The sequence below is a fragment of the Malaclemys terrapin genome, chromosome 7, assembly GCF_027887155.1.
Source record: "Malaclemys terrapin pileata isolate rMalTer1 chromosome 7, rMalTer1.hap1, whole genome shotgun sequence".
NCBI lineage: Eukaryota > Metazoa > Chordata > Testudines > Emydidae > Malaclemys > Malaclemys terrapin.
The window spans coordinates 31,590,527-31,710,008 of record NC_071511.1 but is presented as its reverse complement, the minus strand read 5'-3'; the positions used below and the strand labels follow the sequence as shown (position 1 = coordinate 31,710,008).

The 119,482-nt window shown below is 46.9% G+C and overlaps 4 protein-coding genes across 11 annotated transcripts; all 4 read right to left on the bottom strand.

Annotated features, from left to right (window-relative positions):
- Positions 1-12,188: 12,188 nt before the first annotated feature.
- On the bottom strand, positions 12,189-58,434 carry CHRM1 (cholinergic receptor muscarinic 1). 4 transcript variants are annotated; one of them, XM_054035672.1, is made up of 5 exons: positions 29,772-29,947; positions 19,700-19,992; positions 17,772-17,881; positions 15,189-16,925; positions 12,189-13,561 (listed from the first exon to the last, which is right to left on the bottom strand). In XM_054035672.1, exon 4 carries the CDS (start codon positions 16,844-16,846, stop codon positions 15,215-15,217), a length of 1,632 nt encoding a protein of 543 aa, XP_053891647.1. In that variant the 5' UTR covers positions 16,847-16,925; positions 17,772-17,881; positions 19,700-19,992; positions 29,772-29,947; the 3' UTR covers positions 12,189-13,561; positions 15,189-15,214. The 4 variants fall into 4 exon arrangements, with proteins under 4 accessions (XP_053891647.1, XP_053891649.1, XP_053891650.1 ...); XM_054035674.1 differs by having other exon boundaries at positions 19,700-19,926; XM_054035675.1 differs by lacking the exons at positions 19,700-19,992; positions 29,772-29,947 and adding an exon at positions 58,151-58,434.
- Positions 58,435-61,280: 2,846 nt separating this feature from the next.
- LOC128841019 (solute carrier family 22 member 6-A-like) lies at positions 61,281-82,147 on the bottom strand. 4 transcript variants are annotated; one of them, XM_054035666.1, is made up of 10 exons: positions 81,566-82,147; positions 77,870-77,973; positions 76,854-77,008; positions 73,245-73,455; positions 72,527-72,650; positions 68,280-68,395; positions 67,794-68,008; positions 66,807-66,915; positions 63,639-63,842; positions 61,281-61,992 (listed from the first exon to the last, which is right to left on the bottom strand). In XM_054035666.1, exons 1-10 carry the CDS (start codon positions 81,965-81,967, stop codon positions 61,905-61,907), a joined length of 1,728 nt encoding a protein of 575 aa, XP_053891641.1. In that variant the 5' UTR covers positions 81,968-82,147; the 3' UTR covers positions 61,281-61,904. The 4 variants fall into 4 exon arrangements, with proteins under 4 accessions (XP_053891641.1, XP_053891642.1, XP_053891643.1 ...); XM_054035667.1 differs by having other exon boundaries at positions 73,245-73,413; XM_054035668.1 differs by lacking the exon at positions 63,639-63,842.
- A 5,727-nt stretch (positions 82,148-87,874) lies between these two features.
- Positions 87,875-101,127, bottom strand: LOC128841020 (solute carrier family 22 member 6-B-like). Of its 2 annotated transcripts, XM_054035671.1 has the most exons (12): positions 101,041-101,127; positions 100,011-100,073; positions 99,495-99,686; positions 99,057-99,160; positions 98,508-98,662; positions 97,067-97,235; positions 95,602-95,725; positions 94,273-94,388; positions 93,661-93,875; positions 91,944-92,052; positions 91,379-91,582; positions 87,875-88,163 (listed from the first exon to the last, which is right to left on the bottom strand). In XM_054035671.1, the coding sequence occupies exons 3-12, from the start codon at positions 99,564-99,566 to the stop codon at positions 88,073-88,075; spliced, it is 1,359 nt and encodes a 452-aa protein (XP_053891646.1). In that variant the 5' UTR covers positions 99,567-99,686; positions 100,011-100,073; positions 101,041-101,127; the 3' UTR covers positions 87,875-88,072. The 2 variants fall into 2 exon arrangements, with proteins under 2 accessions (XP_053891646.1, XP_053891645.1); XM_054035670.1 differs by having other exon boundaries at positions 99,495-100,073.
- Positions 101,128-103,877: 2,750 nt separating this feature from the next.
- On the bottom strand, positions 103,878-118,989 carry LOC128840663 (solute carrier family 22 member 6-A-like). The gene is made up of 10 exons (XM_054034939.1): positions 118,588-118,989; positions 117,267-117,370; positions 116,597-116,751; positions 115,844-116,012; positions 115,278-115,401; positions 112,162-112,277; positions 110,099-110,313; positions 107,964-108,072; positions 106,980-107,183; positions 103,878-106,346 (listed from the first exon to the last, which is right to left on the bottom strand). The coding sequence occupies exons 1-10, from the start codon at positions 118,987-118,989 to the stop codon at positions 106,289-106,291; spliced, it is 1,656 nt and encodes a 551-aa protein (XP_053890914.1). The 3' UTR covers positions 103,878-106,288.
- Positions 118,990-119,482: the final 493 nt, after the last annotated feature.

Here is a 119,482-nt window from a genome sequence, read left to right as displayed (position 1 = left end):
AGGAGAGTATCTCAGTTCAGCTCCAGTGCTGGACCAGAATTGATGCAGAAGGGAGAGGCATGTTGTCAGGGTTCCCTCCCCACTCTGAACTCTGGGGTACAGATGTGGAGACCCACATGAAAGACCCCATAAGCTTATATTTTACCAGCTTAAGTTAAAAACTTCCCCAAGGCACAAATTCTTTTCTTGTCCTTGGATGGTATTGCTGCCACCACCTGGTGATTTAAATAAAAATTCAGGGACGAGTCTCTTGAAATCCCTCTTTCCCCAAAATATCCCCCAAGCCCCATCCCCCCCCTTTCCTGGTGAGGCTTGAGAATAATATACCAACCAATTGCCTTTAATGTAAGTACAGACCAGACCCTTTATCTTTAGGACACTAAAATCAGGTTCTTAAAAGAAGAACTTTATAATAAAGAGAAGTAAAAGAATCACACCTGCAAAATCAGGATGGAAGATAACTTTACAGGGTAATAAAAAGATTTAAAACACAGAGGACTCCCCTCTGGACTCAGCTTCACAGTTACAAAAACAGGACTAAAACTACCTCTTAGCATAGGGAAAATTCACATGCTAAAATAAAAGATAATCTAATGCATTTCCTTAATAAGACACATGCATCTCTAGACGTACTACTGATTATATAAAACTAACAATATTTTCCACATGTTAAGGACGATTTTAACCAGTTGATTCTGGGAAACTTTCACAGGAGAGTGCATCAGCCACTTTGTTAGAAGCCCTTGAAATGTGTTGTATTTCAAAATCTTGGAGAGCTAAACTCCATCAAAGAAGTTTTTTGTTATTTTCCTTGACAGTATGAAGCCACTTCAGTGCAGCATGGTTGGTTTGCTGATGGAAACGCCTTCCCCAAACATATGGGCGTAGCTTTTCCATTCAATGTTACAATGGCGTAACATTCCTTTTCGGTGATTGATCAGTGGCCTTCCCTCTCTGATAGTTTTTTGCTGAGAAACACGACAGGATGGAATTCTTGATCCAGTCCTTCCTACATTAAAACTGCTCCCACACTGCGCTCAGATGCATCTGTGGTTACTGAGAAAGGTTTGTCAAAGTCTGGGGCCCTTAGCACAGGGTCAGACATGAGTGTCGCTTTAAGCTGGTTAAAGGCCTTCTGACACTCTTCAGTACACTGAACTGTATTTGGCTGTTTCTTTTTGGTCAGGTCTGTCAGTGGGGCAGCGATTTGGCTGTAGTGCAGTACAAATCACCTGTAATATCTGGCCAAGCCTAAGAAGGATTGGACTTGTTTGTTTGACTTTGGGACAGGCCACTTTTGGATAGCATTCACTTTGGCCTGTAGGGAGTTGATAGTCCTTGACCCACCTGGTGTCCAAGGCATGTCACTCTGTTTAGGCCTATTTGACACTTTTTAGCCTTAACAGTTAGTCCTGCCTTCCTTATGGGCTCGAAGACTTTTCGTAGATGCTCCAGGTGTTCTGTCCATGAATCAGAAAATATGGCCACATCGTCAAGGTAGGTGACTGCAGATTCTCCCAATCTCGCTAAGAGACTATCTACAAGTTTCTGGAAGGTGGCGGGTGCATTTTGCAGCCCAAAAGGGAGCACATTAAATTCATACAGCCCCTTATGGGTGATGAAGGCTGACCTTTCCTTGGCGGATTCATCTAGTGGTACTTAGCCATACCCCTTGGTTAAGTCTAAGGTAGAGGTGAAATGGGCACATCCCAGTTTTTCAAATAGCTCATCTGTGCGTGGCATAGGATAGCTGTCTGGGTGAGTTACAACATTTAGCTTACGGTAGTCCACACAAAAGTGAATGTCCCCATCTGGTTTGGGAACTAGAACCACTGGAGATGCCCATGCACTTTCAGAGGGGCGGATTAGACCCATCTGTAGCATGTCCTGCATTTCCCTTTCTATAGCAGTTTTGGCTTGAGGAGCCACCCAGTAAGGTTGGGCTCTAATTGGGTGAGCATTACCTGTGTCAATGGAGTGGTATGCCCGTTCGGTCATGTCTTGGAGTGGCTGAGAACATTGGCGTGAAGCTAGTGCCCAGCTCCTTGATCTGCTGTTGCTGCATATGTCCAAGGGTCATGGAGAGGTTCGCCTCTTCCATGCCACCGGCACTTTTTCCTTCATAGTAAACACCTTCAGGCCACTCCGCGTCATCTCCTACCTGGGATGTAAACTGACAAACCTTTAATTCTCTGGAATAAATGGGCTTTAAAGAATTAACATGGTATACTTTAGGGTTGAGGTGGGGCACCCTATGAAGTAGTTAACAGCTCCCAGGCACTCTTGGACCGTAAATGGCCCTTCCCACGATGCTTCCATCTTATGGGCCTGGAGCACCTTCAAGACCATGACCTGGTCCCCTACTTTGAAGGAATGCTGTCTGGCATGTTTATTATACCAGGCCTTTTGCTCTTCCTGCGCATCTCTTAGGTTTTCTCTAGCAAGGGCTAAAGAGTCCCCGAGTGCGTTTTGTAGGTTGTTTACAAAGTCCAGAATGTTACTTCCTGGAGAAGGCATAAACCCCTCCGATTGCTGCTTCACCAACTGTAATGGCCCCTTAACCTCGTGGCCATACACAAGTTCAAACAGTGAAAACCCCAAACTTGGATGTGGTACAGCCCTGTAGGCAAAGAGCAACTGCTGCAACACTAGGTCCCAATCATTGGAGTGCTCATTTACAAATTTACATATCGTGGCCCCCAAAGTCCCATTAAACTTCTCCACCAGGCCGTTTGTTTAATGGTAAGGGGTGGCAACAAAGTGGTTCACCCCATGAGCTTCCCAAAGGCTTTTCATGGTCCCTGCCAGGAAATTAGTTCCCAAATCTGTAAGGATGTCGGAGGGCCAACCTACCCTGGCAAAAATGTCTGTTAATGCCTAGCACATACTTTTAGCCCTAGTGTTGCTTAGAGCTACTGTTTCCGGCTATCGGGTGGCAAAATCCATGAAAGTCAGTATGTACAGCTTCCTCTGGGGTCTTTTTCGGGGAAAGGACCCAGAATATCCACAGCTGCTAGCTGAAATGGAACCTCAATTATGGGGAGTGGCTGGAGAGGGGCTTTGACCTGGTCTTGGGGTTTTCCTATTCTTTGGCACACCTCACAAGACCGGACATAGGTAGAAACGTCCTTTCCCAGTGGAATGACCTTCCCAAACGGTCTTTGGTCCTGTTCACCCCAGCATGGCCACTAGGATGATTGTGGGCTAAGCTTAAGAGCTTTACCCGGTACTTAGTTGGAACTACCAACTGTCTTTGAGGATGCCAGTCTTCCTGGTGCCTACCAGGAAGAGTTTCCTTGTATAAAAGTCCTCTTTCTACAACAAACCGGGATCGATTAGAAGAGCTGAGAGGTGGTGGGTTGCTCCATGCCACCGTCCAAGCTCCCTGAAGGCTTTCATCTGCTTCCTGCTCGGCCTGGAACTGTTCCCTTGGTGCTGGAGACATCAGTTCTTCACTGGATTGTGGACTTGGGCTTGGTCCCTCTGGAAGTGGTGTAAGTGATGGGGTTGTTTTCGTTGACTGTGAACCGCTCTCCGCTGGTGCACTATGTTGGATTTCAGGCTCTGGCTGAGCTGCTTGTGCAAGTTTAGCTGCAGCTGCCAGTGCAGGCTCGGTGGTGCCCTCTGGCGTTGGAGTTGCAGACGGAGTTGCAAGTGCTGGATTCAGTGCTGGCAATGGTTTTGGTGCTGGTTGCTCCGCCGGTTCTGGGGCTGGTTCTGGTTGGGTCTCTGGGACTGGATCCATTACTGCTGTCGCAGATGTTGGCATGGGGTCCAGTTTCACCATCTCAGTCTGGGTGTCTGGTAACATCGATGGGGCTCTGGTAGAAGGCTCAGGAACAGGGATAGGTGTGAAGGCTTGCTTAGCCTGGCTGTGGGTGACCATTCCCACCCTCTTGGCTAGCTCCACATGGTTGGCCAAGTCTTTCCCGAGCAGCATGGGAATGGGATAATCATCATAGACTGCAAAAGTCCACATTCCTCACCGGCCCTCGTATTGGACAGGCAACTTGGCTGTAGGCAAGTTTAAAGAGTTTGACTTGAAGGATTGAATTGTCACTTGGGCCTCTGGGTTGATGAATTTGGGGTCCACTAAGGATTGGTGGATAGCTGACACCTGTGCTCCAGTGTCCATCCACATAATAACCCCTTCTTTCCGCTACACTCACAGTTTTCCTTTGCTCTGAGGGTATCTGGGAAACATCTGTGCCTGAGGACCTTTGGTGTGATTCTGGTGTAATGAACTGTAATCTGTTGGGGTTCTTGGGGCAGTTGGCCTTCACATGCCCCAGCTTGTTACATTTAAAACATCGCTCAGCTGACTGGTCACTGGGGCAAGGTGGGTTGCTGGAGACTGGTGTGGTGGGACGATAAGGTGTTTGGGGTTTTCCTTGGGGGTAGGTGGGGCCTTGGGCTGCCCCCGGTGGTAGGGTGTTGTCTCAGGTTGCCCATTCTGATATCTGCTCCAACTGCTACTAGCTTTTTTTTTTTCCTGCCATCTTCACCCATTTGGTTCTGATCTTCCCCGCTTCGATTACAGTTTTGGGCTTCCCATCAGGATGTACCTTTCTATTTCCTCAGGAACACCCTCGAAGAACTGCTCCATTTGTATTAGGAGAGACAGATCTTCCAGAGATTTAACACCTGCTCCTGATATCCAGGCATCCCAATTTTTTACAGTGTGGTAGGCGTGTCAGGAAAATACCATGTCTGGTTTCCACCTTAGGGCTCTGAACTGCCAACGGGCATGCTCGGTTGGTAGCCCCATTCTAATTCTGGCCTTTAAAAAAAAAAAAAAAAAAAGTTCGTAGTTCATGTGCTCTTTAGGCATTTCAGCTACCACCTCTGCTAAGGATCCACTGAACTGCAGCCTCCGCTCCACCATATACTGGTCTGTAGAGATGCTGTACCCAAGGCAGGCCCTTTCAAAATTTTCTAAGAAGGCCTCTGTATCATCGCCTACCTTGTAGGTGGGGAATTTCTTGGAATGGGGAGCAGTACCTGGAGAAGGACTGTTAGGGCATCTGGTAGACCCAGCTTAGCCCTTTCCAGCTCTAAGCATTTCAGCTCTAACTCAGTCTCCAAGTGTTTCGCCTCTGCCTCCAAGCATTTCTCCTTTTTTTCTCTCCTCCACCTCCAATTCCAACCACTTTAAGTCCATTCGTCTTTCATGTTCTTTCTGTTTCTCTTTAGCTTCCAATCTGGCTAATTCCAGTTTCTTCTGGACCTCACTTTTCGTCATCTTTGCTAACCTTCCTGCCCTTAGCCTAGCCTAGCCCGAGAGCTAGGGAAAAAGGAAAAAAAAAAAAGCTTGTGAAATCCCTTGCTATAGCTTAACTACTCTGCCCTCAGGCAAAAAGAAAAAAAGTCCAGCTGTTCTTAGCTTAAAAAAAAAAAAGTGTCCTTTTAAAATCCTGAGGTCTGTGCTTTTGGTTCAAAATGATCCCACCATGCTGCCACCATGTCAGGGTTCCCTCCCCACTCTGAACTCTGGGGTACAGATGTGGGGACCTGCGTGAAAGACCCCCTAAGCTTATATTCTACCAGCTTAGGTTAAAAACCCTCAGGGCACAAATTCCTTTCCTTGTCCTTGGATGGTATTGCTGCCACCACCAAGTGATTTAAATAAAAATTCAGGGATGTGTCACTTGGAATCCCTATTTCCCCAAAATATCCCCACCAAGCCCCTTCACCCCCTTTCTTGGGGAGGCTTGAGAATAATATACCAACCAATTTCCTTTAATGTAAGTACAGACCAGACCCTTTATCTTTAGGACACTAAATCAGGTTCTTAAAAGAAGAACTTTATAATAAAGAGAAAAGTAAAAGAATCACATCTGCAAAATCAGGATGGAAGATAACTTTACAGGGTAATAAAAAGATTTAAAACACAGAGGACTCCCCTCTGGACTCAGCTTCACAGTTACAAAAACAGGACTAAAACTACCTCTTAGCATAGGGAAAATTCACAAGCTAAAACAAAAGATAATCTAACGCATTTCCTTGCCTTACTTACAATTTTTGTAATCTTAGATGAATCAGTTCAAGTATGTTTTTCAGGAGATGCTGTTCCTGCGTGGTCTCTCTCTCGGTCCGGAGATGGAACAAACAAAAAGAGCACAAACAAAACCTCCCACCTCCCCCGATTTGAAAGTATCTTCTTTCCTTATTGGTCCTTTTGATCAGGTGCCAACCAGGTTATTTGAGCTTCTTAACCCCTTACAGGTAAAGATTCAGTACAGCTGCCCAGGAGAGATTTTATGCTACCCTTATCTGTATGTTTATGACACACGTACAAGCTGTGCAAGCTTCCCACTTTCAGCTCTCTAGTGCTATTTTATAATCCATTGGTCCCACACGAGATATGGGGACATCAGCGCATCCATCAAACACACCCAGAAGACACTGATAGCACTAAATCGGATGCATCATTGGGATGAATCGTCATTAGGCTGGCAGATCCTTAAACATGTGCCTATTGTACTTCATGAAGCTCTGGTTACAGCACAATATCATATGGACACTAAGGGACAGTGAAAGGCTTTAAGGTGGCTCCGAACCACTGGGTACAATATGCTGTGATTCTGCCTGTGGTGTGCCTCAGATGCCCAGGATGCATTATCTGGGGAAAGACATTTTTATCATTGGTGCTTGTGCAACCTTATTGATGGAAGTCCTTTGGGTGTTTACTGCAGAGATAGCGCATGTGCACCCCGTACCCCATGCCTAACCACTAGACCCCCCACTCCTTTCCCAGAGCTAGGCATAGAACCGCAGAGTCCTGGCTCTCAGCCTTCTGCTCTAACCACTAGACCCCATTCCCAGAACCAGGAATAGAACTCCGGTTTCCTGTCTCCCCAAGTGTGTGTTACGGCTCTGAGAACATTGAACTTCCTAGTACTGACTGCTCTGTCCTGCTCTCATTGCTAAACGTTCAACTTCCTAGAACTATTAGAGGATGCTTGTCTATGTATATAATTATTTCTTCCAGTTGTTAAAAATAGGATCATGTCACTGTTGGGGAAGGGTGTGTGTGTGTGTGTGTGTTTTAATACAGCATGACCTTTCCCTGCAATGCTAGCTGTCGCCAGAGTTTTACATCCTTGTATCTTAATAGCAAAAAGCAATAGCTGCAGGTAAGACAGGGTCAAGTATTCAGTCTAATGGGGATAGAAGCAGCTGTGACTTCAGTGTGCAGGGTGGGGGAAGTGGATTTTATTAACTCATTCTCCCCCTTCACCTCCTTTGTTCTTTCCTTGTGCTGAAATGCGTTTAGGACCAGATTCAATTCAAACCAAACCATGCACTGCAGCACTTTGTAGTCCTAACACCTTCCACTAAAAATATTTTGTCTGGCCGTTGTGATCTGGATGGCAGCATGGCCCAGTGGCACTGTACTGGGACTTGGGATACATGGGTTCTATACTCAGCTCTGCTGCGTGTGGTCTTGGGCAACTTCCTTCCCCTCTGTGCTTCTGTTTCCCTTCCCACCCTTTGTCTATATCAGTGGTCTCCAACCTTTTTACGTACAAAGATCACTTTTTGAATTTAAGTGAATCCCAGGATCTACCGTGCCCTGCTCACTCCACCCCCCCCCCCCCATCGCTCGCTCTACACCACCCTCACTCACTTTCACCAGGCTGGGGCAGAGGGTTGGTGTTCGGGAGGGGGTGCTGGCTCTGGGCTGGGGCTGAGAGGTTTGGAGTGTGGGAGGGGGCTCTGGGCTGAGCCTGGGGCAGGGTGGGTGCAGGAGGGTATGCAAGCTCTGGGAGGGAGTTTGGATGCAGGAGGAGGCTCTGGCTGGGGAAGAGTGTTGGGGGGCAGGAGGGGGTATGGGGTGCTGGCTCTGGGAGAGGGCTCCTGCTGGGCTACACCTCAGACAGGGCTAAGGCAGGCTCACTGCCTCCCCTAGCCCCATGCTGCTCCCAGAAGGGGCCCCTGGGGGGGGCACATGGCTCCGCACACTGCCCCTCTTTACAGGCACTGCTCCTGCAGCTCCCATTAGCCACAGTTCCCCATTCCCGACCAATGGGAGCTGCGGGGGCGGTGCTGGCAGGCAGGAGCAGCATGCAGAGACCCCTGCTCCCCCCCATCTCCCAGGACTGCGAGGGCGTGCTGGTTGCTTCCGGGAGTGGCGTAGGGCTGGGGCATGCAGGAAGCCTGCCCTAGTGGCAGCCCCGCTACAGCCAGAAATCGCGATAGACTGGGAGAGTCTCCAGGATCGACAGGTTGGTGACCACTGCTCTATATAGACTGTAAACTCTTGGGGTAGGACTGTCTCTTACTGTGTCTATAAGACAATGGGTGCTGATCTAGTTTGGGGCCCTATAGGCTGTACTCTAATAATGTTAACCTTCCATCACCTAGAGGGCCTAACTCAGCTTGGGGGCACCATTGAGCAGGGTGCCATTGACACATGGTGAAAGACAATCCCTGCCTTAAGGAGCTTACAATCCAGGGCCTGATCCAGGCAAGACTGTTGCAAATGCTTTAACTTTATGCACTGTCAGCATTCCAAATCCATGGGATTTACTTGCAGTGTGTAAAGTTAATGTACATAAGTCTTTGCAAGGTTGGGGCCTAAATAGAAAAGACAGATACAAAGTGGGAGAAGGAGGGGATTATTTCCCCCATTTTACATGTGCAGAGAGATTAGTCACACATGGAGTCTGTAGCAGAGTTAGGTATTAAACCCAAGTTTCTTGAGATGAGCTAGTTGGGTATTTTGCATTGAAACAGCATTTGTCAGAAAATGCTAAACAGCCAAAACAGAAACCTTTTGCGGGAATGTATCTGCTTCAACTAAACTTTCATTGAAAGAGGTTTCTCCAGTCCAGGGTGAAAATGTGACCGAGCTCAGAATAAGCAATAGCCCTGTCTAAGTGAGGCAGAGCAGGGACCTGAAGCTGGGTCCCCCTTATCCCTGCTCACTACTGGGCTATTGACTGTTCTGGAACGGGGGGTGTCTGTCTTGTGCTCTTGCTCTCTTGGGCTGGTTTTTACAAAAATGCCTTGGTTTTGTCCCAGTACAGAATGGGAAACATTTTTTAAATGTTCGTGAACCAGGAAAACAGTTTCCTTCCCCATTCAATTTCAGACCTAATGTAGTGCCACCAGCCCATTCTTTCTCGACAGGGAAACATGCTGCCTCTTTTTTTAATGATGATTTCCCTATAATAATGTTATATACAACTGGCTGGAGTCAGATGATCAGATTCTTATCCTATGAATGCAGGTGTAAATCTGGAGCGAGGTTCCATTTAACTCAAGGGAATTAGCCTGCTTTTACCCAGCTCTGGGTGAGATCAGAATATAACCCTCATGATTTTAAATAACCATTCACTACTTTAAATTAGGGCACAAATCAAATGATGGCAGCATGCTGTATTGGGATGAGTTCCAGTCATCTACTGGAGCCGTGGCGATACGTTACAGGGAATTCCGAGAAAAGCAACAAAAGATGATTAAAGACCTAAGATTTTCTTAATGCTATAATAGTGTAGAGCAGGGGAGGATTGCAGGAGAGGATGCCCTGCTCTAGCACAATGGGGCCTTGATTACAGTCAGGGCCTTTTGGTGCAACCATATCTTAAAACAGAAACCACTATTGTAAAGCAATTTTGTTTTCCTTTTTATTTTTTCAACCAAATAAATATGAAGAACATTGACAAAACACCAGCCCAACTGGACCCTGCATGAGGAAATGTCAGTATGTACAGTCCTGTGTGATCAGGGTTTTGCAGCTTTGCCAATTCTCATGCTCAATGGAGTTTTCTTTCAGCTCACAGCCCCTGAAGTTATGATTACGTGAGACTCTGTTTACATATATTTTAAAAAAGTTTCTAGTGAAAAGCTTGAAAATGTGACCTCTAAAGGCTCAGAAACCAGAAGGAAAATATGAATCTTTCCCTCCTCGCTCCCCCCAAGTTTACTATTTGGCTTAAAATCATGAGATTTAAAAAAAAAATCTTGTGATTTTTGGAGCTTGACTTGTGATTTTTGCATGCTTGGGGTTTGTAACTCTCATAAACATGTTTTGGTCAATGATTTATTCATATTAAACATTCAAGAGTCACCAGGCTAAAGAAAGGTTGGAATCATGGCACAAAGAGGAAGTGGATTGGAGGACTGCCCCTGACTTCCCACTGGGATATCTTTTCTCCACTGCTGGGACATCTTCAGGAAATAGCACTTAGATTGATATATCTTTTCTCCGCGGCCTGCCGGCATGTTGCTCCCAGGAGTGTTGATGCGAGTTCGGAATGTGGAGAGCACTTATGATCATGGTACAGAATAATTCATTCTTCCTACCCGGGGAGCATCTGAGTCCTCCTTGCTTGTCTCTTCCCCCAGGGGAGAATGGATCAGAGGATCTCTGGGGGAGGGACAGGCTGGGTTGCTCAAATATATCCATCCATGTGAGGCATAAAACTGTTGGAGCTATACTGCTGCTTGAAGACTTTGTGGCAAAAGCTATGTGTGTACAGGATGGAGCAAGGAATAATGGCCTCTGCAGCAGATGGCTAGCTCAGGACTTTGCATGGTAGCCTGGGACTTGGGAGACCCAAGTTCAGTTCTCCACTTTGTTGCATGACTGGGAGCAAGTCACTCCGGCCTAGATCCTCAAAGGTATTTAGGTGCTTAGCTTGCATTGATTTCAGTGGCTAAATATCTTTTGAGACTGGTCCGTATTCTCTCACTGCCTCAGTTCCCCCTCTGTAAAATGGAAAAATGCTTTCCTACTACACAGGGTGAAGAGAAATGTATTAAAATTAGGGCTATCAATTAATCACAGTTAACTCAAAATTAATCTTGATTAAAAAATTAATTGTGATTAATTGCAGTTTTAATCGCATTGTTAAATGATAGAATACCAATTGAAATTTATTAAATATTTTTGGATATTTTTCTACATTTTCAAATATATTGATTTCAAATAGAACACAGAATACAAAGTATACACTGCTCACTTTACATTATTATTTTTGATTACAAATATTTGCACTGTAAAAAGATAAACAGAAGAAATAGTATTTTTCAATTCACCTCATACAAGTACTGTAGTGCAATCTCTTTATTGTGAAAGTGCAACTTACAAATATAGATTTTTTTTTTGTTACATAGCTGCACTCAAAAACAAAACAACGCAAAGCTTTAGAGGCTACAAGTCCACTCAGTCCTACTTCTCATTCAGCCAATCAACTGGCATTGTAAGGTATTTACGTGCCAGATATGCTAAACATTTGTATGCCCCTTCATGATTTGACCACCATTCCAGAGGATGTGCTTCTATGCTGATGAAGCTCATTAAAAAAATAATGAATCACAAATTTAATTAACGCAACTCCTTGGGGGAGAATTGTACGTTTCCTCTATTTTACCTGCATTCTGCCGTATATTTCATGTTATAGTAGTCTCGGATGATGACTCAGCACATGTTGTTCATTTTAAGAACACTTTCGCTGCAGATTTCAAAGAGCGCAAAGAAGGTACCAATGTGAGATTTCTAAAGATAGCTACAGCACTCGACATAAGGTTTAAGAATCTGAAGTGTTGTCCAAAATCTGAGAGGGACGAGGTGTGGAGCATGCTTTCAGAACTCTTAAAAGAGCAATGCTCTGATGTGAAAACTATAGAACCTGAACTGCCAAAAAAGAAAATCAACCTTATGCTGGTGGCATCTGACTCAGATGATGAAAATGAACATGCGTCGGCCCACTCTGCTTTCGATTGTTATTGAGCAGAACCTGTCATGAGCATGGACACATGTCCTCTGGAATGGGGGTTGAAGCATGAAGGGACATGTGACTCTTTAGCACATCTGGCATGTAAATATCTTGCGACACCAGCTACAACAGTGCTATGACAACACCTGTTCTCACTTTCAGGTGACATTTTGAACAAGATGCGGGCAGCATTATCTCCTGCAAATGTAAACAAATTTGTTTGTCTGAGCAATTGGCTGAACAAGAAATAGGACTGAGTGGACTTGCAGGCTCCAAAAATAAAACAATATAAAATTTTAAATGCAGTTTTTTGTATATAATTCTACATGTGTAAGTTCAACTTTCATGATAAAGAGATTGTACTACAGTACATGTATTAGGTGAATTGAAAAATACTATTTCTTTTGTTTTTTACAGTGCAAATATTTGTAATAAAAAATAGTGACCACTGTACACGTTGTATTCTGTGTTGTAAGTGAAATCAATATATTTGAAAATGTAGAAAACATCCAAAAATGTTTAAATAAATGGTATTCTATTGTTTAACAGTGCAATTAATCACATAATTTTTTTAATTGCTTGACAACCCTAATTAAAATATTGTGAGGTGGCTAGATATTATGGTAATGGGGCCTATATAACCCCCTTAGAGATGCTCATCCATGCCCCTCTATACCACTCCAACAGGGACTAGGGAAGAATTTCTCTACACTAAAGTTATTAATAGTATCCTGTGTCCATATGGTTGAATGGGACACTTTAAGACCCTGATGGGAAGAATGGAGGTGCAACTATGCTTGCTCTCTTTCCCCACTCCAGATGTCATCTTTCCCCATGTCACCTTCAGTTTTCATCTCTCTCAGTGCAGTGTAATGATACTCTGCACCTCACTGGCAGCAGATTACAAAGTGTTTTCTAAAACTCAACCAATGAAGCTTTACCACCCATGATTGCCCAAGGTCACAAGCTCTGAGAATGGAACTCCAGAGCCCAGACACCCCCACCTTTAATCACTAGACACCACTCCCCTCCCAGAGCTGGAAATAGAATCTAGGAGTCCTGGCTCCCAGTGCCACCCTATTCTACCCCATTAGCCCTCTCTGCCCCCCAGATCTGATTCCCAGTCTCTGACTCTGAGCTGGGAAATAGAAGAACTCAAGAGTCCTGTCTACCATTCTCCTCTGCCCTAATCACTAGACACCACTGACCTCCCAGAACTGGAGCTGGAATGCCAGAGTCTTCCCCCGGTCCTTGCTTTTAAGCACTAGACGCCCTCTCTCCTCCCAGCCCAGTCTCTGACTCTAACCACTAGACACACTCATGAAGAGCCAGGAGTCCTGACTCCCATTTTCCTGGTCTAAGCAGTAGGATGGCTAGACTGCACTTGTCTCTGTGGCTGAATGGGTGGAAGGTCAAGTGTCCTCTTAGTCAAAGCATAAAGACTGGAAAGAGCTGAAAATCCCAAGAGGTCATGTCGCAACCATGAATCACTGGTTTCAAGGGCCCTGTGGCTTAGATTTTAAACCAGGTTTTAAATCAGTTTATCTCAACCACAGAGCACTACATGAGCCAGCTTTGTCCATTTGTTTTCCTTTTGATACATCCACATTCATCAAGGTTTTAAGGAAAGTCACTATCTGACAACGAGTTCAAGATTACAATAATAAACGGTGGCATGGTGTTCCAGCACCTGCCAGCTGTATCCTCACCCAGACCCCAAAGGCTGGGTTCATGATCGTCTCGGAGGAATTCCCCTTCTGGCATCACAGCCAGGTCCCATTCTTCCGCTGCAGTGCAGTTTGCCTGACATTCTTCATCCCAGCCCAGGATTTAATCTAGGGGAAAAAGGCAAGGAACAGCAAATTGAGACACTCGTAATACATTTGCTTGTTATATCTTGATAAGAGTGCTGGCACCTCTGCTTCCAGCGGCAACACAGCCCTCCCTGAGCTGGGAATAGAATTCAAGAGTCCTGGCCCCTAGTACTGACTGTTGTAACCACTAGATCCCACTCTCTTCCCAGAGCTGGGAATAGAACCCACAAGTCTTTGACTCCCACTTTCCTTCTGCTCTAACCCACCAGATCCCACTCCTAGAGCTGGCATAGAGCCCTTTTAGGAAAGATTTGGTCTAGTGTATTAATTGTTTTCACATGAGTTCCCAGGGCCAAATTCCACTCAGCAGTGTCCAGGATCTGCATTGTCCCACCCACCATCCATGCTACTTCCACCAAGTCCATTCATCCTTAGCAGGAGGCAGTGGAGTTCCCACTCTTATATTCATAGATTATGAGGCCAGAAGGGACCACTGTGATCATCAAATCTGACCGGCTGTATAACACAGGCCATAGAACTTCCCTGAATAATAATTCCTGTTTGAACTAGAACAGATGTTTTAGAAAACTGTCCAATCTTGATTTAAAAATTGCCATCAGTGGAAAATCCACCACAGTCTTTGGTAAATTGTTCCAATGGTTAATTCCCCTCACTGTTAAAAACAGGCACTTTATTTCTTGTCTGAATTCATTGGTTCTTGTTAGACCTTTGCTAGTTTAATGAGCCCTCCATTATCAAATTTCTCTTCCCCATGTAGAGAGACAAGGTGGGGGAGGTAATATCTTTTATTGGACCAACTTCTGTTGGTGAGAGATACAAGCTTTCAAGCTTACACAGAGCTCTTCTTCCCCAGGTAGATACTTATAGACCCCTTAACCTTCTCTTAGATAAGCTAAATAGACTGAGTTCCCTGAATCTTCCACTATAAAGCATGTTTTTAACTAGGATCCTAATTGTCTGCTAGACTGAAGAGCCCTCTATTCTCAAATTTCTGTTCCCCTTGTAGGCACTTAAACTGATGAAGTTTACTGCAAGGTGCATGCATGTTTGCAAGAGCGGAATTGTCCCCCTCTATGCTCTTTAACAGTGCTGGCCTTAGCCACAACTGATGACGCAGGGATACCCTACAGCTGTGGTCCCCAAACTTTTCAGGCTTATGCCTCCCCCTTAATTCTGTGCATGCCCCCCCTCCTGGGGCTGGGAGTGGGGCTGCAGCTGGGGGTGAGGAGGGCAGAGCGGGATGCAGACCAGGGTGAGGGAGCCAAGGCTGGGGCCACAGCTGGGCACGGGGATGGGAGTGGGGCTGGGAATGGAGCTGCATCCAGGCCAGTCGGGGCTGAGACTGGGGGTGTCTCGGGGCTGGGAGCCAGGCCTGCAGCTGGGGCAGAGCAAGGCTGGGTGGCGCTCCCTCCCCACCTTCTGTGGGGGTTGTCTCCCCCATCATTTTTCCGTATCCCCCTGGGGGGCACACCCCACAGTTTGAGAATCTCCACCATACAGTCTCAACAATTCATGGTCTGATTCACCCTCCACTTCCCACCTTAGAAGCTAATTTCCATTCTCTCCGCTCTCCCCCTCCCCCACCGCCGCCTCATTTGGCTCCCAACACTGGCCGTGCCTGGCTCACCATTCTGGAATTCACCCAACGCCTGCTCAGTGTGCTGGAGCCCTGTGGAAGGCCACCACGTGCTTGGGCATCTTCCCCCACCTCCTCTTGTCCCAGCGGCACAGCAGCAGCATCTTAAACGTATTGCGAAAAGACTTATTGCACAGGGCATAGCACATGGGATTGACAGTGCTGTTGACATAGCAAAGCCAGTATCCCAGCTTCCAGAGGCTGTTAGGAACGCAGTCCTGGCAGAAGGTGGACACCAGCACCATGATGTTATAGGGTGTCCAGGTGAGGATGAAGGCCAGCAGGATGGCGCTCAGTGTTCGGGCTGCTTTCTTCTCCTTGATCAGGGAGAGGGTCTTCCGCTGGGAGAGCTGTTTGCTCCTATTCCGCAGATGGCTTTTGGCAGTCAATGCCCCCTTCTCCTTCATTGGTGATATCTTTTTGTTTGATGGCTTCTTGGCCATGTTGGGGGACTCGGTGGCAGCAGGAGACTGGGCTAGGATCCTGCACAAGCCATTCCTTCCTGCCCATGGCCCTCCAGCCAGCTTCTCCCTGTCCCGGGTTGGCTTCTGTGTTGGCAATGGTGGCTGTGCTACACTGCCAATCATAGGCAGCCGGATCACCACCGAGCAGACACTCTGAACCTCAAAGGGCTGCTCCTCTCCCTCAGACGATGTCAAGGAATCAGGGGAGCCATCCTCCTCTTCCTCCTCCTCTGTATTGATCCAGCTCCCATTGCTGCTCTGCTCCACATATAGCTTGGCCTTCCTCGAACTGGGGAAGCAGCAGGCCTGCGTGTGGGCTTTTGCCACAGCAGAAGAAACCTTGATGGGTTGCAACCGCTCGGAGCTGCTGTTGCTGCCTACGCCACCTCCTTTAGGCCTGTTGTTGGGGGTTGGCCTGACAATGCTCTTGCTTTCTGAGCCTTGCAGGCAAGCCAGTTCCCTGGCCCTGTTCTCAGTCTCCCGGTAGATCCTCCAGTAGAGAATGATCATGATGGTGACCGGCAGGTAGAAGGCTGCAATGGCCGTGCCAAAAGTAATGATAGGCTGAGAGAGGAACTGGAGATGGCAGTTTCCTGAGGGCACTGTCCGCTCCCCAACAAAGTACTGCCAGAACAAGATGGCGGGTGCCCAAAGGATGAAGGAGATGGCCCAAGCTAGGCCGATCATGATGGCCGCCCTCTTGGGCGTTCTCTTGGCCCGGTAGGTCAAGGGCCGTGTGACAGAGAAGTAGCGGTCAAAGCTGATGATAAGGAGGTTCATGACTGAAGCATTGCTGGCTACATAGTCAAGGGCCAGCCAGAGGTCGCAGGCCACGTTACCGAGGGCCCAATGGCCCATGATGATGTAGGTGGTGTAGAGGTTCATAGACACTGCCCCAATGATGAGGTCAGCACAGGCCAGGCTGAGTAGGAAGTAGTTGTTGACTGTCTTCAATTCGCTGTTGACTTTGAAGGAGACCATCACAAGCAGGTTGCCCACCACTGTGACCAGTGAGAGGATCCCAGTCATCAGCACAATCAACACCACCTGCCACAAAGAATGGCTCCCATACAGGGTAGGTCCGGGGCCTCCCTGGGAGCCATTGAGGCCTGGTGGGACGTTAGAAAGGTTCATGGTGCTGGGGTGGGGTCTCACCTCTCCCAGAACAGCGTACTGGGATGACATTGGGATCCCACCACTCCAATTCAAAGCCCCTTGGCTGGAGGAAGAAAGGTGACTGGGGTCTTCAGTCTGAGGAGGCCTCCTGGAATGAGGAAAGAGACTTGACTGAGCTGGGAGAAGGGTCAGATTTAGAGCTGGATGAAATTTTTCAGATATTTTTTTTCCTTGAAAAATGCAGATTTGGCAACACTGAGATGTTTTGTGAATTCATGTTGGTTTTGCTGAATTTTCATTTCATAAAACCCTCAGCCCCCACCCCTCCAATCATAATGTTACATTTTGTAAATTAAACATTTCAATTTTTTGGTTTGAAACAATTTTTATTCAAAAATTTCCTTCAATTATTTAAAAAAAATTCAAAAATTTTAATGATTCAAATTGAAACAAAACATTGACCCAAAATATTTTTTTTTAAAGTTTTTGGTTTGCCAAAAATGTTGAAAAGATTTCAGTTTTAGTTCAACTTGACATGAAATTCCCCCTACCCAAGTGCTGGGTAGCGAGGGCACTGAGGTAGGAGATCTGGGTTCATTCCTGGCTTGGTTGTTCTATGATCTTGGGTAAATCACATTCTGTGCAGAAAAGCAGTTTTTTTTAATGGATAGGGCACTGGGTTGGGGCTTGGGACACCTGGGTTCAATTCCTGACTCTGCTATTAATCTTGGTTTAGTCATTTCCCCTTCCCGTGCCTGTTTCACTTCTCACCTTTGTCTATTTAGATAGTGAGCTCTTTGGAGCAGAGACCATCTCTTACTTTGTGTCTGTGCAGCGCTTGGCATGATGGGGGCCCTGATCTCGGTCGGGGTCTAGGCAGTGCCCTACACACTACCATACAAATGATAAGAAGAGGGAGCCAATGGGAAGGTTGGATCTTGGGGACCCTGGAGCCCATTGCCTGGAGTGGCAAAGGAGATCACAGGATACTCACCTTGCTATCAAGATTGTTTCTTTGAAACTTCATGTCCCTTCTCCAGTCCAATGATGTTGCCATGGTAGTGGGGCACTGACACATCTAAGACGTCACATTTTGGAGGCCACCTGTATCAATGAAAAGTAGTTACTTTTTCACGTCTCTCCGACACTGCTAGGTAACCCTCAAATAGCTACATTTAGACCATGACCCTGTTTTCACCCAAGACAATATCACAACTACTGTTTATTTCAATGATGCAGGTTTGGGTCCTAGGGGCCCTAGTGTACAGCTGTTCTATCTCTAGTAAACGGGACAGGTTCAATTTTTGCTCCAAGCAAACTTTGACAGGAGCTTAGTGTAGTGGAGCTCCACAGAGGGTAGGAGGAGGAATCTACCCTAACCTACCAGTGTGCAACCTCATGCAACAATCTCTGTCCTTGTTGCATCCAACCTTTATCTTTCGTGGTCCAGTCCATATAGTTGCAGCTCCACATCCTCCGAGCTAGGTGATCTGTTGGCTTGTTGCATACAATTCCAAGCTGCCTCCACCTAACTGCAATTAACAAGGCTATTAGGAGGTACTTTTGCCTCATTGCAGTTGACAAGGATGTAGCTAGGTGCTTTCCCAGCGGCACAGAAGGAGCCCCCAGAAAAGTTGGCAGCAGTAGAATTTGAACGATAGCAAATCAAGCTCTCCTGCTACACTGGTAGGAGAAAATGCCTGTTTCCCTGATCACTAGCATCTAGAACTGTCAAGAGCTCAGGAAAAATACAGTCCAAAGTTTTGAAATTGACTAATGATTTTGAATGCATTGTTTTTTCAATGTGTGTAACAGGGAGGTCTACCCCTTTATAAGCCAGGGGGGTTGGGATCATCCACCTCTGTTCTAAGGCAGAGTGCCTTTAAGAACTGGTGTTTGGGTTGATCAGACCCAGCTGGAAAGGTGTCAGATGATTATAAAAGCCAGCAAATGACGCAGGTGTGGCGAGAGCTGGCAGAAGCAGAGAGAATCTGGCAGCAAACTGCTGGGTCAAGATGGGGGGAGGGGAAGAGCGATAGGGAGCAGGGTTACTCTCAGGTAAGTGGCTAGTAGAGTAGGAACTTGTGAGGTATAGGCCTTTGCAGAAAACCCTGGCTCAGGGGAAAAGAGGTGGTTTCTATGCTGAACTGCTTTATTTTTGGGTTTGCTAAAGGTCACTGCAATTAATAAATGGTGGCTTGATGAAAGGCCCTGAACAGATCCTAGGCATGGCATTAATCTTGGGCTGGAGAGACAGGCCAGCCACCTACAAGGTACAGTTTGAGACACCTTCAGAGCATCAGCTACCTGCCCTTTGAAAATTAGGCCCATTTAAGGTATCTGAAGTTGGACTGGACAGTCCTGTTTCCCCCCATGCCCCCAAATGGCACGTGAAATCAACTGGCACTTTTTAAAACCATCTTGGCCAAAATACCAGAAGGAAGAGAGTAACATGAACTGTTAATGGCTGGCCAACTAAGATTCCGGTCTGGAATAAAACAAAAATCCTTGGGAAGAATCTGCCTTAACATGGTCCAGCTTTTGAAGGACACAAGTGAAATATACTTAGACCCTTTTGCCACTGCTCCTCTTTGTTGTTATATGTGCTATGATAGCAACTGGGAGCTCCCACCAAAATCAGGGCCCAGTACAGCCACATAGCAAGAGTGCTTGCATTCAGGACAGACAAAGGGTTATTAACTCTGTTATACAGAGGGGGAAACTGAGGCACGCAGCACTGACTTGCCCTAGGTCACACAATGAGTCTGAAGCACAGCTGGCAATTGAACGCAGACCCACTGAATCACAGTCCAGAGTTTACCACCACAAATCCCTCCACCCAGTGCCCGTTGTTTCTCTAAGGTCTGCCAGTGGCTCAGAGTTTATTGCATAGTAGCAGCAGCAGGAGCAAAATATACTCACCGGAGCTGATCTGTGAAGTTGTTCAGCTTCTGTGTGAATAATGCCCAATTCAGGCTGGGAGATGGGACCAATGCATATATGCATGTGCACATGCACACGGAGGTGGAGTTGTGCAAACAGGGGGAAATGCAAATATTCTCATGGGGAGACACACCCCTCCATGCAACTAAACACCAGATGCCTGGAAATAACTGATGAATTCTTGGCACGTTTAATAACCGGGATTCCTAAGAAAGAGAGAAACCTGTTTCTTGTCCTTGTTTCTGATTCCGAGTGTCGGTTAACAGAGACAGCTGTGGAATAAGGAAGGAGGCACGATAGTGAATAGGTTCTCAGCTTTGCAAAGGAAACCACAGCCCAGTCTTAGGAAGGAATTAAAGCGAAGCTCATGTAACCCTTGAAAAGTCTGTTTGGCCAGGGGTGCAATAGTAGGCTTACAAATGGCTATATATGGCATACAGCACTTGGGAAAGACAAAGAACCACACCAACAGGGCACTGAAGCCTGGTCCCCACTAAGTCCCTACTTCGGACTAAGGTACGCAAATTCAGCTACGTTAATAACGTAGCTGAATTCGAAGTACCTTAGTCCGAACTTACCGCGGTCCAGACGCGGCAGGAAGGCTCCCCCGTCGATGCCACGTACTCCTCTCGGCGAGCTGGAGTACCGGCACCGACTGCAAGCACTTCTGGGATCGATCCGGGATCGATTTATCGCGTCTTAACCAGACGCGATAAATCGATCCCAGAACATCGATTGCGTGCCGCCGGACCCTCCGGTAAGTGAAGACAAGGCCTGAGTTGGGACTTAGGAGACCCAGGTTCAATTGCCAGCTCTGCCACTGGGCTGCTGCGTGACCTTGGACAAGTCACTTCCCTACTCCGTGCCTCAGTTTCCCCATCTATAAAATGCAGATAATGATATTGACCTCCTTTGTAAAATGCTTTAAGATCTATGGACGGAACGTGCTATGGAAGAACTAGATATCATTTTTATTAACGTGTTGTATCCCAGGGCTGGCTGAAAAATACTAATTTTTCACCACAAATTTAAAAAAAGATCACTTTTCCCCTTCAAAAGTTTGCAGAAAGTTATTTTCGTCTTTCCCCAATTAAATATTGGAAACCAAATGTTTTTGGTCTTCCTTACAAAATTTTCATTTGTAGAAAACTAACATTTTAATGAAAACGTTTCTATTCTCATTTTGTTTTGTTGTTGTTAGGGGGCGGAAGACAGGATAAATTTGATCAAACTAAAAATGAGAAAATCTGTTTTTTATTTAAAAAGTAATTTTTGGTTGGGGGAAAAAGGTTGTTGACTTCCTCTATTTCACACACTTCCAGGAATAGAAAGAGAACAAGACCTCCCAATACAAAAAATAACTCAAATATTTTTCTATTTTGTTTGCAGTGTTGTAGCCATATTGGTCTCAGGATATGAAAGACAGGTGGGTGATGAGTGAGATAATTTATTTTATTGAACCAACATGTGTTGGTGAAAGAGACAAGCTTTCGAGCTTTCAGGTGAAGAAGAGCTCTGTGAAGCTCGAAAGCTCGTCTCTTCACCAACAAAAGTTGGTCCAATAATAGATATTACCTCATCCATGTTGTCTCTCCAACATTTTTCTAGTCTTATTTAGTGTATCTAAGTTTAATAATAATGAATCTAGCTAAATTCTCATTGTTATCTAATCTAGTTTTATTTGTTTTATCTAATTTTATAATCCTCAATTTAAAAAAAAACCCTAATTTTATTTTAACCTAATCTTATTTTTGAAAATTGGACGGCATCCCTCTCCACATAATATTTACTGTATCACAGCAGCTCCTACTAGCCCCACCTGATCAGGACCCTGTTGTGCTAGTTGTTGCTCGGGCACCCAGCGAGAGACAGTCCCTGCACCAAAGGGCTTATAATTACACAGAGGAAGGTTGGGAGGGAAAACAGAGACACAGGGAGGGGAAGGGACTTGCTGAGGGTCATACAGCTGGTCAGTGAAAGAGCCGGTCATAGAACCCAGGTCTAGTGAAACCTAGCCCGGCCTAGCGCTACCTGCTGGGCCATTGCTAAGTATTCTAATGAACGACCTTATGTGTGCAGTATAAATGGATGGAATCAGAGCAGTGTAACTATGTGTGTGTAATTTTATTATCTGTACCGGGATAGTGCCCGGAGCCCTGGTCATGGACCAGGGCCCCATTGCTTTAGGTGCTATACAAACACAGGACAAAGAGATGGAAGCTCCCTGCCTCAAAGAGCTTCCAGTCCACGTAAATCTACTGTGATGATTAACGTTGTCTTATGCCCTATACTGCTGCTGGTTTATGGAGTGACTTAGCTCAAGGGCTCTAGTTTTGGAAAAGATGTAGAAGGCCGTGCTGCTTTTCAAAACAAGTTTAAACAAGCATCTTGGAGGCTGATCTGGTGAAGGTTTTCAGCATGTCCAGCTCCCCCAGTGGCAGCAGGCAGTACTACACCCTGCAGCACTTCAGCCACATGACTCATGTTCCTGGAGTGTTGCCCACTTCTAAGCCCTGGTCTAAGATTTCTTTATCAAGAGACATGATTTTGGCTGGGGTTGGAGCCAGTCATGCCATGAAGTGAGATGCACCAGCTTTCTAGTGAACTTGAGTCTTCTAATTGGCTATCTGCCCAACTTGTCTGCCTCCTGGGGCAGACTAACCAAATAGAGCTGCTGCAGGCAGAATTCTCTTCCCCTCTCCCTCTGGCTCCCGCTCCCCAAGACCCCATAGCAACCCAAAGCCATACCCACAGGAGGGGAGGAGGGAACTAAAGAGCCCAGCAGCTCGGGACAGCTCTGCCTCCCCCCGCCCCGAGCAATTCAGACAGGATGGTGATTCTGCTCCTTGTCCCCCCGCCCTTGGCCTGCAGCACTCAGCCTGGGAAGGGGCAGAGAGGGTTAAAGAGCCCCTGAAGCTGCCCCCAGCCAGGAAGGGGTAGGGAGGATCCCACTCAGCTCCCCAACTAGGAGAGGGGGGTGAAGAGCCTCAGGAGGAACAGAGGTGAGGCTGGCGGGCTGGACTGAGCAGGGCTGGACTGAGAGGGGCTGGGGAGCTCATCTGTTGGGTTGGGGGGCAGAATTAATTGCTGGACAGGGGATGGGTGGATGAGGGGGTGAGAGCTCCTGCAGCAGGGGCCAAAGTGACGTTACCCAATACATTCTGGGGAGTGGGCAGCACTAATTGTCGATAGGGTTGCCAACCCGCCAGGATTGGCCTGGAGTCCCCCAGAGCCTCTCCCAGAATCAGCATTGATCTCCTGGTGACTATTGAAAGCAATCCAGGATATTTTAAGAAAATGACATTACGTCATGTTGGGGGAAAAAAATTTCCCGGAATAGCTTCAGTCAGAGTTGGCAACCCTCATTGTCGTCATTCTCCCCCCCCCCCCCCCCGGTGTAGGCAGGGGAGTTCAAACATCAAAAGACAGACCAAAATGTACAATAGTCTTTAAATATCTCATTTTCTAGGCTGACCTTGATTTTTCTGGGTCTGAATCACTATTTCTGATCTCTTGAGGTTGGTGATACTGCTAGTAGCAAGGCTGTTGGTACAGCTGAGCCCCAGTAAATCTTAAGGACCAGGCAGCCCTAGGTGATATTCACTCCTGTGTAGAGGGGCCAGCACAAAACCTTTGCACCATTTAAGGTGAGAAAGTCTTTGCTGGGTCTTTGTACAGGGTGAGTTTTACACATTAATACACTACAGACATCTTCTGTGCACCAAATGGGGATAAAACAAGTGTTTAGGGTCAGACCCTCAGCTGTTTCAAACAGCATCACACTATGGAAGCCAATGTAGTGATTTACACCAGCTGAGGATTTACACTAGCTGGGGATCTGGCCCATTTTGTACACAGGGGAGGGTAAAAGTTAAAGTGTGTGTTTCCCCCTGAGGAGTAGACAGCTGTGTAGTGCGCCTCCAATCAGTCCTACCAATCTAGACTGCAGTTTCAAAATGCTGGGGGGCGGGTGGGGGGAGAGGGGGAGGAGACAACTCCCTCCCCCAGATGACAGATCAATCATTCATTTCCTAACCTTGTGAAGGTTTTTGTATTATTAGATGAGGTTTTAGCTAAATGAAATCTGGACTGGTGACTGGGAATCCATAGCTGTCTCATGCTATTTCAGTCTCTGCTTCATGCACAGCCTGGCTCCATGAGAGGATGGGGATAGCGATAACACAGTAATCGGAGTGTTTTTCTGGGCCAGGCCTCAGTGTAGGGGTCACTGGGTGGAATTCTTAGGGCAGTGTTGTACTAGATGATCACACTGGTCCCTTCTGACCTAAACTCATTGGTCATCCTCATCTCAGAAATGATACAGCAGAAATGGTCCCCTTTGGCCTAAGATCTATGTCTCTCTGGCCACCCAAAAGATATAGTGGAAATAATGGGAGGGCTTCAGATGAGTAATGAGAAGAGACTTGGATAAATTGTTTTCAGTGTGGGAGGGGAGAAACCTGTTTTCTCTCACTATTTCTCTCCTCTTTTTTCAGTGGAGAATTATTTTTAAAGTGAGTGGTTGGCCCCCCTGCCCCCTACCATTGAAACAAAACAACAATTAGAAATGTTTGCTTTTTGTAATGTTTTCATTCTAAATAAAAAGGAAAAATTCCAGCACAATGAAAATGTATTTGTTTAAAAAGCCATTTTTGTCCAAACAAACATCTTGATGAAATTTTTTTTTGACCAGCTCTATTCATCCCATTAGTTACTGCTATTCATTTTTATTATTTGTATTAGGAACATAGGACTGTAGGGCACCTCCTGGATCACTGAGTCAGGTCCCTGCTATTGTAGGCAACCCTGTCATAGAATCCCAGAAACAAGGTTGTTTGCCTTCCAGTCCTCTTACTGGGAGGCCGTTCCTAAACCTCACTGCTCTGTGGAATTGTAGTAGTACTTAGGAGCCCCAGTCATGGGCCAGGAGTCGGACCCCATTGTGCTAGGCACTGTACAAAGACAGAACAAAAACATAGTCCCTGTCCCAGGATGCAGCTTGGCTGAGCAGCGGCTCCGGGCATGAATCTTGCTACACACTAATGTCCCACAGATTCCATCTTGTTCCCAGTCATCCCCCCAGCCCCTGCCAAAGACTTCCTACTTCTGGTTGGTTTGAAAGGGAAGAGAGGGTTTCTTTTCTTTACCTGTTACAGCTCACGAGTGACTGCTGGGTTCTGGCAACCCAAGCAGCAGTGATGGGAAGTGAATGGTACATGAATAATTGAAGGGGGAGGTTTGGTCTGCGTGATGCTGTGGAAGCAAAAAGCAAGATGCAAAACCCCAGAGACCGATCCTTTCCCAAGCACCAGGAACTGCGTTCCCCCCCTCCCCTTGCTCCTCCTTGGCATCCTTTAAAGGGTTCAGAATGCTTTCTCTACACTCTCAGGCATGCTTCTTTAATTATACTGTGGTTTTTAAAATCTCACAACACCCCCCTAGTTAGAGTGGTAAAAATGTGGGCAAGATTTGGGCTAATGATACTGAAATTCCTGCCTTGAGATCCACAGATGGGGGGGGGGGGGGCACATTTTCAGCTGGCTGCCCGGGGAGTCTAGGGAGAACTTGGGCAAGTCATTTAGCTGGTCTGTGCCTCAGTTTCCCCCTCTGTAAATTGGGGATAATAGCACTGCCCTGTCTCTGAGGGGTTTTGTCATATTAAAGATAGTGAGGGGCTCAGATACTATTGTGGTGGGAGCCATATAAGTACCTCAGATCCAGTTGCTACATGCTTTTATGTGAGCAATTTAATCCCCTTGGGCTTTGCGAGTGAAGATCCCAATTCCTCCCTTGCACAGATCCCTGCTAGTGCCAGTTCATCAGTGTTTGATTTTCCTTGTGAACATAACCCTCAGCCCCTTGATTCCCTGGCTCTATTACTGCCCTGTAATTCAAGGGATGGGATTGATCAGGTGTGTTTTTCACAGCTCAGGACAACTTCTGATTGGAAGGGTGCAGAGGAGACTGTTGGAGAAGTGTCAGAACTTTTCTCCTTTCTTTCTGGAGGGTGCCCTGCAAGTCATGTCCCTTTAAAATGGGATCAGATGATGGCACGGTAAGAAAATTGAATTAGGCACCACACATGGGCTCTACTTGTTAAATCTGCCTGTGTTTAGAGGTACTTTGCTTTTAAGCCTCCCAGTAAAAATCTGCCACCCCTGTTGTTGTTATTGCTTCTGCATAGGTTGAAATTGGGTGTGATTCTGTTTGGAAGAAAAGAATCCTTAGTGTAATCTGTTTATTTACAGAAATATAAACAAAGGTCCATTTCCCTGGCAACATGTGGAACATACACGCCATGTGCAATTTCCTTCCTCAGAAATCCCACCCTGAGCTCCTCCAGCCAGCACTGCGCCCAAGAAGAGGTGACCTCTATCCCTGGCTTTCTTTAAGGCTATGGCTACATGGTAAACTAGGGTTCTGATTTCCCCTGTTCGTGCACATGTACTTGTGCTAGCTCTCATCAAGGAAGCAGGAGTATAAATAGCAGTGTAGTCGCAGGAGAGGCACGGCTTAGCCGGGCTGAGTACAAACCCGGATGAAACCGGTGGGTTTGTACTTGGCACAGCTAAGCCGTGCCTCCGCTGCTGCTACCCATGCTGTCTTGGCCACGCTGCTATTTATACTCGCACTAGCGCAAGTCTGTGTACATGAGAAGGGGAATCACTCCCCTAGCTTGTAGCCTAAGAGCCATTGCTTCCCTGAGCTTCGTCACCTAGAACCAATCCTGCAACCCCGTGTTTAAAATCTTTAGGGAATAGAACCCAGGAGCCCTGACTCCCAACCCCTGTGTTCTAACCCTAAGACCCTCTCAGGGCTGGGACTAGACCCCCGGAGTCCTGATGTACAACCCTCCTGCTTTAACCTCTGGCTCTTCCAGAACCTCTTACTGAGGCTCTGGCTGCACTTGCCCCCTCACTTATTGACCTTGCACAGCCTATCTGTGGCCCCATGAAGTCATGAGACCAGCTTGTCAACCTCCTCCTGGTGGCCATCCACCAAACCTGGTGGCCATCCACCAAACCAGGAGGAGGAAGCTTGACAGGGGAGGATTTTTGTGGGGGGAGTGCATTCTGCCAGTCACGGGACTATTTCCTTTCCCTTGTCTGATCATTCTCTGGGCAGAGTTCCCCCAGGTGGTGTCCATTAACTCTTTAGACACCTTTGAGGAGTGGTGGGTGCTGCCAGGGGTTCTCTGCTCGGTGTCCCTTTAGGAATCCCTGATTTTCAACCTTTGACCTTCCCTCCTGCCCTATTTTTCTCATTTTTTGTCCCTCATATTCGCTTGCCGTCTGGATTCAGTGGCTTCTCCCCCTCAGTTGAGAGGGCGGGACTTTAGATTTTGAATCCCACTACCTGCAATAGGTAGGCTCTATTCCTCTCCCAGAACTACGGGTAGAACCCCACAGTCCTGACTCCTAGCCCTCCCTGGGCTTGGCTCCTAACTTGTTTCCCATTGTCTAGTTTGTAATGTTGCTTGACTCCCATACAGGGGTGGCTCCAGGCACCAGCGCACCAAGCGCGTGCCTGGGGTGGCAAGCCGCAGGGGTGCGGCTTGTAGTTCGCTGTGAGGGCGGCAGTCAGGCTGCCTTTGGCGGCATGCCTGCAGGAGGTCTGCCGGTCCCGCGGCTTTGGTGGCAATTTGGCGGTGGGTACGCCGAAGGCGCAGGACCGGCAGACCTCCCGCAGGCATGCCGCTGAATCCACGTTACCAGCGGACCTCCTGCAGGCATGCCGCTGAAAGCCGCCTGCCTGCCGTGCTTGGGGCGGCAAAATACATAGAGCTGCCCCCTGCTCTCATACTCTCTGAAAGCAGAGGCCCCGCCCTACATGACCAGGGCAAGCTATGGCAGGGAGCAGACTGCTCCCATCATTACCTCAAGGCCAGCAAGCATCATTCTAATTACCGGTAGAATACAAGGATCATGTGAACAAGGGTGACCCACAATGAGGCCTCTGAGGTCTGTCATCTGGAGAGCATCAGCCATATGGACAAACTCCTTTGCTATCACAACGCAAGGCCCCATTGCTTCTAATTGGCTCAAATATGCCTCTAATTGACAAGGATTATTTACTTAGCTGTGCAGTTAGGTTTTGGTTTCAATGCTGTGCTTGCTGGTGGCCTGGGCTGTAGGCTGGATTTTTAGCTGTTGTAAATCAGCGTAGCTCCACCAAAGTTACATTTATGACATTAACCCAGATTAAGGCCATGACAAGCTGGGAACTACACAAACGCTGACCATGATTGAGGCCCGTATCACACTGTGTGCGTCACAGACCCTGACTCAGATTGGGACTCTGCTGGGCTGGGTGCTGCACAGACCCTCATCAGGGTGAAGACCCTGTTCTGCCATGTGCTGCACGGACCCCAACCACAATTGGGGCCCTGTTGTGCTGGGCATGGCACAGACCCCAACTGACATCAGGACCCTGTTGTGCCAGGTGCTGTACAAATACATAATGGCAGACAGTCTGCCCCAAAGAGCTCACAATCAAAATAGACAAAGGGTCGGAGTGGAAACAGGCAGAGAGCAGGACAGGGATTTGCCCAAGGCAGGGCCGGCTACAGGCACCAGCTTGTGAAGCAGGTGCTTGGGGCGGCCGTTCCGGAGAGGGGCGGCATGTCCAGGTATTTGGCAGCAATTCGGTGGACGGTCCCTCACTCTGCCTCGGAGCGAAGGACCTCCTGCCGAATTGCCGCCGCAGATCGCGATTGCGGCTTTTTTTTTTTTTTTTTGGCTGCTTGGAGTGGCCAAAACCCTGGAGCCAGCCCTGGCCCAAGGCAACACAGCAGGTCAGTGGCAGAGCTGGGAATTGAACCAAGCTGTGCTGCGTTCACATTAGTGCCTGAGCCATTTGACCATGCAACTTATTTATTTAGAAAACACAAAGTCACTTGCAAATTCTGCAGGGCATGTGCTGTGTCCTTTAGCAGTGAATGGATCTGGAGAGCAAAATGACTCATTCTTTTGTAAATCACACCGCATTTTAAACGCTACAAGCCGCATTTGATGGTGTTTAGCACAGGGAGGATGTCTGGAGAGGAAAACAACCCAGCACAGCTACGTTTTCCTCCCAGTACAGACACCCTCCTTCTTCATACACACAGTTTGGGAGGGAGTCTCTGTCCCGAGGAGATTACAAGCTACTTGCACAATGCAGGACCGTACGTGTGGGGAAGCTGAGATGATAACCCCCCTAGCTCTTGTACATCCCGTTTCAGCCAGACAGCTCAAAGCAAGCCACAAGCTTACATTTTACAGATAGGGAAACTGAGGCACAGGGTGGTGATGCGGCTTGCCCAAATTGACCAGCAGGCCAGTGGCTGAGCCAGGAATAGAATCCTCACTTCCAGCAGGTACAGAACTATACAGTGAGCACCAGCCTTCCAGATGAACATAGGTTACAAGGTAATGTGGAGATGGGCCAGTACTCTAGCCACTACACCAGTGGGTCTCAGCCAGGGGTATGCATACCCCTGGGGGTGCCCAGAGGTCTTCCAGGGGGCATGTCAACTCATCTAGTTAGTTGCCTAGTTTTTCAACAGTCTACATAAAAAGCACTAGTGAAATCAGTACAAACTAAAATTTCATAAAGACAATGACTTGTTTATACTGCTCTATATACTATACACTGAAAGGTAAGTACAATATTTATCTTCCAGTGGATTTATTTTATAATTATATGGTAAAAATGAGAGAGTGAGCAATTTCTCAGTAACAGCATGCTGGGACACTTTTGTATTTTTAGGTCTGATTTTGTAAGCAAGTAGTTTTTAACGGAGGTGCAACTTGGGGCACGCAAGACAAATCAGACTCCTGAAAGGGGATACAGTAGTTTGGAAAGGTTGACAGCTACTGCACTAAGCCATACTGTCTCCAAGGTCACAGAGGGAGTTGGTGATAGAGCTGGGAAGCGAATAAAGCTGTCCAATGACCCAGCTTAACCTAGCACCTTACCCATAAGCCCACCCTACTTTCCAAAGTGCTGCATTAATAAAACCTCACCAGCGCCTAACACATGCCTGGAAAGTGGGCAACAGCTACTGTACCTGAGTGAGTTCCATATGGAGAATAACCTGCATTGTCCTTCTCCAAAGACTAGCGTAACTTTATAACCCTTCTGCGCTCCATCCCCGTGTGGTTTTGCTTCTCTCGTCTTTAATCCAATTTTTGCCGAGGCAGGAGGGAAGGAGGTAAAAATGCAGAAGTTTTCCGGCAGCTTATGTTATTGTCCCTGTATTTCTCATCTGTCTGTTGAACCTTGTGTAAATATCACGTCACAAGTCAAACAAACCCTCCCACTAACTTGATGGCATGTGAGCCCTTATTGGAAAAAGGGGCTGCAGGAGCCACTCTTAGAGCTGCAGCTTGCAGCAATGATGATGTGGGTTTGGGGCTATTGCTATAGGGATATCAGAATTGCCAAACCAGATCAGATCAGTGTGCCCATCTGAGTGCCCCAGTGACCCCAGTTGCATTATGGCCAGAAGCAGGAAGATTTACAGCCCTACTTATCTCTACTCCTGTAGCTCAAATGATATCAGTTTGTACTGGCAGTCTTTAAAGTCTAGGGTTCAACTTCAGCTGCTGCTGTATGGAGCCTTATTGCTGCATGTAATTTTTTGTTGTGATGGAGGGACCAATGCTTAGGGTCCTAGCTGAGGACTTTGAAGACCAGGGCTCTATTCCTTTCTCGGACATAGACCTCTTGGGTAAGTTGCTGTTTGAAATCAATGGGAGCTAGGTGCCTAAAAACCTTTAAGGATCGGGGCCTTAGTTTCTCCGTACCTCAGTTTCCCCATTTGTAAAAAGGGGGCTGTTAATGTAATGGGGACTGTATAAATACCTTACAGAGTTAGGTCCCCACAATGAAATTTTACTCCTTTCTTTCTGCACTCACAGACTGACTCTAATACAGGGCTTGAATGTGGAAACTCAGATCTCAGTCTGTTTTCTGACCTGCTCTTCCCATTTCATAGACTGGAATGGACCATTCTGATCATCTAGTCTGACTCTCTGCATTACCCAAGCCAGCATAGATTTCAAGGAGCATGTGCATACTGCCTTACAATCTGAGTTGCAATGGCCCCGTTGAAGCCTGCACCTCTTACTCTATGCCTCTCCCCTCTGCTCCCTGCAATCCATGTGCCGAAGGATCAGAACTCCCCTGGTGCCAGCCAGGTGTACTACAGACCTAAGAGCAGCTCCTCCAGTGGGAGCAGGTGGTACTGCATCCTGCTGTACACAGCCCACATGACATTAGAGTTGGTTAGGCATTTTTTGATTAAAAATATTTGTTGAGAAATTCCCATTCGTTGATGAAGGTCCGTTTTAACACATTTCCTGACTCAAAAAAATGTAGTGGACATTTTTTTTGAAATTGTCGACATTTTTCGTTCCAACATTTTTCTAAATGAAAATTTCAGGTGGTTTGGTTGGAAACAACTTTCTGTTTAGAAATTTAAGCTAATTAGGCCTAAAACCGCTTAATAAAGAGAAAAGGTTGAAATCCAAAGAAAACATTTCCACAGACCCAAACCCAGAAATGGTTTTGTTGTTCAGTTTGCGAATGTTTTCAGGATTTTTGACCTTTTTGTCCTGATTCGAGATGAGAAAAAAAATTGAACTCTCAAAAATATTAGCAGGACCAGAAAACCATTTGCCACCCACCTCTCCAGGACATAGCAGTGACATTACTGGTGGGATTGATCACCATTAATCCCCTAAAATTCAGCTGCCCCTTGTCCCAGTGTTTCCTACAATGGGAGGAATTCTTCTGTGGTATGGAATCTGGGCTCATATTTCCTTCTGTACCCAACTTACTGGTTAATAACCATCACACTCTCTGCACTCCTTGAAGAAGATGATTTAAAGAAGACTCTCTCTGAGGATTAAAGGGAGTGAGTGTGAATGAGTGCAAGAGATGCTGGATGGAAGCTGCTTGTCATTGGCTGCATGGTTTGCTTTGAATAGATTGGAAAAGCATGGAACCGTCTCATTCAGAGCCTCTCGTGTGTGCTGTTTGTGTGTTTTCGACATTGATGCCTACAATGGGTGTTGTATGACAACATTATGGTTAAAACAGAACGGGACTGGGGAACTGGGACTCTTGGGTTCTATCCCCCTCTCTGGGAGGGGTATGTTGTTTAGTGGTTAGAGCCAGGGGACTGGGAGATAAAATTCCTCGGATGCTCTACTACTGACCTCCTGTGTTACCTTGGACAAGTCACTTTGCCTCTATGTCCCCTTACCACCCTTTGTCTGTCTGTTTATTTAGATTTCAAGTGCTTGTGGGGGCAGAGACTGTGTTTTAAAATGTGTCTATGCAGCTCCCAGCATAAGGGGGTCCAGTGGCGGTCAGGGTCTGTGCAGCTCCCAGCACAGAAGGGTTCTAATCACAGTCGGGGTCGGTGCAGCACCCAGCAGGATGGGGGGCCCCGGTCGGGGTCAGTGCAGTGCCCAGTGGGACTAGGTTGACCAGACAGCAAGTGTGAAAAATTGGGACGGGGGGGGGGGTAATAGGAGCCTATATAAGAAAAAGACCCAGAAATTGGGACTGTCCCCATAAAATTGGACATCTGATCACCTTAAGTGGGACAAAGGGGGTCCCAGTTGGGGTCAGTGGGATGGAGAGCTCTTGATCTTATTAAGGCCTTCTAGATGTAATACTGTCATAAATATAAAGGGAAGGGTAACAACCTTTATGTATGCAGTAATATAAAATCCCTCTTGGCCAGAGGTACAGAATCACTAATCTATAAGGGATTAATCAATTCAATTAACCTAGTTGGCACCTGACCAGAAGGACAAATTGTGAAAGAAAATACTTTCAAATCGGGGGAGGCTTTGTTTGTTCTCTTATGTGTGTGTTCCCTCTTGAGACAGAGAGAGGACCAGGGCAGGAAAAAACATCTCCTAAAAAGATCCTGAATGATACATCTAAAATTACAGAAATTGTAATAGCAAGGAAATGTGTTAGATTATTTTTTGTTTTAGCTTGTGAATTTACCCTAAGCTGAGAGGTAATTTTATTCCTGTTTTGTAACTGGGAAGCAAAGTCAGAGGGGAATCTTTTTCTTTATCCTGTAAAGTTATCTTCCATCCTGATTTTGCCGGTGTGATTCTTTTGCTTTTTTTTAAATAAAATTCTTCTTTTAAGAACCTGATTCAGTGTCCTAAAACCCAGGGATTTGGTCTTTACTCACTTGTTAACCTATCAGTTGGTATATTATTCTCAAGCCTCCCCAGGAAAGGGGGTGAAGGGGTTTGGGGGGATATTTTGGGGGGAAATAGGGCTCCAAGTGGCCCCTCTGAATGTTTGTTTAAATCACTTGGTGGTGGCAGCAATACCGTTCAAGGACAAGGAAAGGATTTGTGCCTTGGGAAAGTTTTTAACTTAAGCTGGTAGAAATAAGCTTAGGGGGTCTTTCATGCGGGTCCCCACATCTGTACCCTAGAGTTAAGAGTGGGGAGGGAACCCTGACACTGCAGATGGGTGTGATCCAATCTCTGTGTCTGTGCTGAAGCTGACTGGAGTGTCTAATTTAGCAAGACAGGAGTGGAGGGGTGTCTGTTCTGGCAGGAGGGGGTTCTCTGTGGAATGCCAGCTCATCGAGTGATGGTCTAAAGGGAAAACAAATGGAAATTGATGTGCAATTTGCCTGGGAAAAGGCTGCCCACCAGCAAACCCTGAATTTAAAAGACAAAGCAATTAAGACCCAGAAGCATGAACTGGCTGTAATGAAGTGGAAGAGGTGCACAGAGACATGTATTCTGGAGCTGGAAGTTCGGGTCCTGGTGACTGCTGCAGTGGGAACAAACCCTAGGGACTCTGTAGCTGGAAGCAAGCCCAACCTGAGTGAGGTGTGGGGGGGGGATTTTACTGGCCAGTGAAAGGTCTGTCATAGCTGTGAGCTCACAGCTGGATCAGGGTCTCTTTCTCTTTTGGGGGACACAGGAGTGTCTGTCCCAGAGGGGAGCCCAAAAATGAATTTTAGGTACACTGCCTCTGCCATGGTCAGTGTCCAAGTCTCTGGCAGTAAGTTCAGGAGGAGGGTGTGATGTTGCAGTCTATATGATTTTATGCAAATATGCTGATGAATGTGAATATAATGTAACTGGAATATGCTTCATGCAAAAGGTCTCTTGTAAGGTATTGTTACAAATCTTATAATCTACTGAGTACGTTCATCCTATTTGTATGACTGTATCATTCTTGTATCTGAAACTAGATATATGAAATATAACTCTGAGGGCCTATTGTAATTATGCAAAGCGTGGGCCATTAATGTGGGTTTGGAATCTTGATGGCTCCCATTAACCAGGACAATTGTCTGTAGATGGCTCTGTTTTACTTGTAAGTCTTCCTGTATACGTGTGTGCTGGCAAGTGGGTAATGAAGTCTTAAGGTGACATGTGATCACGTCACCTGAACTGGAATCCATCTTTAACCTGGTGCTTTTCCTTTTAGAAGGGGGGGTGGGACCCAGAGAGACAAAAGATTCCCGCCTTGTGCCAATGCTATATAAGGGGGTGGAACAGAACAAAGGGGGCTGCAGTCATGAGAAATCCCCTAGCTATCACCTGAGCTGGAACAGGGGCTGTGCCAGGGGAAAGGATTGTGCCCAGACTAGGAAGTCTGTGGAAGTCCAGTCTGTGAAAGAAACTTATTGAAACATCTCTGAGGGTGAGATTTTATCTGTATTCAGTTTTATTACTATACTAGGCTTAGACTTGCATGTTTTATTTTATTTTGCTTGGTAATTCACTTTGTTCCGTTTGTTACTACTTGGAACCACTTAAATCCTACTTTCTATATTTAATAAAATCACTTTTTACTTATTTAAAAAAAGAAGAAGTAAAAGAATCACACCTGCAAAATCAGGATGGAAGATAACTTTGCAGGGTAAATAAAAAGATTCAAAACCCAGAGGATTCCCCTCTGACTTTGCTTCCCAGTTACAAAACAGGAATAAAATTACCTCTCAGCATAGGGGAAAATTCACAAGCTAAAACAAAAGATAATCTAACACATTTCCTTGCTATTACTTACAATTTCTGTAATTTTAGATGTATCATTCAGGATCTTTTTAGGAGATATTTTTTCCTGCCCTGGTCCTCTCTCTGTCTCAAGAGGGAACACACACATACGAGAACAAACAAAGCCTCCCCCTGATTTGAAAGTATCTTCTTTCACCATTGGTCCTTCTGGTCAAGTGCCAACTAGGTTAATTGAATTGATTAACCCCTTACAGGTAAGTGATTCTGTACCTCTGGCCAAGAGGGATTTTATATTACTGCATACATAAAGGTTGTTACCCTTCCCTTTATATTTATGACAAATACAATTTACAATTTTAATGTAAAGCGCTTTGAACTGATCAGATAAAAGCTGCTAGAGGAAATTCAAAAGAAGGATTACAATCGTATTCTGTGGTCTCTGCAAAGAGCACCTTTATTTCAGCAGTATTAGGACAGGAGGGTTAGAAATAATGCAAGGTTGTGTTTTAGGAGTACATTTTTAATTGTGATCCTGGGTGATATGAAATCAGTTGACTCTTGAGGTGCCTCCATGAACCTGCATTATCTGCTTTTATGGCTTGTTTTTTAGAGCAGCCTCCCTAGCACTTTTACACAGCCTTTGCTGATATTCTGTGCTCGATATACGAGCTGACTAACTCAAGGCAAAACGGCCCTTTTCTGGGATAATTAAGGGAGGAGAAAATGCCTTTTGCTCCCAGCAGGAAATGGAAGTGTCATGTTTACAATGGACATATTTAAAAAAAAAATCTAGAGCAGGATTTTTCTAATTATTGTGGATTAGTGGGGAGGTCACTGGATTGCGAGTCAGCACCCCTGGGTTCTGTTCCCAGCTCTGAGCAGGATCTAGGAGGATGACAGTGGGGTTGGGAGTCAGGACATCCTTGATTCTATTCCCAGCTCTGAGTGGGGGGTGATGTCTAGTGGTTTGAGCAGGGGTGGGGTTGGTAGTCAGAACCCAGACTCAGGAATTATTGGATTAATGCTTAAAGATTTAGTCAAACACAAGTGAGTAGGCTCAATACAGGGGTAACTGGGTGAAATTCTTTGGCCTGTGCTATACAGGAGGTCAGATGAAATGATCTAATGGTCCCTTCTGGCCTTAAAATCTATAAATCGATGATCCCTGGGTTCTATTGCCAGCCGTGGGAGGTGAGTCTAGTGGTTAGATCATAGGGGTACTGGGATTCAGGACTCCTAGCTGAATTGCCAGCTCTGGAAAGGAAGTGGGTTTAATCAACTAGGCAGTAGGGGTCAGGACTTCTGAGTTCTTTGCTCCTTGCTCTGTCACCAGCTTTCTGTGTGACCTAAAGCAAGGTACTTCATCAGTCTATACCTCAGTTTCCCCATCTGTCAAATGCGTCCCTTGTCTAGTTAGATTGTAAGCTGTTTGGGGCAGGGACTGTCTTTTAGTCCATCACAGTGGAGTCCTGGCCTACAGAGGAGAAAGGGAGCATGAGGCACCAGAACTACCACTCCCACGAGACACTGTGGTGGCATTATTTTGTGTTTTTTTTATTTTTCTCTAAAGACTTAAAATTGGGAGGAAAAAAAAATAATCCAGCCAGCTTTACCCAGGCCAGAAAATCACCCTACATGTTCCCAGTCTAAACGTGTGTGGTTTAAGTAGAGTGTATCTTTTAGAAAGACATCCTTTGATTTAAAGTCTTCCAGTGATGGAGAATTTATCTCATCCTCTAGGAATCTGCTTCCGTCGTTAATCACCTTCCTTGTTTAAAATGTGCCTCTTATTGACAGTTGGAATGCTGCTGACTTCAACCTCCAGCTGTTGGGTCTTGCAACACCTCAGTCTGCTAGATTCAAAAGCATTGTTTTTATTACTGTGCCATAGTAATCATACTTATCTGGAGCTACCCCAAAGCAGTCAATAGGGCTGTCAATTCCTGCTGTAGCTGAAAAGGACACAGCACATGCTCATGCCATGGAGGTTCCAAGCCCCTTTGTCTCGTCCTTTGACAGCAAGGATAGTATTCTGGTGAAATGTACAGTCAATAGGCAAAGGCTTCCCTTCCACCACCTGTTAGTTTGCCTGTTGTAGCCATCTTTGCAGAAGAGGCCAGTGCTTTTCAGGTAGAAGGACTGTTTTGTGGTTAAGCCATTGGACCAGAACTCAGAATAACTTGATTCAATTTCCAGCGGTGCCACAAACTCCCTGTGTGACTATGGACAAGTCACTTTATTGCTCTGTGTGCCTCAGTTTCCCCAACTGCAAAATGGGGATAATAACCTGTCCTTTGTCTCTCACTGTGTCTTTGCAGGGCCTGTCCAGATGAGGCCCTGATCTCAGTCGGGGTCTATGCAGCACCTGGCACTGTGAGGTCTTAATCTCGGTTGTGGCCTGTATGCTACTACTGCAATTCAAATTAGCAATAGGGCATGGGACTTTCAAAAGTGGCTACATGGGACTTTCAAAAGGGACTACAAATTTTATGTACGCCTTGAGGTCTGAAGCCCTAGTGAGTAGGGAGTTCGCTATTGACGCCTGTTGGCAAACAGGGAGAAGAGCATCCCAGAGCTGCTTGAGAATGCCAGATGGACAGGGACTCCATACCGAAGGGAGCTCTGTGCAGCCGTCTGTGGGAGAGGAAAGGGAAACTATTGAATGGGCCAATCCTCATTTGCATTTCAGTTTTGTGATAGTTTGGGGCATTTTGGTAAAATTCTGGGTAAGTTTTTTGAGTTTGAGGGTGATGAAACTTCCATATCCCTCTTGGGGAAATGAAAGGACAAGAGAACTGCACCAAATGTGCCTGGGAGGAGGGGTCACCCTGACCACAAGCTCAGTCTGGGGCAGTTGGATGAGAGACCCTGGCGGAAGTAAGTTTCTATTCTGTGCTGTAAGTGCTTTCTGAGTAGAATGAATTATGTTAAGGGTCCTTTGTGCTATTGGGTTGTTTTTGAAGGCTTAGAATGGAACAGAGTCAGGGATGCTGCTAAGGCAGCTTGGACTGAAGCCATAGAGAGCAACAGCAACTTAACTGAGGGTCTCTGGTGTGGGCAGCCAGGCCCATGCTCAGAAGGGGCCCCAGCCTGCTCTGCTTGCACCATGCCCTGAGACCCTGCCAGCCTGCTGGCTCCCCTGTGCTCGCCACTTGCTCCTCTCGGCCTGCCCGCTGGCCGGCCGAGGGCTCCTCTCCCCATCCTGGTCCCACCCACCGGCTTCTCTCTGCCTCCTGGCCAGACCGCAGTGCACCTCTGGCTCCGGGCAGTCTCTGCTTCCCACCACCTGTGTGGCCCCACCTGTCTCCCTGGAGTTGAACTGCCTGGGACTGATGCAGAAGCCTGGCCAGTCTTGGCCAGTTCGGGGGGAGGGGGACACAGTGTGCCAGTTTGTAAATAGTGCCCTGGCACTGGGCTGGGCGGAGCGGGGCCGCCCCTGCCATGCCATGCCCCTGGCTGGCCCCTTGCTCCAGGGACCAATCCCCCCACCATGCTCCATTGCCCCCATGGGGGCTCACAAAAGGTTAATATGGCCCTGGGTGTGGGCCTCCCTACCTGGCTACAAAGCTGTAATCATCTCAACTGTGGTAGTTGGTAGAGTCCCCTGAGCAACTCTGGCAGCCCTTCACTTAGCGGCTGGAGATGAACCTGCCTGAAATTGGCTCTACAAACTCTGGACAACAAACTGTAAGTGGGGAGGAGGGAAGCGCCTAATGCTAGAATGGGTTGTCTCATTAGCCATTCACAACTTTGAGAAGGGGATGGAGGTTCAGACTATTTCTAAGACACCTGGGGGTGGGGAGAAATGGAGTCTTACTTAATAGATATAGTTAATGTAGTAATTGCTGGCTTCCCCATGTTTATTCTTTGTCCCCTAGTAAAATAATTTTTGTTTTAAACCCCTGCACTCAGGGCTTGCTTAGAGGAGGTATTGTCTATCAAGGGCACTCGGAGGAGTTGATTTAGGGTTCCCAGGTTTCTGGGTAGAGGCTTGAGGCAGTGCTGTGGAAGTTTTGAGAAGAAACCCTTAACAAATGGAACTTGGACCTTTTTGCTGCCAAGCACACCTGGCAGAAGGGCTGCATTTAAGTGCCTCAAATATCTGCCTGTGTAACATCTCGAAGGTCTTAATTTTCATAGGTGCTGATGTAACCCACTGGTCAGTGTGTGTTAGATGCTTCCGCAGTTCCCATTGACTTGCACAGGACCTTGTAGCTGCTCAGCACCTCTCCAAATCAGGCAAAAGGAGTCTCACATTGGGCACCCAGAAACCTCATTATCATTAGAGGCCCCTGTTGTGCGGGTGCTGCGTGGACCCTGACTGAGATTGGGACCCTGCTGGGCTGGGTGCTGCACAGACCCCCATCAAGGTGAAGACCCTGTTCTTCCACATGCTGCTTAGACCCTGACACTAACAAACCCTCCCACTAACTTGATGGCATGTGAGCCCTTATTAGAAAAAGGGGCTTCAGGAGCCACTCTTCGAGCTGCAGCTCACAGCAATGATGATGTGGGGTTTGGGGCTATGGCTATAGGGACATCAGAATTGCTAAACCAGATCAGACCAGTGTGCCCATCTGGCATCATATCCTCCCCCTCCACCCCCCCCGCGAAGCTGGCCAGTGCCCCAGTGACAGTTTCCTCCTGAACCCCAGTTGCATTATGGCCAGAAGCAGGAAGATTTCCAGCCCTACTTATCTCTACTCCTGTAGCTCAAATGATATCCGCTTGTATTGGCAGTCTTTAAAGTCTAGGGTTCAACTGCAGCTGCTAATTGTATGGAGCCTTTTAGGCAGTGGCAACACTCAAAACTTCAAAGTGCTGCCACCGGAGCACTCCCGCGGCAGCGCTTTGAAGTGCGAGTGTGGTCGCGCGCCAGCGCTGGGAGAGAGCTCGCCCAGCACTGCAGGTACCCCACCTCCACGAGGGGATTAATTTACAGCGCTGGGGCACTGTTTACACTGGCGCTTTACAACGCTGTAACTTGCTGTGCTCAGGGGAGTGTTTTATTGCTGCACGTAAGTTGTTGGTCCCTCCATCACAACAACAATGGTTAGGATGCTAACTCAGGACTTTGGAGGCCAGGGTTCTATTCCTTTCTCGGACATAGACCTTGGACAGAGACCTACCTCAATGGGAGGTAGGTGTCTAAAAACCTTTGAGGATCTGGGCCTTAATTTTTCTGTGCCTCAGTTTCCCCATTGGTAAAGAAAGGTGTTGTGAAGCAAAGTATGTTCAGATTTCAAAGTGCTTGGATATTAATATAATGGAGGTCATATAAGTACTTTACAGAGATAGGTCCCCACAATGGAATTTGACTCCCTTTGTTCTGCACCCATAGACTGACTCTGGTACTGGAATTGAATCAGGTAACCCAAATCCCAGGCTGTTTTCAGACCTGCTCTTCCAGTTTCATAGACTGGCAGGGACCACTCTCATCATCTAGTCCAGTGGTTTTAAAACTGCGGGTCCCGACCCAGTACTGGGTCACGGTGGCTCTGCTCAGCACCACTGACCGGGACGTTAAAAATCCCGTTGGAGGTGCTGCCCGGCTAAGGCAGGCTAGTCCCTACCTGTTCTGACACCGTGCTGTGCCCCGGAAGCGCCCAGCAGCAGGTCCGGCTCCTAGGCGTGAGGGCCACAGGGCTCCGCGCACTGCCCCCACACCGAGCACCGGCTCCGCACTCCCATTGGCCGCCTAGGAGATGGACCTGCTGCTGGCTGCTTCCGGGGCGCAGCGTGGTCCGTAGTGCCAGGACAGGCAGGAAGCCTGCCTTAGCACTCCCGCTGTGCCACTGACCGGAAGCAACCCGAGGTAAGCCCGTGCCCCAATCCCCTGCCCCAGCACTGAGCCCCCCCAAAACCTGTAGCCCCTTCCTGCACCCCAAACCCCTCATCCCCGGCCCCAGCCCAGAGCCTGCACTCCCAGCTCAGAGCTCCCTCCCACACCCTGAACTCCTCATTCCCAGTCCCACTGCACAGCCCTCACCCCAACCCTCTGCCCCAGCCCTGAGCCCCTCCTGCACTCCATACCCCTCATCCCCAGCTCTGTTGGGTCACGGGCATCAACAATTTTCTTCAACTAGGTGGCCAGAAAAAAAGTTTGAAAACCACTGATCTAGTCTGACTCTCTGCGTAACTCAAGCCAGCAGTGGTTGGTACCCAAACTGTTGTGGGGGCTGGGCTGGAGGGAGCATGTGCAGACAACCCTACAATCTGAATTGCAATGGTCCCATTGTAGCCTGCACCTCTTGCTCTATGCCTCTCCCCTCTGCTCCCTGCAACCCATGTTCTGCAGGACCAGACCACTGGTGCCAGCCAGGTGTACGACAGCTCTAAGAGCAGCTCCCCCAGTGGGGGACAGCGGTATTGCATCCTACTGTATGTAGCCCACATGGCATTAAAGCTAGTCCGGAATTTCTTGGGCCCTTTTGCTTCCAGAAACACGTGGCAGAAAGGCTACATGTAATGCCTCCGATATCTGCATCTGTATCTCAACATATTGCTGAGGGTCTTTAGTTTTCAGAGGTGCTGATGTAACCCATGGGTCAGTGTGTGGTATGCCCCCCCACGGTTCCTATTGACTGACTTGCACAGTGAATTGTAGCTGCTCAGCACCTCTGCTAATCAGGAAAAAGGAGTCTCACGTTGGGCACCCAGAAACCTAATTATCATTAGAGGCCCCCACTGCACAGATGCTGCACAGATCCGGACTGAGATCAGGGCTCTCGTTGTGGTAGGTGCTGCACAGACACGCATGCTGGCGTTTTCCAAACAGCTCAGGGCTGGATTTCCAAACGTCTCAACACCCAGCAGCTCCCACTGTGACACTTCCTATGCCCTGATTTTCAAAATAGCTCAGAGCTCAAACTTATTTGGATGGGTGATGGCTAAGCTCTTTGGAAAACCTGTTGATGATTGTGGGTGCTGTGCCCGTCCGAAAATTTCAGCCAGAGTGTGAGGAAGTACAGTTCTGGGGGAGCAGAGAACAGCCAGAGTGCAGGGCTTGCTAGCTCTGCCCCTGATCTGTCCCCCTAAGCTGTGGGCTAGGAGCCCCAGAACCCTAACCCCAGGGAGCCTCCCTGCTTGGGTGGATTTGAAGCTACCAGAGTGGCGTAAAGTGGCCCGATTTCAACTGGGGATTGGGGCCACAGGTCCATGGCAGAGCCTGTGCATTTTGAACTTCTCAGCACCTAATGCCATCTCCTATGCCTTTGCGCTGGCCAGGAGAGTTCACTTATTAGGGTTCTGTTCTTCGGAAGGAAATATTTATATTAGCTTTGATAAATGGAAGTGCTGGAGTCTGGTTGTCATCAGTGAGGCTGATTGGGGCTGAAATGGGCTCTGTGCAGCACACACACAATTAAAGGCATCACCAGCTAAAAGGGTCAGGGGAAGGTTGCGTGCATTTGTCCTAGCAGCTGGGACAGGCAGAACCAGATGAGATTGGGCCAAGGTTTATCTTAGGACCTGATCCTGCAACCATCTGTCTTACGCATCCATCATTTTAGCATCTGAGCTGCTCACAATGTATTGTGCTCCTGCCTAGGAACCCTGGTCAGGACCGCCTAGTGCTGGGTGCTGGACAAACACAGAACCACCTTTAACATATTTATTCTCACAAAACACCCTGGAGGCAGGGGAGTGCTGTTATCCCAATGTTACATGTGAGGAAACAGAGGCACAGAGCAAGTAAGGCCCAGATCCTCAAAGGTCTTTGGGCTCCATTGATTTCAGTCCTGTTCATTATGTGACCTGCCCAAAGTTGCACATGGACTTTGGCAGAGCAGGCAAATGAACCCGGCCTCCCATGTCCTAGGCTTGTGTCTTAGCCTCTGCACTATCCTTCCTCACATGCCTGTGAGTCCAATGAGGACTACTCATGTGCTGAAAGCTAAGCTTATTTGGGGCCAGGGCTTTTGCCTGTAACCTCTGCATCTTACTCTCTGGGATAAATCTTTACTCCTTACTCCAGGTATGGGGTGGAGTGATAATACTTTGCACCCAGAATTTGCACTGAAGCGCACGGGTGTAAATGGAGGGAGAATTCCATCATCTCCAGCCCTTTGTTTGTAGCTCTCAAAGCACTTCATGAAATAGGGACACTGAGACAGAGAGGGGGTAGGGACATCCCTGGCCCCACAAATTCACACAGCGCAGCCAGTCAATGAAAGAAAGGGGAAGAGACCTCCGATTCCCACTTCTGTGCTCAAAGTATCAGACCACACTCCCTTGCAAGAGCTGGGGATAGAATCCAGGAGTCTTGACTCCCACTCCTCTTCCTTCCTCCTCTAGCCAGCAGGAGAAACAAATCCTGACTTTTAGTTTGCTGCTCTGAGTACTGGACTATTCTCTCCTCTCCTCTCCTCGAGCTGGTGGTACAACCCCGGGGAGTGCCAGCTCCTACTGCTCTAACCCACTAGACCTCACTCCCCTCCTACTGCTGGGATTAGAATCCAGCAGTCCTGATTTACAGTTTCCCCCCACTGCACTAACCCACTACCTCTGCGAGTCCAGAATAGAACCCTGGAGTTGTGACCCCCACTTTTATCATTCAACATGAGCTCCCCCAGACAGACATGGGCTGGGGGTAAAGCAGTCAGGAGGCGTTCTCAGTCACTCATCTGTCCATCCCTAGTCCTCTACAGAATGAGATTGGTGTGACTGGTGCAACCCAAGAGTGGGCTGTATCCCAGCAACCCACCCACGGTGTAGTCTGGCAGAGAGCTAGGATTGCTAGGCTGAGCTCTGTGTCTAGCCCGGAGTGGAGCTGTGCTGTCGCATGGCATGACAGCTGGGGAGCAGTGAATGATTTGGAATGATCATGAGCACATATCTGAAATCCCTGTGTTTTCTGGCTGGACTGGGCTGCCCCCTACACAGCTAGAAGTCCTACAGCTTTCTCTGTGTAGGGGACTTTGTTTAACCTTGCAAAACACACAGGATATCCTCTCTCTGCTGCAAGTTGTTATGTGAGTGCTCTGTCAATGAGAGACGCCTGTATGTGTGTAAACAAAATACTCAGAATAGCCCCAGGGGTCAGTAAAGCACATGGTTGTTGTACACTCCAAAAGGCTCCTTTGATGCAGGTGTTTAAATGAAGCTGTTAACACAGCTCACTAACACCAGGGTAGACTAAGCTGGGCGAGATTTCTTCACCTAAACTTTTATGGCAAAAAATGCAGATTCAGTGACTCAGAAACATTGTGCGAATTTGTATCGATTTCACTGAATTGTGCCGGTAAGTAAAAAACAAAAATCAGAAAAAATCATTTTGTTGTTTTTGAACTGAAACACTTCCATTTTTTATTTAATTTTACTTTTAAAAATGTAAATGTAAAAATAGGCTGACAAAATAAAACATTTCCTTCTGGGTTGAACAAAATATTTTGTTTGACTTGAAATTTAATTTTTTTTCTTTTTGATTTGCCAAAATTTTCAAAAATTTTCATTTTTGGTTCAACCAAAACAATTATTTTCTATTTTTGTTTTAATTTTTTTGAATGGCCATTAAATCAAAAAATCCATTTGCTCAGCTCCTGTCTACACTAGAGTGTAGAGACCTATTGCTGTTGCACTGCTTTGAATCCCTTGCATACACGTGATTTGCACTAGGAAACTGCACTAGTGCAAATTAGATTTATACTAATGCACCAGTGCTGATATCCTGGGGGTCAAAATCCGAGTGCTTGATTCTTCAAAGTCTTCCACCTTGTGCACCAATTTACACTAGTGTGAAAGGGGCATGAAACACTACCACATTGGACTAGTATTGGCTGATTCTGTTGACAAGGCCCCTTCGCTAAAGCTGTGTAAATAACGGATTTTCTCCTTTGCTGGCAATTTTGAAAAAAAAAATAATCATTTGGGGTTTTTCACAATTTTTGGCAAATTGAAAAGTTGAAGAAAAAAATTCATTTTGTCTCAAAGGAAACATTTTGTTGGATCCAAAATGAAATGTTTTGTTTTGAGTTTGAGTTTTTAATTTAAAAAAAATTAAAATTGAAGGAATTTTCAAAATGAAAAGTAATTCGAAATAAACAATTGTATCAACCTATTTGGAATTTTTTTCATTCATTTCTTCCAGCCAAAAAATTCGGTGAAACTGACATGAATTAATGAAACGATTCAGTGTTGCTAAACCTGAATTACTATTTTTTTTTCTCTGAAAAAAAGTTTTAGCCAAAAATTTTCATCCAGATCCACCCTCTACACCATTCTGGCAGCATAAAAGGATTTTAAATGTAATTTGCACCCCTTGTAAGGCCCCTTGATGCTTCTGTAAACGGATGCTAGTGTAGATGAGAATCAGGCTCATAATGGTTTGCATCTGCATTGCATGTGCAGTTCATTGCAAGTATGTGCTAAACTCATGATGCAAATTCTCTGATACGATCAGATGTGCTGAAGATAAATTCTCTTGGTTTGCCTCCTGCTGCACAGTGTTGCCCATGCAAAAGTTCCAATGCAAAAGCAATCAGAAATTGGACCACACTTTTACAAATCAGTCCAGATTCTCCTTCCCCCGAGTCCTGGAACTTTTCAGATGTTACAAGGGCCTCTCCTTTCTTGAGGCACAGACTGTTTCATTTCCTGAGAACAAAACAGCCTCTGGTGTGGCTGTGAGGGTTGACCACACCCCCTTTTGTGGTTGTGTTGTTATAACATCAAAGTTCTGTTTAACTTTTGTGCATTAGCTCTGTGTAGATGCTTTAGCCCCTGTGTGCGCGGACTTAATGGATGAGCTAGAGGGGCCGGTTATTGTTGGGGAGGAATGGAAAGAGTTTGCACCTGCTGTTGAAGGACTCTGTAATGAAACCCAGAGATGTTTTGAGTGGGGGATCAAAGCAAGGGGGTGTCAGTCACAGTGGGGATTTGAAACAACCTTCTGCAGCACTGACTTGGCTAAAGAAGGTTGTCTGATCTAATGGTTAAAGCACTGCATTATATCAGGAGGGCCTGGGTTCTATTCCCCCATCTGGCTGTGGCCAAGTCACTTCCCTTTCTGCCCCCTGTGATGTTTCCATTTAAAGCTCTTCCAAGGCTGCTATGTTCTATGTGTCTGTGCAGCACTGAATTGAGACGAGGGCCCTGTTGTGTTAGTGAGGCAGTCCCCACCCCAGTGAGCTGACAATCATACAAGTGGTGGAGGGGAAACAGAGGCACAGAAAAGTGACTTGCCTGAGGTCACATAGACGGAACTGAGGCAGAGAGAAATTAAGTGACTTATTCGAGGTCTGTGCTGGATCTCCTGATTCCCAGTCCAATGCGTTCACCACAAGGCACCCCTTTCATTATTGCATGGCACCTTGACTGCTCATTTGCACCGATGAACACAGTGGGTAGCGCTTTGCACTAGGGCAACTGATGACACAAAGAGGGCACTACGATGATACTTCTAAAATGTATCAGAGATGGGATGAGTGCAGTTGCTAGTAGTGGAAGGAGTAAGCCAGTGGGAGCAACAGACCTCTACACAGGTTGTATGCAGGGGTAGGTGACTTCTAGTCAGGAAATAGGTAGATAACAAGGATAGGTCATTGAGTAGGGCTTCTTAGGGGATCGTAGGAAGGCATTGGAGGACCAGACACCTTGTATTGTTGCACTGCAGCTCTAGTCTGCATCCACACCACAGATACACTTGAATCTGCGCTTTACCCCCAGCCATCTCATATTACCCCCACCACACGTGGTGATGGGGTTTTGTGTGTGGATGGTGTGGAGTTAATGGAGACCCTCAAGCTGTAGCTTGTGTTGAAGACAAGCCCAGAGTCTGCAGGCACTTTGTGAAATCTGTGCTCTGGCGCCTCGGGATGTCTCAAACTGTTCTTCTGAGATCTGCTTTGATTTGGGTGTGCAGCACACCAGCCTGGGCTCTGCGTGGCACAGAAGGTAATTTGTAGCCTGTTGTTGGAAGCACAGATCGCTCCCAGGAATCCGTCAGAGCATGTTCTTTATCAAGGAGTGTTTATGGAATAAAATCTCTCAGTGACAGGTTCTTCTCCTGCCTTTGCTCTGCCTTGCCTCTCCCCATGGCGCATTCTGCAGCAAAGAGAAGATCTTCCTATTTTGGGGTTTCTCGCCTGGGAGAACTAATGCGTCCACAAGAATCAGGGTAGTTCATAGATTCCTAGATTTTAGGGCCAGAAGGGACCATGTAACACAGGCTGAAGAACCATAGATACAGAGGAATAAAAATAGAAGCCTATTTCTGTGCTCAGTGGCAGTGGAGCAATGTGCCTTAGTAGTTGGCTCATCTGGATTCTAGTCCTGACGCTGAGCTGCTGTGTGACAGAGAGATATAGGTCAGGAAGGGACCCTGAGTTCAGTCTCCTGCTATCCTTGGCCAAGTCACTTATTCTCTCTCTGCCCCACCTTTCCCATCTGTACAATGGGAATAATAGCACTGCTCTGCATCATGGGAGTGCGGTGAGAATAAATGCATTAAAAAGGTTATAAGGTGCCAGAGGCTACAGTGACAGAGTCCGTACAACTATTTTAGATAGACAGTGTGGGCGATTCTTGTGATATTTGGTGTTTTTATTAAATCCTCTGCACCTGGAGTCACACGATTACAGTACATGAGAATCTCCGCTTTCATTCAAAAAGAAATTAGTTTCTAGCCTTGGTTGTGTGGGAAAAAAGGAGTCAACTGAAGTCAATAGTGTCCCTGAGATCAGAGCTGCATGGTGCAAAGTCCTCTACATGCACACAGTGAGAGGCAGTCCCCCAACCAGCTTGTACTATAATAGATCAGGGGTGGGAAAACTTTTTGGCCCAAAGGCCACATCTAGGTGGGGAAATTGCATGCAGGGCCATGAATGTAGGGCTGGGGCAGGAGGTTGATGTGCAGGAGGGGTGTAGCAGGGGGCTCAGGGCAGGGGGTTGGGGGTGCAGGGTGAAAGAGGGGTTTGGGGTGTGGGTTCTGGCCCCAGTTACCTTGAGTGGCTCCAGGGTGGCTGCAGTGCGCAGCGGGGCTAAGACAGGCTCCCTGCCTGCCCTGGCCCTGCACCACTCCCAGAAGTGGCTGGCACCATGTCCCTGTGGCCCCTAGGGGAGGGGGGCAGAGGGCTCCATGCGCCACCCTCGCCTGCGGGTACCTCCCCTGAAGCTCTCATTGGCCCAGTTCCCCGTTCCTGGCCAATGGAAGCTGCAGGGGGAGTACCCGCAGGTGAGGGCAGCATGCGGAGCCCTCTGCCCCCACCCCCAGGGGCCGCAGGGACGTGGTGCTGGCCACTTCCAGGAGCGGCGCGGGGCCCGCAGCGCCACGGGGGGCAATCCTGTGGCCCAGATCCAAAGCCCTGGCGGGCCAGATCTGGCCCGCGGGCTGTCATTTGCTCACCCCTGCAATAGACAGACAAAGCCAGGATTATCATCCCCATTTTACACATGAGAAAACAGAGGCACAGAGTGGTTAGAGTGCCTTGCCCAAGGTCATGCAAGGAGTCAATGGTAGAGGTGGGATTTGAATCCAACTCTCCAGAGTCCCAATGCGATGCTGTAACCACAAAATTATCCTTCCTCTGTGTTAGCCTCACTTTGCAGATGGGGGGAAATGGCTTCAGAAGTAGAGCTGGGCAACATTTTTCACCCCAAACTTTTTCAATGTAAAAATACAGATTCAGCACCAATGAAACATTCCACACATTTGTGTCGGTTTTGCCAAATTGTTTGTCAGAAAAAAACAAACACAAAATTCTGAAAAAGTTGAATCATTTAAATTTTTCTATTCAAAATGTGTTTTTTGAAATTTCTTTCCATTTTATTTTTTAAAAAGGTAAAAAATGCTTGAAATCAAAATGTTTCATTTGTACTGAAACTATTTTTTAAAACTTTTTGATTCTCTGAAATTTTTGAAAATGTTGTCTTTCATGTTGTCTCAATGCATTTTTTTAATATATTTTTTTTTCAGAATTGCCATTGAACCAAAAAAATCCATTATTTTCTGTATTTAGAGAGGCTCTTATTAATTAGAGGCTCTGGAAGCAGTGATTGGGTTAGATGCCTTCGAAACATTTAAACTCATTAGGTGAGATTTTCAAAGCCACCAAGCAGATTTGGATATTCAGGTCCCATTAATGACGCCCTCCGCATATCTCATCCATGTTCTTTGTAATAAGCGACAAAGAGTCCTGTGGCACCTTATAGACTAATAGACGTATTGGAGCATAAGCTTTCACGGGTGAATACCCACTTCATCAGATGCATGTCTTTTTAATGTTAATTGTTCTGCACAATGCACACTTAGGGCAAATCTACACTACAGTGCTACATCAGTGCAGCTGCACCGCTGTAGCATGTCTGGTGAAGACGCTCTATGGCGACAGGAAAGCACTCTCCCATCAGCATAATGATGGCAGGAAAGCATCTCCCACTAACATAGCACTGGTGTGAACTGCGGGAAACTTGTGTCGCTGGGGTGTGGGTGTCCTTTTTCATACGCCTGAGCGACAAAAGTCAGATTGACTTAACCGGTAGTGTAGACCTGCACTTAGCCAGTGGAATTCATTGTCACAAGAAGCTGTTTAAGCCAAGAGTCAAATAAAGGACTGGAGATTTAAATGCATAATAAAGATATTCTGAGCCTCCTTCATGCTGGAAGGATTAGACTCAGAAGAAAAACATGCTGCTTTTCTACAGAGCTGATCCACCAGTGAATGATTCATGACCAGAATATGTCGCTCACTGGAGTGCGTGTGATTTATCAGTCTTCCAAATTGCAGCTTAATCTCTAGGAAAAGATTTGCTTCCAGACAGCATTAAAATGATCCATGCACATGTTCTCTTGGACTGCATTACCCAGCCGTACACTGGAAACTCATTAGATGAGATCCACTGAAATCGATGGAGTTTCACTGACTAATACCATCTAATACTACCCCCCATGAGATTTGAGAGTGCCTTGAGATTATGGACCGGTCCAGTGGCTAGAGTGCTAGCTGAGGACATGGAAGAGCTGCATTCACATCCCTGATTCGCCACACACAGCTTTCCCTGTGATCGTATGCAAGTCACTTAGGATAGGATTCACAATCACAATGGGGACTTGGGCTGAGTGTTGCAGCGCTTAACCTTTTAGGCCCAAAGCTCCACCTCTTAAAGGGATTTCGGTGCCTAAATCTGGGCTGGAGGGAGGCGCCTAGCTCTGCTTGGGATTCACAGCTTTGAAGGCTCTCCTGGAGTGAGGTGCCTAAGCCCTTTCTCACAGAAAACAGACCGCGGTAGCCTTCCCTCCCCTTTTAACCCAAGGTTCGGAGCACTCAGCTAGGATGTGGGAGACGGGGGTTCTAAACCCTGCTCTGCCTGATGTGGAGCAAGAACTTGAACCCACATTTCCCAGGCGAGTGCCATGACCACTGGGCTGAGTCTCAGTCTCTCCTGGTGAAGCTGTTCCACTTTGTGTTAAATAGTCAGTGGCGCAGGGACTTGAACTTGGGCCTCCCATATCTTAGTGGAGTGCCGTAATCCCCTGGCTCTAGAGTCAATTTCGCGCTCACATTGTGGCGCAGTGACTATATGCCGGCCAGTACCTTAGCTTGATAGCTTAGCCTTGGGCCCCTCTTTCTGTTGCTTTTCACACTTCAGTGCCTCCTCAGTCAGCTGAATGGGCAATCCATGGCACCTGCTTCTTATCAGGGCCTGCCCCAGAGCCAGCAGCACAACTGAATGTCAGGGAAGGCTATAATATATAAACAGTCTAATAAACAGAGGAATCTGAAGTAGGGACAGGGTGGGGGTACTGTCTCTGGGTATGCAGTTGGTGAGAGCATTACTAGAACACGAGGCCTGATTCACCATTAAAGTGAACTTTTGCAGCAGTACAAACTAGGTATGCAACATTTCTAATCTTCCCTAAGTATGATGTCATGTCTCCCCCTCCCCCATGCCCACTCTCATCCTAACACAAGCTATATCTAGGAGGAAGGATGGTGCAATGGTTCATGCCCTACCACAGGCCTCCGAGAGTTCTCTGTTCAATTCCTGCCTGTTCCCCAGACTGGCTGTGTGACGGTGGGTAATTCACTTAATGGGAAATGGGGCCTGTTATAATGTAATCCAGTGTAATGCTTTTGCAATTTGATCGCAGTTTTTACAAGTACCTCACTAAATACCATTGCCATTGCTAATGTTTCTAAGTCAAGTGATGGGTCGTTTACACGTGAACAAATTTTGTTCTTACATTGGTGTAAATCTGGAGTGACTGCACTGTGTTCAGTGGAGTTAAGGCCAGATTCTAGTCTCAGGTCTGTGTAAATCTAGAATGATGGCACTGAATTCAGTGGAGTTGTGGGCAGATTCTGATCTAATGTTGGTGTAAATGTGGAGTGGCTGCACTGAATTCAGTGGAGTTGCTCCAGATTTGGCCTGGAGTAACTGAGATCTGAATCTTGGCCTATGCTGGCGTTTTATCCAGCCACAATCGCTTGCGCACCTATATGCTGACATCGTCTGGATTTAAGTGGAGTGTCGTTCACTTTGGCTCCTATCTTGCAAGGTGCCTGCTGCCCTCAACCTCTAATTTCTGCTGATCTCAGTGATGCAATTGCAACGTGGGCAGAAAGCTGCAGCCAGAAAGTCCAAATTTAGCAACCTCCCAGTGTGCTAAATTCTAGCTCTAGCTCTCTTGGCTACTCTGGGCTGTTAGTTATTAAACATCCCAACTTTGGCGTATTCATGCCCCCATGAGAGGCCATTATGGGTGTGTTTTTAGGTCAAGATTTAAGGTGGTTGTTCCTTTAGAAAAACACAACCTGGCACTGTTTTTATGTTTAACTCCTTGAGATCCAACAGTCACGAGGCCAAGAATTCTCCTAGGCCCTGTCAACACCCAAACTCTGTACTGCGATAACTAAATCTGGTAGGGGTGTGAGTTCCTACCCATATAATGACTGTACCTATAACACTGCGCTTCTGGGTGGGGCACTGGCAGAGGGAATCAAACCTCCACTCCGGTTCTTAAAAGCATGAGCATCCACCACCTGAGCTGACAGACCTGGTCTGTTAGCTATGGCTGCAGCACACTCATTGACTGCGCTCTGTGGTGCCCACCGAGCAGACCTCTGCTGTGGGTGCAGTGATACAGGTATAAAGGTGCCTACTTCTCAAAGCAGGTCAGCGTCATTATCTCCTTTTTACAGATGGGGAAACTGAGGCACGGAGCGTGGCACATGACTTGCCTAACTAAGTTCACCTAGCAGACCAGTGGCATAGGCAGGAACTGAATCCAGGTCTCCTGAGGTCAAGTCTAGTGTGCTGTCCACACACCCTCCTAATGTAGATGTATATTTATTTTGCTATAACTGTGTCCGTACTGGGCGGTTTTATACAGCATTAGCTATATAGGTATAGTGAAAGCACTACAGCTTTAGTGTGCAGACAAAGCTGTAGGCCGTTACCAATAGTGACACTTATTGGGAACTCACAGCTGTTGTAAAGCAGTGTAGCTCTCCTGGCTTCAACAGTGCTGATTTACACCAGCTGAGTATCTGCCCCTCTTAATCTCAGGGAAGATGGGTCAGTATCACTGGCCCAAATTTTGCAGGGAGGCAAACTGAGGCACAGCAAGACTAAGGCCAGAATTGGATTCCTTTAGGCATCAGACTGGTTGCTTAGCTCTTGGGAAAACCCACCTGCAAGTCACACAATAGGAGCTGAAAATCTGGGCCCTTGCTTTGGAAAACCTACACCCAGGTAATTTGCCCAAGATCAGTAGCAGAGCCAGGTGTCTGATTGCGTAGCTAGTGCCTGAATCACACTGCCTCCCAAACGAAGAGGAGCCTCTTTGCACAAGCCGATTACGTCCCCCGGAGCGCTGCTCAGGTCTTGTTTGCAGCCAGTGCACTGGGCTTCATATCCCAGTTAGTCGCAGCGAGTTTGGCTGGACATCACAGCCAGCTTTAGGAGGGGTTTAAAGTGCCAGAAAGGGGACAGGGCCCCCTGTTCTTGACATGTTTGCCTAATACAAAGGAGTCCTGACAGTTCTATGGCTGAGACATAATCTGACTGATTAGCCAAACCTTTACTTGCTGGGAAGGTCAAAACTTTTCCACAGGATTTGCTGTGGTTCTTTAAAATCAGCCTGTTTAGTGTCACCTGCTGCTAATAGCCAGTGATTTCTGCCCCGACACTGAGGCGCCATGGTCCCAATCCTCAAAGGTATTTAGGTGTCTAACTCATTGATTTCAATGGGAGTTAGGCACCTAAATTGCTTTGAGGATCTTGGCCGTAGATACTACAGTCAGGGATGTTGTTGTTAATACCATGACAGGGCTCTGAGATCATGTCCTATGGGCCATGGTGCTGGGCACGGCACAGATACATGGTCCCTGGGGGTTTCACACCACAAAGGATTTATAATCTCAGTAGAAATACTTTCATTATCTAATAATACCTCCTCCTTGTCATCAGTGGATCTCAAAGCACTTTATGCAGGAGGACACGATTGTCATCATCCCCATTTTACAGATGGGGAAACTGAGGAGGCCCAAGGTCACCTAGTAGGCCAATGGCAGAACAAGGAATAGAACCCAGGTTTTCTCAGTCCCAGTTCAGTGCTCTGTACCCTAGACCACAATGCCTCACTCCATCCCCTACCACTTTACAAGCAGGGAAACTAAGGCACGGAGCAATCAAGTGACTTGCCTAGTGTCACACATGGAGTCTCTGGCAGAACCAGGAATTGAATTTGTCTCTTGAGACATAGTCTAGTGCCTTAGTCACAAGACCATTCTCCCCCCATGGGGAAATGAGCTGCCTTTTTTTTTTTTTTTTTTAAATGATTTCCCCTCTTCTCCCCACCCCCACAAACCTTATACCCAACTGGCTGGAGTCTTTTGCTCAGATTCTGATCTTATTTACACAGCTGTAAATCTAGAGAGAGGTTCAATTCAACTCAATGAAGTAAGTCCAGGTTTTACTGAGATGTAAGTGATGTTGGCCACCTGCTGCTTACATTAAGATTGAGTTCCAGTCATCTTAGTAGCAGACAGATGGACATACGCTGGATGGAACTGAGAGAAAAAGCAATAGACAATGTTGAAACAGAGCAGTGTGGCCTTGTGCATACATCACTACAGTAGGTCTTAGAGCCAGGAACTGAATCCAGGTCCCCTATCACTGATCTCACTTGGGGCAAGTCACGTCCCTTCCTTTGCCTCAATTTCCCTATCTGTAAAATGGGGAAAATGCTATTGCCCTCCTTTGGAAAGTGCTTTAAAACCTGAAGATGAAAAGAGCTAGGTGTTGTTAAATTATTGGAGGGACTGACTTATAGAAAAGGGTTCAGAAAACTAAACATGTCCAGCTGGGTTGAGAGCTCACTAAGGTTGCAAAGGGATCAGAGGAAGGATGGCCCGGGGGTTAGTGTTGGCTGCCAGAGATGTGGGTTTGATTCCTTACTCTGATAGTAGTGATTCTGGACAAGTTACTAGGCCCAGAACATCACAAGTGATAGATTTAAATGTTTGAGTTAGGTGCCTAAATGCCTTTGAGCATCTGGGCCTTAGCCTTTCTGTGCCTCAGTTTCCCCATATATCAAATGGGGCTAATATTACTTCAAAGAAGTGCCGTGAGTCTAAATACATGGAAGGTTATAAGGCACTCAGATATTATGCAGTTGTGCCTTGTCTAGGAAGCTACTGACTAATATCTGAGTTAAGACAGGGTGGACCCGTGAGACAACTGGGTTCTAATCCTGCCTCTGCTATTGATGTACTGCATGAATCACTTCTCCTCTGACCAGTTAGGTTGCTTGCTCAGAATGGTGGTTTCTTACAGCTGTTTGTACAATGGAGACTGGGATAATGATAGTGGTTCTGAGGGTGATAAAATGAAGAGGAGAGCTATTTAGTCTGGTGTTCATGTTGAGACCCTCAGACATTTAGCATTTGCCTTCAGCACCTGCACCCCAGTTCAAAAATTGCTTGTCACCTGCTTACCCCAAAACACATGAGTAATCCCAGCCTTGTTCAGCAAAGTACTTACATCCCATTGAACTCTTTGGGACTTCACTGCTTTGCTCAATAGAGAGAAGGTTAAACAAGTGTTGTGCCTAATCAGGGCCCAGTTTAAATTTTGCTGGCCCCACACTCATACAGCAAACCTAGCCTGGGGGTTGCTGTGCACGTGGCCTTTGACTTCTCTGAGCATCCAGTTTTTCAGGGTGGGGAGAAAACTCCATTTTATCTCCTCTGTCCAGTGGGCAGTTTGCTGGAAAGACTGAAAATTGTCCTAATCCCCAAGCAGGGGATGATTTAGCCCTATATTAGTACGTGCTGGGGACAATGAAAGCCAACAGAAATGAATGGAGGATTCTAAGGTCAGTAATAGGAAAGGGAGTCTCACCACTACATCTGTCTGTCTGTCCATCCCCATACATGCCCGTCTGTCTCTCCGTCCACATACACACTCATTTATCTTTGTCTGTCTCCATACACATCCCTCTATCTGTCTTTCTGTCCCCATAACCCCCCCCCCCCTTATTTGTCTATCCGTCCCCAATCCATCCTCTGTCTATTTATTGTGCTCTTAGTTAGGTGCCCTCACGACCCAAATCTTCCCTTTGTTTTTTCTTTTCCCACCTCCCGATGCTGCGAATTTGATCCTTTCATAAACTGTTATGAAAAGTGGCAGCTTTCTCTCCTGTCCCTCCACCCCCCCCCGCCTCAGCCGTCGTATCCTGCTATTTCACACCACTAGATTATACACAGCTGTTTTCAGACTGTTTTCCATTAGTAATATTTGTAACACTGGATTTGTCTGGCTAAGTGCCTTAAAAGATTATTCGGCAAGAGCTCACAATTTTAGGGCTTTCAAAGCAAACATTTCCATAAGTGAAAAAGATTTGCAAGCAACAGGTTAATACATCAAAAAGGACAACTTTATAGCACCTTAATATAGCCCAGTCTCTTGGGATTTAACTGCTTGTCTTTTGCAGGCAAATTATTTTCTATATTCTTTCTTGACCTACAAGTATTAGGAGTAGGTTTTTGAGTTGACAGTATTGTTTTTTAAATATAATGTATTATTATTTATATTAAAGTCTCACCCTACCAAGAGCGGGGGGAGGCCCATTGTGTTGAGCACTGCACAAGCATAATAAAAGATGGTGTCATACTTGAAGAGTGAATTCTGAAGAGATAAGTCAGACAAAGGGAGGATAATGTCAATAATAGCTGACGTTCGCCGTAGAGCATCGTAGATTTGACCTGACTGAACTTTAGAATAAAGCTTTTAAATATGCTTAGCATTTAAAAAGCATTAACGTACTTCGTTCTCCCATGCCGTGTCTCATTGGGGTTAATTTATTAGCTCTTGTAAGATCTATTAGAATCATCTTCTGTTTTTTCTTCCATATGATTTAGGTTCATTATATGCTACAATTATTTTATCTCTCTCTGCCTTTGGCTGGTTTGCTATTGTTTTTTTCTTGTGCTAAGTAACTAGGCTCTATTTTTCAGAAGTTGTTTCTGATAGAATGTCAAAGAGCCAGAGCCAAATTTTGCTTTTCCTTACCCCAACTAACCCCCAGGGCTTCAGTAATGTTATTCTAGGTGTTGAGCAAAATTTTGCCAGACCAGTCAAGAAATGGAGGCAGTGTAGTCTAGTGGATAGGGCACTGGACTGGGCATCAGAGGAGCTGGGTTTTAATCCGAGCTCTGTTGCTAAGCTGCTGCGTGACCTTGGGCAAGCCCCTTCTGCTCTCTCTCTGCCTCAGTTTCCCCTTCCATCCTTTGACTGTCTTTCTTTATGAGATGATAAGATCTTTAGGGCAGAGATGGACTCTTACTGTATGTTATCTCCTGTGTCTGGCACAGGGGGCCCCTGATATCGCTCGGGGTCTGTGTAGCGCCTAGCACAATTGGGGACCCTGATTTCAGTCGGGGTCCGTGCAGCACCTGGCACAATTGAAGTGCTGGTTTTAGTTGGAGTCCATGCAGGATTTGGCACAATGGGGAATCTCAGCTGAGGGCTCTATAAATTACAGTGATTATAAATAACAACATTTTATGAAACACAAGTTACACGCTCATATATTTTAAAAAAAAGCAGAGGGAAAGAGAAAAATGAGTGTGGGTGTATCTGATGACAGGTGGTTTAATGTTACTGCCTGAGAGAAATGGGGAAAACAGACTCTCACAATTAGCTGTAAAGTTTGCTCTTTAAACTCTACTCTGCCACTGGGTACTATGTGTTTTTTCATCTGCAAACATTGGAAGAAAAATGTAAGCCATGTGCAATGAATTCATCTAGATCTACTCCTAGGTGAAGAGCTTTGAAATAGACTAGAGATTTTGGTTTATTTCTTCAACTGTAAAACTTTTTAACAAGCTTTATAATGCCTTGTTACAGTACATTAATGTAATACATATGTAACTGGGAGGAGAACACAGGAGTCCCGAGCCCCTGCTCTAATCTAGACTCCCCTCCCCTAACTGGGAAAAGAACCCAGATGTCCTGACTCCCAGTCTGTTGCTGTGACCACTAGAATATATTTCCTCACACCATCCAGAGTTGAAACCAGAAGTCCTGATCCCTCATTCTGATCACCTGGACCATGCTCCCTTCCAAACCTAGGATAGAATTAAGGAGGCCTGACTTCTAGCTCGCTCCACCACCTGCTCTGACCACTACCCACCCACAGTTGGGAATTGAATCCAGGAGTCCTGACTCCCAGCCCCCTCCTCTAACCATTATATCTGACTCAACTCCCAGAACCAGGAGCTCTAACACCTATCTGTGCATTCAGATGATGCTTCTCTGCACAGCAATAATAATTAATGAAGTCATCATGTACAAATCCAGGAGCTAGTAACATGCATTTTGTCTCACCCATGCTGTTCCTTGCTCATTTACTGCTATGTGTTAGAAAGAGGCTTAGACTTTAAATGCGAGATGTTGCATCAATTTCTCATCCAGTCTTAAGCACATTTTTGCCTTCCGATCAAACTGTTGCCTGATGGATTGCATTCCTACTCACCGCATCTTTCACTGAGGAAAGCAAGGGCTAGGTCCTCAGCTCTGGTACAAATCGGCGTAACTCCATCAAAATTAATGGAGCGATGCTGATTTCCACCATCAGAGGATCTGCCGTTAAAGTCAGAATGTAACCACAGCACTAACAGTGCAAGGATCAGCTGCTGAACCATCCCATGGCAGGCTGCTTTTCTCCAGATATTGTTTGCCCTGGAAAGTTATCCAGAAAAATAAAATTGCCCCATCTTTTCTGACTCCGACACCTCCCACATGAGCTAAAGTTTCTCCCTCACACAAGCATCAGCACAGCCTGGTCCTCCATCTCTCTGCAGTGGCTTCAACTCACTTGCAAGATTGCCTTTTACAGCCCTTTCCCCCTGCACTCGGTAGGTCAAAAGAGGAATGAAAATGTAGCATCTTCCCAACGATTTAAATGAAATAGAGGCTCACTTACGTGGGTTGCGTCCTAGCTCGATTCAACTCTTCTGAGCAGCACCAGAACTGGGAGCTTAGATCTACTTCTGTGTTTCTGGGCTCTTGTCCTGAGCACTTGCTTTGAACTGGCAAATCTCTCCCAGTGCTTGGTGATTATGGCGTAGTTTGTGAGGGTTAAATTCACGAACTCTTAATAAAGGCATCTCCACCACTCCCTCTGCTGGATATGATGCTCAGAGTTGCCGGCTGTCTTAGAATGTGCCTGGCTGTTTAGAGTTGGTTTATGTATGTAGTTGCCAATATGAGTGTGATTATTCATACAGCATAGACTACGTTAGCCTCGCTAGTATCTTTGCAAGTGATTGTGGTCGAAAGGACCACGTGATGAGCGCTTATTTGTTTGTGCAGCAGTGTAGGCTGGAGGGTAGAGTACAAATCAGGGGGACCTGGCTTTTGTTCCTGCATCTGCTGACTGACACTGATCTGCTGTGGGGCCTTGGGCAAGTCATTTGCCTCTGGTTCACCTTTTGTCTTCTCTATTCAGACTGTAAACAGATTGGGGCAGGGAATGGCTGCACAGCACCCAGTACAATGATCTAGTGTGGGGCTTCTAGATGCTACCATAGTACTACTACTAATTCAAACACCATAATGCAGTCCTGCTCTAGTGTAGGGCCCTCTAGATACTACCGTAGTACTACCAATAATGCACACACTATAATGGGCCATGATCTCAGTTAGGGCTTTTGGATACTACCATAATGCTAATAATAATGCACACACCATAAGGAGACCCCAATCTTGACTGAGGCCTATAGATGCTACCGTAATGCTAATAGTAATGCACACTCACCATAATAGCCCCCGGATCTCAGTAAGGGCTTCTGGGCACTACTGTAGAGTTAATAGTGCGCACATCATGAGGGTCTGATCTAGGCGCTACTGTAACACAAATAATCTGTAGACCAGATCTCACAGCACTTTAGCTGTGGCCCAGGTAAATTATGTGTTTATTTGTTTTCAATACCTGGTTCAGATACTTACAAGGGGTCTGTTCTAGAGATTAAAAAATAGCATTAGTGTAATAATTTGTAGCACTTTTATAGTAATCCCTTTTATATAAGGATTTCAAAGCTCTATTTTATAGGGGGAGAATTTGAGGCCCAGAGAAGGCAAGTGAAACACTAACCAAACTGGGAACAGAACCCCAGAGTTCCAGCTTCCATTTGAATGCCATTACTAGACCACATTGGCCTCTGGCAGTAGAACCCAGGAATCTGATTCCTGGTTGCAGTCCCTTGCTCGATTATTAGACCACATTCCATCCCAGAGCAGGGAACAGAACCCAGGAGTCTTGACCCCCAGCGCCAGGCTTTCCTGCCATAAACACTAAGACCACACTCTCTCTCCTGGAGCTTGGAGTAGAACCCCAAAATCCAGACTTTCAGCCCCCTGTTCCAACTGCTAGATCCTGCTCCCTTTCCAAAGTTGGAAACAGACACCAGAAATCCTGACTCCCAGCTCTGCCTACTCTAACCATTAGGTGACAGTCCCTCCCTGAATAACTCTGCAATCCAAACAGAAAGGCCTTTGGGATGTTTATTTGAAGCACTGAAATTTGAAATAATATTCCAATGAAAATGCTTCATGAAATATCAGTTGAATTTGGCCAGGTTAGGAATCCTCCTTCCTCTCAGTGTTGTTTTAATATGGAATTGCCTGGTGCTTAAAATTGAATGATCTCAGCTCATTTCATTCCACAGCACAGGGCACCTTCTATATACAGAATGATATAGGATCAGACATGTTCATTCAGCCCAGAGAGTGGAGTGGATGAACTGTCCCCTGAGTGCTTTATAATGTATTGAACTTGGGTCCCAAGTGCATCCTCTCTCTTTATTCCCATTAAACCAAGAGCTATGGATCCAGGTTTGATACAATGCAGAACAACAGTGTTATTTTGCCAGGTCAGGCTCAATATCATACACTGATACTGTCCCAAGGAGTGGAGCAAATGCCCATTGTTCTACCCACTTAGATTACACAGAGGCCAGAGCTAGAGTCAGGAATAGACCCAGAAGTCCTGACACCCAGCCCTATCTGCTCTAACCACTAGACCAGAGGTCGGCAGCCTTAGAGAAGTGGTGTGCCAAGTGTTGATTTATTTACTGTAATTTAAGGTTTCACGTGCCAGTAATACATTTTACATTTACAGGGGCCAGCGGATAGAACCCCAGACCGGCAGCAGGGGTGGCAGACAGAACCCCAGACCAGCGACAGGCTGAGCCGCTCAGCCCACTGCCAGTCTGGGGTTCCGTCCGCTGGCCCCACTCAGCCTGCTGCCGGCCCAGGGTTCCGTCCATCCAGGCCGGCAGAGGGCTGAGTGGGGCTGGGGGCCGGGACCCTGGCTGGCAGCAGAGTGCCACTAAAAATCAGCTCATGTGCCGCCTTTGGCACGCGTGCCACAGGTTGCAGACCCCTGCCCCCATGTCCCAGAGCTGGCAATAGAATCCAGGAATCCTGACTCCTAGCACCCCTTGTCTAATCCACTAGATCCCACTCCTTTCCCATAACCAGAAATAGTACCCAGGAGTCTTGATTCCCAGTCTCAACTGTGCTCTAACCTATTTGCTTCCCAGAGCTGGGACTATGGGGGACCACTTCCCCACTGCCTAATCATTCAACCTCTCTGAGTCAGGACTAGACCTATAGCTCCATTGGAGTCAGTGGGGCCAGATCCCCAGCTGATGTAAATCAGCCATTGCTCCACTGGAATTAATGGAGCAGATCCTTAGTTGGTATAAATCGGTGTCACTCCATTGGCAACAGTAGGGCCAGATCCCCAGCTGGTGTAAATTGGGCAAAGCTTCTTTGGAGTAAAGGGGCCAGATGCCCAGCTAGTGTAAAGGGGCATCACTCCACTGAAGCCCATTTATACCAGCCAAGAATATGGTCCAAACTTTCTGTCCCATCTGGGATGAAGATAATTTTAGGGCAGAGCCATAATGGAAGTCCTCCATTGGAGAGGTGGTGATACAGTGGGCAGGAGATGAATGGGTCATCCCAGACCACCTCCTTAACAGGAGTCGGCATTTATTAGGCAGCATGAGTGTTCTGTTTACGCCCCATGGAAACAGACGTGATGGTAATTGAAATTGTTTAAACATTTACTCTGACCCAAGGGCTCCGGTATTCAGGTATGTGAAAAATGGCCATGGGCCTCTCTACAATGGGAGCTGAATGAAACACATTCCATCCACAGCCATTAGATTTATAGGGTGAGTTTTCCATAAAACACAGCTGTTGATGAGATTTGGGTTGGGAACCAACTTATTGTCAGATGGCAGGAGGTCGAGTGTTAATCAGCTGTAGTGGAAAGGGAGGGAGCCTTCTAACAGTGCAGACCTGTGTGTTTGTTGCGAGTGTGTGAGAACGTCTGCCTGAGTGAATGAGCGTGTATGTGTGAGAGGGTGTGAATGGGACTGGGTGTATGCATGAGTGTAAGTGTGAACATACACACGAGTCAGTGTACGTGTATATATGAGTGCGAGTATCCGAGTGTGCGCACACACGTGTGTGTGTGTGTGTGTGAGAGATACGTCAAAGATTGAGGAATCTGCCATTTATTTGTTATGACTCCCCTGCAACCTCTCTCTGCTCTGCAGCACTGCACAGAGCCAGGCCCTGTGAGTGTACTGCCGTGTACAGAAACATGGGTGACACTTTGAGCAGAGGACTACCTAACCCAAGGGGCCCCCTCTTGCATCACACCATCAGGCTTCCTGCAGCATTGCTGGCCCCATTGTCTGCAGAAGAATCTTCTCCTTTTGCTCGTCATTCTTTAGGTCTCTGGCCCTTTCCCTTTAATAAAAAAAGAGAGAGAGAGAGAGACAAATAAATATCGAGCCAGATCCTCAGCTGTTTTGAATTGGCCTAAGGCCACAGGGCCGGATTAACCTTTTGTGGGCCTGGTGCCAAACATATCTGTGGGCCCCCATGGAGGCAATGGAGCATGGCGCGGGGAGGTCAGTCCCCAGAGCGAGGAGCCAGCCAGAGCAATGGGGCATGACATGGCATGACAGGGGTGGCCCTGCTCCGCCCAATGCGAGGGCACTATTTACAAACCGGCAGTTGCCAGATGCACAGTGGCCTGCCCGGCCCTGTGCTGCCAGCGTGCCCCTTCCCCTCGGAGGTGGGCCCATGCCACACAACACAGCCCCCCCGCCCAACACCCCCGACTTCCTATGGCCAGAAGCCCCCTGGACCCACTATGCCCAGCACCCCCCCAGACCCACTCACAAATGCACAGCGCCCTGCACAACACAACCCCTGCCCACAGCCCCACCACAATTGCTCAGCACCCCCCACAGAACCCCCCCAGTGCCCCGACACACACAGATCCTCCCCACCCCCTCACAGCCCAGCACCCCCCCATTACGCCCCACAGACCCGCTCCCCCAAGCCCTGCCTCCTGGCCGCACTCACTGGCCCTGCCTGGGAGGTGACTGTGTTTGCCGGGCTGAGCCAGCAGCGCAGCCAGGGCTGGCCCTAGGGCCGGGAATCGCTCTGGCCCCTCGGAAATGGCGCAATCAGCCAGGCGAGGAGCTGCCAAAGACGCTCTTGCCTGGAGGGGCCCAGCCAAGCCCTCCGCACTGTCTTCCCCCCCACACCCTGCTGAAGCTGGCCAGGCTTCTGCACCAGTCCCAGGTGACTCAGCTCTGGGGAGATAGGTGGGGCCTCACAGATGGTAGGAAGCAGAGACTGCCCAGAGCCGAGAGGAGAAGGGGGTGGGGCCAGGGGGCGGAGAGGAGTCCTCGGCCAGCCAGTGGGAAGGCTGAGAGGAGCAAGTGGTGGGCAGGGGGAGCCAGCAGGGTCTCCGGGCACAGTGCAAGCGGAACAGGCCAGGGCCCCTTCTGAGCATGGGCTCAGCTCCACGGAGCCACTGGAGCCATTGTAAACCTGGCACTGGTGACTTCAGTGGAGCTATGTCTGATTTTCACCAGCTGGGGATCTGGCCCATTGACTCCAACTGAGCAACACCTATTTACACCACCTGGGAATTTGGCCTCATTCACTTCAGCGGCACTACAGCCAATTTACACCAGCTGGGGATATGGACGTGTTGACTCCAGTTGCGCTCTGGCTTATTTACCCACCCTAACTGAGACCAGGCCTCCATTGGGTCAGGTGCTGGACAGACATGTAATAGGAGACAGTCCCTGCCCTAAAGATCTTATGATCTAAAAAGGAAGAACAGACAAAGAGTGGGAGGGGAAACAGAAGCACAGAGTGACGGGAGTGAAACCCAGTCTCCTGACTCTCAGTCCAGCACTAGTCCGTGCTGCTGTTAAGGTGGGAGGTGTCAGTTCTTCTCTTACTATAGTGTAGTTATATTGAATCCAAGGCAGTTTCTGCCCATTTATACACGAGAGAGAGAGAGAGAGAGACGGCTCAGACTAACTACTGTAGGAGAGGACACAATCAAAATGAAGTGAAAGTGGACTAACCCTCTCTCCACTTCTTCTATGGTGTCAGGCAATGGCACATTGAGAGTCTCTGGCAGGAATATAGCAGCGATGCCTGAGATTATAGGAGCTGTCCCATATATAATTGGTGGGAAGTATGGGAAATATTCCCCCGTCACCCTTACCACCGGAGCTACTATGCCGCCCACGCGAGCCATGGTGCTTCCAAGCCCCATGCCGGTCTGTCTGCAAGTGTAGAAAAACACCTTTACAAAAGAAATCATAAAATCATGATAATATTGGACTGATTCTGGAAAAGACCAGATTCAATCTGCCCATGGACTTTTTTCTCCCCTTGGTCTGCTCAGAAATGGCCTCTGATCAGAACCAGCTTTCCTTATTTCTACAGCTAGTTAGGAACTTCCCTTCAACAGGAAATGCCATTTCTGCAAAAGAGAATTTTTCTGTGGGAAAAAGGTCATATTTTTGCCAATTTAAAAAAAAATTCTGTCAGGGTGGGGAGGGATCAAAACTAAACCATTTGGGTTGACTTTAATCTTTGAGGCTATCCCCAAACTGAGGTCAGGACTCACTGTGACAGGAAGGCTGATGCTGTACAATAGGATTATAGTCTCTAAATGCCTAGGTGGGGAGAAGTTATCTCCTAGTAGAGATGCATCCTTTGAGGCATCAGAAAAAAAGGCAAATGAGAGATCCAAGGGCTCGGAATTGGAGCTAGACCAATTCAAACTTGAAACAAGGTGCACATTTTTAACAGGGAGAAAGTTTTGAAAATGGGACCTAGGTCATTCAGAAAATGTTACTTTAGGCCTAAGAATAGAACTGAGGGAAAATTTTCCACTGGAACAGTTTTCCATCAGAAAATGCTGATTCAACAAAAATGAAAATTTTCATGGGAACATAATGATTTTGTCAAAATTTTCAATGAAAAATAATTGAAACATTCCATTTCAGTGAAGTCAAAGGGCTTTGTTGTTTTTCTTTTTGCCCTGATGGTGCCTTGGGAGCCCAAAGATGGGAACAGGAGAAGCCTTACATTGGGGGTGGGAGAGGGCAAAGGTTGATCGGCTCACCTATTTCCCTCCCCCGGCCAATAGAAGGAAAGAAACCTCCTCCCCCCAAGGTGCATTCTTTACCTAATCAGATATACGGAAAGTGCAGGGCTTGGAAATATTGAACGGACTTTATCAAAATGGTTCAATAGGAACTTACTGAAATGATAACTGATTTATCATTTTGATTATTATATTAATCAATAAGATGAAATTAAATAAGGACAAGTACAAAGTACTAGTGTCATGGGACATGCCTGCCTTGTAGCACCCCATGCTGCTTGAGTGTGGTGCTGCAAGCACTCTCTGCCTCAGTTTCCTCCTCCTCTGTCTTTCCTGTCTTTCCTGGGGGTTCACATGGCTCAGCCCTCTGGCTGGCTCACTCAGGGTTCAATCGTCCCTTGAGGTAACAAAAGTTCAAACACAATCAAAAGTTCTTTGTCCCCACTTGGGCTCCCCTTCAGCCCACCCATCAGACTCAGTTCCCAATCCTTTCTGGGTTACCCTTCGGTCTCTGTCTTTGGCTGTGGGACACAGCCCGGACTCCTTCCCTGGAACCTTTCACAATCTCCTTCAGAACCTTGTTCAGGGCCTTCCACAGAGTCCTTCCAACATCTGACCAGGACCAGCTAAGGTGGGGGCTAGCTAATCTGGCGCAGGTGTGGGTGAGCTCAATTACCCTTAAAGGGCCAGGTGATCTGTGACAACTGCATGTAAGAAGGAAAAATCAAAAGCAGAAATACAAAATGATGAATAGCTGGCTAGGTGGTCGTATTGCTGAAAACGATCTGAGGGTTATAGTGGATCACACGTTGAATATGCATCAACAGTGCAATGGTGTTGTGAAAAAGGCCACTGTGATTCTGGGATGTATTAACAGGACTGTTGTATGTAAGAAACAGGAGGCAATTGTTCCACTCTACTCGGCACTGGTGATGCTCAGCTGGAGTACTGTGTCTTGGAGAGAGTCCAGAGGAGACCTACAAAAATGATCAGCGGTTTAGAAAACCTGACCTATGAGGAAAGGTGGATAGAACTGGGCATGTTTAGTCTAGAGAAGACTGGAGGCAGGGGAGCGGGAAAAACACATAAGTCTTCAAATATGTAAATAGTTATTATAAAGAGGATGATCAATTGTTCTCCATGTCCACCAAGGTTAGGACAAGAAGGAATCAGTTTAGTTTGCAGCATGGGAGATTCAGGTTGGCTTTTAGGAAAAAACTTTCAAACTCTAAGGATAGGAACAGGTTACCAAGGGAAGTTGTGGAATCCTCGTTCTTCATGTTTTTTTAAGAACAGTTAGACAGGGGTCGGCAACCTTTCAGAAGTGGTGTGCCGAGTCTTCATTTATTCACTCTAATTTAAGGTTTCGCATGCCAGTAATAATTTTAACATTTTTAGAAGGTCTCTTTCTATAAGTCTATATATAACTAAACTATTGTTTTATGTAAAGTAAATAAGGTTTTTAAAATGTTTAAGAAGCTTCATTTAAAATTAAATTAAAATGCAGAGCCCCCTGGACCGGTGGCCAGGACCCAGGCCGTTTGAGTGCCACTGAAAATCAGCTTGCGTGCCGCCTTTGGCACGCGTGCCATAGGTTGCCTACCCCTGAGTTAGACAAATATCTGTCAGGGGTGTGTAGGTATACTTAATCCTGCCTCAGCATGGGGGGATAGACTAGATGACCTCTTGAGGTCCCTTCCAGCTCTACGTTTCTATGATTCAATGGTTTATATAATGTGATACAATAGTTGAAATGATAAATCAGTTACTGTTTTGATAAGTCCTTATTGAAATGTTTTATAGAGTTTAAGGTCCAAAGGGATCAGTAGCTCTTCTAGTCTGACCTCCGGTATAACATGAGTTGTTACATTTCATCCAGTTACCCCTGTGTTGAACCCAATAACCTGGGTTTCAATAAGGTTGTTCAGATATTTCTGAAATGAAATTTTTTGGAATTTTCATCTCACCAGAAATTTTAAAATGTTGGAACTTCCTTTAGAATGGAATTTTGGAGCTCTGGTTCCAGCCGTGCCTGAGGAGCCCTGTGGTTCCGAGCTCTGACCCCCTGACTTGAGTAACGCATTGGGTAGATTTTCATCTAACGCAGAAATAGATGAGTTGCTGCAGTAGGTACCTGATGACTGTTGGGTACAGCTCGCCGGTGTAGAGGTACAAACAGTTAAAGGAAGAGGCTAAGCATCCTTTTCCAAGCACTGCCAGGGATGTACGTAAGGCCTTCAGCTCTTGTGGGGGGACATAAAAAGATGAGTTAATGGTCAGTGCTGGTAGCAGTCACGAGTGGGGATCAGTTGCTGAAACAGTCCTGGCCAAGACTGGTCACTCAGTGCCTACAATATGTATCCGAGATACAGCCAGAGTAACACTATGAGCTATAAAAGAGATATCTACATTAGGGATGGTCAGAAATTTTCCATCAAAACTGTTTTTTTGATGGAAAATTGGGGTTTTCAACCAAACGAAGTTTTCACAGAGTGTGTCTGCCTCCCGCAGATAATATCATTTGAAATATGAACACCCGAAAGTTAAAATATTTTTATGCTATTGTAGTGCCACATGGGAGTGTAGTTCAGTTGCCTCTTGTCCCCATTCTCCTTTGTGGGCCTGGCTCCCTGATTGGACAACATCTCCCATGATACTCCTATTCTGCTCCCGAGGGTATCACCCCCTTTGCCACTTCAAGTGGACGTGGGACCATAGGTCAGGGTTGAGTTGTGGGGGTCGAGGTCGGGTCATGCAGTGGTGCGTTGTGGAGGGGAGGCTGTGGGGAGGTAAGGCCAAGGGGTCAGTTTTGGCTATGGGGGTAAGGCCGTGGAGAGGACTTTGGCTGTGGGGGTGGGGTTCAGCCAAAGATGCAGGGCCATGGTGTGAGGTTGGATTGTGGGGGTGAGACCATGAGTCAGGGGAGGCCCCTGGGGCGGGGTATTGGGTCAGGGGAGGCTCCTGGTGGTATGGCCATAAGGGTGGATTTGGGCTCTGAGGACTGTGGCCAGGGGGAGATCATCTTGGGAGTAGACTGTCCCATGTCATGGTATGACTAGGGTCCCAGGTAATCTTAATTCAGCCCCGTCCCTCCCCTGGCTGCTGCACCCTGAATGCCCACCTCGTGGCACAAATATGTTGGCCAGGATCGCCAGCCCTGCCAGGATGACGGAAGCTGCCTGGGTGAAGCGCCGGCCGATGAAGCTCATCCCGATGGCAGCGCCCAGCTTGGCTGGGATGTCAATGGAGCCAAAAGCCACCTGGATGAGATAAATGTTGAAGCCGAAGTGCTGCAGGTCCATGGCCAAGCCATAGAAGGCAAAGCTGGTGGCAAACCTGTGAATGGTCATTGGAGGGGGGGATGTAAATATACAGTGGGGCCAGATTTATCCCTGGTGTAACTAACTCCGATGGGAAAAGGGACAGGGGGATCTTGACTGACCACATGTTTTTACCTCCAATGAATCATGGTCGGCATTGGGGTCTGCACTGACTCTGAGGAGAGGGTGCCCCCTACTGAGCTCCCCATTCCTCTCCCGGCAGCACAGCACCCCCTAGTGCTGCACTGGGGCCTCGGGGTTAGAAAGAAAGAATAGAGCACACCTACCAGACACTAGATATGCAGCAGGATATCCTGCGTACGTTGGGTGTGCGGACCAAACTGTACAACGTGTAGGAAGATTGTGCCAAGGCCATTTCCTTCTGCATGTTGGATTTCAAGACCTAGGGAGAAGAGACAGTAGGAAAAATAATTCTGATGTATTATCCTGCTGCACCCTCCTCGTTGTGCTCAGCACATTTGATATGCTCCACTGGAGAAAGTGAGGCCAGATCCTCAGCTGGTATAAACCAGCTGTTGTGCTATTGAAGTCAATTGACAATGAAGCTGAGGATCTGGCCTCTAGGGTATAGCAGAAATATGTGGTGAGGGGAGGCAAAGATGCACGATGCGAATGATTAGAGCTCTGGAGAGACTCCCATGAGACTGAAAGGATTGGGAATGTTTACCACAGCAAGAGGGGACCCGATAAAGGGCTACAAAATAACGGACAGGATAAAGAATAGTCTGCCAGCGTTTGAGATAGGATGAGAACCCAGAAGTCCTGAATCCCAGTTCCTAGCTCTAACCAGTAGGCATCGCTTCCCTCCCAAAGTTGGGAATGGAACCCAGGAATCCTGATTCCCAGCCTCCTCCAGCTCTAACCGCTAGACCCTGCTCTTCTCCCAGAGCCTGGAATGGGACTCCATGCTAGCTACTATCAGAGACAGGATACTGGGTTACACAGATCACTGGTCTAATCCAGTCAGGCAATTCCTGTGACGATCACTCCCCAAGGCACAGGAGCTGTTTTAAAATGTTTGCATCATTCCATTTAGAGGAAACAAAAGCAGACCAGGAATGTGGGTAAGCTCAGCACAGAAGAAAACATACAACCAATCCTGCATCCCCCTCTAGTGACCATCCGAGAGCTATCACTTGGCTACAGGAGCTGGCACAAAACTGACGTGATCCTATCGCAGACTTAAGAGAAAAGCAGAACACAGACTTTCCTGATTTTTAAAAATATGTTCATCCAGTTATATATGAACATAGATAAATACAGATAGAGGGGTCTGTATGCAAATAGATCGGATCACTTCATCCACCACTGAAATGCTCTGGGTTGGAAAGCAGAAGCTGTTTAACAGCTCATAATAATGCTACTCAACCTTAGGACAGAAGATGAAGATAATTTGACTTCAGTGGGTTTTCCTGGGGCATTAGTCCTGAGAAATTTGGTCTGAAGCGTTAAAGCTAAAATTCTCCCTTGTGCTCTAGCCTAGATGCCCCTGAAGTGAGGGCAGCTTTATCCCTGGGGTAACTAACCTCATTTGGAAAAGGGCCCAGGGACCTTAACTGACCACATATTTCCACCTCCAGTGAATCATGGTGGGTCACTGGGGTCAGCACTGACTGTGAGGGGACAGCGCCTCCTGCTGGGCTCCCCCATCTTACTCCTTGTAACACAGTGTTCCCTAGCATGGCACTGGGGCATCAGGGCTACCATGGATTCCAAGGAGAGAGTGCCCCCCGCTCAGCCCCCCACCTCATAAGCCATTGTCTTAACATAATAGAATGGTTAGCATTGAAACACACTGCAATCTATTGTGAAATACAAGTAGCATAGTTTGTACCCAAAGGTATTTGTGTCCTTGTTTATCTTTGAAAAACAAGCAGCTGAGTTCATGAAAGGGCAGGAATTATTAATCTTAGTTCAGTCCATTGGCGTGAGCATCAGAATTCTTATTAGTGCTAAGACCTCACAGTCTTATCTTTCTGCACATCTTAATAGGTTTACTTTTGCAAAATGAAACTGCTTCTTTCTGTACGTCAGAATCATGGGACTTTACCAGGCATATTAATGACAATGATTTTCAGGTTGGAAAAACAACAGACTCTTGTACTTTGGAATGAATTAGAAATCAAAAATCAGGCACAAAAGGCAAACAAATTTGTAGTCTGATTGTGATCACTGGACTAGGGCCAGAATTTAAGCATCATTGGAAGCATGCTAGATTTATATCATCCATATATTAAATTAATGTCAGCAAATATCCCAGATCAGTAAGTGTGGTTATTCAGATGACCTTGAGAGCTTGTATTTGGATATGGCTAGAGGGGTTATTGGGCTCAATACAGAAGTAACTTGATGAAATTCTGTGGCCTGAAATATATGGCATGTCTAGCTAGATGATCTGGTGGTTCCTTGTTTTGGCCTTAAAATCTATGAATGATGATTTGAGGGCTGGAAAGAATGTCTTAGAGTGAGTGACTGAAAGCGCTCAATCTGTTTATCTTATCAACAGGAAGATCAAGAGGTGACTTGATTACAGTGTATAATCCTGGGAAGAAAATATCAAGTATTAAAGGACTCTCAAGAAAGTGAAAGGCAGACCACGAACCAGTGGCTGGAAGCTGAAGCCAGACAAATTCAAATTAGAAATAAAGCACAAATTTTTAACATGGAAGGTGACTAACCAATCCATTGAAACAAACTCCCAAGAGAAGTGGTGCATTCCCTATCTCTTGATGTCATCAAATCAAGACTATCTGCCTTCCTGAAAGATGCTTTAATCAAACACAAGTTACTGGGCTCAATACAGTAGTAACTGGGTGAAATTCTATGGCCTGTGTTATGCAGGAGGTCAAACTAACGGTCTAATGGCCTTAAAATCTGAGTCCATGGACCAGCTTCTCAGCTGATATAAATCGACATAGCTACATTAACTATGCTGATTTACACTAGCTGAGGACCTGGCTGCCAAAGCCTAAATGTATTGGATGACACAGTTTGAGGGGTGTATTCTGCTCTCAGTTGCACCAGTGTATATTTGGAATAACTCCTTTGACTCTGGATTTACAGCAGGGTAAACAAAAACATCATCTGGCCCACAGTGTATTGCAGAATCTCCAACACTCCTCCCAAGGTGAAATTAATTCCTGTGCAGCACAAAACTTATGTACCAGTTGTTACATTTAAGTCCTTAAAATCGTAGTTTAGATGGGATTTAAGTGCTGCACAGGACTTGTGCTAACTCAGGGATGAATTTCACCTTAATATAATCTGTGCATAGCCATCAAATGTTGTGCAGCTCCACAATGAAATTTTATGCATGTTATTTAAATGCCAGGGTGATGTTTATCCCAATGGACTTCTAGATCCCAGCCTCATGCACGTTCTCTTGGGACAAATTTCAAGGAGGATTGTCTTGTTCACTCTCTCTCTCTCTCTCTACTAGATAAGATTTGACCTGAGCCAATGGCATGCATGAGAAAACTGCCAAAGAGCTGAGTGGCAAACAGTTTTCCGATCCCAGGAAAATTTTGGAGATCTCAAATTTTTCTGATCCCAAATCAGCAAGAGAAGACAGCCTCAAAAATTTGCACAAATTGACAGTATGAAAAAAATTTGAGTTTGAATCAATTGAAACATTATTTTGACATTTTCAAAATGTTTTATTTCAATTTTGATATTTTTTCTATTTAAATTTTTAAACTATAATTAGAAAAAATGTTGAAACTGAAAATATTGAATTTTTCTTTTAAAAAATGTTTGAAATGGGAATTTTAAAACTTTTTTCCAAAAACTTTTCAAAATGAGAAATTTGTTGATTTTTCCAATAAAAATAAGTTTAATTGGAAAATTCCTGACCAATTCTACTGCTAAATGCATGAGTATCATGCAATGATGCATGAATAGATCTGGACAGAAAATGTGGGAGTTTTTTCCCATGCAAAATTTCAAATTTTCAGTGAAAATTCAAATACTGAAAGAGACTAGAAATGGAAATATTTCTGTTTGGGAATGCTGCCATGGTGCCTCATGGGAGTTGTAATTCAGGTGTCTCATGCTCCCATTCTCCTCTACAGGCCAGGCTCCCTGGTTGGACTATATCTCCCATGATGCACCATCTTGGAGAGATGAGGTGGTGCATCCTGGGCACTTCTGACCCTCGCGCACAGGGCCGGCTCCAGGCACCAGCTTGGCAAGCAGATGCTTGGGGCAGCCACTCCGGAGAGGGGTGGCAGGTCCAGCTATTCGGCGGCAATTCAGCGGACGGTCCCTCACTCCCACTCCGAGCGAAGGACCTTCCGCCGAATTGCCGCCGCAGATCACGATCGCGGCTTTTTTTTTTTTTTTTTGGCTGCTTGGGGCGGCCAAAACCCTGGAGCCAGCCCTGCTCGCGCATCATACAGTTCCGAGGGCCAGCTGAAAGCCTACACATCACTTAGGTCCTCACGGGTTCCATCCTTATTGCACATAAGATCTGTGGTTTCTTTTGATGGTGCAACAATTCCATTCATCTCTTTACCTCAGTATCAAGCTTGTCTCCTTCTTCTTTTTTTCTATTTATCTGAGCAACTTTCTTAAGCACCTGCACTGCTCGGTCCGGTTTTCCTGATAGAACCAGCCAGCGAGCGGACTCTGCAAACCACCTGCAAAATGAGCAGCAATGCCAAGAAACAATGGAGTGCTTCCTTCTTTCCAGTTGGGGTCTCTTTGTAGGAATTTGCAGCTCATGGGAATTAGGGACATTCAGCCGTGGGTAGAGCTAAGAGCTTGTGGGGCAGATTGTGAGAAGAAGTTACACTGCTGCAAACATAGAGGAGCTCCACCAAGTTGTTGTTATTTCCATTATAGTAGGACCTACAGCTCCCAGCTGAATTTGAGCCTCTACAGTACTAGCCCTTGAACATATGCATTTTCTGCAGTGACAGGTACAAATGACTGCCTTGGATCCAAAGACAGTCACAGACCTTGGTAAAGCCAATGGGTGTGCCAAGCACATTCTTTCAGGACCATCAAGCTCCTTTAGGTAGTAAAGACAGCTGCAAACAATGGGGTCACTAGGCTGTGTAACAGATCACAGCTAAATCAGATAGGAATACAAACTGAGACGCAGGGCTTGTTTCAGCTCAGCTCAATGAGTATTAGACTGTGTATGCTTCCTGCAGCCCCCCACGCTTGAGCCCTGTGTCTAAGAGTGAGATCAGAATCTAGCCCTGTGAACCTATCAATAATGCACTTACCAGGAGTAGAGAAAGAAGATGAAGAAGGGCATTGATGCGGTGAATTGTAACCAGCGCCAGTCCGGGAGGGCATATGCCAAGCCTGCAAGAATAATCTGCCCAATGGTAGCGCAGTATCCCACCACTGTGCCGGCTATGGTCCGTACATTGGTTGGCACCCACTCAACAACTGGAAAGGAAGCCACCCACGCCAGAGGGGTTAACACTAGAGCTGGGCGAAATGTTTTGGAGACACAGTTTATTTACTGAAAAATGCAGGTTCAGGTTGACCAAAACTATTTGCAAATTCGGTTTGAGTTCAGCAAATAGCGCCCTGCCCCACCAAAAATATTTTTTTTTCTGAAAAAGTCAAAATGTTTTGTTTCAACTCTTTGTTTTGAAACAAGGTTTTGTTTAGTATCAGGTTTTGTTTAGAAATTTAGCTAGATTTATTTTAAAAAAGCCTCAACATGTGTAATAAAAATCCAGAAATGCACAAAATGAAAAACCAAAAAGCTCCCACCTCCCAAAAAAAATTGTTTTTAGTTGAACACAGCATTTCATTTGATCCAAAATGAATTTTTGTTTTTCATTTCGGTGAGAAAAACAGACAAATTTCTATTTTGTGTCAACCTGAAACAATGTAAAAAAATATTTTTGGTTCAGCCACTGAACCAAACTATCAATTATTCCTACAGTTCTACTTAATACGCTGCACAAGCGAACAGGTTTTGGAGGCATGTGGGAATGTTTCTGTGGGCTTGGATTCAGATCTCAGTGGTGCCACCTAATCTGTGAGGGGCTTTGCTGTCCTTCGGGGTTAAAAATGATGCTGAGCTATGAATGTGAGGCAGTGGTGGCCAGTGGTTAAGGTACTAGACTGGTATTCAAGGCACTGGTGTTCCATTCCTGGATCTGCCACGGAATTTCTCCATGAACTTGGGCAAGACACTTTCTGTTTCCTCTATTCCTTATTTGTATTTTAGTAGCACTTAGGTTATGTCTACACTACACAGTGTTTAGCGACATGGCTGTGTTGCCACAGCCGTGCTGCTAAAAGTCGTGTAGTGTAGCCGCTGTTTGTTGGCTCTCTTGCTGATTAAAAAAACGTCTATCCCCAATGAGTGGCGTTTGCGCTGTCGTCAGGACAGTGCTCCTGCCAACAACGCGCTGTTCACACTGATGCTTGTTGCAGCAGAACTTGTCTTTTGGGGAGCAGGGGGGCGGGGGGTTAGCGCCTCTGAAAAACAAAAGTTTTGTCGTTCAATTGCCAGTATAGACATAGCCTTAGGAATCATGCACCAGAACCCCATTGTGCTAGGCGCTGTATACACCCACAACAAAGAGATGAGTTTAAAATAAAAGACAAGAGACAACAGGTGGATGCAGAAAGACAGATGGGGAGGGACACCAAGAAACAATGAGACTGTGCTGGTCAGCACAGTAGGCAGTGGTCTAGTACACCACGCTTTGTCTCCTACTCCACTTTCCCACCCTTTGTGTATTTTAAACCATAAACTCTTCAAGACAGGAATTGTTGCTCACTATGTGAATGGATCAGGTCCAGCACAATGGATGTCCTGATCTTGACTGGGGTCTGTGCAGCACCAGGCACAATGCAGACCCCAATCTCAATCAGGGGCTGTCAGCACCCAGCACAATGGGGGCGCTGATCTTGGGGTCTATTTAGTGCCTGGCACAATGGGGGCCCCAATTTCAGTCAGAACTTCTAGGTGCTACCATAACAATTACTGTTTTAGCACCGTTAATATTAGAAAGAACCGACTCAAACCCTCACCCACAATTCCAAAACCAACTTTTTTTTAACATGTCCTTAATTGCAAAGTATTATTATTGTAATCCAGTGATACTACAGTGCCGGGCAGGGGCGGCTCTAGCTTTTTTGCTACCCCAAGCACGGCAGGCAGGCTGCCTTTGGCGGCTTGCCTGCGGGAGGTCCGCCGGTCCCGCGGATTCAGTGTACCCGCTGCTGAATTGCCGCCAAATCCGTGGGACCGGTGGACCTCCTGCAGGCATGCCGTCGAAGGCTGCCGCCCCTCGCAAGGACCGGCAGGGTGCCCCCCCGCAGCTTGCTGCCCCAGGCACGTGCTTGGAGCGCTGGTGCCTGGAGCCGCCGTTGATGCCCGGCTCCCTCTGAGACACCCTCCTGACTTGGGCTGAATATAAGCAGAAGTGATGCATGCAAACGCAGGAATAAATATTTGTATGCTGGGGCCAGATCAAAACCAACAAGAGCAGGAAAACAGCATCCAAAAATGAAAACCAGGCATTTGAGGGCAGGGGTGGCTGCAAAGCAATGCTGGGAGTTCTGTATAACAATGCACCATTAGCCCGTGTAACTCACTGTCATAAGTTCACCTTGAGGCTGAGACCTTAGCAGCATTCAAAAGAGGAATCAGATATTTGCCTGGAAAACAAGAACATTGAGAATCCCAAAAGAAAAAAAGTAGGTTACTTAGGAACCCTCTTTTTGGTCTGTGTTTGAGCAGCGCCTAGCACAATGGGGTGCTGGTCCATGAGTGGGGCTCCTAGGTGCTACTGCAATATGAATAATAATAACTGGGGTCCTAGGATACACAATTATAATGTGATCTGTTCTGAGCGGGTATAGAGAAAACGGTGATAAAAATACCAGCCCCTAATCTGCATTGCCATTGATAGCTCAGGTGCTAAAAGAAAAGTGGGGGATTGTTAGATCACTCACACTGCATACCAAGGACGTGTGTCTTGCCTTCTGGCTGGGCTGGGTCATGAAAAGTAGGACAGCAGCTCCACAGCTCTCCCAGTTAATGAGGGCTGCTGGGGCTTCAGAGGTAGGTTGGCCTCTCAGGGGGACTCAAGTGAGCTTGGTTCGGTTCCTGGCTCTAGCACAGGATCCCTGTGTGATGGTGGGAAAATCAAACCCCTCTGAGCCTCCGTTTATAAAATGGGGACAATAATTCTTCCTTTGACTATTATAAGCTCTCTGGGGCCGGGACAGTCTCACTATGTGCACATGTAACCTAGAGCTGCGTGCATGGGTCTCTATAGGCTGAGCTAAAGAACTCATTAGCTTGGAGGTTCTCTGGGTCAATTCCCAGCCCCAAGTCGCTAAGATGGTGGCTGTCCATTAAGCAGGGCTCTGTGGCCGGAGCAGAGTTATATCCTCTGTGCAGCAGACACAGGGGAGATAGATATCCAGCGCCTTGCACAATGGGGACCAGATCTCAGGGCTGCTAGATGCTACTGTAATATTAATACTGCACACACTGTAATGAGCCCCTGATTTTACTTAGTGCCTCTGGGTGCTATTGTGATACTACTAATAATCTAATAACCTGTACTAATAACCTGTCCAATGTAATGTGGCCCTGATCTTCGTAAGGGCCTGTAGGTGCTCCTGTAATATTACTAATATGCACACTATACTGGGTCATCAAGGTGCTACTGTAATACTACTACTCCTAATTATGCACACACCAGAATGGAGCTTCTAGGTGCTACTGTAATACCAGAAATAACGTGCACATTGTGTTGGGGTCTCCTAGGAGCAACCATAATGCAGGTAATTATAACCAGGGCAAATTTTCCCAGGCTAAAAACAAGGAGCAGTGGAAGAAGGTCTCTTACCCAGTGACATACAGTTGAGGATGATCCCAGAAAGGGCCATCCCGACCAGGAAGCGGAAGATGCAGTATGTGGTGAAATTGGGCGAGAAGGCGGTGCAGGTGCCCGAGACAGCCATCTGCAGGTAAGACCAGCTCAGGAGAGCCTTCCGCCCGAACCTGTGGCACAGGAAGGCATGTTAATAGCTGTGCTGGGGTCTGGTGACTGATAGAATTCTGTATATGCAGAGCCCTGTGGATAGGTGGGAACAGCACTGATGCGACCACACCTGGCAATCTGCATTCAGTCCTGGGCACGTGGATACAGATTATCTATTTTATCTAATCTAATCTCTGTGTGTTCCAGGTGCTCAGAGGAGAGCAAGCACAAATGACCAGGGCTCTGGAGGGACTGACCCACAAGGCAAGGCTATAAATGAGTTAAATGCGGCTATGCAATGACTACAAGGGGATGTGGATCACCATCTCCAGTGTAGGGGAAAGGGTAAACCGCAAGCACTGAGCGGAGATGCTTTCTAAGGGCTACTGCAGCATTGAAATCAATGGGAGTCGTGCCTGTGACTTCAATGGGCAAACAATCATGCAGGGAGAGGGAATGCAACTAGAAGGAAGAGGATGAACATAAGCAAAGGAAAATGTAGCAACTGCCAGGCCGTGGGTCAGACCCTCAGCTGGTATGAATGGGCCTCATCCAATGCCCATTGAATACAATAGAAAAATGCTTGTTGGCACCAATGAGTGGTGCCGATTTACACCAGCTAGGAATCTGGCCCCACTGACTCCAGGGGAGTGATGCTGATTTACACCAGCTGGGGATCTGGACACACGAGGCTATTAGACTGGGATTATTCTAGCCCATGGGTAAACCTCATCTCTGAAGTCAAAATTTAACTATTCAGTTCACTGCCAGGACTTTTGCCTCTAGCCCCAGCAGATACCCTTCACCTCATGGCTGCTGCTTTCTGTGTCCCTGCAGCTGCTCTCAGAGCGGGGAGAAGGAAGAGCCTTTCAAAGACCCACCTGTCTGCTAAGCTTCCAAACACAAGCGCTCCCACCAGCACCCCAGCCATGTAAATTGACTGAGCCATCTGTCCGAGCGTCCGCAGGTTACACACCAGGTCCCACTGCAGGCGGGGGAGGAAAGGGGGTCAAGACATTGTCATAACAAGCCGCTCATACCCACACCAGGAGGAAACAGCCAATGTTATGGATGGGGGGGAGTATTTAACTTAGCAGACAAAGGTATAATGGAGAGCTGGGGTGGCTGGTCACTAGGGGCTAAGGCAGTGGTTCTCAAACTTTTGCACTGATGACCCCTTTCACACAGCAAGCCTCTGAGTACGACCACCTCCCCTTATAAATTAAAAACACTTTTTTATATTTAACACTATTATAAATGCTGGAGGCGAAGTGGGGTTTAGGGTGGAGGCTGACCGCTCATGACCCCCCATATAATAACCTCGCAACCCCCTTAGGGGTCCTGACCCCCAGTTTGAGAACCCCTGGGTTAAGGGGAATTATCCCCAGCAGTTCTGTAATGACTGTATTAGGCAGTTGATGGACTTCAGGGTGCAGTACTGCTTGCTGCCAGTGGGAGGTGGAATGTCTCAGGCTGCAGGTAGCAAAAGGAGGAGGCATAGAGCAAGAGGTCACGAGGGCTGCTGCCTCTGCTCCTGCAGCCCCACCAATAGCTTTGAGCACCAGAAACCGTTGAAGCAGAGGAAAGGTGGCCTAGTGATAATGGGCTGGCCTGGGACTCAGGAGAGTTGGGTTCTGGTGTAGGCTCTCCTGCTGACCTGCTGTGTGATCTTGCGTAAGTTGTTTCCCCTCCCACCCACTGTCTGTTTAGATTGTTGGCTCTTCAGGGGAGGGACTGTTTCTCTCTCTGTGTCTGTGCAGTGCCTGGCACAATGGGGGCCTCCATCTCAATCAGGGTCTGTGCAGTACCTGGCACAATAGGGGCCCTGATCTTAGTTGGGGTCTCGAGGCACTACAGATATTTTAATAACAATCATGATTTTATTGGCACCAGGATTTGGCCATTGCATTTGGTAAATAAGGTTACATTTAAAATAAAATTAATCCCTGCTTTGTATTTATACTTTTTAAAAAATTGCAAGTAAATATTTAACTAACCAACAATCTGAGAATTGTCAAGGGCAGGGAACTTTCTCTGTGTGCAGTCCTGCAGCTCAGCATTAGTTAAACAAGCAAACAGTACTTTGCTGTGTCAGTGGATTTGTTAACGGGGTGGCTCGCAGCTTGTATGAGGTCACATGTGTGAGTGATCTAACGACTGGTGGATATTTAAATAAATGACCATCTCAGTATTGGGTATTTACTATTATGCAGCTGCATGGTGTGGCCTAGTAGTTAGAGCAAAGTATTGAGGGTCATAATTCCAATCTGTGGAATTACGTGTATTGGTTAAAGGAAGGACTGGGCATAAGGACTCCTGGGTTTTAGTCTGTGCGCTTGTGGAGGAGTGGGGTCTAGTAGGATAGAGCAGGGGGGGTGGGAGGCAGGATTGTTGGGTGTGGAGGAGAGTGGGGTGGGAGGAGAGTGGGGTATAGTGGTTGAACAGAGACTGGGCATCAGGTTTCCTGGGTTCTGCTCCTGGCACTTGGAAGGAGAATGTTCTAGTGCTTGGAGCACTAGGACTGAGATTCCTGGGTTCTATGACAGCTTGTGTGATTCTAGGGGTTACAGGAGTAGGACTGAAAGCCTAGGACTCCTGGGTTCTGTAGCCAGCTCTATGGTTGACACAATTGTGACCTTGGGCAAGTCATGTCACCACCCTGTGCCTCAGTTTCCCCATCTGTAAAATGGAGTTAATGATACTACTACACACTTAGCTCACAGCAATGGATGCAAGTTTGTAAAGCTCTTTGAATCATGGGAAGGGCTGAGTTTTATTATACCCAGTTCCAGCCATTTCTTACCATCTGGCAAACAGTTACCAGAATGTAACCTTTGACAATCTGAATGTTCCTTCCCAGGACAAATTGTCCGTAAATAATAGGAGCAGAAGGCATGGAGACCTACAGTGACTCATCATATAGAACATTATTATTTTCTGTTCTAGCAGCAGGTAGAAGCTCCAGCAACATGCAAACACAGTAAAAGATAGCCTCCACCCTTAAGGGTTTACATTCCAAATAGACGCAGGTGGGAGAAAGGAAGAATTATCCATGTTTTACTGATATGAGAATGTGAGGGACAGAGAGATGAAGAGATTGCTGGGTGCAGACCTAGTCACCCCATCTCACAAAAGATATTGCAGAACTAAAAGGACAACAAGAATGACCAAGAGCTTGAGAAACTCCCTTGTGGAGAGAGATTGAAAGGACTCCTTGCAAAGGAGATGAATTAGAGGGGACAGGATAAAAGTCTATAAAAAAATGGGTGGGAGAGAGGCAGCAGATCAGGAGCATCTGTTCTTCCTGTCTTCCTGGGATGTTCAATGAAATTAAAAGATGGGAGTTCAAAACCGATGAGAGGAAATACACTTTTTCACATGATGTGGGATTAGCCTGTGGAACTCACAGCCACATGAAGTCATTGAGGGGAAGAAGTTAACAAGATTGAAAGAGGGAATAGACATTTATATGGATATCAAAAACATCCAGAGTAATCATAACAACAACAACAAGGCTTCTGGGAGGGATATTAAACCTCGTACTTCAGGGCTTGAGTCGATTTCCAACTACTAAAGATCAGGATGAGACCTATGTATCGGCAGGGCCGGCTCTAGCTTTTTTGCTGTCCCAAGCAGCAAAAAAAAAGCGCCGCCCCCCCCAGCCGAGCGCCACGCCGCCCCCCCGCTGAGCGCCGCCGGAACCCTCCCTAGAGCGCCGCCCCCCGCGCTGCCCCCCCGCCGAGCGCCGGAGCCCACCACCCTCCTGCGCTGAGCGCTGCCGGAACCCCCCCCCCGAGGGCCGAGCCCTGTGACGCCCCCCCCGCCGAACGCCGCGCCGCCAGAGCCCACCCCCGCCCCCTGCCAAGCGCCGCCGGAACCCCCCTCCAGCGCCGCGCCTGCGCTGCACCCCCACCGAGCGCCGTGCGCCGGACCCCCCCCCCCGAGTGCCGAGCCCCGCGCTGCCCCCCCCCGCCGAGCGCCGCCGGAGCCCGCCCCGCCCCCCGCCGAGTGCCGCCAGAAACCCCCCCCCGCTGAGTGCCGCCAGAAACCCCCCCCCGCTGAGTGCCGCCGGAACCCCCTTCCAGCGCTGTGCCCACGCCTTCCCCTCGCCGAGCCCCGCGCAACCGGAGCCCACCCCCCCAGCGCCGCGTCGCCGGAGCGCCCCTACCCCAATGGAATGCCACGCCACACTCCCCCCGCCGCCCCTTACCAGGTGCCGCCCCAAGTATGTGCTTGGGTGCCTGGAGCCGGCCCTGTGTATGGGACAGGTTATTTTACATGGGGTTACTGCAGGGTTCTTACACCTGTCTCTGAAGCATCTGGTGCTGGCCATTGTCCAAGACAGGAGACTGGGCTGAATGGGCCCTTGGGTCTGATCCAGTTGGGCAAATCCCGTAATTTGCCTAAGGTGACAGAGTAGGAATGGTTCAGAGACAGGAATTGAACCCAAGTCACAGTTCACTGGCTGGACCACACTTCCTCCTGCTCCTGTGCAATCAGATGTAAATATTGATCAATAACACCCAAGCAATGCAGAGTTTCTCTGAGCACGGTGAGTGCTTTAGGCCCTTCCTTACCTCCATAATGATGGTGTTGGTGAAGATGCTCTTGTCGTAGGTCCACCCATCCGTGCATGGCTCTGTTTCCATCTCTGTCTCGTTTGCGATGGTGGCATTGGGATTTAGGAGCTGCCACTGGGTGGTGATGAACCGGCGACACTTCTCCGGCTCCCAGTCCCCATCCATGGGGATGGAGATCCTCAAGAGATCTTTGGTGCTCAGCCTTTGAGTCATGTTTGTACCACCCGTGCTGTTGGCAGTGACATGGATCTGGCAGTGGTGTCCTGGGACAGCAGCAGAAAAATTCTGCAGGAGGTTATGAGAGGCTGTCATTAAAACAGGGATAACAAGCAAAGCGACATGGATGATTTGAAAGCGGCCCATGCCGCCAATGCTGTCTAGGAGTTCGGCAAAACTCATGACGAACAGATCCACCGTTAACTCGCCTCCTGAGGACTTAAATGAGTTTCACAAACAGAGCTGCATTTGGAAAGGGTACCTCCTACAAAAGTTCCAGCTCTCTTTAGAGATCTGTCAAAGCACGACAGCTATAGCCAGCCGCTTCCTACAGGAGAAAAGCAAAACTTGGACGGCTGCATGGGAAAGTTTAGTCTCATTGTCTCAGAAAAAAGTTCCCTTTATCACAACCCCACTAAATTCTTGCCTACAACGTTGAAACCGCTATCAATCTGGCATCCACCCCAAGATCTGGGGTCTCAGCGGGGATCCCAGTCTGTTGGAAGAAGATCTGAGCAACCTGTGGTGTGAACTTGGATCACCTCAGTTGGACTGTTTCGTTTTGGGATGCTGGAAACTGTGCATGTGTAGTGGTGGTAATGGGGGGAAGGGGGAGGGAGTAATATCTTTAGCCTTAGGAAACTGGGTTAAATGGGTGCTTGTTTGGGTTATGTAAGCCATAATCATCTTACTTGGGTTAAGGTTCTACTCTGGGTTTGAAGGATTAGCTTGAAGGGAAAGGGAGACAAAATCTACTGATTCAGTAAATGTGGGACAAAGGGCAGTGTTTGGATGGTATTAGGCCTCCAGTACACAAGGGCACCAAACCTGCTTTGCACTGGTTAATTATTGGCATTACAGTTAGAGGCTCCAACTCAGACCATTGTTCCATTGTATCAGGCACTGCACAGACCCCAACTGAGATGGGCCCATTCTGCCAGGCACTGCACAGACCCTGACCAAGATCAGGGCCCCCATTGTGCTGGGTGCTGAAAAGATGACTCATGGGACCAAATCCTGAGCTGGAGTAAATCAACATGGCCCCACTGAAGACAATAGGTTTATGTCAGCTGAGGCTCTAACTCCGTATGCACTTCATCGAAGCTGGCTGGTGATGGAGGAGAGCTGGGGTCCATGTGGAGGCAAATTGCTGGATAAAGACAGGGTAGAAACAGTGCATAAATCCATGGGAGAGAGGGGAGGACGATGAGAATGGCTGGGGGAAAAGGTTAAGGAAGTGCCTGGAGTGCTGGCTTAGGGAAAGCAGACCTGGCTTCTATCCCTGGTTCTGCTGCTGGGCAATTCACTTCTTTTCATTATCTGTTTAAACTGGGACGGGGCTGCCTCATTGTTTGTCTGCTCTTAGATTGGAAGCTCTTTGGAGCAGGAACCATCTCTTTGTTCTGTGTTTGTCTAATGCAATGGTTTTAAAACTTTTTTTCTGGCGACCCAGTTGAAGAAAATTGTTGATGCCCGCGACCCAACAGAGCTGGGGACGAGGGTTTGGGGTGTGGGAGGGGCTCAGGGCTGGGGCAGAAGGTTTGGGTGCAGGGGTGAGGGCTGTGGGGTGGGGCTGGGAATGAGGGGTTCAGGGTGCGGGAGGGGATCAGGGCTCTGGGCTGGGGGTGCAGGCTGTGGGGTGGGGCCAGGGATGAGGGGTTTGGGGTACAGGAAGTAGGTTGGGGGGGCTCAGGGCTGGGGCAGGGGATTGGGGCACAGGGTTGGGGTGCGGGCTTACCTCGTGTGGCTCCTGGTCAGCGGTGCAGCGGGGATGCTAAGGCAGGCTTCCTGCCTGTCCTGGCACCGTGGACCGCGCTGTGCCCTGGAAGCGGCCAGCAGCAGGTCCGGGTCCTAGGCGGAGGCGTGCAAGCAGTTCCACCTGGCTCTTGCCCGCAGGCACCCCCTCCAGCTCCTATTGGCTGGTTCCCAGCCAATGGGAGTGTGGAGCCGGTGCTTGGGGCGGGGGCAGCACGCGGAGCCCCGTGGCCCCCCTGCCTAGGAGCCGGACCTGCTGCTGGCCGCTTCCAGGGCGCAGCATGGTGTCAGAACAGATAGGCACTAGCCTGCCTTAGCCGGGCTGTACCGCAGATGGGACTTTTAATGGCCCAGTCAGCAGTGCTGACCAGAGCTGCCACAACCCAGTGCCTTACATTCCGCAACCCTGTACTGGGTCACGACCCGCAGTTTGAAAACCACTGGTCTAGTGCATAACACAATGGGCTCCTGGTCTGTTGCTGATGCTCCTCAGCCCTACCACAATAGAAGTAAATACAAATAATAAATAATGTTGCAATCCTGATCTTGGTTGTGTCTTCTAGGTACTACTATAATACACACAGTACTGAAGAGTAATAGTAATAGTCCTGGGTAACAACATCAGGAGAGTGTAAAAGCCAGTCCAGCAAGTAGATATCCTTTGATGTAGTCAGTTATCCACAAGAGATGTTGGTATCTGGGACAAAATTCACCATTGGAGTAATTGCCGGGGAGTTGGTGTGCTGTGAATGCAGTGTTTTTTCCTAAGCATGATTGTCTTTCTCTTACCATCTCCTTGTGTAATTATGATTTGTAGTACAGCAGTGCCTAAAGACCCCATTGTGCCAGGCACTTCGCGGACCCTGACCAAGAGTGGGGCCCTTGCAGGTGCTGGGCACTGCACAGACCTGACAGATATCGCGCTCCATTGTGCTAGATTTTGACTGAGGTCAGGGCCCCATTGTGCCATGTACTGCAAAGACCCTGACCAAGATCAAGGCCTTGTTATGCCAGATGCTGCCAGAAACCAGCTGATACTATCTGAGATCAGGGCCGGCTTTAGGCCGATTTGCCCGATTCCCTGGAATCGGGCCCCGCATCAGCGCCTTTTTAATTTTTACTCACCTGGTGGCACTTCAGGTCTTCGGCGGCATTTCGGCGACGGGTCCTTCACTTGCTCCGGGTCGTCGGTGGCATTTCAGCGGCGGGTCCTTGAGTGCCGCCGAAGACCCGGAGCGAGTGAAGGACCCGCTGCCGAAGTGCCGCCGCAGACCTGGAGCGCCGCCGGGTGAGTACGGATCGGCCCCACACTTGCTAAAGCCGGCCCTGTCTGATGCAGGCCCTGCCATGCTGGGTGCTACACAGACCCTAACTGAGATTAGGGTCCCATTGTGCCGGGCACACTTGGTAAGAGACAGCCCTTGGTCTGAAGAACTCACAATGTAAATAGACAAAGGAAGGTTTATTAGCCCTCTTTTCCAGATGGAGAAACTGGGGTACTAAGGCCCAGAGTTTTAAAGGTATCTCGGAGTTGCTCCACTCAGCATTTCAAGTGACTTAAATCATTTAGTCTCATTTTCAAAAGGGAATTAGGCACTCAAGAGCTCAAGTCTCTATGGAAGTCACGGGGACTCAGGCTCGTAAGTGTTTGAGTCACATCTGAAAACGGGACTTAACTTCCTATGCAACTTTGAGCTTTTGCTACGCTCTGTGACTTGTCCGAGGTCACACACAGCGTCTTTGGGGAGGCAGGAATTGACCCCCCCAAAGGTCCAATCCAGAGCTGCAACTGAAACACCCGCCATTTTTCCTGCCCAGTAGCCAGGGCCGGTGCAAGGAAGTTTCGCGCTCTAGGAGAAACTTCCACCTTGCGCTCCTCCCCCCACAGTCCTGCGGCAGCTCCCCGCCCTGAGGCGTCCCCCCCGCCCTAAGGCGCCCCCCCCGCGGAAGCTCCCCTCCCCAGGTAGCTGTGTGGCAGATCCCCACCCCAGCTCACCTCTGCGCCGCCTCTTCCCCGAGCACGCCGCCCCCACTCTAATTCTCCTCCCCTCCCAGGCTTGTGGTGCCAAACAGCTGATTGGCGCCGCAAGCCTGGGAGGCGGGAGAAGTGGAGCAGTGATGGCGTGTTCAGGGAGGGGGCGTAGCAGAGGTGAGCTGAGGTGGGGAGCCTTGCGGCAGCTCCCCCCCGCCCTGAGGCACCCCCGCGGCAGCTCCTCCCCCCCCACCCTGGCCCGGGGAGCTGTACGACATCTCCCCACACCAGCTCACCTCTGCTCCACCTCCTCCCCGAGCATGCCGCTCCCGCTCTAATTCTCCTCCCAGGCTTGTGGCGCCAAACTGCTGATTGGCACGTCAAGCCTGGGAGGCGGGAGAAGAGGAGCGGCGACCACACGCTCGGGGAGGAACGCTGTAAAAAAAAAAAATTGGGGGCACCGCTTTTTGGCGCCCCCAAATCTTGACGCCCTAGGCAACCGCCTAGTTCGCCTTAATGGTAGCACCAGCCCTGACTGTAGCATGTTCTTTGGTGGAAGCCGTTGTTGTCTCTTGTCCTATGCTAAGACTGTAAGTTCTTTGTAGCAAGGAATGTCTCATTTATTCCACATTCCTAGTGCAGTGGGGCCCTGATCTCTGACTGGGGCCTCACGTTGTTATGATAATAATAGTGCAGTGGGACAAGCATTTGGGATGCAGTTGACATGTGAGTAAAGTGGTTGTGCTGTTCCCCTGGGAGTTGTGGGTTCAATTCCCTGCTTTTCCCCCAAATGTCAAAATTTTCCCCTGGAACCACCCCCATTTCTGACCCACTCTAGCAATGATGCCAGCACAGGTATTTTTTTAAAGGGCGTTTTTTAGAAGCAATGTGGTCTAGTGAATAGGGCACTCACCTAGGTTATAGTCCCAGCTCTGCCATTGGCCTGGTGTGTGACCTTGGGTGAGTCACTTCCTCTTTCTGTACCTTTGTTTCCCCTCCCACCCGTTGTCTGTTTAGATTGTGAGCTCTCTGGGGCAAAGGCTGGCCCTAGCTATGTGTATGTGTAACCAAAGGGGCCCTTCTTCTTGTTAGGGCCTTTGAGCCCTCCTCTAATATGAATAACTTTGTCTCACGTATGACTCTAAAATAACATCGCCATGAAAAAGCCCTGGCTGGAGGTATTGAAAACATGGTCACCTTGACTTTGAGTGACATCTGTATCTCAAGAGGGTGGGGATTATTTGTGGGTGTGGCTTGATTGTGGACCAGGCTAAGCACTTCCTTTTTGGACCCGCATTTGTTCTTCCCCTGCCTTTCCCTATGGGTCTGATGCAAATTGTCAGCCTGGGAAACTTGAGTCTGTGAGATACATGAACTACTGTTTGATTAGCTCTCTCATTGCATGGCAGCACGGCCCTGGACTGTAACGTGTTTCTACCATACTCAGAACTCCTTTGTGCAGAACCTCCTCTAAACAGGTATGTTTTTATGCATATTTCAGTAGCAATAAGACGTCACAATTCCACTGTGTAGGGTGCTGTCCCTGCCCTGAAAATCCTGTAATCTAAATAGACAAAGTGTGGGAGGGGAAACTGAGGCACGGAGTGGGGAAGTGACTTGCAGAGTGTAGTATACAGGAATAGGGCAGAATTAACTAGTCTGTGATCCCTCTAAAGGCTTTCGCTGGGTTCTGTATTTTCAAAGCCACTCAGAGCAATGGTATCTAAGTAGCTAGGCTTTGAATGACTTCATGTACTAAAGAGAAGAGCTGGGTGAGAATTTTCTGTGGGAAATTGCCAATTTGTCAAAACCAAAACTTTTTGGTTTCTACCAAAGTTTTGTCGGGAGGGTTTCTCAGGTTCAGGATAGAATTGCTGATCAAAATGAGAGAGTGAGCGAGGCCCACCCCAGAAAAGCCCGACGGCCAGGGTACTCACCTGTCATGAAGAGTCAGGATCAAGTCCCTGTAGAGAGTGAGAAGCACTGACTTGCTAGCCTGGTTGTTAGGGAACTTGGTTGGGGTGCAGAAGAACAAGGTTTAGGTTGCTACTTTGCCTGAGCTATTGGCTCTTCTGGGATGGAGCTCTCTGTTTTCATGAAACGTTTTAAAAGGTCTTGGTTTTGTTCTGATATGAAACCTCTGACATGATTGTGCTAAACAGAATTCCTGTTTTCTGGCTAACCCTATTAAATAGACACAGTTATTTGGGACCCAACTGGACCAGTGCGGTTTGTTCACACTGGTTTTGCTGTGGGAAGAGCAATAGACACAAGTCCAATGTCAGTAGTTGAGCCAGGATCAGAATCCAGGTTGTCTGACTCCCAGCCCAATGCTGTGTCCAGTCTTAAACTGCCGCCTCATGTTAGCAGCTATGGCTTGTGCCTTTTGGAGGCACAGTTGACTTTATTCGCTTTGCTGAAAGTGGATACAAAAGGCTGACATGATGTCTCATGAATACCCCTTCCACAGAGGCAATCTCTGACCCTAGCCGGTAAAACATGAGGGTGTTTGATTTTAATCTAATTGGTATCAAGACCTAAAGTCTGTTTAGTTTCTCTTCTTAAATGATTTCCTTGAGTGGTTCCAATCTGGAGGCTTTCAGCGGAACCTTGTCTTTCCGTCCTACATCTGTAATCACTCTGGACCTTCTCCTATAAGGGAATAAGAAGAGACCACATGACTATATATCAACACTGCATTTCTTTTAATCTTTTCATCACAGCAAGTCATGACTCTATAAAAAGGGATTAGCTAAACCTCCCAATAGCTCTGTGAATTACACTATCCCCCTTTTACCTCTTCTCCCCCCCACCCATAATGCATCATGGACTCAGCCTAGAGGCCCTGGGGTTGTGGCCCCCAGGAGAGCAAAGAACATGTGTCAATGGGTCAAGATCACCTTCTCCTTCCCATGTAGGAGTCAGGGTCTTGGCTCGGGTGGGGGCAAGGAAATGAGTGTCATGTCCTATGAATATTCTTGAGTTTTGAAAATTTTTCCTGTCCCCAACTGGGATGAAAAGTCAAAACCTCAAAAATTGTCATAAATAAAGAAACTGAAAACAATTCATTTTGAAGCAATTAAAATGTTTCATTTCAATAAATTTGAAACATTTTGTTTTGATGTTGATGAATTACTTATTTAACTTGTTTTTCTTACCGTTAGCTTAAATTTCTGAGCGGAAAGTGTTTCAAACCAGAAAACCACTTTATTTTTGTTTTGAAAATGTTGAAAAAATTCTTTTAAAAATGTTTTGCAATTCACCAACACTGACACTTTCCCTTAAACAGTTTTGTTTTTGACAAATTGGCATTTTCGAACCAAAAAAAGGTTTCTTTGGAAAATTCACAACCAGCTCCAGTCCAGGCTAGATGCCAGCTGCAGAGTCCTGATATAGAAAACATTGAGAAGCACTGATCTAAAGAACAGATGAGGGAGTAAGAGTAGATGGCAATCCAAGCCCTGCCACTAACTCACTGGGTGACTTTGGGCACATCACTTTCCCTCTCTATGGCCCATACTTTGCATTATGGTAGTGCCTGAAGACACCAACTAAGATCAGGGCCCCACAGATCCTGATTGAGATCAGAGCCCCATTGTGTCAGGTGCTGCACAGTCCCCGACTGAGATTGGGGCCCCCTGTGCCGGGTGTTATGCATATAATCCTTGTGGCCTGAAGCCCTAGGGAGGAGGGAGCTGACTGTTAACACCTGTTTGTGAACAGGAAGAAGAGTAGTCCAGAGCTGCTTAAGAGCTCCAGATGGACAGGGGCACCATGGGATGGGAGGTCTCTGCCAGCATCTGTTGATGAGGAAAGAGAAATGATCGAATGGGCCAGGCCTCATTCGCACTTCAGTTCTGTGCTAATTTGGGGCATTTGGGTTAAAATATAGTTAAGTTTTGAGTTTGGCGGCAATAAAATGCTGTTTGACCCTGCTGGGAAATGAACGGACAAGTGAACAGCACCAACATGCTGGGTGAGGGGGTCACTCTGACCGACACAACAGGCGGGCACCGTTGGGTAAGGGAGCCTCATGCAAAAAGAAGGGCTCCTGCTAGCTGTGGGCTGAGCTAACTGGTGTTGAGACGGTGTATAGAGCAGAGATGAGGCGCCTTTCAGGCACAGAGGCCAGAGCTGAGCTGAGGCAGAGTGTTGATGCTGACGGGGCTTGGGCTGAAGCTGTACAGAGCAGCAGCGTGTATCTCAGGGACTCTGGTGCAGACCTCTCTGCCTAGCAAGCAGAGCTGAAATCACGTGAGCTGGGTCTGGGGGCGAGCAGCCCAGGCAGCACAGCCAGAATTCGTGGACTCCACCAGCCCTGGGCAGCAAACCGTGATTGATGACGGCTGAGAAGGGAAGTGGCTGGAATGTCTGAGCCACTCACAGCTGTGAAAGGAGGCCTGAGGCTGGGATTACTGCCAAAATACCCGGGGTGTGCGTGGGGGGGGGGGAGTCTTACCTAACGGTGTGGATTTATTAATTGCTGGCTTTCTCAAGTTAGTTCTGTTGTCCCCTTCCCTCACCCTCATAAAGCTTTTTTTGTTAACCCCTACACTCAGTGTTTGCAAGTGGGGAAGTCTTACCTATCAGGTTTCAGAGTAGCAGCCGTGTTAGTCTGTATTCGCAAAAAGAACAGGAGTACTTGTGGCACCTTAGAGACTAACAAATTTATTTGAGCATAAGCTTTCGTGGGCTACAGCCTACTTCATCGGATGCATGCAGTGGAAAATACAGTAGGAAGATATATATATACACACACACAGAGAACATGAAACAATGGGTGTTACCATACACACTCTAATGAGAGTGATCAGTTAAGGTGAGCTATTACCAGCAGGAGAGAAAAAAGCTTTTTGTAGTGGTAATCAAAATGGTCCATTTGCAGCAGTTGACAAGGTGTGAGGAACAGTAGGGGGGAAAATAAGCATGGGGAAATAGTTTTACTTTGTGTAATGACCCATCCACTCCCAGTCTTTATTCAAGCCTAATTTAATGGTGTCCATTTTGCAAATTAATTCCAGTTCAGCAGTCTCTTGTTGGAGTCTGTTTTTGAAGTTTTTTTTGTTGTAATATTGCAACTTTTAGGTCTGTAATCGAGTGACCAAGGAGATTGAAATGTTCTCTGACTGGTTTTTGAATGTTATAATTCTTGACGTCTGATTTGTGTCTATTTATTCTTTTAGAGACTGTCTGGTTTGGCCAATGTACATGGCAGAGGGACATTGCTGGCACATTTGCTTTTGAATACCACTACAAAAAGTTCTTTTCTCTCCTGCTGGTAATAGCTCACCTTAACTGATCACTCTCGTTAGTGTGTGTATGGTAACACCCATTGTTTCATGTTCTCTCTGTGTGTGTGTATATATATCTTCCTACTGTATTTTCCACTGCATGCATCCGAAGAAGTGGGCTGTAGCCCACAAAAGCTTATGCTCAAATAAATTTGTTAGTCTGTAAGGTGCCACAAGTACTCCTGTTCTTTTTACCTATCAAGGGTGGTGTATACAGTTTTCCAGGTTTCTGGGTTGGGGCTCAAGCTGGTGTTTACATTTTTTGAAGGATCCCATTGAAAACGGAACCCCGCCCACTGACACCACCTGATTACACACATACTCACTGAGATCAGGGCCCCATTGTGCCGGATGCTGCACAGGCTCATACTAAGAGACAGACCCTGAAGAGCTTAAAATCTAACTAGACCAAGGGTGTGAGGGGAAACAGGCGTAGAGAGGGGAAGGGGCTTGCCTAAGCTCAGGCTGATGGAGCTAGAAATAGAACCCAACTCTCTGAGCCCCAGCCCATTGTGCTAGCCAGTGGCCGTACTTCCTCTCCACTAGCTGTGCGGAATGGTTGCAGAAATTACTCACTGCCTCTCGACATCTTCTATGGTGTCCGGCAATGGCATGTTACGGGTCTCAGGGAGGAAGCAGGTGGCGATGCCGGATACAATAGGGGCAGCTCCATAGATGATCAGCGGCAGGGACGGCAAGTACTCACTGGTCATTTGCACAAGCGGGGCCACTATGCCGCCCACCCGAGCCAGGGTGTTCGCAAACCCCATTCCGGTCTGTCTGCCGTGGAGAGAGAACAATCAGGGTCTGGGAACCGGCCTTCAGCTGGGTTTGCCTTTTCTGAGCTACAATCTCCATGTTGTTTATTCACAACTTGCATATCTAATGTAATCTCTAACCTGCCTGCCTGCAGTGTCCTGTCAGAAAGCAGTAGAACAAGGTATCCTGATTCATTATCCAGCAGATTCGTTTGGATTTGCATCTCCTAACAGCTGTAGGAAACCCAGTGGCTCAGCTGACCAGAGCTCTTGCTGTCATTCTGTCATTGCCATCTCCTTGAGGTTAATCATGCAGGGTGAAAACAGCAACACAGCCCAGCAGCCCAGGTAGGACTCCTTAAGGGGCGTTTGCGTCTACGTACCTAATCACCGTGGGGTAGAGCTCTCCCGTATAGAGGAAGGCACAGTTGAACGAGGCAGCCAGGCAACCTTTTCCAAACACAGCCAGAAGAGTGCGCAGGGTCTGCAGATCTAGGGGGAGGGAAAGGATGACATCAGCAGGTTCTGCTGGGGCTCAGCTCTTTGCACAGTGGAGGCCTGCAAACACAGTCCTTAATCTCTCTGTCCTCGAGTTCCCCCCCAGACTCTGTAAAAAGAGTCAGTAATTACAACAGGTTGAATTTTTTTGGGTCAAAAAGTAATTTCCAAGAAAAATGTCTTTCTTACTGAAAATTAATTGTTGTCCTGTTTTGTCATGGTCAGATTATATCTCCAGGATGCACCGTGGCCTCCCCATATTATTTATTATTTGTATGATCATAGTGCCTGGGAGCCGCAGTCATGGGTCAGGAAAGAGACAGTCCCTGTCCCAAAGAGCTGGCAAGCTAAGTATAAGACAAGTGATGACATGGATACAGACAGATAAATACATTAGAACGGCCATACTGGGTCAGACCAATGGTCCATCTAGCCCAGTATCCTGTCTGCCGACCATGGCCAATGCCTGATGTTTCAGAGGGAATGAACAGACCAGGGCAATTATCGAGGGATCCATCCCCTGTCATCCACTCCCAACTTCTGGCAGTTAGAGGCTTAGGACACGCAGAACATGGGATTGTGTCCCTGACTATCTTGGCTAATAGCCATTGATGGACCTGTCCTCCATGAACTTACCCAATTCTATTTTGAACTCAGTTATAGTTTTGGCCTTCACAACATCCCCTGGTAATGAGTTCCACAGGTTGACTGTGTGTTGTGTGAAGAAGTCCTGCCTTGTGTTTGTTTTAAATCTGCTGCCTATTGATTTTATTGGGTGACCCTTGGTTCACTATGGGGTAGCACAAGGAAACAATGAGACACTATTGGTCAGCATGATAGGCTGTAGTTTCAGCACACCAGCAGCCTAACCATTGTCAAGTTTTTTGTAGGCTTCAGGGCAGAGGGAGTTTTAAGGAGGGTTTTGAAGGAGGATTCTGTTAATTTTGCTGATGCTTACGGGGAACTTTTCCCAAACATGAGGGGCAGCATGGGGGAAAGCACAAAGGTGCTTGTTTGAAAATGTAACAAGTGGGTGTTAGAAGCTGATATCATGGACTGATTGGAGTCAATCTTTTAATACTGAATGAGAGCTGTAGGGCAGGTGGGGATAGGTCATGAAGGGTCTTGAGAGTGAAGACAAGTAGCTTATATTTGATACGATAGAGAAGAAGGGACCAGTGCAGGGAAGCAAAGAGAGGGGAAGTGGTGAGTCATGGCAGCTCCATGGCATTATGGGAGATGTAGTCTGGCTAGGGACCCCAGCATTTCAGAATTAAAATTTGTGGGGTGGGGGAGGTGCCATGCATGTTCATTTTTTTTATTGAAAAACTGAAAATTTCGGTGTGAAGCTGATGCTTTTCACATAAAACTTAATTTAGCCAACCCCCCAATTTTCAGTTGAAAAACAGTTTGGATGAAAACATTTTCAACCACCTTTAATATACAGACATCGCTTTTATAGATCATTCTTGTAACATCACTCTTGCTGTATCTTGCATATATATGCTAATTAAATTATATATATATGCTAAATGTATATACATGCTAATATATGCTGATTAAAACCAGAGCATGCAGATCGATAGTGCACCAGGGCCTCACCTTGTGGCACAAATATGTTGGCCAGGATCGCAAGCCCTGCTAGGATGAGAGCAGAAGCCTGGGTGACTCTCCGGCCAATGAAACTGATCATGAAGAAACCAATCAGCTTTGCAGGGATGTCGACTGCTCCGTATACCACTTGGATGAGGTAAATACTGACCCCAAAATTCTGCAGATCCATGGCCAGCCCATAATAGGCAAAGCTGGTGGAGAACCTGTCATTGGCGGCACAAAAATGCATGGTAGAATGGAAATAGTCTGCAGGGTGCAGTACTGCTGTTGCCACTGGGAGTGCTGTAAAACGCTCTGTAGCCTGGGACTTGGGAGACCTCGGTTCAATTCCCCTCTGTCACAGACTTCCTTGTATGACTTTCGGCAAGTCTCTTAGTGTCTCTGTGCTTCAGTTCCCCTTCTGTAATAATCCTACCTCTAGTCTATTTAGATTGTAAACTCTTGAAGGTAGGGCCTGGCCCTGTCTCGTCCTACTGTACAGCACCAAGCACAACAGCATTTGGATCTCAGCTGGTCGTACCATCATAACAAAAGCCCCTGGTTTATCTTCTGCCCTTCCACCCTCCTTTCCTCCCTCTGCATCTGAATGAACCCACCTACCATACGAAGCACAGGCACCAGGATATCCTGCGTACAGACGGTGTGCGCACCAGATCGGCAGCTGTGTGGGTGGATTTGGCTGAGGACATTTCTTTTTGCAGGCTGGCTCTCAAGTCCTGTGCGGAAGAGACACAGGAGAATTTATAGCTTCCCCAAACCCTTGGTTATTTAAATCCTTACGTTTATAACTTGGGGTATTCTTGCTATCCATGTAAACACCCGGGATCTGGAGCTGCCATCACTGGTGGAGCCAGTCTTCAGGCTGCAGTACCCCTGGCTACCACTGGGAGATGCAGGTAGCTGAGGGAAGAGGCATAGAGCAGGAAGTGCAAACTCCAGTGGGCCTATTTCAACTCATAGCACAGGGCTCTTTGTTTAGGGCATTGTGCGAGGCACTGAATGCCTCCTACGGATCGGAAGAGCGCATCCTATGAGGTCTCTCAGCACCTTTAGAGGTTCAGATGCTAGAATTCCCATTCCAACATCCCCCTTAGCAACCTACATTTCCAGACAGCAATCCATGTGGTAGATTTCTAAGGGGATCACCCTGTCAGCATGCCTGGCTGTCTCTTTTACTGGAGATGTTAAGGCCTGGATATGTTTTATTTGGATTCTTTATTGCTATTGTTTTACAACAGCTATAGCTGGACTCTGGGACCTGATTTCTGGGCTTGGGAGACTGTATATTTATTACCCTCTTGGCACCAAGCGTTCATGTGTCCCTGTCTAGAACTGGACAAAATGTTTTGGTTGAAACTTTTTTCAGTGAAAAATGCAGATTTGGTGACACCAAAGCAAATTACAAATTTGTGTCAATTTTACCAAATTGTTTTGGAAAATTAAAAAAACCCCCACCAAATTGAAATGTTTTATTTTGACATTTTTTAAATGAAATGTTTTGATTTTTTTATTTGAAGCAAATTTTTGTTTTGAAATTTCCTTTAATTTTATATAAATATTTTTTGTAAATGTTAAAAATGCTCAAAATAAAAAAGTGTCATTTCACGATGAGTGAAAATTTGGCCCGAACTGAATATTTTCCCTTTTGATTTGCCAAAAACGTTGAAAAAAATTGTTTTCAGTTTGACCTGAAACAATTTTTTGGAATTGCCAGTAACCGAAAAAATCCATTATTTGCCCAGCTCTTTCCATCTTTGTGTGTGTGTGTGTGCGCGCGCGCGTGTGTTCCCTCTCTGGAGAAGGGTGTGTGAGTTCGCTCTATGGTGTGTTTGTGTGTGTCAGTCCTCTCTCTGGCAATCACAGGGTGAGAGGCACGCACATAAACTCCATGTATTACAGCCTTCCCTTTTAGCCCTTTCAATTCCTCACCTCTACGCTGAGTTTGTCCCCTTCTTCCTTTCGCCCATTTATTCGTGCCACTTTCTGCAACTCCTTTAATGCCTGGTTCAGTTTGCCGGCTGTTGCAAGCCAGCGGGCCGACTCTGTGAACCACCTGTTTGGAACCAGAAGGGCACATGGTAGCCAGCTTCCCTGCCATTGGCCTTAGTGCAGGGTAGGGCTTACGATGACCCCATGTGGTGACACCAGGAAGTTCAGGGTGGAGAACCTAGGGGAACCCCAGGGCTGTGTTTGTCCAGCAGCTTAATAAAGAATTGCCTGTATGTTCATTACAACAGGGTCCTTTTCACCGTAAGAAACACCAAACCTATTGAAAAGACTCAGGACACCTGGGGCTCCCAACCTACATACGATACAGAAAGAGTCTGTTGCAGTTCAGGTAGGGTGACCAAATATCCCGATATTAGGGGCTTTGTCTTATATATGCAACTACACCTTTACCCCGATATAATGCGACCCAATATAACACAAATTCAGATCTAATGCGGTAAAGCAGCGCTCCGCAGGGGCGGGGCTGCGCACTCCGGCGGATCAAAGCAAGTTCAATATAACGCGGTTTCACCTATAACGCGGTAAGATTTTTCGGCTTCCGAGGACAGTGTTATATCGGGGTAGAGGTGTATACTCTCCTCCCTCCCCCCTGAAAAAAAGTGTCCCAATTTTTCACACTTGCTATTTTGTCACCCTAAGTTCAGGGCACATTTCAAAACTCCTCTGTCTCTATGTGATTAGAATAGATGCAGTGTTTAGGCTAAAGGAGCAAGTTGAGAAGCAGTGTAGTCTAATGGATAGGGTACAGCATTAGGAGGCAGGACAGCTGGGTTCTCTTCTTGGCTGTAGCACTGCCTGTCTTGTGACCTTTGGCAAATTACTTCCCAGCTGGTTCTCTGCCCAAAGATCATCTGTTGCATCTGTAAGCGTGTCTGGGCAGGAACAGTGTCTGTACAGCTCCTAGCCCTGGTCTGTAGGGGCTACCATAATAATAATGGTCTTGTGAGCAGGACACTCGCTTGGGAAACCTGGGTTCTTTTTCCTGCTCCTACCACAGGTGCCCCATGTGACTTTGGGCAAGTCACTCCATATTTCTGTGCATCAGCTCCCCAGTCTGTAAAATGTGAATAATAACCCTTCCTTTTTCTATTTAGACTGTGCGCTCTTTAGGACAGGGCCTCTCTCTCAGTGTGTGTCTGTTGCGCAATGGGACCCTGACCTCAGATGAGGCCTCTAGATGCCACCATAATATGAAAAATAACAATCAGTGCCACCTTAGATTGGGACCCCCACTGTGGCAAGTGCTGGACAGACATTCAGTGAGAGACACACCTGGTGTCCGAGAGCTTGCAGTCTGGATACCGTCCAGAACCCCTTGGTCCCCACAAGGGATAACAGGGAGGTCCCCATGCTGGCAAGGTTTACAAGTGAGAATGACACCTACCAGCCATAGAAGAAGAAGAAGAAATAGGGCACCGAAACAGCCAGCTGCAGCCAGCGCCAATCCGGGATGACAGAGGCTAGCCCAGCCAGAATGAACTGCCCGATGCTGTAGCTATATCCTGTCACCATGCCAACTGCTGCCCGGAGTTTGGTGGGGGTCCACTCCACAGCTGGGTGAGGAGATAAAAGGGGGAAGAGAGTCAAAGTCCAGAGAACACCAGTCCGAGCTTTCAAAACCACCTGGGCACCTAAATCCACCCCAAACAAATGGCCTGATTTTTAAGTGGAACTTAAGCAGAGTAGGAAGAACAATGGATTTTTTGTTTTGGTGGCAGCTTCAAAAAGGAAAAAAAACAACATTAGTAAACAATTCATTTTGGGCCAACCAGAATTTTTTTTTTTTTAATTTTGGGCAAATCAAAGAGCTGAAAAAGGTTTCATTTTGGGTTAAATTAACTGTTTTGTTTTGACTGTCAAAATTTTAAATTCAAGGAAATTTTGAAATGAAAAGTAATTTTGAACCAAAAATAATTAAAAAGTTTCAACTTTTTCTGATTTGTTTTCGACATGAACAATGTGGCTAAACCAACACAAATTCGTGAAATGTTTTATGGAAAAAAGTTTCAGCTCAGAAATATCACCCAGCTGTAGACTCAAGCTCTTTGCAGGAGGGACTGTCTTTTAGTTCTGTGTTTAAAGGGACTCTAGCACAATGGGATCCTGACCCATGACTGGGTCTCTGAGGCGTGGCCACCCTGCTGGTCAGACTAGAAGCTGTTTGAGGGGTGAATACTGCCTCATCTAGCGTTTCTGTCACATGCATTATTTTGTAATGCTCATTCTCCTCAGCATCCTCTTTATCTTAATGTAGGAAGATACTGTTATGCTGGGGGGTTGGAGCTGGTGGGCCTAACTGCCACTTTTCATTCAGGATAAAAATAAGAAACAATCAAGCTCCTTTATGGACCCAGATAGCTGAAACAATAGGAGCCACTACCCAAAACACAGGCACATGTCAAGGCTTGAGCAGATGCTGAGTCATGTGGCCCATGGGGGTTCCTTGGACAGTGATATAGCAAACACAGGGGCTGGAGCATGGACTGGTGCAGCTGTGTGTGTCTTTGTGTGTGAGAAAAGCAGCAATAACAGGGAAGGTACAAAGAAGCCTGAGATACAGCCAGAGAAGTCCTGGTAGTGTGACCCTGAGAAAACACTAGGAAGGAGAGCTTTTTGGGCAGAGTGCTGGCTGAAAAAAGGTTGGTATAGTGAGCAAAGTAACTGCCTCCTGCTGTTTGTTTCCTGCTGCGAACAGGGAAACAAGACATTGTAAATAACCAGGATTGCACCAGAGAAATACCTGGCTCCATCATCAACTTCTCCTCTTAATGGAAACATCCTGGAAGACCCCAAAAGACTTGCTACTTGCTTGAGTTGGTACTTACAGAGGGACACACAGTTGAGATTGATCCCCGACAGAGCCATTCCAGTCAGGAAGCGGAAAACGCAGTACATGGTAAAGTTAGATGAGAAAGCAGCGCAAGAGCCGGTGATGGCCATTTGCAGACAGGACCAGATCAAGAGTGACTTCCGTCCAAACCTGTGGCAGAGAAAACCAAGGCTATCTGCTAACAGGCAGGATAGGCTTGTGGCTAGAGCGCTGAGTTATCACTCTGGGGGAAACAGTATGACCCCCATCTCTGTGGTAGGGCAGCACTACAAACCCCATTGTACAGATGGAGAACTCAGACCCAAAGAAAGTAAGGGACTTGCACAAGGTCACACAGGAAGTCTGTGGCAGAGTAGGGGCTTGAACCCAGGTTTTCCCAAGTTCTAGGTGAGTGCCCTAACCACTGGGCCACTTTTCCTCTCTGATTATAAGTGCTGGTAAAGACAGCTGGAAGCTGTTAGAACTGGGCCATTACTCCCGCCCTCCCCCCCGGTCATTCAGCTCCTGCACCCTACCTAAGTGAAGTGACAGACAGGCATCTTACTTGTCAGAGAGACTTCCAAACACCATCGCTCCTACCAGGACTCCGGCCATATAGATTGACTGAGCCATCTGTTTCAATGTCCGTGAGCCACACACCAGATCCCACTGCAAGTGGGAGAGAAAACACCATCTCAGTGAGAAAGCATGAGGGAGACAAGTCCAGCGAACTTGGTCATAGTGAGAATGGGGGCCCCAAACTCCGACAAGGTTTGTGAAGAACCTAGCAAAATGTGGCCCTGATCTTGGTCAGGATCTGTGCAGCACCCAACATGGCAGGATCTGGGGTGTCCAGATACTACCACAATACTAGTACAGATCCTTATCTGGCGGATATCATTGTAGCTCTGTTGATTTCAATGAAACTATGCTCGTGGTCACCAGATAGCAATCTGGTTCAGCATAGTCACTAGCCAGTCATTGCCAGGAGAATCTTTCTTACCTCGGTGATGATGGTGGAGGTGAAAACACTCTTGTCATATATCCATCCATCCATACAGGGCTCCGTGTCCATTTCAGTCCCATTGGTTGTTGTGGCATTTGGGCCTAGGAGCTGCCACTGGGCGGAGATGAATCGGAGACACTTCTCCGGCTGCTGGTTCCCATCCACGGGGATGGAGATCCTGAGGAGCTCCTGGCAATATAGGACGTCAGTAAAGTTGTCATCACAAGTGTAGTTAGCAACAATGGCAATATGGCAGTGGTGCCCAGGGGTAGCAGCGGTAAAGTTCTGCAGGATGTTGTGGCTGGCCATCAGTAATATTGGCAGGACCAGTAACATAACATGGATAATTTGGAAACGGCCCATACTGCCGACCTGCTCTAAAAGTTCTGCAAAAGTCATGTTGCCCCAGACCAGAAGACTCCGACACCTTGAATGTGCTTGTTTTGTGAAATAGATGCACACCCAAAACAATGTGCAGATGTAAATAGAGGAATGCAACTGCTGTTTACTCACAGATGCGCACAGCTTTGTGTTTGCTTAGACATCCACTCCCAGTCTTGTCAGACGCAATCTACTCTGGAAAGACAGAAAGAGTTGCAATGGATCTAGCAATAGCTCAAAGTGAATTCCTATAACCGAGTGGTTGATTTGGCTGCATTAAGGATCTGCTGATTAAATAAGCAGCTGATCAGAATATTGACGCAATTAAACCAGATGCAAAAATTCTAGGTCATTCCGTGCGCAACTAATCCACCGTTTCTTTTGGCTACTAGACAATTCCAAGTTGATTGTGAATCCCAGAAGCCCGAGGAATGGTTTGGTTGGGAATGCTGTGCCTAGCTGAGCTCCATGTCAAGAAGTAGATTGTTCGGGGTTCTGTTGCACTTTTAGTTTATCTTTTGTTGCGTTTCATTTCTTTAGTTAGGCAAAGTTCCCCTTGGTTTGGAGGACTTAATGCAAAAAGAAAACGATTTTAAGAGGAATTTTGGAGAAAGCATGTCAAGGGAGAGCCAGGTAAAATATGCCCTTAAATCTGAGTTTTCCACCCTTGATGTATTTTGCACTGTGGAGCAAATCTTGTTGTGTAGATGGCCAACATTTTGGAATTCCACATAGTTCAGCAGGAGTTTCCATGTATCCATAGTGCTGAGGGGCAGGGCATAGAATTGAACTCAGCTATCAATGAAAGACATGAGGCTATGCTGATTTACACCACCTGACCTATCTACACAAGAGTAAATCTGGAGTCACTCCCCTTCAAGCCCCTATTTTACAAAATCAGGGAGATTCAATGAGCTATTTGCTCTGCTGGTTTAAATCAACATAGTTCCACTAACTTCAGTGCTGCTTTACACGAACTGAGGATCTGACTCATGTACATCAATGTAAATCTGGAGTCAATGCGCTTCAAGCCCTATTTTACTAAATCAGGGAGAGTCAATGAGCCAGATCCTCTGCTGGTGTAAACAGGCACTGATCTACAATGGAACTAAGAATCTGGCCCCATACAATTAAAATATAAACCTTGGTAAAATAGACTTACCTGCTTCCTATGTTGCAATGTCTTTAATAGGCTACAGCTGCTTTTCTCTGTGGGTCAATGGATCGTACTCCCACCAAATAAATTGTGCAGAAATCTTGCTGGATCAGTGGAGATCAGGCTATGACAGCAACACATTGAGGACAGAGAAGGTGGGACTTGCTCAACTTCTCTCATTAGAACTTGCAACCTCTTTGCCCTTGGCTCAACAACTGCATCAAAAGCCCAGCAGGCAAACCTTGAGTGCCCCTTTAATGACCCAGTTAGGAGAACTCCCACTTAGCAAATTAATAAACAAGAGCTAACGTGATCCCACCATGCAGCCAGGACCTGGAGCAGAACATTGTGACTGGGGAATGTAAACATGGTACCTTTCCTGCAGTTCCTGGTATGAGGATGCTTGCCGGTAGAACAAAAATGATGCCAGAGGAACAGAGCCAGGGGCTTGTTTCAGAACAAGAAGAAATTAAAAACCTTCCAACAAGGCAAAACAGGTTTCCTGCAAGCTAACAGTCTTAACAGAACACTGTAATAATGCTGGGGATGTGCTCAGCTGGATAGAGCACTGCCCAGGGATTCAGGAGAGCATGGTTCTGCTTCCAGCTCTGACCTATTGGGTGGCTTTGGGCAAGTCATTTAATCTTGCTGTGCCTCAGTTTCCCCATTTGCAAAAAGGACACAATTATATTGATCTTCCTATTAGATCTGCTTAAAAATTTTCCACGTGACTGCTTCTCTTCCTCACACACGATGGCTTTTTGACAAAATGGAAATTTTCACTAAACTTTTTACAGGAAAAAAAATCAACGTATCTATGGAAAAGCTATGGAGAGAGAAATAGATATACATGAAATAATGTTGGAGTGTTAATGGGTTTGAAAGCAAGCTTAGTACATTCACCCTTTCCCGGTGCAAACTGAGAAGAATGAATGTAAATGTTGCTGGCCAGAAAACAGAAGAGGTTTTCACACCAGAGCAGGCAATTCTGGGCTGCTGACATGAAAATAATGAAGGGACAGGCCATGCCAGCAGTCTCTGTAGCACTGCCAGCATGTGGGGGTCCTGCAGTGATCCGCTCAGCTCATGCTAGTCACTGAGGCATTAGCTGGCTGTAGAAGCTGGTTGCTTGCATAAACTGAACATCCCAGTGAAGAGCCAAATCCTCAGAGGCTGTAATTCGGAATCACTCCCTTGAAGATGAGGAAACTTTGCCAGTTTACACCAGCTGGGGATCTGGGCCCATTGACTCCAGTGGAATTACACTGATTTGCACCAGCTGGGATCTGGCCCACTGTAGCTTGTATGTCCCTAGGCCACTTTGTCCCATTTCATCCTCCTTTTCTCTTCTCTTTTTCCCATTGGGCCATATTCAGAGGTGCTATAAGTTGCAAAACAGTTAGTGTCTCTTTCCTGGTAGTGCAGAAGTTGCATCCAATATATGTGGCAGGGGACAATGGATTGTCTGGTCTAATGGTTAGAGCAGGGGGGCTGGGAGGAAGGACTCCTGGGTTCTGTTCCAGGCTCTCATTGGAGTTGTGGAGTCTAGCGATTGGAGCAGAGTGGTGATGTGGGCTGGGATTTAGGACTCCTGAGTTCTATTCTCAGCTCTGGATGGGAAAGCAGAGTCTAGTGGTTAGTGCAAGTGACTAGCAACTAGAACCCTTGAGTTATTTTCCCATCTCTGTTACAGATTCACCCTGAGATCTTGCAGTAAATAACTTTTTGCCTTATCCATGAAAATAGAGGCGTGATAATCCAGACCAGTTTGTGAAGTGCTTTGTGATCCTTTGGTAAGGTGAGCTGCACCTTTGCAAGTTATTATTTTAATAGGAGCTTTTCCTTTACTCTTGTCTCTTGCAGTCCAAGTTGCAATGACCAAAACCAAGATCCCTTTTCAGAATACAAGATTGGGCTTCTGAAATTGTACAGCATTTTCACTGCAAGAAAATATATTAAACTCCCCCATAAACTCCTTTATTTAGCTCAGGATTTTGCAATAATATTCCTTTGTTACAATAAATAGATCCTTTCCCATATTTTTTAACCTTTTATTAAAAATTTGCACTTTTCACATATAATCCTTTTCCCTCCATTTTTTGTTAAGCATATACGTTTGTTTATGGGTAGGGTTAAACCTAGCTGAAGCTGGTGAGTGTAATAACCGTCTTTCACTCAGGATAAGTGTAAAAAGCAATGGAGTTCCTTTATGGAACCAGGTAGCTGAAACAATAGAAGCCACCACCCAAAACACAGATATATGGTAAGGCTCGAGTAGGAGCTGAATCATGTGGCCCTAGAAGTTTCCCTGGTGATTGATACAGCAAATTCCAGGGACTTGGGCATTATTTGGGGAACTGTGTCTGCGTGGGAGAGAGAAGCAGCAGAAAACCAAAGACACAGCCACAAGAAACACTAGTAGCATCACTCTGAGAAAAAGCTGAGAGAGAGATAGCTTTTGGGCTAAGTGCTGGTAAGAAAGAGGCTTGGAACTTGTGACATTCCCCTCTGGTGTTATCAGGACCGGTGATCTGCTAGGTCACTCCAATCCTTGACTCTGGGAGCCAGCCTCACCCTTCTCTGCTGTGAGAACCCCCTCTCCTGGGCTGTTCACGCACAGCCTCTGGCATGTAAACTGCTCCCAGCTACTTGCAACTGAATGACACTACCCAATATCTCTGGTCCCAGACACAACCCTAGGAACCTCCATCTTGCAGAGTCCAGTTATGCCTGCTGGACACTGCAAGCTTATATGAGTTCATCAATTTAACAAAGAAATTGATATGTACCAGGCTTGTTATCCCAAGGGGAGTCTCTGACACACTTCAAACCAAACGCACTGCTTCAGGCAGAACAAACAAATTTATTAACTATAATGATAGATTTTAAATGATTATAAGTCAAAGCATAACTACTCAGATTTGGTCAAATGAAATAAAAGCAAAACGGATTCTAAGCTGATCTTAACACTTTCAATGTCCTTACAAACTTAGATGCTTCTCACCACAGGCAGCCAGGCTCTCCCTTTTGATCAGCGCTTCAGTTGCTTGGTGTGGTGTCTGTAGATGTAGATGGAAGCGAGAGCATGGTAAATGTCTCTCCCTTTTATCATGTCCTTTCTTCCCTCTTGGCTTTGCCCACCCCACTTCAGATTCAGGTGAGCATTACCTCATCACAGTTCCAAACTGACCAAAGGAAGGGGGTGACTCCCTCGAGAGTCCAACAGATTCTTTTGTTGCTGCCTAGGTCAGCGTCTTTTGTTCCTGTGAGGCTGGGCTGGGTTTGTCCCATATCTGCCCTGATGAGGTGTGAACTGCCTTTCTCTTCTTGGAGAGTTTTTGCCTGGGCTTTCTTTAAGCCATGAAGATACATTTTCAGCCTCATAACTATATACATGAAATCATAACCTATAATATTACTATAACAATTACTATAACATCACTATAACAACCGTGCTCAGTGCATCATGAGCCTTCCGAAGACACCCAACATGACAAGCTTTGCATTGGATACCACGCAATCATTTTATAAAGATGAACGAGGGGGTGTAAGCTGTTCCCCTGAGGTACAGAGCGTCCCAGAACTGTGAACAAGAAACTGCCTCCTGTTGTTTGATTCCTGCTGTGTTCTGGGAAACAGGACTTACTGCATACTTCATACATAAGCAGGAGTGCATAAAAGAAATTCCTGACTCCATCAGTTGCTCCTCCTCATGGAAACAATGTGCAGGATCCCCAAAATTGCTTAACTGCTCGGGTCACAAAAGGGTAACAGTTTCATTATTAACAAGCAGCACAAAGTCCTGTAGAAAAGCAAATTTATGTTCATGGAATCCTACATGGGCCAGATCCTCAGCTGGTGTAAATCTGTGCCGCTCCATTGGCTTCAACAGAGCTATGTTGATTGGCACCAGCTAAGGATCTGGGCCACTGATGTTAAAACGGGAACACACCTCACCCAGCTCTCTGCTGGTGCATTTGCCAATTATCATTAATTATTATTTGTATTATGGTAGCACCTATTGAACGACTGAGATTGGAACTTCATTGTGCTATGCAACCACATAGAAAGAGGCAGTAACTTGATTGCTCTGTGCCTAAGTTTCCCTATCTGTAAAATGGAGATAATAATAATTCCTTTTTCTATTTAGATTGCAAGGTCTTTGGGGCACAGACTGTCTCTCACTAGCTGTTTGTGCAGCACCTGTCACAATGGGGCCTTGATCTCAGTGGGGGCCCCTTGACACAACTGAAATACAAATAGTGATAGCAAAGCAAGGGTGCCTTATGAAATAGAAGAAGGTAGTTACAATTGTGCAAAGTTGGAGAAACGGTTAACAGGATACAGTGGGATGCAACCATTTAATGAGACTCTCACCAGTCAATCACTATGCAGGAATATCTGCCCCGGGAAATTTGAGACGTGCCTGTTTTTTCTCATGTTCATCTATTCTGTTTTCTCCTCCTATCATGAGGCAAAAAGTTCGCTGTTCCTAGGTGCAGAGTATTGTCTGGTGAGTTAGAGCTGAGAGCCAGGACTCCTGAGTTGTCTTCTGGAAGTAGAGTGGGGTCCAATGGCAAAAGGAGGGAGGACTTGGATTCTGCTCCTGGATCTGGGAGGGGAATAGGGTCTATAGTAGTTGGAGTTGGGGTGGGAAGTAGCACTAGGACTCCTGGGTTCTCTTCCTAACTATGCCACAAGCTTTGCTGTGTGAGGTTCAGCAGGTTGCTTTACCTGTTTGTGCTGCAGGTTATAAGTCTTCATCAGTACCCTATCTTATGAAATAATGGGCTAGCTCTTCAACTGGTGTAAATCAGCAGCGCTCCAGTGACTCCAGCTGGGGCCTGGCCTTTAATTGGTGAGCAATGGAGCCTTTTCAAAGCAGTGCTGTGTAACAAAACCTCTTAATGTGTGTACTGCACTCAGACTACTCTATCTAGGAACATTAGACCAGATCACTAGCCCCTTCCGATATACACTCAATTCAATGGACAGTTTGACTACACAGGCAATGTCAGACCATGACCCATATTTGCAGCGTGAGCAGCATGTGTTGGATTCTTGCAGTGAGCTGTATGGGATGTTGAACTAGAGGGAGATGCTGTGCAGGGCAGTTGGGACATGTTCCCCTTTTGCTTTCTAGCCAGTCGCACTGTATAAATACTTCCAGCAGGAATAGAATAATAGAAGATATAAAAGCTAAAAAATGTGCTTCATTTTTCTCTCCTTAGCTCACTTGTTTGGCTGGATCTGGCTATGTAGAATGAAGGAGGACATTCATTTGTAGTTCATCCTTGAGCGTATGTCTTGATCTTAATAAAAAAAAAGAAAAAGAAAATAAATATCAGTGTTTGCATAATCATCAAGAGAAGTGATTAATTTAAAACAGATGCTCAAAGCTAATGCAAATTTTTGTTTTAAAAAAAAAGGTTCCAGGGTTTTTGATTTTTTTATTTATTTTTACAAAACCCAAAACTAAAGTTTATTTTTTCCCCCCCAAATTTTTTTTTTTCATTTTTGACAAAACCTGAATATGAAAAATGTTCATTTTTCTTGAAATTTTCCACTTTTCTTTTAGGAACCCAAAACCAAAATATTTTAATTTCTTTCTGAAAATTTCTGTTTATTTTTGACGAAACCCAAAACTGAAAGAAATTTATTTTAATTTATTTGGTTTTGTTAAAAAAAATGTTTTTTTTCCCCATTTTCCTGGGATTTTTGATGAAGCTGAAACTAATTCCCCTCCCTGTCCTCCCACTTTCAGTGGCAAGAGAGAAATGGAGACAAAAATGACTAAGTTGGAGGTGGAAAAATGAAAAATTTCTATAAAAATGTTGAGAACAGTGAAATATCTGTTCCTGTTTGGAACATACAGATCGAAAACCATGTCCAGGTTTTTGAGAAATGTCTTTTTTATTCTGGTTAATTACACAAATGCCACTTACTGTCTTTCCACTTCGTCTATGGTCTCAGGCAATGGCACGTTGTGTGTCTCTGGCAGTAGGCAGGTTGCGATGCCGGAGACAATAGGGGCAGCTCCATAGATAATCAGGGGCAGGGATGGGAAGAATTCACTAGTCAGCCGAACAAGTGGAGCCATGATGCTACCAACCCGAGCCATGGTGCCGCCTAGTCCCAGCCCGGTCTGCCTGCAACAGCCATAAAAAGTACCTGTCTGAGCTTGGGCTATTGGGCCAGAGTCCCAGCTGGTGTAAATGGGCCATAGCTCTGAAGTCAATGGAGTGACACACTAGCTTTGGACTTGAACCATTGACTCCAAAGAAACTATGGCCCATTTACATCAGCTGGGCATCTGATCCCATTGATTCCAATGGAACAACGCTGAGTTACACCAGCGCTGGATTTGAACCATTGACTCCAGTGGAGCTATGGTCAATTTACACCAGCTGGGAATCTGGCCTCGTCAACTCCACTGGAGCAATGCCAATTTACACCTGCTGGGGATTTGGCCTCTGACTCCAAGGGAGAGATACCAATTTACACAAGCTGGGGATCGGGCTCTTTAAATGTGTATTTCAGAAGGGATTTCCCCTGTAAAAAGAAGATGTGGTCTGAGCATAGGACGCAGGAATAACTGAAATGGAGGCTATAATGAAAATTGTGATTCACTTCTCACTTAAACTGGTGTAACTCTACTGATATAGCAACATAAGAGTACAGACAATGAGAAAGAGAAAAGAGGATGTATGGGACGGATAGATAGAACTCTAGCTCTGAGGACTCAAGTGGCATGTACAGGCTGTGCAGAGGGGTACATTTCACTCTGAGAGCACAAGTCAGCTCTGTGATGTCTGAATTCACTACACTTTACAAGTCATCAAACGAGTTCCACGGAGCACAGCCAAGGTCACAGTTTGCTGATAGAACTTCCTAGGCAGCAGTGGGGTCAGGTGCTGGCTTCTAGATACCTGATCACCGTTGGGAACAGCTCTCCAGAAAATATATAGGCACAGTTAAATGATGCAGCCAGGGAGCCTTTTCCGATCACAGCGAAGACCATGCGCATGGTCTGCAGTTCTGGAGAGAGGGAAAAATAGGGTGTTTCAGCCTAAGTCAGGAGTGACTTAGGTATTATTACATGCAGTGTTGGTGTAGCCGTGTCAGTCCCAGGATATTAGAGACAAGGTAGGGGAGGTACTAGCTTTTATTAGACCAATTTCTGCTTGTCTGTCTCACCAGCAGAAGTTGGTCCAATGAAAGATATTACCTCACCCACCTTGTCTCTCAGTTATTGCAGGAATTCTGACCAGTGATTCTCATGAGCAGCCGTAAAGAAGTGAGATGACCTCTGCATATGGTGTTGGTGGGGCCACCCTAAACAAGTTTGGGTGATCCAATGGGCTTGGAGTCAGGATACTTGGGTTCTGTTCTCAGCTCTGCTGTGTGATCTTAGGCAAGTCACTTCACCTCTCTCTGTTTCTGTTTGCCCTCCCAACCTTTGTCTGACTTGGCTATTTAGATTGTAAGCTCTTTGCAAGTGATGGTCCATGCCCTAGTGTGTCTGTGCAGCCCTTAGCACAATAGGGCCCTGATCTCATTTGGGGCCTTTAGGTATCACTGTCATAAAAATAATTATAACAACACCACCAGCCCAGATCCTCAGCTGCTGAAGACTATGGAGCTAGGCTGCTTGATACCAGCTGAAAATCTGCTTCACTATGTCCAGTTCTAGTCCACACTTTAAAAAGGAAGTTGAAAAATTGGAAAGGGTGCAGAAAAGAGATTTGAGGTCCAGAAAACCTGTCTCTATTTAGCTTATCCATTGGGTGGTTCTGGGATGGCTTGATCATGGTCTATAAATACTTACACAGCAAGATGATTTCTGATGCAGAGGGCCCTTCAATCTACCAGACAAAGGCAGAATGAAATTGAGTGGCTGAAAATTGATGCTAGACAGATTTCAACTAGAAATAAGGCTCACATTTGAATTTTTAAATTCAATGGACATATTTCGAAAAGATACTAGCTCAACCATCAGATATGGGCTTGATGCAAGAATTACTAGTGAGGTTCTCTGGCCCATGTTATACAGGAGGTCAAATTAGATGATGATGCTTAACTCTTATTTAATGCTTTGCATTGGTAAATCACAAAAGCTCTTTACAAAGGAGATCAGTGTCATTATCCCCCATTATGGGGAAACTGAGGCACATAGAGGAGAAGTGACTTGCTCAAGGTCACCCTGCAGGCCAGAGCAATGAATAGAACCTAAGTCTTCAGAGTCCCAGTCTAGTAGTTTGTTCACCAGATCATACTGCCTTCCCCTTCTGGCCTTCAATGTGTGGGTCAGATCCTCAACTGCTCTAAGCTGGGCAGACTACTAGATATATAAACTCTTATGTATGGTCCAGCCGACTAGAATGGGACAAAGAACCACATTGTGTTAGTGTGGGATATACTACAGTTGAACTATGCCAATTTATATCAGCTAAGGATCCAGCCCACTGTTCCATGGTTAAGCAAATGCTCTGATGCCCGGACATTTTCATAGTTTCATAGAGTTTAAAGCCAGAAGGGACCATTAGATCATCTGGTCCGACCTCCTGCATGTCACAGGTCATTAAATTTCACCCCGTTACCACCCTATGTTGAGCTCAACAATTTCAGTTAGACCAAAGCATTTTAGTCTTTATAGAACTAAACTGTTGTGTGCCCCAAGCCAAGAACAGGAGAGACCGAGGGGCCGCTGATGTCTTTGCAGGCTATTGATTAGGCTGAAAAAGGCCCAGATGATCCCATTAGATATCTGACTCTCCCCCTCCCCCCTGCAAAGGAAGAGGAAACCCCCCTAAGGTCCCTGCTATTGTGATCTGGGGGGAAATTCCTTCCTGACCCAAAATCTGGTTTTTAATTGGACCCCGAGCATGTGATCAAGATACACCAACTGGGCACCTAAGGCAGAATTTTCATACAACCTCACAGCACTGGTCTACTCTGTCCGTGTCCCATCTCTAGCTGTGGGAGATTTGTACAAGAGTCCCTTGAGCAACTGAACCCTTGAAAATCCCTTATTCCATCCCATAATGAGCAAATCCTCTCTCACCTTGTGGCACAAAAATATTAGCTAGGATGCACAGTCCGGCTAGGACCAAGGAAAAGGCCTGGGAGAAACGGCGTCCAATGAAAATGATGGTGAGGACTGAGATGAACTTGGCTGGAAAATCAACTGCTCCAAAGATCAGCTGGGTCAAGTAGACATTGACATTGAAGTTCTGCAAGTCCATGGCCAAGCCGTAATAGGAAAAGCTGGTGGAGAACCTGAAATGGATGGTGCAGAGATACGCCCATGGGTTAGAGCTGGTCAGAAAATTGGGAGGGGTGGTCACAAATTTTTTTGATGAAAATGAAAAAAAACAATGTAATCTATATTTTCCACTGAAAATTTGTGGTGAAGATTTGAATACCAAAATGTTTTGGCCAAAACATAAATATTTCTGTTCGGAAATGCTGCTATGATGCCTCATGGGAACTGCAGTTTGGGTACCTGATGCTCCCATTCTCTTCTATGGGCCGGACTCTCAGGTTAGACTACATCTCCTATGATGCACCATCATCCTTCCTCTTGAAAAGGGAAGGCAGTGCATCATGGAAGTCCCTGGCTGAGATGTATCATGGGAGATGTAGTCCACCCAGGGAGCCAGTTCCATAGAGTACAACAGGGACATGAGACTACAACCCCCATGAGGCACTGCAGTAGCATGTCAGAATTTAAATATTAAAGTATGTTGCAGTTTGAATGTTTAGTTTTTTCTGTGAAAAACTGAAATTTTTTGCAGGAAGCAGACATTTGCAAAAAACCATTTGTTTAATCAAAACTCCAATTTTCTGCTGAAAAACATTTTTGGCAGAAAAATTTTGACCAGGCCTAATGTTAATACATATCTAGGGCCCTACCAAATTCACAGTCCATTTTGGTCAATTTCACACTCATAGGATTTTAAAAATAATAAATTTCACGATTTCATCTTTTAAAATCTGAAATGTCATGGTGTTGAAAGTGTAGGGGTCCTGACCCAAAAAGGAGTTGTGGGGGGATCGCAAAGTTATTGTGTGTGTGTGTTGGGGGGGTTGTGGTACTGCTACTTTTACTTCTGTGCTGCTGCTGGTGGCAGCGCTGCCTTCAAAGCTGGGCAGCTGGAGTCGGAGAGTGGTGGCTGCTGACCGGGATCCCAGCTCTGAAGGCAGAGCCACCGCCAGCAGCAGTACAGAAGTAGGGATGGCAGGTATGGTCTTGCCACCTTTACTACTGTGCTGCTGCCTGCAGAGCTGGGCCCTCTGTCAGCAGCCGCCACTCTCCGGCCGCCCAGCTCTGGAGGCAGCAGTGCAGAAGTAAGGCTAGCATGGTATGGTGTTGCCATCCTTACTTCTGCACTGCTGCTGGCGGAGCACTGCCTTCAGAGCTGGGTGCCCAGCCAACAGCCGCCACTCTCCGGCCACCCAGCTCTGAAGGCAGTGTAGAAGTAAGGGTGGCAATCCCGCGACACCCCCTAAAATAACCTTGCAACTCCCCTGCAACTCCCTTTTGGTCAGGACCCCCAATTTGAGAAACAAATCTATATAGTATAGGGTAAAAACACACAAAGGACCAGATTTCACGGTCTGTGATGCGTTTTTCATGGCCGTGAATTTGGTAGGGCCCTATACATATAGGTAAATCTTTACTCTCCTTGTATTTGGGCTGTAGTACATAGCACTTAGACAACTGCATTTCATCTATAGACCTTGTTATCTTCATTGTTCAGGTGGGGTTTAGAAGTGGTTTGTCTAAGGATGCAGGGGGAGTGTGGTTTAGAGCACCAGACTGGAGGTCAGGACACCTTGGTTCCGTTCCCAGATCTGCCACTGATGTGCTGTGTTAACTTAGGTAAATCTCTTCCTCACTTCCATTCTCTCACCCCTTTTTCTATTTAAACTGTCAGCTCTTCAGGGCAGGGACTGTCTCTCACTAAGTCTGTGCAGCACCTGGCACACTGTGGACCCTGGAGTTAGTCGGGGTCTGTGCAGCGCCCAGTGTTGGCTGGGTGCCGTGCTCATTTACACCAGTAGAAGAGCTGGCTCCTTATGCTTCAATATCTTTGCCTCAGCAAAATGGAAGAGCCCACTTGCCATATGCAGGAGACTCCGCAGGAGATTTTGCGCATGGTGGGTGTGCGTACCAGGTCCGTGATGGTATGGCTAGATTTGGCTGAGGACAGTTCCTTCTGCATGTTGGATTTCAAGACCTAGATGGAGAAGAGAGCATGCGGCAAATGGTATCCGTGAGAATGAAGCAATGAATAGCAGGGACAAGTGCTAGTTAATACCATTGTGTATGAAGTTCCCAGCTCTTCTCAAATAAGGCTCACCCAGACTGGTTTGGACTCCTCTACCTACAGGGCCAGATCCTCAGCTGGTGTAATTGGCATAGAATCATTGCCTTGATGGAGCTATGCCCATTTGCACCAGCTGGCTATCTGGCCCCATTGACTCTAATGGAGCAACAGTCAGTTTACACCATCTGGGGATCTGACCCCAGTGACTCCTTTGGAGCAATGGCCAATTTACATCAGCTTGGGATCTGGCCCCATTGACTCCAGTGGAGTGATGGCAGTTTTACACCAGCTGGGGATCTGGCCCAATAATTTCATGCACACTTCCCTGTTGACAATTCAGCTGTCCACTGATAGCTTAGAGTATAGGTCGGCAACCTTCGGCACGCAGCCCATCAGGGTAATCTGCTGGCGGGCCGCGAGACATTTGGTACGTTGACCGCAGGCATGCCCCCCCCGAAGCTCCCAGTGGCTGCAGGGACATACTGGCCGCCACTTCCCGCAGCTCCCATTGGCCAGGAATGGCAAACCGTGGCCACTGGGAGCTGTGGGGGGGGGAGGGGCGTGCCTGTGGTCAACGTAAACAAAATGTATCGCGGCCCACCGGCAGATTACCCTGATGGGTCATGTGCCGAAGATTGCCGATCCCTGGCTTAGGGATACAGGTATCCCCTGACTGGGTCAGACCAGTGGGTTCTTCCAGCCTCTGACAATGGCCAGTACCAAGTACTTCAGAGGAAGGTGAAAGAAACCTTTTAGTTATGGTATAACCTGTCACCAGGGACAGGGTCCTCCTAACCCTCACTAATTAGAGATCAGCGTATGCCCTATATCATTCAGACTGATGGGGAGGATGGTCTAGTGGTTTGGGCACCAACCTAAAATTTAGATGCCGGGTTTAATTTCCTGCTGTACCACAGATTTCCTGTATGACCCTGGGCAAGTCACTTAGCCTGTCTGTGACTCAGTTCCCCATGTGTACAATGGAGATAATAGTGCTCCCCTGCTTCATGGGAGAGCTGTGAGGGTAAATACATTCAGGAGTGTGAAGTGCTCATAGATCATAGAATATCAGGGTTGGAAGGGATCTCAGGAGGTCATCTAGTCCAACCCCCTGCTCAAAGCAGGACCAATCCCCTATCATCAGGTGATAGGGCCATATAGGGTGTTTAAATTAATAGTTTACATCCCTTCCAAAACTCTTGTTTATTTTTTATTAAATCCTTCCTTTGGATGTTCTCCTTATCCATATAAATGTCTGATCCTTTCTTGAATCCTGCTATGTTTGTATCTTGTAGCAGTGAAGTCCAATGGAAATTATTTGTGAAAAAGTATTTACTCTTATCAGTTTTAAATGTGCAGTCTTTACATTTCAACAACCAGTCTCGTCAACCCCAAATCTTCAAAAATCATGGTTTACCCTCACCTCAAAAAATCCTGAGATTGTCTTAAAAACATGAGATTTTAAATATATAATAAGTGTTGTGTTATTTTTATTTGCTTTCTGTTTTTTGAACTTTAAAAGACACTTGGGTCACATTTTCAAGCTTTTCTTCAAAACTATGAGTACTAGGAAGTTACTTTTTTATTTTTTTAAATGAAAGCCAAGGTTGTCTCAGAATGACCTCTCTCCAGTAGTCCAGGGCATCAGATATCATAAGACTCACAATAAAATTATAATGTTGATGGCACTGCATCGCCTTATGCTTCCATTCTGGGAACAAACGTTCCCAGTCTACCTTCTCCATCCCAGTCATTGTTCTGCATCTATCTGTCTGACTGTCTATCATGTTCCTTCCTCCTCCACACTAAATAATCCCAGTTAGAGTTGGTTGAAACTCAAAATGTCCATTCTGTGTGAAGTTCAAACATTTTGAAATTTCCTTTCATCCCGAATTGGAACAAAAAGTCAAAATTGCCACTGGAACAGAATTTCAAAATAAAAATAAAAATTCATTTGATAAATATAGAAACAATCTAATCAAACCAAAACATTTTGATAAGGTATTTTGACTTCACCATTTTGACTTTTTATGTATAATATAATATAATAATATATAATTATATTTTCCAAAAATATTCAGCCTGAGGCAGACACTCAGCATGGAAAATTTTAGTTTGAACAGTTATTGTTTGGGAAAGTTATAGGCAACTGAAAACAGAGTCTTATAATGGGACGTGTCAGGCAACCTTAATAATAAATGGTGCTAACAGGCCTGCATATATTATATTATAGACAAAATGTAGTGCTTTTGACCTTAAAAAACATTTTGATAATTTTTGATGAAAATTTTAACGCCATAAGTAAGTTCCCATGAAATGTTTCCATTTAATCAAATCAGCATTGTCTGATGGATTACTGTTGTGTTGGAACATTTTCCACCAGCTGGATTTATTACCAGAGGGGTACATTTCACTCTGAGAGCAATTTATTGCTAAGGGTCTGGCCAGGCTCTGATTCCATCTCTTTGTTCACTCTGTTTCTGCCACATCACTTTATGAGAGGGTGACCAGAACAGAATACATTAGCCCCAAACTTCATACTGCAGCTTTGTAGAAGCCTGGACCCAGGACCTGGATCAGCCCAGTTTGTGGTGGTACATCCTAGGAACACCCCTTCGATGCTGCCTTCCTGTTCTCCACAAACTTTGCATTAGATCTTTTCTTTTCAAATAAGTTTCAAGCTGTTGTGTTTGCAAAGAAGACCTTGAAAGCATGACCTGGGTGCAAATGCCTGCCTGAGTTTGTAGAGAGCCTGAGACAATAACTTGGAGAGATGTGAACAATCATTTTAAGGACTTATAGGCAGAGCTTATTTTGTGGAAAGGGCATGGACTCCCCCTCACATTTTAACCCCAGTTTGGACCATCTGGTTTGTCTATGGGACAATAAGGGCCTCTATGGATTCTTTACCTCAGTGCTGAGTTTGTCTCCTTCTTCCATTTTCCCATTGATCCTAGCAACCTTTCTCAGCCCTTTCACTGCCTGTTCTGGTTTTCCTGATATCACCAGCCAGCGGGCAGACTCTACAAACAACCTGCCAACAAGACAAAGCCAAGACAATAGTTTTGATTCTTAGTTACACTTCTCTCTTAGAGCTGGGAATAGAATACAGGAGTCCTGACTCCCAGCTGCTACCCCTGCTCTAACCCACTAGACGGAACTCTTTTGGCTCTTGAAGAGAAGTGGTGTCTAGCAGTTTGAGGAGAGAAGAGGAAGTGGGTGTCAGGACTCCTGGTTTTTATTCCCGGGTCTGGGAGGAGAGTGGGGGGCTATCTGGTTAGAAGGATGGGATGCAGGACTCCTGGGTTCTTTGGGCGGGAAGTGGTATCTAGTGGTTAGAGCAGGAAAGTGACTGGGAGTTAGCAAGGCTAAAGAAGGACTTAAATGGTCCTCTATCCAAGAGGGTACATTACACACCTAGGAAGGGGGGGAAAGAATTGCCGGAAATAATTCAAGCTATTGATCAACATACGTACCAGGAGTAAAGAAAGAAGATAAAGAAAGGCAGGGAGACTGTGAGCTGTAGCCAGCGCCAATCTGGGATAGCGTAGGCCACCCCAGCCAGAATGAATTGCCCAGTAGTGTAGGAGTATCCATTGATGGTGCCCACAATGGCCCGAACATTGGTGGGGATCCACTCTATGCCTGGGTAGAGAAAACATGGGGCCCACTGGGTCAGTATGTAGTGCAGGTCCCCTCCCTCCCTCATGCCTGCACTGCAGAAGAGATGAGTCTAGGACGCGCTAAGGAGGCAGTGTTAGCTCAGGCTGTAGCAGTTTGTAAGTTTTAGCTCTGGAGGTCACGGGTTCTGATTCCAGAGTCCTGGCTCTCTTTCTCTCTCTCTCACACACACAACATTATTTGGGATTAGTAATCTGGACTCCTGGGTTCCATTCCCAGCTCTGGATGGAGGAATAGGGTCTAGTGGGTTAGAACAGGAGCAGGGCAAGGAGTCAGGACTCCGGGCTTCCATCGCTGGCTCTGTGAGCGGCGTGTGTTCTGTGGGTTAGAGCAGGTGAAGAGGGCTGAATGTCAGGACTCCCAGCTCTGGGCAGGCTGAAGTGTCGCATACGCTTGTGCTGGGCCCACTACACAGGGTGAATTTTGTTCTGTCCTGGTTCTCCCAGGAGCAGACACCAGGTGTCCGGTGCTATCAGAGGCACCTTTATAAGATTGGCTGGAAAGTAACTAGTCTGCTGGGATCATTCAGACCTGAAGCGCCTACTTACACAGCGAGACAGAATTGACCGAGATGCCGGAAATGGCCAGGCCGGTGAGGAAGCGGAAGGCGCAGTACATGGTGAAGTTGGGGGAGAAAGCAGCACAGATGCCTGTTACCGCCATTTGCAGGTTGCACCAGATCAGGAGGGCTTTCCGGCCAAACCTGCAGCACAGAGAACAGAGTTAATGGGGGTGTGGGGAGATCAGGAAGCTGGTCCAGGGCAGGGAATTTGGAGGCTGATATGATTGCACTCTATTGCACCCATTACTCCTACTCTGGTGATCTCAGCTGCCTCTAAGCACTGTTTGCAATGGAGAGTGCTTGAACCAAAATTCAGGGTTAGGAATTATTTGAATGCATGACATTATCCCAGTACACTTCTGCCAATGCCCCTCAAGCCCGAACTGCAGCCCTCCTGCTTTTCCAGCCCTGGCCTCCCCTCCCCCAGCTCTGTGATGCCCCTCAACCTTAACCCTATTCCCTCTGCCAATTCGTATCAGTTGTGACCTGCAGCATTCCCAGTAATCCCTCCCCAGGGCCACTACACAGTCCTGACCTGCAGGCAGTAGGTACATAACCATTGTGACATGTTTTTGGAGCTGGGGTTGGTGTGGCTCCAGCTCACACTAGCAACATGAAAGCGTGTGGCACTCGGAGTCGCAGCCTCACCATCTCACCTGTCCCCGAGGCGTCCAAACACAGCTGACCCCACCAGCACACCAGCCATGTAGAGCGACTGCGCCATTTGTCGGAGTGTCCTGGACTCACACACCAAATCCCACTGCACGGGGGGAAGAAAACAGAGACCAGTGAGAGCAGGAAGATTTCAGGGCATACATTGCCTGAGCTGGAACTTTTTGGAAGTGCCTATGGGTGGCAGGGAGGGGAGGTTGGACATGCTGTAGCCTGGTCTGTAGAGAGGATACTTGGATCCCCAGGTTTTGATATTTTGCTCCAGGCAGACACAGAGATGGGAAGAGGTGGCTTTAACCCACACTTGTGCTCCCCGTTTCTGGACCCTACTTAACCCTGGGGTATGTGTAGAGTGGCCTCGGAGCTGCTCCGACTTCCACTCTTCCTCCTGATGCTCCAGGGAAGCAGAGCTCAGTGCAATCAGGCCACACCCCCTATGCTGGGGAGCTGGGAGTGGAGCATTTTTACAGGGCTGGGTTATCAAGGGGCTATTCACACCCCCCACACTGAAAATCTGAGCCCCAAAAATCAGGCTCTGAAGTGGACACCCACGAGTAAAATTGGTGTACAGAGAACCCCTAGGGTCAAGTGTGTGTATGGGGGGATGGGGAGAGTTATACTGGTCAGTCAGCAAACCTGTTACAGTACGAACAGCGGGTGTGGTCCCCTGGCCCTGTACCTTGTAGAGTTGCCACCCATCCAGGTTTTCCCAGGGTCATCCCTTTTTTGAGGTAGCTGCCCTGGGAAATCTGTCAGGGTACTCAGTGCACCCTGACGGTTTTATGGGCTCAGGATCATCTTTGATGTCCCATTTTTTTATACCTCAGAGGTGGCAATCCTACTACCTTGTGTGGTCAGTTATACCTGTGCCAAAGGGGAAAAACAGTCTGCCAGATCACAACAGTAAGAGATTTGGTGGAGGGACTGTCTCTCAGTGTGTGTGTATATAGAGCCTAGTGCAACGTAACAGTCTACAAGCTATTGTGTTGTATTAGCATAGCACATATCGATCCCAAAGGCGATCTGGAGTCCCATTGTGCGAGGTGCTGCCCAGACCCCGACCGAGATCAGAGCCCCAGTGTGCTACACCCACATAGTTAGAGACAGTCCCAAAGAGCTTACATTCTAAATAGACAAAGGGCGGGAGAGGAAACAGAGAGGAAGTGATTTGCCCACAGCAGATCAGCAGCAGAGCTGGGAATAAAACCTGGGTCTCCTCCTCTCTCAGCCCAGTACCCTAGGCACTGATCCACACTGCCTCCCTGACAGCATTGCCTGGGCTATACAGAGTCAGGTTTCTCTCACCTCAGTTATAATGGTGTCAGTGAACAGGCTCTTATCATAGGTCCACCCATCTACACACGGCTCAGTATCCAGCTCTATGGTGTTGGTGCTTGTGGCATTTGGGTTTAGGAGCTGCCACTGGGTGGTGACAAACCGCTGGCACTTCTCCGGCTTCTGGCTCCTGTCCATGGGAATGGAAACCCGGAGCAGATCTTCAGCAGGTAGGCTGGCTGTGAGATTGGCATGATGGGTGTAGTTGGCCATGATGCGCACTTGACAGTGATGCTCTGGGATCCCAGCAGTGAAGTTCTGCAGGAGGTTATGGCTGGCCAGCATTAAGAGTGGGATGGCCAGGAATGCCACATGCATGACTTGAAAGCGTCCCATGCCACCAATGTGGTCCAGAACTTCTGGAAAACTCATGGCTCTCAGGTGGCGCTGGGTCGATAAAAAAAAATTACCAATGATGGATGAGAAGAATACACTCTTCCCTTGTGTTAGCAAAATATCTCAGTGGTTTGGCCAAAAAATAACTGCTCAGTGGTGCTGATTCACACCATAAAATGGAAGTATGGCCACTTGGGATGCTTATGCTGAACTTCTTGTAAGGTATGTGCATCCCAGCAAATAGTCCCTTAATATCACAGGTTAAAATTACAGAAGGTGGCAAGTTGGCTTAATAACTTTTCAGGTTGCCACCTGCATTAAGTGTCTGTTGTTTTTCCTGTTGCTGCAGAAATCCCAGGTTAACTGGTCCCAGTTTGCAGTGGCAAAAAGTTCAGTCCCAGGTCAGTGAAAAGACACCCATTCCAGGAATGCTAGATGGATTTTCTGCCAGGATTGAGTCCCTGCTAATCCCCAGGTTTTACCCTTTTGCAAACGGACTCATTGGTATATAAAGGCTTGATGTGCTCAG

Bases quoted from the DNA above. Each gene is read 5' to 3' on its own strand.
- LOC128841020 (XM_054035670.1), bottom strand. From the start codon at position 99,896: ATGACTTTTGCAGAACTTTTAGAGCAGGTCGGCAGTATGGGCCGTTTC. The intron at 98,663-99,056 runs GTAAGATGCCTG...TCTCTGCCACAG, and splicing joins TTTGGAAGTCTCTCTGACAA to GTTTGGACGGAAGTCACTCT. The intron at 88,164-91,378 runs GTGAGTAATTTC...ATTCCCTTATAG, and splicing joins ATAGAAGATGTCGAGAGGCA to GAGAAGGTCCAGAGTGATTA.
- LOC128841019 (XM_054035666.1), bottom strand. From the start codon at position 81,967: ATGAGTTTTGCCGAACTCCTAGACAGCATTGGCGGCATGGGCCGCTTT. The intron at 63,843-66,806 runs GTACCTACTGCA...CTACACTTGCAG, and splicing joins CTGTACCCAACAGTCATCAG to ACAGACCGGCATGGGGCTTG. The intron at 61,993-63,638 runs GTTAGTCCACTT...TTTTTATTAAAG, and splicing joins ATAGAAGAAGTGGAGAGAGG to GGAAAGGGCCAGAGACCTAA.
- CHRM1 (XM_054035675.1), bottom strand. From the start codon at position 16,846: ATGTCATCCCAGTACGCTGTTCTGGGAGAGGTGAGACCCCACCCCAGC.
- LOC128840663 (XM_054034939.1), bottom strand. From the start codon at position 118,989: ATGAGTTTTCCAGAAGTTCTGGACCACATTGGTGGCATGGGACGCTTT. The intron at 108,073-110,098 runs GTGAGAGAGGAT...CCCTCTCTCCAG, and splicing joins TAATATTTTTGTGCCACAAG to AACTGCAGACCATGCGCATG. The intron at 107,184-107,963 runs GTATCTAGAAGC...TGGCTGTTGCAG, and splicing joins CTGTTCCCAACGGTGATCAG to GCAGACCGGGCTGGGACTAG.